At 41.0% G+C, this 144179-nt stretch overlaps 3 protein-coding genes and 1 long non-coding RNA gene across 8 annotated transcripts; 3 read left to right on the top strand and 1 right to left on the bottom strand.

The window, feature by feature from the left end:
• Positions 1–6767: 6767 nt before the first annotated feature.
• Positions 6768–9378, top strand: klf17 (Kruppel like factor 17). Its single transcript, XM_085141924.1, has 3 exons — positions 6768–7030; positions 7182–8307; positions 8421–9378. Exons 1-3 carry the CDS (start codon positions 6965–6967, stop codon positions 8594–8596), a joined length of 1368 nt encoding a protein of 455 aa, XP_084998050.1. The 5' UTR covers positions 6768–6964; the 3' UTR covers positions 8597–9378.
• A 16393-nt stretch (positions 9379–25771) lies between these two features.
• Positions 25772–102882, top strand: slc6a9 (solute carrier family 6 member 9). Of its 4 annotated transcripts, none has more exons than XM_085139719.1 (14): positions 25772–25787; positions 39918–40219; positions 80041–80197; positions 85752–85883; positions 86039–86315; positions 88410–88542; positions 88653–88787; positions 88911–89014; positions 90233–90470; positions 94050–94184; positions 94273–94372; positions 95396–95496; positions 96030–96200; positions 97605–102882. In XM_085139719.1, exons 2-14 carry the CDS (start codon positions 40190–40192, stop codon positions 97869–97871), a joined length of 1980 nt encoding a protein of 659 aa, XP_084995845.1. In that variant the 5' UTR covers positions 25772–25787; positions 39918–40189; the 3' UTR covers positions 97872–102882. The 4 variants fall into 4 exon arrangements, with proteins under 4 accessions (XP_084995845.1, XP_084995844.1, XP_084995843.1 ...); XM_085139718.1 differs by lacking the exon at positions 25772–25787 and adding an exon at positions 26357–26702; XM_085139717.1 differs by lacking the exons at positions 25772–25787; positions 39918–40219 and adding an exon at positions 56607–56868.
• Positions 102883–117384: 14502 nt separating this feature from the next.
• Positions 117385–122278, bottom strand: LOC146498337 (uncharacterized). Its single transcript, XR_014870517.1, has 2 exons — positions 121809–122278; positions 117385–121688 (listed from the first exon to the last, which is right to left on the bottom strand). It is a non-coding gene; the product is annotated as an uncharacterized LOC146498337 (long non-coding RNA).
• Positions 122279–122395: 117 nt separating this feature from the next.
• Positions 122396–138860, top strand: lrrc24 (leucine rich repeat containing 24). Of its 2 annotated transcripts, XM_085139716.1 has the most exons (5): positions 122396–122798; positions 132435–132629; positions 134195–134473; positions 135512–135680; positions 136769–138860. In XM_085139716.1, exons 2-5 carry the CDS (start codon positions 132468–132470, stop codon positions 138013–138015), a joined length of 1857 nt encoding a protein of 618 aa, XP_084995842.1. In that variant the 5' UTR covers positions 122396–122798; positions 132435–132467; the 3' UTR covers positions 138016–138860. The 2 variants fall into 2 exon arrangements, with proteins under 2 accessions (XP_084995842.1, XP_084995841.1); XM_085139715.1 differs by lacking the exon at positions 122396–122798 and having other exon boundaries at positions 123311–132629.
• Positions 138861–144179: the final 5319 nt, after the last annotated feature.

Here is a 144179-nt window from a genome sequence, read left to right as displayed (position 1 = left end):
GAGAAAAGGGCATCACAAAAAGATACTAGGGAGGTTAGCACAACACATCAAATCACTCTGGAATATTAATAAATATGAATAGCTCAGTGTACTAACAACACTCATCGTGCTCAAATAATCGTGGAAATGACATCAAAATCAACCAGTCATAAATCATAAAATTAGGAAGCGTAATAAAGCCAAAGTAAAAGTCTTCAAGAAACACAAAAAGCTCTAATCAGGAGGTCAGACTGAAAAATCTCAACTAAAGACTCAAAACAAAACTCACAGACCATGACACTCACCCTGAATGGTTGAGCACTCTGAACTGGCCTATATCAGTTTCATCACATCATTAGCAACAAGTGTGAACAGTTTTAAGATGCTCAGTTTACCCTCACGCTGTGACAGCTGGGATGGGCTCCATCTTGCCTGACACACAGAATTAGATGAGTAATTAAGAGTATGGATGGATGGGTTCATGGAGTTTAATTTTCATTTTGATCATCAAATAAAAAAGTTGAAAGGTGTGGGAGACGATGAAACGGTGTGATTCGACTGCAAGGTTGCCTCTAGTTTTTAACACTGCATAACAAAAAGATACTTTCTCCCCAACCGGTTGCTGCAGATGGCCCCGCCCCTCCCTGAGCCTGGTTCTGCGGGAGGTTTCTTCCTGTTTAAAGGGAGTTTTTCCTTCCCACTGTTGCCAAAGTGCTTGCTTATAGGTGGTCATATGATTGTTGGGTTTCTCTCTGTATGTATTATTGTAGGGTCTACCTTATACTATAAAGCGCTTTAAGGCGACGGTTGTTGTGATTTGGCGCTGTATAACTAAAACTGAATTGAAAGTGAATTGAACACCAATCCAAACGCAGTGATATAAACTGGGTTTTTTGGCAAGAGAACAAAAGTTTTTTTGGTTTAAGATCCACAAAAGTCAATAAGTAAACAAGTTATCATTTATTATTATTATGTTTATGAATTAAGTATCCTTATAGGACTTGTAGGAATATTCTAATCTTAGCATAAAAGGAAATAAACCTAAAAAAAAAAGACATGAACATTTAGAGACCAGAATGTTTTAAAATGTAGTTCACAGGAGCTATGGTAATATAAAAATATTGGTTAAATGATAATAAAACTAATAATAAAACCATAATTTTCTTGGATTAGTAAAGGAGCACACTACAAAGCCAGCTAAGACATTTAGGATACAAAGGGAAAGTAAGTCTCACAGTTTAAAAAAGTTGAACTTCGTAACTACTGGGTGAAATGTATATATAAATGATGAGTTTCAGTAACGTTCTCTGTGGTGTCTGATCTGGGTTTTGATATGTTAGCTGTATCAAAGCCAGCAGACAACTTGGAGGACAGCTTGAGAGCCTGGCTGCCTTCCTGTCTCACATACCAGGAAGATGCTTGCGGTAGATACAAGTATCAGGAGTTAAAAATACAGAGGAAAGCTTATTCTAAAAAAGAAACTATTTTAGTTTTACTGCCACTGACTTTTCCTGAATCATTCCCTATTTACACATTTGCTGAATTACTTCACAGTGTTGGCTTTTGGTACAGTTAAATTGTTTTGGGAGTGACTGTGAGGGTTTTTTAAAAAAAATATATATAATTTTGGCTCAGAACACCACCGCAATAGATTTAAAAGGAAATAATCATATAATATATTCATAGAAACAATAATTTATCAAATACCACAAACTCAAACAAATTTTTTTAACACATGTCACACAGTCTACTGATTCTGATTGGCATGACTTTACACAAAAGTAATCTCAACAGGTGGAATGGGTGAATTGCCCTCGAGGCACTGAGTGAATTGGTAGCTGACACTCAGCTGCTGTTACAGGCTGAGAGACATCAGCCTGAAACTAAGACGAAAAGAAGTGAGACCGGTTCTTCCCATCCCACATGAATAAAAATGCGAGGATTATAGGTGACGTTAAATAAAACCTGCCAGCCTTTAAGTCAGCAATTTAGTTACTCAATCAAAACCTATCCTCTTTAATCAGACTCACTGTGAAATCTCTCCATACAATTAGTTTCTTTCATAAATCGTTTGAACATTTTCGCATTTTTCAGAAAGTAGATAAAACTTTCTCTCTCAGAATTTTAACTTTTTTCCTTTTATTGTGTCCAAGATTTTCAAACACCACAAAAGTTCCACAGAAATCAGAAGCTTTCAGTTACTACTGAGCTGGATCCATTTTCTCCACAATATCAGGGGACTGATAATTAAACCATGATTAATGAAAAAAAACGTCAACTGTGATATCACGGATCAGCGGATCATCATTACTACTCAAGTTCCTCATTACATCTGATCCTAAATACACACAAAAGATATGTAATCAGCCAATAATCTACTCAAGAACAGTCAAATGTGGAGCACCCTTATCTCATTAGGCTGTCACCTTGATGTGAATGACTTCATTAGTCCTGAATGCTACTAAACCATTTAGCTAAAATGAGTGTGAGTAAACCTTTTAGCACTGCTGGTAGCTAAATACTCTAATACAGCAGGGATGTAATCTTTTGTTTAACATAAGGAGTGCCTTAAATAGCAAGTGGGGTGATGCTGGGCCGAACATGCGATTCAGGCATTTCCAGATTTGTAACAAAATGTAAAAACTCTTTCAGTTTGGGTTTGTGTCATCTTAGAGTTGCTGTGTTTCTGGATTTGAAAGGATTCGGTTATACACTACTTTAAAAAGTCCCATTCTAGCCAGGTCAGAGGTAAAGAGTCTTCTGCCCTTGTAATCAGACTGTTTAAGCCAACAGGCGTCAGTGTCTGGCATCAGGAAGAGCAGAATTAAAGATTAGAGGGTCTCGGGGCAATGTTGTTGCCATACCTCTTTCCCATGATTCTCCTTGTTGGTTTGCGTTTGTTCTTATTTCCTCTCCTCCCCGACTCCTTTAGATATCTTTCTAGAATGTAACTAGCCAGTCTCTGTGCTATCGTTATGCTTTCTTTTTTCTTTCTAACCACTTTGTTGCTTATTCATGCCATGCATGGCAGCGTATTTATCCAAGATAACAGCTGGGTTTCCCCTCAGTTTGTGGGTGATGGAGGATAATTGCTGTTAGTGTGTGTGTTTGTCTCTCTCTCTCGCTCTCTCTCTCTCTCTCTCTTTCTCCCTCTTGTGTGTTTGTGTTTGTGTGTGTGTCCCCACAGACTACATAAGTAAATTGTTCCTGGCTGCTCTGAACACAGCTACTGTTTGGACAGGAACAGAAAAACAATGTGTGTTTATGGTCATGTGTGCGCCTCTAAATGAGAAAATGACAGTGATTGTGAAACATATTTTGTCTCAAGCTTGACTGCACTCATTAGCATAGAAGAAATGTTTTCAGAGGATCAGGTTTTGATATGATCTTGAAAATCTATGTCTAACATAGGCTGTCGATCAAAGATGAACTTCAGTATTCTTTTGGCACATGTCATTCTCCGAATTCTTGGATTTTATTTCACACAAAATTAACAATAATAGTTCTTTTTTTAAAACACATCTACATTGGTCTTTTACTTACTGTTGAAACTTTATCCTTTGCAACTATTAACTTGTTGTTGTTCTTGTTCTTGTTGTTAAATCTTCTACTTGTGGCATTAAACAGCTGTTCAGAGTTATTGCAACCATGGATGCATCAGTTTATTCAAGCCAACTGTATCGACTGACATTTTAACTAACTGTGACAATTTAGCTCAAACACAATTCATTTAGTTATTGCAGATCGTTAACAATGGAGCCAATCACTTCATTAACCATGGAGCTACTTTCAGTGAGTTACTTCCACTGTCAATTTAGTGAAACTACTCCTAGCGAGAACTGTGGTTTCTTTACTGGACTATCTACATTTTTGCTTGTTAGCAGTTAGCATAATTTGTTATCAACTTGATCTACATTTTACCCAAACTGAGAGCCAACAGTTGCTATGTTTGTCTGTTTTAATGCTGTTCCTTGCTTGCTAACTAATTTTAAAAGATCAAGCTTATAGTCAGGACTGGAACAAGTGAGTCTGAACTAGCTGCAATAGGTTTAGGCTGCTGGGTGGCTTTATGATGCACTGAGCACTTAACCCATTATCATTCCCATGCTTTTTTACACCACTACTGCATTAATCATTACTAATTATCCAACTCTGGCTGTCTTCCATAATGTGTCATCCCCCAACCCCCCCGTCATGGTTCTGCTTTCATTTCATCCTGATAAAAGGGAGTTTTTCCTTCCCACTTTGACCATGTGCTTTCTCACAGCGATTTATATGATGCTGAGGTTTTCCCTCTAATTTTCTATTTTGAGCTCTATCTTACAATATTAAGCACCTTGAGGCGACTGTTGATGTGAATTGGCACTAAATGAACAAAACTAAATTAAAATAGTCTGTTATGTGTATTTAAAGGACGCACACCCACAGCACCGCACCACAACAAAATAAAACACTTTTCTAAATGACAACAAACAAAATGAGATATCCATCTTTTAGCAATGTTTTTAAATCAAGTAACATGACAAACCAGACACAAACCAAGAAGGAAAAAAGGACAGCTTTGGACTTAATTAGAAACGCAAACAGCTGACAGTGAAACAGCTTTTTGTGTTTTCCGAGTTAACATGTTTGTGCATCCAGGTTAAGATCTGTCTGTCTGCTCAACTGTAAACTTAAGTAATTGTGTTTAGAAAGCACTCAAACTGAAAGACTTCCTCCCTTTTAAAAACCGTGACAAAAGAGAAACCTGAGCCCAGGGCAGTTCTTTATCTCTATCTGTCTTTCTAGTCTCTGTTACTTGTATTTTTCATGACGTGACTGTAATAAGGTCTTTGACGACCCAAGGTAAATCGCTGATTTTTGCACATCGTGTGGGTTTGTTTTTTATTGTTTTTTCTAAGCAAAATTCAGCAGAATTCAGTGTGTTAGTATTATGGGCAAATTCAGTTATATTAATCAGCTATAAACCTCTAAACATCTATCATAATCCCACAAAACACAAAGTAAAGCAGACATACTTTTGTTTTCCAGCATAGGAACATAGTAAGTGGTTTAAAATGCAACAGGCCCAGAGCACCTCAACACGTCTGTATGCTTTCAAGCATCTGAAGGTGACTGAGAGTGAAAGCAAGGGAAGCAAGTGTGAAGTTTTTCCTCAGGAAACAGAGTCCATTTCCACTTGGCTCACAGACAGAACCGGAATTTGTTTTGCGTAAGCTCAGCAGGTCAAAAATAAAAGAGTATAAAAGCAGAGTGCTGCAGGACGCCGCCTGTGCAGGAGCGGGAAGAGGTGGAACAAAAGTTACGCTGCTTTGTGTGGCTTAGCTGCAATTTACGAATTTACAGAAACTAAACCCAATATCTGCGATACGGGCAAGTGAAATGTTGTGCTGCGATATCAGTTATCTGTAAGAATATTAGACTACTGTTATCTTAACATCAAATCATGTAATGTAAACTATGCATACAGTCTGTATTTATAAGTGTCTCCACACATACTGACATACTGTAACGGACGCATGCAGCCACTGAACATACTGCTGCACCTTCTTCTTTCTGTGCGTTTCTTCTTTAAATACTGAGTAAATTTCATTGGCTTTGTATCAGTTCTCTGCTCAGTGACAACAAAACTGAATACAAAAATGTAAAAACATTTTTTTAAACATTTTTCAGTAGACAAGAACTCCTTTTCTATATATCTGCAGAGCAAACTAAAGGTTTGAAAAGTGAATTCATCCTCCCACTCCAGAGGGAAAGGGATATAATGTGTGTATATCGTTTGTAATCTGTATCTCAACATTATTTTAGAAAGTACGCAATTAGTTTGCCATGGAATGTTACTCTAATGGGGGTGATAACAGGCATGCAAAAAGACAGAGACAAATGGTGGTTGGAGGGGGGGTCATTATTCATGGATCTGTTTTCAGTTTTTTGTTTTTTGCTTTTCCCACCACGAAACCCAGTCAACCTGTGCATTATCATAAGAATGACTGCAGGGTGCCGCACCGTGCCCTTTTGCGGGGGAAGACCGTTTCGAAACATGTAGCCCTTTGTTTACCATCAGATTGTTCGGACTGGCCTCGGCAATGAGCAGCTTCACACGCAGAGATCAAAGTAGGACAAATAAGTATGTCAGAGATGGGAAAGAAACTGGTAAGATGCCAGATTTGCTGAGTTTAAAGGCACTCAATGTTTTGTTCTCGATTTCAACAATATCAGTTATAAAACACACAAACACATCACTTTAATCACTTCATTGTACTGAAGGGCACCTCAGCAAAGCATATATGCCAAATATATCTTGGAATATTTGATACACAGAGTTAAAATTCCATTGCTAAGCTGCCCTCTGTAGCTTCCTCACGGGAAATGTTCGGCTCCCCTTGGAGATACACTAGATTTACTGCTGTAGAGGTGAACTCGTGCTTTTCCACGCGTTTATGTTATCTTCAGGTATGAAAGTCATCGCAGAAAGCTGAAGAATAAATAAATAAATAACCTACAAGCACAGTGAGAAAGGTTAGTTTTATTGTTATTAAGCCTCGTCATTATTTACCAGCATATTTGTGGTGAGTGAAAACAAACCAACATATTCATCACATTAAATCAAAATTTCTAAAATCCTGTCAATTCAATCAAAATAATTATTTTATTTAAGTTTTCATTCATCTTATTTGTTTTCCTCTTTCTGTTTTACATTTATAGCAGCGGTTACCTGATACGAACCCGTGCTTGGTTTAACCTGTTTGCACTATTTGCTGTCTCTGAATGTGCAGGTGATGGGGGAGGTGTGTACGCGTGTGCGCGCAAGAGGAGGGGTTAACCCACACTTCCGTATGCTCGGCCGTAGACCCCTATAAAAAGTCCATCAGTCAGGCTGTTACTCATATCCTGAATCCTGGTTTCACTCGGAGAGCACACGGACGCGGAGGACAGCATCTGCAGGATTTCGGCGTTTTGAACTGTTTTTTAAAAAACGGTCAACATGGCTGTGGCTGAAGCAGTGATGCCTGCCTTAATCTCGTTTCCGAGTCTCAAGGGACTGGATAATGTAAGTAGAGAACATTTAAGTATGGAACATTGTCGTAACTCTAGTGTGTTATCATAATATGTTTGTAGATCTATTTCTCACTGTTGACCGACGATGCAGCTTGGCTTTCTTCTAACTTTTTTTATTTTGCGCTCCTTTACATATTTAAAAGGTGGATGGGGGTGTGCAGAACAGCGCAACAAGTGACGCAAATAACCCGCCGTGGGAAGTGGAGTTCAACATGCTGCGTTCTCCTGCTTTACCCTCCAAAGATGACGACGAACTGGGAAAGTTTTTGGATCTCGATTTTATTTTGTCCAACACCATCGGCCGCGGTGCTCTAAGCGACAGCGACGGCAATGGGAACATCCCACCAACGCAGCAGCAGCAGAACTGCATGTATTCTCTCCCGGATTCGCCGGAAAGCTGCAGCGGTGGTTCTGTGACAGAGTGCAGCGATCATCCTCCCTCTCACCTGGGCTGCCACGGGACTGCAAACGTCGCAAAGTCGAGCCCAGCTCACAGTCTTATGGTGGAGCTTCTCAGGCCTGAGATGGGTTACCCGGCTGATGCTTCACCGGACTGCGCAGGCAAGGAGAGAGATGACCGGGAATTCACCGAACTGCGAGCTTTGAATTCAGCTTCAATTCCATCGGCTCCCCTTCACCGCCCAGCTGCCACCGCACCGATCCCGCTTGGATATAAAATCAAAACCGAGTCTGGAGGTCCATCTTGCATGATGGCCGCCAGCGGTGAGAACTTTATGGAACACGTTCACGGGAAAAACCTAATGCAACCAGTAACCTTTACGCATCACCAGGCTGCATTTCATGGTGGGTTGCAGGCTCACGGCGCGCATCCCATGCAGCACGCTGCATCCCACGGACATATGGCACACTACCACTTAAACGCGCAGATGAGCTCTCACCATCCCAGTAATCAAAGCCATCCCCAGAGTCAATATATGAACGCGCCATATCACTCGATTTACGCACACCAGGGTGTGCAATCGTTTCAGGGACACTACAACGCGCAGAGGGAGCAGGTCCACGTTCACCAGCAGCAACAGCAGCAGCATCCACTGTCGATGCAGGGGATGGTGCTCACTCCTCCCTCTTCTCCTTCTTCGGTTCTGCTCGAGTTTTACTCGCAGGATGAGACCGGGTGCATGAAGCAGAAACGAGCCCGCAGGTCGTGGGCTAGAAAACGCGCTGCCACGCACAACTGCGAGTTCCCCGGCTGTGGAAAGACCTACACAAAGAGCTCCCATCTCAAAGCGCACATGAGAACACACACAGGTGAGAATCTAAAATCTAATATCCTTTTTGTTTTCTTCTGCTTTTTTTTGTTTGTTTGTTTTGTGAGCATGTCATATAAAATATGTTAATAAGATTCTGTTTACATCTTTCAGGTGAGAAGCCCTACCACTGTAACTGGGAAGGATGCGGCTGGAAGTTCGCCAGATCAGACGAATTGACCCGCCACTTCAGAAAGCACACCGGACACAGACCCTTCCAGTGCCACCTCTGCGAACGTGCCTTCTCCCGCTCAGACCACTTGGCTCTCCACATGAAGAGGCACATGTAGGCCACAGTTCTTCTGGACTCTTGCATCCATAAGAATCCACCCCTCAGAAGAGGACCGACTTGGTTTCTCCCTGCTGGACTGTCCAAAATCAGTGTAGCATGAACTGTTTCCCCCAGACAGACAGTTGCAGTTCCACTCCACTCTTTTTTTTTTTTTACCACTTGTATAATATACTGCTAAATTAAGTGCCTCTGGTGGTTACTGTACATACAGAATCTGTGCATACATGTATAACACTGCTTAAATTCTAGTTCAGTAGTATTTAAGACACTCCTCGCACTGTCTCTAAAATAAGTTATTGACGTGAGTGCCTTACCAGAATCACAGAGGCCTATCTGCTCATCCTGAGCAGTTTTTGTATTTTTGTAATGTTTACATCTTGTATCTTTGATACTATAATCAATCAGGGTGGTAATTACTTTTTACTTTTTTTGTATTCTGTTTTCTTATCGTAGATTGTAAACATTTGCTAAGCATTGTAGACTGCTGTGGATCTTTATAGTCTGGTTCAGCAAAGATTCAGGTACTAAAGATTTTTTATAGGATCCCAAGAAACTTGTGCAGTGTGAAATGCATTATTTTTTTAATGAGAGTTTTTGGCAAAGTTGTCCCTGTGTTTTTTGTTTGTTTTTTTTGTTCTGTTTTTATGTTTGCTGTGAGAAAGAATCCACTGCAACCAATGGTCGATTTGGTGAACTTGAGAAGTTTTTTCATTCTCCTAACACGCAGTTGTTTTAAATTGCGCTCAAGGGCTCCAAAATAAAAGTTTGTTTACAAATGCACCAAGTTTGTTATTGTGTATTTCTCACTCGTATGTAATCTCTCCAGAAGCAGGTTTTCTGGTCATGGTGTTTTATCCTTCCTTCTGGCTCGTGTGTTCCCACAATCCCAAGAACGGGCAAAAGATTAGTGGGTGCATGTGTTACTCTAGTCCATGGTTGGAAATGTAGGGGACAATGTTTGTGCCTAACATCCCATCAAACATCATTAACAAAAAAATAAGACTCAAAGTGAAATCTTACTGAAATTGCTGGATGTAGAAGCATCAGTGAGCTCTTGTTGCTTTACTTTACCTACACAAATTGTACTCATTTAACTCTGCTTCACTTCCTGTCTCCTGGCTTCAAACCCCACAGTTTAAAACCATGGTTTACCCTTAATGGCCAGGTGTTCCTCTAATAACAGAACACATCCATATTATTGAACAACGATGTTGCTACCAAAGAAAATTACGTTGTTTTTTTCTCCATATTTTTCAAGTTGAAAAAACTGAAATGCTTTCATTTATTTTATATGCTTAGATATCCTGAAATCACAAAATTTCTAACTACAATAAAGCCACTTTTCATAGAGGATTAATGACTCAAACAGCTTTGGATCACTACTTATGAAAGACTGCCATCTAATGTCATGTCATATAATAACATTATCTTTAACAGGGCTTTCAAAGTCTTAAACTATCCTCTTGCATGTATGTAGAGTTCAACTGTCTAATATTTATTTAGAGATGGTGAAATCTGGAATCAGGAATATGTTCCACACTGCTTTGTGATACAATGACTTCTCTTTCCTTTGTGATCACTGTTATACTTAAGAATCAGAATATTTTAATCCCAGAGGAAAATTATGTTTAGAAACGACTTTAGAGTCAGTTGAAAAGATATGAAGAGAACCCAGAGTAAATCATGAGACAGAAATTGAGCCAGGACAGTCACAGCACTGTGCGTGTGCCAAGAGGAAACTTGATATACAACAGTATGCTCAACGTGTTCAATGTACAACAAACATTCAACCGGACCACTAATTAGCGTGGGAGCAATAAATGGACCAAACGGTCAAAGAGGACTGCTTTGTTGTTCCACCTCAGTTTCATCGATCAATTAACCGTGTGAAAACACTGGGGTCCTGCTTCTGTCTGCCCTGGAACACGAAGAAAAACCTGTTTTGCACTGTGCAGGTATCCATATGCTAATTTCCCACAAGCACCCGTGCTTTACAGCTCACAGGTCCTCCTACACAGGAAGGCGGGCCTGCACATGTATGAACTGGGGATCTATTGTGAAGCGATTTCCTGGTAATAAAACCAACCGTATACAATAAAAATGCATCCCAGGCGCCGGCGCACTGTCACCACACCCGGACATTTCACGAGCTTTTTATGTCTGCTTAAGCAACACTGCCCTCTATTGTTAATGTATATGATAATCCCCACCTGTTTGTGGGCGAAATGCGACGAACTGCCATTTACTACAAATATTTAAATGTTGGTTGTGAATGGGAAATGGTACTTTTGTTGCAATTAAGACATTTCCTCACACTCTTTAAAATAAGTCACTGACTTGAAATAAATGTTTTACCTGGATAATAAGCTAAGGAATTTTTGTAATATTTATTTCTCATATCTTATCATGCATTATATAAATTTGTATTCTTTGCCTGCAGATTACTTAGTGGATTATGTCTGGTTTGGCAAATGTTTTGTTGTTCAAGACCAAGAAATAATGTTGCTAACAATTATTTTCAGGATCCCAGTAAGGAGGCACGGTGTGAAAAGGATTTCTTGTTTCTGACAAATTGTCTTTTTACTCATTTAAAACATAATTCAGAATAAAGAAATCTGTATAAATATTCTATGTGCTACACTTCTCTTCTGAAAGTTTTTAAAACTGAGCTCAATATATCTGCAGGACAATGAAAAACAAAACGTATAAATGATTGGTATTTGTTGAGCACTTTTAAGCCAACAAACTGAAAGATTAAAGTGAATTCTGCCCTCACTCCAGAGGAAAAAAGTAATGAAATCTCTGCACTAACGATTTGTATTTCCAAATTGTTTAAGAATATACACAACTAGTAACTTGACTATCTCGCAGGTGATACTAAACAGACAAAAAGACAGAGCCAAAGGGGGGCTGGGGGAAACATTATGTAACCTGCTTTTCTTCTTTTGGAGCCCCCTCCTCCTTTTGTTATAGATGAAAAATGATGTAGGCAAAGACTAAAACTGGAGCACCTCTGTTTATTTTAAAATGAATACATGATAGTTCAATAAATTTCATCCGAAATTGGTGCACTGTACATGTTTGCAAAACAAGGGTAAATAGTAAATAGTAGTAGGGAAAGCAAGAGCGCAGGTAAGACTGGAAGGAGGAGAAAGGTTTAGATCCTCTGCTCGAGCTAATCTCTTTTCTTCTTTCTTGCTGCTTTGCGTCTGCCACCTTTTCTCATTTCTTCTCAGCTGTTATTTTGATCTTCTATGTTCTCATCACATCTTTCTCTCACTCTCAAAGTTTTCTTCACTTTCGTTTTTCATCCTTTTCCTTTCTGCTTTCTATTGTCCTTTCTTTCTTTGTTCATTTCCTCCTCTTCTGCCTCTCTGATTTTCCAGTTTTTCCTCATGAGAACTTGTTTCTAGGGTTTGTTCCTGATGTTTGGCATTGGGTGCAAGCTCCTGAGTAGAAAGACTACAAATTATTTTGCTAAACTCAGTCTAAAAAAGATGTTAAGACCAAAAATGACATTATGATGGAGTGACACAATCAGCTAACCCGAAACAAGGTTTCCCATTCAGCCTCCTTTTCATTTAATTTCTCACAGAGAAAGGTTTTCTTAATTTTAAGCTCATCCATAGGCTCCCCTCAGACGTCTGGTAGGTGCAGCTCCAGTGTTGTTTCCTGCTGTTCATCTCTGTGTCTTTTTTAGTTAATGGTCTACGCAGGCTGGGGTTTGAGCTCTCCTTTTTTAAGGCATCTTTGAAAAGCCTCATCCTTGTGCTTGAGTGCAATGAAAAACATCCATTTGTTCATATGAGTAAATTAGCCAAAGCATAAGTAATTTTTTAAAGACCCCTGTAGTGCATCCTTTTGTCAGATTAGTTTTATCAGATTAACCATTTGTTCTAATGAACAGCTTCACACCAAGGTATTTGTGCTTACACTGCCAGAAATATTATTCACCAGATTTCTGGGTACCCAGTTAGGTTTTTTGCACATTTGTAGTTTCAGAAGATTTCAAAAATCTTTAAGCATATGACACACAAATTTAAAAAAATTCCCGAAATCAATTTATTGCATTGGAAGGCACCCGTGCGCAATTGTTTTCCCCACAGAAGCGTATATTATGGAATATATGGTTTACACAGAGCTTTTGCCAGGTTTTATGTTGCTCCCAGAAGCTTTATCATGGAAAACATTTCTCTTGAAAAGAAACCAGAGTTGTGAAGATGACATCAATATGTTTACAGGTTTATTTTTTAATGAGTGATGATGACAGTCATTGCAGAAGGCAAAAGATGTAACAAGTTAGTTTGGTGTGCATGATCTTGTTCGTGTGGTGGTGGTTGTGCAAATGTTCATACTGGTTAATTCGAAACACCATACATTTTTAAAAATTTATTTTACATTTAATACACCAAAAGCAGTGCTTGTGTGGCACTAACCCCAGCATGATTGAACATGTTTGCACCATTTGTGAATAAGCTGTGTCGTCTACATTCACCAGTAGCAGCTTCCACTATAGTGCACAGAACAGCGCTCACTTCTCCGTCTTCTCCCTCTCCAACTGCCCTGGAGTTTTACTCACAGAATGATGCTGGGTGCATGAAGCACAAGAAAGGCTAAGAAAAGTCTTAGCCTATAAACACAACTATGAGTTTTCCAGCTGTGCAAAAATCGACAGCAAGAACTCCCATCTTAAGGTACACATGATGATACACACAGATGGGAAGTCAAAATGTGTTTTAAAGCTCAACTCTGTACCTTTTTGGATTTTACTTAGTGTATTTTAATATGTTAAAAAAAAAAGAAGCTGGATTGGAAATAGTAGAAAGGAAATACTCCAAAAGAACCAGGCACAGCCATCTCTTGTGACTGACTGAGGGTGAGGGGAGGGAGGACAGGTCAAAAGACACACAATGAACGGTGGTTCCTGGTGTCTCTAGCTTCATATTTCTCAAAACAGAGTCACCAGTTACCAAAGTTTTGTGGGTGTGTCGTCGAGTTGGGAAAAATAACTAAAAACTGAATGGTTTGGCGATGTACTGCTCTACTGAATGCTATGCTTCCTCCACACAGTCACACAGCCGGCATGATTTCCTGGCTGGTTGGGACAATCTGCTGGAGGGGGCGTTAATTTTGGTAAAGCCACTGTACCTACTACAGGGCCCTATCAAGCTACAGGATTTTCAAGGCTGAGACTGGTCTCTAAAGTTACAGGCAGGCTACAAGAATGAATATTACTGGTGGAGGAGTAGCTAAACATTTGACACACTGAGCAGAAAAGTGTGGAAGGGAAGGGTGAAGACATATGAGACGCCGTTTGTAAAGTGAAACATGCTGAAATTAACGGCAACATTTTTCCACATTTAGCTCAAAAAGAGTCCTTTTTTACAACATTTAGTAAAATATTTGTAACTTTGAAAACACGTCCAGCGATTTAGCTGAAAACATCGGAAGATCCGTTTTGTCGGCCATCCAAAGGTTCAGCAGTAGTGCACTCTCAGCAGCTGCAGTCTCCACTTCACAATCGCTGCAGCACATGTCCAGCAAAATCGTGCTCGTAGACATGCTCGTAGGCAAGAAGTGAAGCAGCTCATGGCGGGGAGAAGTGAAGGGGAGAGCAGATACAATCTGACCACTACTGGCACACTTTTGCACCTTTTTACAAATATTTTACTAAATGTTGTAAAAAATTACTCGAAAAAACATGTTTTTGTAAGGTTTTGAGCTAAATGTGGAAAAATGTTGCCGTTAATTTCAGCATGTTTCACTTTACAAACGGCGCCCCATAAAGACGCCATGCTGCTAGTCAATTAGCTAAGAGCTAAGCTAATAGCTAGGCTAAGCTAACAAATCCCTGAAGACACATTAAGTGAATACTATGAATATAACTTTCTGGTGATTCAGCAGAAATTTTGTTTTGGATAAAACGTGATAATTACACTATGAAATAAGTCACTATCTAAAAATTTATAATTAAAACAACCTACATGGATTAAGCTACAAACTATAGTGAGAGCCAACACCAAGTGTAGCAAGAAACACTCAGCAGAAAGTATAATTAAAGCAAATGTTGCACAAAAAATCATTTTAGCCATTATGGATCAGAGAAAGTGTCTAGGTATAAATAAACCAGTCAAACAAGAGTCACAAGTTTATACATTGCAATTGCTGCCAATTTCAACTGTCATAAGACTTGACTGCAACATGCATTTAAACTGTTTTTACCATTTACCACGAAAGTAACAGTCGTTAAAGGTTTTAAAAGGAACAAAAAGTACTAGTTTTTAGCTCTGTTAGTACATTTCATGTTGTTGGAAACATCTTAGAATTAGGTTCTCCTTCTGTTTCAGGCCCCATGTAGTAAAACCTGTTTTGCACTGTACAGGTATGCATATGTAAATTCTCCCCACAAGCACCCGTGCTTTAAGGAAAGTGTTGAAGGGTGATTCTCACATGTCAGCATTGTAAACATTTGCCAGTTTAGGAGTGCCTGAAATGAGTTCTTCACATGTGATCTGTTTCCCAGCGAGCCATATCACTGCTGCAAGTCCAGCTTTGTTAGCTTTGTGTAACTGCCCCATCTAACCTAATGAGATATATAATGAAATAGGAATGTAGAGTTGTTAACTAATGTTAAGGTTTATTCACACAGAATTATTTATCACTAAATACAACATGAGGATATTTGGAAAGTCTGTCAATCCGAACTTCATATGCATGATTGCTTTCCTGATCCCTGGTACAAGCCCCTTTGCCACTTTGTTTCTCTACCTTTAGTTCTGAGCCAAACTTATGACGATCATTAGATTCATTTTGCCTATTGTGGGTTCGTGACTTCTTTTTGGTTTTAAAACATGTTAAAGCTCCTTAGCTTCCTGTTGTACTTTTAAATTGCTTGTTTCTCTCTGTCTTTAGTTCCTTCTTTAGTTCTCTTTAAATCCATAACTGTAACATTAATTACAGAGTGTTACACATTATTCTACCTGACAAATAACCCTTGCCACCAGGGCATTACACTGATGCAATGATGCTGAGGGCGTCAGCATGCAGACACACTAAGTGAAACGACTTTGCAAAAATACTGGGAAGAATGGCTTCATTTCAACATAGCAGACTCAGTGTCAGATTTGATAACTCCCGTTTTTGGGGGAACGAGGAATCTTCATGGAACAATAGGGGTAAGATTTTCCCTGTCAACTGGGGAACTGTTTTTGAAGTCAAACACAGAAACAGAAAAATCAAAACATAAAAGAATGTCACTGGAGGGAATATCATAGACTAGGAGCTTCAGGATGAGAGATTCAGACTGACAAAACTGATTGCTACACTCCTGTTTTACTCATCTTTCTAGCATTTTCTGCAGACACATTATCAGTACAGTCATTTAATCACAATCCCTCTCATCTATAACTGCTTTTGGATTACTGACTGTTCGGCTGCACTGTCTAGCCACACTGTTGAAGGTGTTAACCTCTTACAAACCTGAATGGGAAACGTCATTCCCTTCACCTGGCATGTTAGAATAAATTTTACAAGATCCCAGCTCTCCTGCTAGCTCTTCATAAACCGTGATTTCCTTCTCTTACAAACAGTAGTAATAGTAGTAGTAGTTTGTAAGAGGTTAACACCTTCTAGCAGTGTGGCTAGACAGTGCAGCCAAACAGTCAGTAATCCCACCACCTTTGTTAGAGGACCTGACATCATATTTAGGAGGTAACAATGTTTCGGTCCTTAACACACAGTACTCACCCATCAGAACAAAACCATTTCAGACTTCATGATTGAGTTATTTCATGTCATTGAGATTTGGTTTATTTTGTTTGAGCATATATCTATGTATATGTATATATTGGTTTGTTTGTTTTATATGTCCAAAATAAAAGATTATCTTCATCATCATCATCATCAAAAAGGTGAGTGAAGAAGAAAAACGCAGCAGACTTGGCCTATTGCAGTGTAACTAAGGGATGATTCAGGGTCACTTGAAGCTTTATCAAAGAGGAAGGTTTTAGGCTTAATCCTAAAAGTAGAGTGGGTTTCTGTCTCTTGAATCGAAACTGGGAGCTGGTTCCACAGAAGAGGAGCCTGAAAGCTGAAGGCTCTGCCTCCCATTCTACTTTTAACTACTCTAGGAACAACAAGTAAACCAGCACTCTGATAGAGAGCTTTGTATGAGAGGAGAAGGATTTTAAATTTGATTTTGGATTTAACAGCTAGCAATGAACAAAAGCCAATATGGGAGAAATATGCTGTCTCATTCTAATCCCTGACAGTACTGTCACATTTTGGAACAACTGAAGTTTTTTCACGAAGTTTCTAGAAGAACATGAAAATAATAAATTTAAATAGTCCAGCCTCGAAGTAATATATGCATGAACCATCTTTCAATGGAATGTTGTGTACTTGAAATAAATAGCACATGTGATAAAACCCACTGGTATCCCAAAATTAAAGCTCTTCTGTACAGAGGAATAGGCTAAAATTCCTGTTAAATTAATGTTTAGCTGAACCTATTACTGCAGTCACTCTGAAAACAAAGGCTCATACACTGCAGCCTCTCACAGTTGTGTATTATTGGATCTTTTTCCTCAGATCATAAATGACCAAGTCTAAATGACTTTGTCATGTGTTGAGTTGAACTTCTCTTAAGATTCATCCACCTGGACATTACCATAATAATGGGTGCATAATAAAGTAGCTACATTTTATGCGCTATGAGGTTGTTTTCTGGATTTCCAGCAGCTCACAAATACCTAAAATATATCACCAGAAATCCATGTTACTAATATCGTTTGTGTTTTTAAAAAGTAAAAATGAATTTGACCCAAACTGTAGTTCAGTTTCAAGGCTTATCTCTTATCTCTGCACAGCCATGTAATGTGTGTGTGTATGCAGGGAGAATACTGAAAGTAACCCCAGTACAAACGTCTGGGCATCGTGCTTGTGTTGTTTTAGGCTACTGCCAGTTGGGGGCAGTGTATATCAACCATACTGTTAGCTACTTCACTTCAAGTTTTTACTTGAAGTGTTTACTTTACTTTTGTTGTTGCTTTTCCCATGTTACCAAGAAGACTTGTTATACAGAGAAAAGGCATGCTGGGATTCAACTAATGCTTGTGTGCAATTATCCAAAAAGCCACAACTTGCAGCTCATCACATGTAGGGGAGACCGGGGATAGTTGTAACATTTTTGACATTTCTGTCTGTAAATTAGAGCTCTTTTAAGGTAGTGGATTCAAAATGTAATGCAAAGTATTTACATGTCTCTGCTATTAAATAGTGCAGCTATTTTCTCTGCAGCACAATTACCCATTGCATGGTATGGTCTCAAACACAAAGAGTGAAATGTTACAATCAACCCCATAGTCTGGGTTAGTTGTAACATATCCTGGGGTGAAATGTAACACAATGAAATAAGGGTACTAATAAAACATTAACATGTAGGGGAGACCGGGGATAGTTGTAACGTGGGTCAGTTGTAACACTTCCAATTTCTCCAGTCAGGGCTAAGTTTCAAATGATGTGACTCATCCTGTGCATGCCCAATTCATTTCTGCTATCACATGTGAAAAATCAGCACATTTTGTCAAACACAGACAATTTAACATGAAAAAAAGTAATTCGTATGCCAAAAAGTAAGTTTTTCTACTTTATTTCAATTTCTAATAGCATTATCTGCTTTGCAGTTAAACTCATCAAACTTAAATTATGTTATTTGTATGTCTATGGGGATATATTCTGTGTAGGTCTTTAGTGCTAATGTTTTAGCCGTTGGCTGTAATGTTAGCTAGTTCATGGCTATAGGAGTCTGGGTCACTTGTAACAGCAACAGTCTGGGTCAGTTGTAACAATAATGCAGATGTTACAACTTACCACACTATTACTTTAACTTATATTAAACAAGTTGGGGCAACGACATCAGCAGAGAGAGGTTCACTGGTCGCTTTTGTATATGCGGTTAATGCCACTGGCAACACAATTCCTCCACTGTTTGTGTTCCCACACATACATTATGCAGACCACTGTGTCAGAGATGGACCAGTAGGAAGTATTGGTAGTGGAAATAAATCAGGATGGGTGCAAGAAACAGATTTCCTCATCTTTCTGAAGCACTTTGCAAACCACACCCAGGAAAGCCATGATAAAAAGTAATGGAATTGCAATGCTGGTGAACAACTACATTTTTCAGCTTCATTGTTATGTTCAAAATTGGTGCAAGAGTTGTAGGTTATAATGCCCACTGAGCCAATGAGGCCAAACTCAAGGAAGACCAACCAAAATTAATGAAATATTCAGTTGCAGAAAATTCCATAATTTGTCTTTTTTGGGGGGTTGGCAGATGTTCAAAAGCTAGATTTCTGCATTCTGTCACACACACACACATAGCTACATAAATGGCTCTAAGTGCATTCATGTGTTGAATAAACAAAGATTACATGTTAATGTTATGTTAGTACCCTTATTTCATTGTGTTACATTTCACCCCAGGATATGTTACAACTAACCCAGACTATGGGGTTAATTGTAACATTTCACTCTTTGTGTTTGAGACCATACCATGCAATGGGTAATTGTGCTGCAGAGAAAATAGCTGCACTATTTAATAGCAGAGACATGTAAATACTTTGCATTACATTTTGAATCCACTACCTTAAAAGAGCTCCAATTTACAGACAGAAATGTCAAAAATGTTACAACTATCCCCGGTCTCCCCTAATCTTTGTTTATTCAACACATGAATGCACTTAGAGCCATTTATGTAGCTATGTGTGTGTGTGTGACAGAATGCAGAAATCTAGCTTTTGAACATCTGCCAACCCCCCAAAAAAGACAAATTATGGAATTTTCTGCAACTGAATATTTCATTAATTTTGGTTGGTCTTCCTTGAGTTTGGCCTCATTGGCTCAGTGGGCATTATAACCTACAACTCTTGCACCAATTTTGAACATAACAATGAAGCTGAAAAAATATAGTTGTTCCCCAGCATTGCAATTCCATTACTTTTTATCATGGCTTACCTTGGTGTGGTTTGCAAAGCGTTTCAGAAAGATGAGGAAATCTGTTTCTTGCACCCATCCTGATTTATTTCCACTACCAATACTTCCTACTGGTCCATCTCTGACACAGTGGTCTGCATAATGTATGTGTGGGAACACAAACAGTGGAGGAATTGTGTTGCTAATGGCATTAACCACATATACAAATGCGACCAGTGAACCTCTCTCTGCTGATGTTGTTGCAAACTTGTTTAATATAAGTTAAAGTAATAGTGTGGTAAGTTGTAACATCTGCATTATTGTTACAACTAATCCAGACTGTTGCTGTTACAACTGACCCAGACTCCTATAGCCATGAACTAGCTAACATTACAGCCAACGGCTAAAACATTAGCACTAAAGACCTACACAGAGTATATCCCCATAGACATACAAATAACATAATTTAAGTTTGATGAGTTTAACTGCAAAGCAGATAATGCTATTAGAAATTGAAATAAAGTAGAAAAACTTGACAAAATGTGCTGATTTTTCACATGTGATAGCAGAACTGAATTGGGCATGCACAGGATGAGTCACATCATTTGAAACAACTATCCCCGGTCTCCCCTACACTAATCTGGTGAGAGCGAAGAGTCAACAGATAACTGCTAATCATTAGATTTGTATCGCAGGCTGACTTGTATCGAAGGCTGAACGAGACATAAGACGCAGAGAACTGTAGTCTTATACCCTTCGTCCAACTCCAGTGCTCCAGTGCTCGTGTTGCATTGTGAAGCTCTTTGTAAATCCTGAGGTTCCTCACTAGTTGTCCTTCTTGTTTGCAGATCACAAGTAGCCGACCACTACAAGGTACAGTACTCTATTTAAAAATCAGATTAGCTGCTTGTTTAAACCTCTTATAACTCATTATGCATAATAGTTATGTTCATGCATTTTAGATCCTACAGTCCTTTATTGATTTTGTTTCCACTTTCTTGTGATTAAATAAAATAATGAATCCAGTGATTGACTCCCCAAAACAAACATGTTTTGGGGAGTCAATCACTGGATTGGTTAAAGTACCTAAAGACTTACTGTGACGCTTTGCTTTAATGTATTTATGCATGTATAAACATGAATACTTAAATAATTTTTATCTGTAGTGTGTCCAAAAGTACTAATATTTTGACCACACATTTTCTTGTATGTTTGTCGCTCTGCATTAAGTCAGCATGCAGATTATTTGTTTAAAGAATTTACAAGAAAGGTGCCTAAGACAGCTCAGACTGTGTTGAAGAATTAAGGTGGTTATCATACATAAGATCCTTTCTTTTTATACTGTCTATTTATCTAAAAAAAAAAAAAATTAAGTGCTTATCCAAATCAGAGTCTCCAGAGGTCCACTGGAGAGGTTGGTGAATCGTGGGAATTATTACAGCACCCTGCTACCAGTAAGGAGTACTCAGCTCAAGTGCATCATCTTCTGGAAAAATCTGGCTATTGCTAACAATGCACTAAGCAAGCTAAAGCAGTACCTGGAAATCAAACTTCGAAGGGGGATGAAACTAACCGAAAAGGCTGTTAAACCGCTTATTGGCTTGACTGAATGTATTGGATAAGGAGATGGAGCTAAGGCATATGCTAGTGGAGTTTAGTGTAAGGCTGAAGAAACATCACACAATAACGGAAAGACAAAAAATTCTGCTGCCACACTAGGTTGAGATATGAGAAATGGGTTATAAAACATCCCTCTGTCTTAGGATGTAAACATAAGAGGAATTTATGACATAGAGGCTAATTTGCACATATAAGAATTAGAAATGGCACAATACCACTTTTTTTTTTTTTTTATGTCCGATACTGATATCATGAAATTGGATATCTGCCAATATGAATCCGATATAGTCTATTTTATAATCAATAAAAATGTTTTTTTAAAATATCTCGCTGCATTTTGTATACTCAAGCTTAAAGAGACAAAACACTAAAGCTATACTATTACACTTGTATGCAAAAATACACTGCACCCAAAATATTTTGCAGCAATGCTGATCTTTTTATTTAAACTTTTAGCAGGACTTTAAATCTTAGTATTTAAAAAGTAATTAAAAATACAATTTTATACTGATTTCAAAAACTCTTTGGTTCTGAAAAAAGAAGTGCAATATCAGCACAAAATGTTTATATTCAACAAGTTCAAAAAAACAAGTTGTAGAATGGACCCTTTTATACTTAAAGCTTAACATAAATAGACATCCACAGTGGAAAGCAGTGCAAATAAATGAGAAAACAGCTTCATGACACTCATCTTTTATCAAGATGGATGTCAGTGTAAGCTGTTTCTATCACATTTAACCTGAGACTGAATTTTGTGTAATTTCTATACAAAACTTAACACAAGTATGAAAAAAAAGTGTTTTTCATATTTTTTTTTCCTGAACCACAAAACTGTTTAGCCTGCAACACATTTTTTTTCAAAGTATAACTTGAGTCTATCCATTGTATGGTCAGACTTAGCAACAACAACACACAGACCTCCGAGCTCCATATATCGGTTGTTAAGCTTAACATCAGAATGCTTTAAAAACATTCAGAGATGAACTTAAACACTTGCTTTACTTCTCTGGGATAGCTTGCATGGAGATGTAACGCTGGTTTGGCAGCACGTAGCGAGGCTCCAGGTGCTTTCAGTGTGAAAGCAATATCCCCAATATCCGATCCAGTAATTTAGGTCAGGATCAGACAGATACTCTATATCAGATCAGTCCATCCCTAATAAGAATGCAGGTGAATCTCCAAACTTTGCCATGCCCATTAGTGAGACCAAAGTTTGAGCTACACTAAGGTTAGAAGCTACTGTACCGTTGGATCATAAGCTTTGGTAGTGACCAAAATAGTGACTTTGCAATGTACCCCATACAGAAACAGTGTGAGAAGCTCAGACACCCAGAAGGAGCTCAAAGTAGATGTGAGCATCTGTTGCAGATCCCAGATGAAAGACTTCCATCATTGTTTTTTGGGGGCACGTCTAACTCGATAGAGATTGACTGGTAAACTCACAGAACACCCACAGAAAGTGCTGAAAATATTCATCGTGAGAGGGATTGGTGGGTAACCTTCTTCGGCCTGCTGTCGGCCATGATCCAACATTGTATAAGTGGAAGAAAGTTAATGAACTGATGAATGAATTTAATTATAAACAGAGTCCCATAACCTACAGCAAAAAAAGGACCATTTATTTAATGATACACTTCTTGCGAGGGTGCTCTTATAACTGTATAAATCTAATAAAGAAAGATATGCTCAAAAGGAGCAATGTATGGTGTCGCAAGTCCTCATGTTTTGAAATAAACGATCATGTATTTAGTGTCAATCTCACTAATTATAGGTTAGCTTTTCAAACATGAGTCAACAATATTATGTATTGAGCCACTCTGTAACACAACTCCTTGCTAGTTCACTTTAGTGGAATATTTGCATACTGTGTGAGTGTTGTCAAGGAGGTTAAACTATGTATACACCTCTGGCTTTGTTTATCTAACCCAAGGGATTCTGGGCCTTGTCAACTGTCACTAGGTCAGAAGTCACAACCCATCTACAAATGCTAGGCAGGAAATGGTTGACAATGGTAATGAATTCAATTTTTTTTTGACTACTTACTCTTATGTCACCTTTAGTTACACTTTGCCTGAAATTATGGAAGCAGTGAAAAAGTTGTAAGTCACTTATTTTTGTATTTTCTGTAAACATCCTTTTTGACAGGGTTTCCTTTCAGACATGCCATTCCTTAAACACTTAGATGCTATCTTTTGGGGTCAAAGGTCATGAGAAGACTCATCCTTCTGCACCATTCAGTCGAAATATCTTTCAGTTATAACTAGTTGAAAAACAGCTTAGTTTTACTTACTTTTCAAAGTGACTCACAAAAAAAATGTCTAAATCTATTTTGTTTTGTTCAACTGCACTGTAGAAACCAATGAATATTTAGTGGCTGTACTGAGGTGTTAAAACCGCACTAGGCAGTATGTTTACAGTGGCAAATTCACAAAATCACATAACTAGATAATTGATAAATAAAATCAACATTAAATGAACCCATTAGTGCAGTTCATGAAATATCCAGATAAATATTGTCACTCGTTGACACTTTCTAAACACTTCATACATATATATATTATATATATATATATATATATAAAATGGCACTCTGCACGATTCCAGTTTCTTTTTTAAAAGTAATAGACAATAGAAATGCTTTAAATGTCCTGACAAAACTTTTTTTCATTCTTAACATATGTAACCGGTTTTATTTTAAGCTATGTAACAACCATTTCTACGGAAGGCGTGTTTCTTTACAGCACAAAAATAACTTCAAAAGCACATTAGACCAAAGAAATTTGAGGAACTGCGATAGACAAGAAATGGAACAGAAAATTTTCCTCTTGTAACATCTTGTAGAGTTTTAAGTAAGTTCCTGTTGCAGAATTATAGCCTCTTATTGTAAAGTACGCTGCCCCAAAAAAAGAAGCACAAAGCAAGAAGTCTCTCTTTCCTCCTCTTTCGGTTTGAGTGATTTCACACGTGTTTGCATCGACAGGTTACTAGATTTATTTCTAAGAACCTTTTTAGTCGATAGACAAAACATATTTTCTAATGCATGTTTAAAGTACGTCTTGAGTAATGAGTCCAAAATTGTTTGTACTTAAATACAAAGTGTCCAGTATTATTCAAATGGGCTTTAGAGGTTGGTGATATTAAGTGAGTGACAAAATCCTATCCTTGTCCACATTACATACAGATCTACATAGTATAGATTTAAAAATATTTACATCTCTAGGCTAAAGACATGAAGGCTAATTGAATTCAGGAGTTAGCAAGCCTCAAGTCTAATTCACAAGAGACACCTGCTGATTGAACCATATCTTCCAAAAATAAATTTTACAAGGCTTTTGATCATAGAGCTGAAAAGTCTCAAAGATAGAAATGCATAGAATATGTAATATAGACTCAAAACACACAACTGAATGTTTAGCAGAACAGACCAAATCTGCAAATGTATCAGATCACAATTTACAAATGGAGAAAATCAATAACTTCACATACAGTAATGTGCGAAAGTCTTGCACTAACTGCCATTTAAAAAAATATTTTGCAAGGACAATGAGAAATAAGTACAGCAATTTTTCAAAACTTGTTACAAGATACATGGAAATACAGTGTATACAGTAGAAACAGTTTGTATAATTCTAGCACGGCTGAAAGACTAGATTTTGTATGACCACCTTTATTCTTTAACAAAGCCTGAAGTCTCTTTGGGTAGTTTTCTTATAATTTCTTTAAGTGGTCTTCAGGAATAGTTTTTCAGGCTCCTGTGAATAATTCACAGGTCAGTGTTAGGTGGCTTCCTCTGAAACGGGTTAGGTACAAAGCAGTCAACATTGAAAGAAAAATTCTTGAAAGACCTTCGAAAACCTGAAGAACTACTGTTCAAAAGTACTTGGAAAAAAATACATAAGAAAATGTGTTTCCTTGGAAGCAAATTATAAAGAAATGAGTGGTAGTCCAGTACTTTACTTTTTCTTGATGTTGTAAGACTGAAAATAATATTTTTAGTAATATTATCAGTACATCGTTGATTTGCAATAGATGTTCATATTTTATATATTCTTATGGGTATATATGTGTATTGTTTATTTCCATAGGTTTAAGGTTTATGTCCATTGTGCTCATTCAGCAATTTGATTTTCTGGAAGAAATATAAAGATAAATGAAATTGTCAACTTCAAACTTGGCTTTAAATTTACCCAAGAGTCAGCTGAGGTAACTGAGTTGCTTAGAGGTTGTCAAAGCCCACAGAGATTATTCCACAATCCTATTTTGTTATATATTAAAAGAAAAACTTCCAAATCCCCATAAATGCCATATTATTAATTTCTAGATTATATAGTTTTGATCGAAATTGCCTCTAAGAAAAATGTAAGCATCTATTTGTGGATCCATTTTCTTTCATACCTTTATTGGGATTATAGATAGACATTATTATACGGCGTGAACACCTTCACCAAATGGGTTTACCACCCCAATTGTAGGAAAACCCTCACCTCCCTCCTCTCACTCCAGCCTCTGACCAGCACATGCCGGCGTGCCTGCTTTCTCCTCGGCGTTAAACCTAACGAGCCTCCAATCTGATCTCTCCAGAAGCAAGGTAGAAGGTAAAGCCCATATCTGCATGCCATTCAAAAAAAACCCTCCGGAGTATTATCATTCATTCTTCAGCTGCGTCTTATCATCCGCCACACACCCATCATGTTTTCTGTGGACGCCCAGAGGCTTCATTCTATCAGCAGTGGCTTACTGCACTACACAGCCTATAGGCTACCGCACCTGTCTGGGGCATCGCATGGACTCATTACCTCTGCCTTTATTGGGCTCAATTCGCTTCTTCATCAGAACACATTAACCCATACCGGACATACAAAATGTCAGAAAACACGCACATGCGGTGAGTTACAATCACACTGATCTGCGAGAGGAACCGCTGCAGTGTAACAAAAGAGAAAGCGTTCAGCACACCGCTGAACACGTGTAGCTTCACTAATTATGCATTATGTCGAGGGGGAGGGGGTGACAGGCACCTACATCATGTCACAGCAGTTTAAATGCTCCCGTAGTAATCTACAATGTTTCCATGGCACCCAAGTTTGGCTTCTAGTCACCATATAAGGGCTTTTATTCATATATAGAAAAGGCACGTGCTGTTCGGGATCGATACTTAAACGCGTAATTGGTGGGTGTCTGAAGCTGGCCATGCACTACAGTGAGCAGATACAGGGTAGAACCGCCAAACTGACGCAGTAACCCGCATCAATAAGAGCCTCTGACAGGTCGTTTCAGTCAGTGTGCCCCACATGGTCGCCGATTTTGGAGTAAAGCGAAAGAAAGAAAAAAAGGAGGAGCTGCCGTTGGCCAGGCGGTGACAGACGCCGGGGGGTGGACGAGAAAACCAAGGTGATGCAACTTCCAATAAGCCAAAACTGGCGGAAAAACTTGTACACAGTGCAGAGTGCGACCAGGTGGCAGGATCACCTCTACACGGCCAGATCTCCTAACGACCGGCAAAAGAAAAAGTAGGTTGTGTTTCAGTTTTTCACCTCAGTGGTCTTTTAACGTGGAGTCATTAAGGAGCAACTTTGTCTTTTACCTCCTTGCGCGTCGAGCGGCTGATGTTAAAGGGAGACAAAGCGTACAGCCGGCGGTCTCGGTTTGATGTAAGGGTGATGATTGCTCTGCTAAGTGATGTTAAGGAGCTGTTATTTTAACGGCAGCAGGAAACACGTGGCACTGCTTGTAAACCCTCCTTGTTACTACTAGAAGGGGGAAAGGGAGCATTTTTGGGGGGGATGCTTGGAGGTGATGTGGTGGTGGTGTTTGGGGCGGGGTAAAGAAATTGAAGGGGGAGGAGGGGGGGGGGATTTCCGCGGTAGAATGTTCTTACTTCTTCTCTGATACTTTGTCTCAAGGGTGAAAGGCTTGTATCACTAACAGAGACACTGTTGAATGAAATCAAACAAGCCCACGTTTGAACTACAGAAACTTGGTTGTAGCGATCTAACATGCTAGATAGGTTTAAAGTTGGCCTCAATCAACAATTGTCCAACTCGATCAAACACATTTTTTTTTTTGTTCTCATGCAATGACATTGCGGTGACATGGTTGTGGCCTTTGTCAAAGTGGGTGGGAATCAAGCGCAGCGGTCAGACTCATTTCTTGGCACCGTCTTGATCATTCCTGACAGCTCTGTTGCTGCTATTCTTCCTTCCTTACTTTGATGTTGTCTACCATTACATATCTGAAAATTGCTTGTACTCATAGTGAACTTCTGTGAAAACTTCACTGTTAGTTACATGATTTGTTATGTACCTAGAAGTGAATAACAAATTATGTACCATATTATGTAAGATGCCAATGTTACATTTATTTAATTCAAGTAATGGTTATTGAACTTCTAGTGTTATTACTGATGATAAATACTGTAATGGCCTGAAAATCACAAAATGATGCATTTCTTGTAATATTACAGCAAGTCTATTATTATTATTATTATTATTATTAGTGGTAGCAGTAGTAGTATTTACAGAAAATTTCTATACAAAAAATTAAAAGTATCAAATCCCTGATGATGTTAATTGAGACAACTTTCAGTTTTACATAAACAAAGATAAACATCAAATAAAGAGTTGCTGTTTCATTGATGATAAAATGAATCATTATGTCATCAATGGTGATTCTCTAGTTTTTCAATGCAGTCTAAGCTTCCCACTGATCAGTAAAGAATTAATGTGTTCTGTATGCTTCAAGTGCATCGTCACAACTTATTCAAATTGTTTGTTGGGCTGAATGATAAATGTGTAGTATGTCAACAGAGACTGTGCATGCATTAACAGCAGTCCAGCCCACTATAAATAGACATGCCACCCTTTTCCATTGAATCTTTACTCCCACAAAAGAGTACTTTTCTTTAACATTTTCTATTTGTTTTCCCGAGGCACTGCTCTCTAGGCCACATGGGTTCCTTTACCATGATCACAAGTCCAGCCCTCCTTTGAGTGTTTTAAAAGCTAGTGAAAAGTAAATTACCAATAAGAGTGTTATTCCAACAATATAATGTGGTAATTTAATGCTAGAAAATCAAAATTAAGCTTTTCCAACTTTGTTATGTCTCCAACACATCCTCATAGCTAAATAACAGAACGTTTATAGGTAGTGACCCCTGAACTGTCAAATCTAACCATTTACATGAGAAACATCAGGTGTGTTACGTCAGAGAGTTGCTCTTGCTCACATGGTTTCATAATGCACTTCCTGACACACAGTCTCATTCTGTTAAAGAGTTCAGGTTTTCTACAAAACACGCATGCATCTGAACAATCCAGGTTATACAAAGTGGAGAAGGGATCTAGACAGGGCTGACAAACCTGTTTTGATAGCTTAATTAAGGACATTTAAACTTTAAAATTAATAGCTTTGTGTACTTAAGCTATTATTCAGTGGCTTTCTGTTTCTTGTTGAACATTGAAGGGGAAGTGGTAGTGTAGGAGGAAGCTCTGACATTTGCCAAGTGGTAAACTTGCTACCAGTAGTTAACACGAGCCTTCATTTTTCCTACTTTATTAAATAGTTCATAAAGTTTTGCTTATAGGTGATAAAATTTGTTCCCCATTACCGGTTCTGTAAAGTTAAACCCTACCTGTAAGTTGTCACATTGGTTCCTTATGTTTTCATATATAAATATGAAATCCTACCCGTCTGGAATTGGAATGCCAACATCCAAAGAACAGTTTCAAAGTTAAATGCATTAGGCCTAGGTTGCTGGGGGCTTTCCATGATGAGTGTTTTTTTTCTTCACTCGCCTCTTACCACTCTCCATGTGTTTATACACCACTCGGCATTTAATCATTAGTTATTATGAATTTCTCTTCCACAGTATGTGTTTTCTTCTGTCTCCTGCCCCTCATCTCCAGCTGGTCATTGCAGAGGGCCGCCCCTCCCTGAGCCTGGTTCTGCCAGATGTTTCTTCCTGTTGAAAGGGAGTTTTTCCTTCCCGCTGTCACCAATTGCTTGCTCATAGTGGGTCGTCTGATTGTTTAGGTTTTCTCTACTTGAGGCAACTGTTGTTGTGATTTGGCACAATATGAATGAAATAGACAACATGAATTAAATGAACTGTCAGCTGGATGTGGAAGTAGTTAAGTCTTAACACGTATGCCATAAAAAAGGTTGTAATAATATGTCAATGCTCTGTTTAAAAACATGTTCTTGCTCACTTAATCTTTAAGTAAATGGTTACTCTGGGGTTAAAAGTGTTGCAGAAGAACTGCATTGTGGTAGGTTATAAAAACTGAGCAGGGCTGGCTCCAAAAAGTGGTTAGTTGCCGTGGTGATGTTGGTGCCTTTTTGGATGTTATCTGACAAACTGTGTGACAGCTTGAGAAGTCTGTGGTCCATTCATCTATGTTTACTCAATCATCCTCTGTTTCACCTTGTTACTTAACCATCAAGTTATAGAAAAACTGTATCCTTTGGCACTGATTATCAGTCCAGATGTCAGTCATGTGTCACAGAAGGGTTTCATGTGCTTTAAGGTATCTTGCAACACATTTGTCTATAGCTTTGAATACCTGTAACTGTGGAATTTTCCCATGGCTTGCATCAGACAGTTTTCCCAGAATGCTCTCAGATATTTCAGTGTTATTTTTGTGAAGCGTTGGGTCGGACATGTCCAGATGTCTGGAATGCCCAGACAACTAGAGCAGAAGATGAGCTTTACGCACTGAAAGACATCAAGACAAAAACAAAAGAAAACTGAGCAAAGGTATGCAGAGAAGTAACACAGCATCAGCGGGTTAGCTGTGGTGTCACAGATCTCTGTAATTAATAGCTGTAATTGCAGCTGCTTTGAAGTAGGATCAAAATGAGTAATTGATGGTACCGTTAAGTAATGCATAAAAGCTTTCTGTTAAACTCCACCCTAAAGTGGAGGAGATGACACTGGACTGGTTTAAAAGGGTGGATGGATTCTAGCCACAATATATGTTACCACCACTAGGGGGCACCGAAGTTCCTCTTTCCTCTTGCTTTGTGGTATTTGTTCTCAAAGATCCAGTCATGAAAAACATCAGGTGTTTTTTGTACACAGCCCAAGTGGATCTGGTGCAAAAATAATCTGCAAGGAAATCAAAGGCAGCTCAAAGTGGGGGGAAATTACAAATTATGGCAACCCTGCTTATGTCCTGCATGTTTTGCTGGACTGACATATTTTCACAAAATCCACAGCAAAAACCTGCATATTTTATTCAACTTCCAGAAGAATTTGACTGAGTTTTCATTTAAAAAAAAAATAGACTCCTTCTGAAATGACAGCAACTGTAAATTTACACTGTTTTGGATTTTTTCCACTCTTCTTTGCAGAATTTGTCCATGTTCGACAGGTTTTGAGCACAAATGGCTTGTTTATGCCAAAAAATCTCATTTGAACTTGTGTCCAGATTATAACTGGGCCTGTTATGTCTTGGTTCACTGACATCTGACCTAAACTCTGTTAAGCTCGGTGATATCTGAGTCACGATGGCTTTAGTTTTTTATCTCTTACTCATGAGCAGAGGGAGGCACAACTAGCATGAGGGATCTTAGTCTGTGGAGCCCTGCCCTGGCTGGAATTTAAACGCTGACTTATTGTTCCAAAAAGGGTAATGCCACTACGCTATTCAGCTACTATTGGAAGTCCAAGGTGGACACAGTGGTAATAGGAGTGTTCAGAGCTGTAACCTCCAAAGCTTCATTCGAGACACAACATCAAAGGTCTCTGTGTTAAGAAGAACTAAGATACTGCACAGAACCCCCAAACTCTTATTCAAAAATGCTGATGTAACAATACAAATTTTTGCAGCTGATAAGACATCAAATCAAGCAATAAAGTTTCATCAAAGGATATACAGGGTGGGCCATTTATATGGATACACCGTAATAAAATGGGAATGGTTGGCATTCAGAAGTCGGCCATCTTGGATACAACTTTTGTTTTTTTCAATAGGAAGAGGGCCATGTGACACATCAAACTTATTGGTAATGTCACAAGAAAAACAATGGTGTGCTTGGTTTCAACGTAACTTTATTCTTTCATGAGTTATTTACAAGTTTCTGACCACTCATAAAATGTGTTCAATGTGCTGCCCATTGTGTTGGATTGTCAATGCAACCCTCTTCTCCCACTCTTCACACACTGATAGCAACACGGCAGGAGAAATGCCAGCACAGGCATCCAGTATCCGTAGTTTGAGGTGCTGCACATCTCGTATCTTCACACCATAGACAATTGCCTTCAGATGACCCCAAAGATAAAAGTCTAAGGGGGTCAGATCAGGAGACCTTGGGGGCCATTCAACTGGCCCACGACGACCAATCCACTTTCCAGTAAACTGTTCATCTAGGAATGCTCGGACCTGACATCCATGATGTGGTGGTGCACCATCTTGCTGGAAAAATTCAGGGAACGTGCCAGCTTCAGTGCATAAAGAGGGAAACACATCATCATGTGGGCAATTTCAAATATCCAGTGACCCACTATCGTTGCAGCCCATATACCACACCAAACCATCACTTTTGTTGTTCCAACAGTCTTGGAGGGATCCATCCAATGTGGGTTAGTGTCAGACCAATAGTGGTGGTTTTGTTTGTTAACTTCACCATTCACATAAAAGTTTGCCTCATCACTGAACAAAATCTTCTGCGTGAAGTGAGGGTCCTGTTTCAATTTTTGTTTTGCCCATTCTGCAAATTCTGTGCGCCGATCTGGGTCATCCTCATTGAGATGCTGCAGTAGCTGGAGTTTGTAAGGGTGCCATTTGTGAGTAGCTAATATCCGCCCAAGGGATGTTCGACTAATGCCACTCTCCAGTGACATGCGGCGAGTGCTACGCTGTGGGCTCTTGCTGAATGAAGCTAGGACAACCACTGATGTTTCTTCATTAGTGACAGTTTTCTTGCGTCCACATTTTGGCAAATCCAACACTGAACCAGTTTCACGAAACTTAGCAAGCAGTTTTCTAACTGTAGCATGGGAGATGGGTGGTCTCGTAGGGTGTCTTGCATTGAAATCTGCTGCAATGACCCAGTTACTGCGTTCACCAGATATCAACACAATTTCGATCCGCTCCTCACGTGTTAACCTGTTCGACATGTCAATGGCTGTGAACAAAGAGAAACTTGTAAATAACTCATGAAAGAATAAAGTTACGTTGAAACCAAGCACACCATTGTTTTTCTTGTGACATTACCAATAAGTTTGATGTGTCACATGGCCCTCTTCCTATTGACAAAACAGAAGTTGTATCCAAGATGGCCGACTTCTAAATGGCCACCATGGTCACCACCCATCTTGAGGAGTTTGCCCCCTCACATATACTAATGTGCCACAAACAGGACTTTAATATCACCAACCATTCCCATTTTATTACGGTGTATCCATATAAATGGCCCACCCTGTATATTTCATCCACTCATGAGGGATCAACAAAGACTCTTACTGTTTTTGCACTAATGTTTGAGGGGTTTTCCAGGAATGGTGATGCTATTTTCAGAGAACCTGATGGTCAGTAGGTAGGGCTTTACAATTATGACCAAAATGATTATTTTTGATCAATATCGAGATCACGATTATTTTACAGGTTTTTTTTTTTATTACACTCTCATGTAAGTATAACACTGCTTTCGCACTCATGTTGCGCAACATTCCTGATAATGTAAAACCTTTCGCCTAAATAAATAAATAAATAAATAAATAAAAAAACCTTCTTATTCATCTAAATTCAGTGCAGCTTGTAGAAGAAATATAACAAATAGAGAGATGTTTCAAGGCTTATCACTAATTAATTCAACAGGGCTTTCACCTTTATACTGTGCTGTGTTCCTGTTCATTAATGCATGTTTCCAAGTAAGTTGTTTATTCACCTGGCCTCAGTGCATCTCCTACAATCAAAATGTAAAATATTTACCTTCATTCATTCAGGAGTTAGACTAAAGCACTTTTTGAAGCACTTTTTACGCTGGGAAGTAGTAGAGACTGAGTTTATTTATTATCATAAACTGCTTGAGATGTACAATCACAAGGGGTCCCACCATATAGTTACTGTATGACAAAACACAGTTGACAGAGTAAGTAAGGATGGCTACAGTTACTACAAGAATCTCTACACCAATAAACACACGGATGACGCAAGAAGAGATACAAACTGAAAATTACAACTCAGAGGCAGAAGTTCAAGTTGTACCAGCAGTATAATGCAGTTGTTTCTGTCCTTGACGCAGTTTCCATTTCAGCATTGCGTTCTTATCTTTTACTATGATGCCAGGTCTCTCTTGGAAATGAGATTTTTAATCTCAGTGAGCTTTTTTTTTACCCGGATAAATAAAGGACTAATAAAAAAAATAGTATAATAATAATAAAAGTAACAGCCATCCCTCCAATCCTTAAACGCTGTGGCCGCTCCACCATTTTCCACCTCCCAGCACACACAGCATTCCATAAACGTCTGGGAACTGAGGACACCGCTTACTGGAGCTTTGGGAGGGGAATGTTTTCCTATTCTTGTCTGATAAAAGATTCTAGGTGCTCAATGGTTCTGCATCTTTGTTATATTTAGTGTTTCACGATAATCCAAATATTTTTAGTTGTGAAAGGCCTAGACTTCTGGCAGGCCAGTTCAGCACCCAGACTCTCCGACTCTGAAGCCATGCTGTTTTAATGGGTGCTGTATGGGGTTTAGCATTGTTTTGCTGAAGTATCCAAAGCCTTCGCTTAAAAAAAAAAAAAGTAATTTGGATGAGAACGTGTTGCTCTAACACCTGCATATAACTTTCAGCATTAATAGTGGCTATCCAGATGTGCAGGCTGCCTATTCTACAGGCTCTAATGCAGCGGTCTTAACCTTTTTTGCACCGTGGACCGGTTTCTGTCCGACAACATTGTCATGGACCCTAACCCTCTGTTTCAAATTTTAAATCATCTGACCACAGAACAGTTTTCAGGTTTTGCCTCAGTCCGTTTTAGATGACCTTTGACCCAGCGAAGATAGCAGTGTCTCAGGATCATGTTCACATATGGCATCTTCTTTGCATGGTAGAGCTTTAACCTGTGTTTGTGGGTGGCACTGTGAACTATGTTCACAAACAATGAAGCCAAAGTGTTTCCTGAGCCCATGCAGTGATTTCAGTCATCATGTTTGTTTGTTTATTAAATGCAGTGCCACCTGAGGGTGCAGAGATCATGAACATTCAATACTGATTTTTGGCATTATCTCTTGCACACCAAGATTTCTCCAGATTACCCAAATCTTTTGATGCAGACATGTATGCTAATGGTGAGATATTTTAAAGTCCTCACAATCAAGGGAATTAGAGAAAGGGGCATGTGTATGTGTATTTGTGGTTCTTTAACTCGTGATCTCTGGGCCAAAGTCTCCATTCCATTACGATAAGAGAGGTCAGGCCCTCTTCAGGTATTTATATGCCTGTGTGTGTTTTTATTGTACCGGTGGCTTGTCACTGATTGTCGTCAGAAAAGGTTTTCTCTGCTATCTGCATTTCTATATTTAGCACTAATTTTACCTGTTGTCTTGGCAGGAGATTTGCTCCTATTGATGATATGTTTCTGTGTTTTTGCAGCAGTCTCCTTCCACTCAAACTAGTGTACAACAGCAGACGATATAATTTAAATGCCACAATACAGAAATAATAGATCACGTTTGTGTGCGTCACAAATCCCATATCTTCTCATTCCCAATGCCATTGCCTTATTGTGAGAATCCCTATTTTTTTTTTCCTGCAGTCCACAAGTAATGCATAGTTTGCTGGCTCTATTTACTGGATGCTGAACAAAGGCCCAAGCATAGTTACCGCTGTTTTGAGTACCCGCACAATGTCTTAGTTGTGAGGAGCAGACTGCCTGCTATGACAAAACGGAGCTTGTGAAGCTCCAATCATTCTGCTGCATATTGACTTTATTGAAAGTAAACATGGCCGATTTGCAAAAAATATGATGCATTCTAAACAATAATAATGGGTGCTGTTTTGTCTTAAATCCACTGCGTTGTGCGTCGTGTCTCACAGTGCTACAGTGTAGATGTGTACAAATCAAGTACAGGTTGGTGGTGCATCTGTCTGGTAAATAAAGAAAAGTAATTCATGAGCTCTTCTTGCGTGGATCCACCTTAGCTCTTTTATTTGCTGAAGCGATGGCTCAGCAAAAATGTAATTACAACAAACTATCTGTCATTTGTGAACCTCGTTCCTTCCAATTCTTTGACTCAGCAGGCCGTTTTATCCCCAGATCAATGGGGCCCCAACAAAAAAAGAAAAAAAAAACTGCCTATGCATAGTGTTTAATGTGTAACTATCCAGGGCCATCATGGCTTTTTCCCCCCACCTTGATAAATAGCATAATTCTAATGCAGCATTTAGGATAAGTGGATTAACTTTGAAATATGTTAACTACCTTTTCTTTTGCTTTGTGAGTTTGATGGAATTAACTTGAAAGCAAAGAGCAAACCTTGAGCCTTGACTTTTGAACCCTCTTTATTATTACTCACTTGTTATTTTGCCATGACCTCTGTCGTAAGTCGTCTGTCACTTTTATGAACTCATTTAAATTTAAAGATATGGAAAGTCAAGAGGTCATAAATCAAGGCAAGGAGAGGCCCGAAGTGTCGGGTTTTGTTTGAGAAGGATTTTGTCCCAACCCAACACTTTAAGGCAAACTTTATATTGCACATTTTCAGGCAGCCTCCTACTCTTTTACATTTGGGGATTCACAATGAAATGCAGATTCTTTTTCTTATATTGTTAATCATGTTAGCTATCTTAGTTTCATGTATTAGCATGCATTTGTTTTCAACATAAAAGTAGTGCATGTACTTGGGCACAAGTGTGAAAATCTTTGATTTTTCTCTAATCTTTGCAAAAAACGAAACGTTGGACTTCATCCTCTGACAGCACCAATGCTGAGGTATTTTATTCTGGACTGGAGAGACGGGCTGACACTGCTACTCACAGGGTCTTGTAGTTGCCGTCGCTGAAAAGTGTCCATCCTCAGCTTCTACCTCTATTAACTGCTCATTAATTTACTCATGTTTTCATTGATTAAAGAATCAATCAGAAGAAGTCTACTTTATTCATAGTTTCTTAATTATCCCCGTTACAATCTACTCACGCAAGAATATGAACACAAAAAAACCTCTATTAGAACTGATAAGTAGCCTCGTAAAAAATCGAATAAGACTTTTAATTTTCTAAGCACTCGCTCAGGAGTTTGACCCAAATGCAGAGCTGAGCAGGAGGATGCTTCTGAGGGTCTGTTTGGGGCCCAGCGTTGAAGACCGAGCAGTTCAAGAGGCTGGTCCGCAGGTTGGCAGCGGCATCAGAGGGACCTCTCCAGAGGTGGCCAGAAGTGGTGACTGAGGTGTTCTGGGGGCTATATCACCACTTCCAGCCAGGTGGCCAGTGATGGAGACGAAGACCCTCTAGAGGCTGACATTTACGAATGAGGGTGACCCTCTCATGGCAGGATACCAACAACAGAGGCAGGGACCATCTGAAGTCCAGTAGTGGTCAAAGAGACCTTCTGGAGGCCAAACAGATGATCAGCAGTGGAGTCAGAGACCTTCAGATGACTCGCAACAAAGGAGACTGTCAGGTGGATGAGCTGGAAGCCGCTCACAAAAGAGTCATCCTGGCTCAATCGTAGGCTGTTCAGACTCAGGGTCAAACAACACAAGTCCCTTGGGCTCAGATTCTGGAAACTGGGGCTGCACAGTGAACACAGTCTCCTCTGGCTGGGATTGTGCAGGGCACGCAGTCTGCACTGGCTCGGGATCTGGCAGGTGTATCCTGCTCAGGCTTCGGATACACCAGAGGCTCGGGACAAATGAAGGTCACCAGCTGAGGCACAGTCTCGGAGGCATCCTGCACAGACTCTGGATTATCCACGTAATCTGGAGTAGCACAAACTACCCAGTTAGTCTGGATCTGAACATCTTGTTTCTTTTGGGTGGTGAATGCAGAAAACCATTATCCATGGAGCCTGACTACCTAACAAAAGAACTCCTCTAATGTAAACAGGTTGTGTCTGCTGGGGCTGTGCCTGGTCAGACCATGCTGTCGCTGTCTGTAGGTCCTGAAGACTACGTGAAGTTGAGGACCCAAAATGCAGGCTGGTTTCTACAAAGGGAAACTGTTTATTTGATAGAGGCCAAAATGCAAAATATAAAATGATTTAAGAAATTAAGTATAAACAAAACTATAACTTGGAACAAAACTCAATTGCAAAACTAGGAAAACCTGAGAATGTAAACCTTGAGAAATCAACCAGGAACCATGTACTGGAAAACGACAAACAAACTAAGCTGTTGATCTGTATGGCCATGCATACCGATCAGTTTGAATGGTACTGAAACAGCTTTTACAGAGAATTTTGTGCCAGAAATGATCTCTTTTTATGTTTTATAAAGTTTACCCCTTTTTATTCTGCAGGCTTTTGAGTCTTTTGCTCTTTATGCATTTCTTCATACAACATCTCAGTACGGTATACTCGGATTGTGATAAATCGAACTCTTAGAGAGTGTTCTTTATTTGGACTTGATGTTGTGATGCATCCTGCAAACAACTCCTGATCCGTTTAATTTACGAAGAAATAACTAAACAGTAGCACTCACCTGCTCACGAAATGGCTTTTCAGTCAACTTTCCAATTACTTTTGGAGTGCTGTAATTCCTAAACCCTCCCTCTAATTTGGTCGTGAATAACCTCAAATTAAAAATGTCTCCACAATAAGCTCATATTCATCATTATAACTGATTTTTTTTAATATTCCTTAAATTTTGTAGATGTCCAAGTAATTATACATAGAAGGGTGGAAGAAATGAGAGGTAACCAGAGGCTGAGGAGCTCATTCTTACCGGGTTTATCATCAATGCTGTGTAAGCAGTCGGCTCTGAACCTACTTTGCATCATCCTTGGCTTTTTGTGGTGTAGACGGGGCACGCATTAGTGTTCAGTCTGCAGCCTTTTACTAAGGGAAATGTTTAAATTCTCTAAAGAGCCTACATCATCCAAACCAAAAACGTTTTGTTTTTTTATCTTCAAGATTCACCTCTTGAGCCCCTCTTGCCAAGCTCATTGGTTATGGATATTTCTGCTTTTTTTTTTTTCCTCACAAGCAACTTAGTGGTGAATGGGGCAGGGAATAACATAATTCTCATTCTCAGTTAATCCATTAATCCGCTCCTCTGTGGAAAGGAATATAAAGTTCAAAACCAGAAAACACTTCATTTAAAAAAAAAAAAAAGAAAAGTTGTCACATTTACAATAATCAGACAGTTTTAGGCGTTTTTTTTATTGATAAGATTACTTCATGTTAGTGACAAGGTGGTACTGTGGGACATTATGCAGTCTGTGCTTGGAAGCTACTTACCTCACAAGGGCCAACAGACACGTCAGGTTTCAGAGTAAGTTGGACGTAACCTCTTGCTGACACGCCTCCCTGGATTGCCCAATAGGCTTGGCTCAACTCTTACCTTATGTACATACATTACCCAGCCAGTGAGAAGGAGCCAGAGCACGGTGATTTGATCTAAGACTTCAGCCTTTGTGTCAGTGAGTTTCTCACGGCCGAGCTGCTAGCCTTTTTCCTGACGTACAAGGTTGTGTTTTGGTTGTGTGGTTTTTCTCTGTTCAGACATATTGTGGATGGTAAGGATCAGTTTTTAATCTAGTTTCTTCCCATCTTTTTATCAGTGTGCATCATGATGTGTATGATGGTTGACCCCAGGGGGAGGCATTTTTTCCAGTCCCTGTAGGCTCCCGTGTATGTGACGTGTACATGTGTGGGGGATTTTTTTTTTTTTTGCCCGTAACAGTAAATAGTGGCTATATTTGGCCACTTTTCACGAGCGCTTCTAGTATACTGAAGTTTTTTTTGGGGGGGGGGGGGGGGGGGTTTGAACATTTTTATTCCCAGAGCCAAATAAAGGGAGACATACTTCAGATTTGAGGGATGTCTAGTTTATATCTGTTTGTGTTTTGGACTGTTGGAGAAATATAAGCTGCTGGGAAGACTGGCTTTTCCAGGTCTGGTAGACCAAATCAGTAATTAATTCATGAGCAGAAACAGCTGCAGATGAATCTGTAGCTGTAGTATTTACAGGTGTATATCTATTATAAACTACTGTTGATGTTGTTTGCTCTGAACATGCGTGCAGGGATGCAGTGAAAGGTAAGTGCCCAGATGCACATTTCAGAAACTTTTCAATCCAAAGTATTTTCGGCCACTTTTCTTCCAGATCCAGGCTGAGTGTTCTTTTCCCAGTCTGGCTTCCACACAGCAGTAGTCAGTGGGCAGTCTAAACGTTTCCCTAACAGTTAATCTCTTTACACAAAAGGGCACTTTGTTATGGCAGCTGCTTTGCTAAAAAAAAAATGCAAATCTGTCACTACATGTTTTCTGAATTGTTTGCCTGCATCCTCACTAACTGACGCTTTACCAGTTACATTCCCACCTTTTCTTCAACTCTCACCATAAACAGTTGATGTGCGGTTTTAAAAATTTTGACCTCAGAGCAGGTCATGTACTAAGACTGACAAGCTGTTTTGAACATGGCCAAAGGGGACAAGAAACTAAAAAAAAGTGTTGCTTTGCCTTCCCCCCTATTCCCCACTTACCCTACCCCTTTCTCCCCCCCCCAACTCCTGTTCTCCCTCCACCCCTCTCTGCCTGTCACGTGTTCTTTTCACAGCATAGAAAAGTTTCTGGATTAGGGCAGAATTAGCACAAAGCAGCGACGCCACTTCAGCTACACTTGCAAGCAGCACAGAAGAAGGGGGGACAGAGACGGAGAGAGCGACGCGACGGGGGTGAAGACGCTCCAGCGAACCTCGACCACCTCAGAAAACTCCAAACTTTGCTGGGCGAGAGGCAGACGAGTCCATCCCAGACACAGGGAGAGAGAGAGAGAGAGCGCGCGCGAGAGAGAGAGGCAGGGGATCTTTGCCGACGAGGTCCTGAAGGATGGAAGAGAAGCAGTTTGCTGGGATCCTGGTAAGTTTCACTTTTGTTCAGCAAACACGTGTGCGCACACTCGTGTTTTTTAAAAGCAGTAACATGCGGATGCAAACACATCTCAGCTGTAGGCCGCTGGTGGGATGCAGCTGCTGGACCACCAGTTGAGTCACCCTCTGGCTCCCCTTTGGAGGCCAGGTGGTTTGGCTTCATTTCACTAGGGGACCATTCACAGGACTCTAACCTGTTATGTGTTCAAAAGTAGGCTGTTGTGCTCATACTTTCCTACTTTTTCTCCCGTTTTTATGTTGAAATTCTGAACCTGGGATGAGGATTCACAGATTTTTCACTGAGTAAAAAAAAAACAAAAACGGCCGCAGTTTCCCCACCAGGGTGATTATCCTGTTTATGTGCAGGAGACGGAGCTGTCACCCCCTGCTGTTCACAATGGCACTGCTTAACTACACATTAGCAACTAAACACGGTCCCAAAAGCCCCCAAAGTTCATTTGCAGGCATAGAAGCTCTCCTCTCAGCACACTCTCACCAGCTATCTGATCTCTGCAAGAGCTGAAAACAGTAAAAGTGGATTCACTTTTTTTTTGTTTTGTTTTTTTTGGAGAGGAGGTGGCTGCTGATAAAACATGAGGCCAAGAGGTAAATGTGTCAGTGTCAGGCCTACACTGTTGGGGAAGCTTTAAATAGAGGTTTGGCGTCATTGGCAGTCCGGTCACCTCTCCTTCCGTCTCTCTCTCTCTCTGGCTTTCTCCCTTTAGTCCGTCTTGAGACGGCGATAACTGAGCTCCAACTCTCATCTGACATTCTTGCCTGTTTGAAGCCTCGCTTTCCTCCCCGCTGACATTTTTTCTCTCTCTCTGTCTCTCTCACTGCCGCATCCTTTTAAGATGTATATCCCCGCTAAAATGCAAACACACCGTCTGAAGTTAAGAGGGCGCCGTTATCAGCGTCTCTCCCGCACAAACATTTGAAGGTGCTTGGAGGAGGGAGATATAATTTTGTATTTTTTTTTTGGCTTTCAAAAATTGTGTTTGTTTGTGTTGGAGAGTTTACAGCTCAGTGACAGATAGCCAGTCAGTTGTTTGATTGCTTTGGCACTGCCGGGTATTTGGGGGGGGGGGGGGGGGGGGGGAGAAAACCAAAAGTTCTGTGTGTTTGGCTGTAGCTCAACAGGAGATTTTTAAATGATTGTGTCAAGAGGTAGATGTGAATACTCTTGGCTACATGTGCCTGCATTTAACTGAGATGTAAGTGGCACTCTGTGGCCACTAGGAAGTTCCAGACCTCACGCACACAGCGGGCAAGCATAGAGGAAACAACTGAAGTATCAATCAAGTGTTTCTGTAGTTACTCCTCGCAGCCAGCAGCGGTTTGAAGGCTAATAATAATAAAGTAAAGTGAATGGATCAATTCAGGATATTGTACTGTTTCAGTGCAGGCTTTAGCTATTCATCTCACCTGAGAGAAGTTAAAATTCTATCATTTGTAATCTTTAAACTGAATTTTGTCGACTCAAAGCGTTTGAAGCCATTCTGCTGTACTGCTCAGTGAGCGCTTTACTTAAACTGCTTCTTTATGACGATTTAACACATTGAAAAGCGTAATGGAGGCACAGAGCTGCAGGTAGATCGTACGCCACCTGCAGCAGTGATGGCAGACAGCAGCTAACACACACATAGTTTCTCATGGCTGGGATTGTTGTCTTCAGCATTTGTGGACAGTGGTGCCAATTGTGTCTTAGAGATGGCAACAACAGATAAAAGAGTGTGTGTGAGTGTGTGAGTGTATCTTGCTCTCCCATCGCCAACTGTCACTTGTGTTTTTTCCCTCCCTCCCGCTCCTTGAGCTCTTTTTTTTCTGTCTCTCCGTGTTAGACCATGCTCTCATCCAGAAGTTGATTTTGAATTTATGTAGTTATTTATCATGTGACTCAGTCTATTCATCTTTGCCTCTATTCAGAGGGTGGAAATGGTCTTTCCTCCCTCATTGTTTGATTCCACTCAGCAATACCCGTTTTTGAATTGTCTGGTTAAATTTATTTATGCAGGTCCAGGTGGTTGGTGGATGGACCAGTCACCGTAAATCTCAGGACACACAAGGCGCTCGCTTCCTGCTACTGCTTGGCTCGGCTGGTAGCCTTCTGCCGGGACTCTTTCTGTTTCAAACTTTACTCCCTTGCTCTTTCACAGCAGTCAAAAGGGAGCCCCGTCTCCTCAATCTTCCTGCGTTGTCTTTGACTGCCCTGGAAGTTACCACTTCCACTGAGCGGATGAGCAGATGGTGCCCTGGCACAAGGTTTTACCGCATGGATAGCTGTCTCTTTGTCTTTACTCCTTAAAGCGTCTGCTGTGAAGATGTATGTATGTGGATGTGAGAGTAGGGAGGGGAAGGAGGAGGAGTTGGACTGAGGTGTTGCTTATATTTTCTGCTGGGCGCTGTATTGATATGTCTGGCCGTGCTGGGCCAGAGCCGGCCCTCCATCACCATCAAGGCCAAAGGAGGAGGAAAAGGTCAGCGAGGACTGGCTACTGATCAGAGTTTAATGTTGGCAAGCCTTTAAGAGTTTGCTTGTTACTTTTCGTCCATAATTGCTGAGAAATGTGGACTTGGGAGGGCTTATCAGCGGTTCTAAGTTCAGTTTCTCAAACCCTGACATTCTTACATGATACAATTTGTGTTTCCCCCAAAACTGAAACTTTCTGGCACTCTGTAATAAGATGATGTTAAGTCCTTAATGTCAAATTGTTTGTTGCAGCAGATTCTTGAAGCTACAATGTGCTCTCAATGCAATTGACAAAGGATTAAAAAAAAAAATGCTATTTTTCATCCATGTTTAGTTTAAGTTACAAAGTAACCAAAAACTACAGAACATAAAGGAGTGATTTGCAGGTTACAACAATGCCCTCCACGTTTGTGCATTTAAGGATGCACATGCACAGGTGCAAACAAAGGGTTTTACCTTCTGACAAAACTTAAAAAACAGAAAAATAAGGCAATGAAAAACTGCATGAAATTAGATGCAATGCTACCCCGAATCATTTCTTTGTATATGTAACTAATGTGTTTGAATGCTGCCAATTTGCAACATTTTATAGACTGTAATTCCTATTAGTGTGGGATGTGGACAGTAGCACAGAAGGTCCTTGGAACAAGTTATTTCCTGATCCACTGCATTCTTTACACGGATTTATACTGCCAGTAATGTAAAAAGTTGGCCTATACAGTTATATACGCATACATACATTTGGCATGTACAGTTACTCATTTAATCAGTCACGCAACAAAAGTTATGTCACTTTATTATACAGGAATGTGTTTTTCTCTGTGCCCCCTGTGTGTGTGTGTGTGTGTGTGTGTGTGTGTGTGTGTGTGTGTGAGTCTGTTTCTCACTATGTTTGTGCGCGCACCATTTCCCAGGGGTTGTGAGGCTAATGTGTGCTATAGGCTGTGAAGTGGAAACTAAATGGAAAGAAATAGTAGGACCCACAGCCACAACCTCCCTGAGGTCAGGATACACACAAACACACACGCATGCCTCCACGCACACACGAGGCACTGACACAGTTTAGAATACCACATAAACATAATTTAGATATGTGAGCAAGCGCTCAGACATGAAACTTGTTACCACCACCTGGATAAATACAGTTGCACACCCACAAACAATCTGGGTATTTGTACATACTGACACACGCAGAACAAAACTCACACATCCAGTCTTTATGGCTCACCTCTGTGTGTGGAGGCTGTGACTTTTGGTCTGAAAGTAATAAATGCAAGCCCAGAGGATATATTTGGGACTTAGCAGGGATGTGCTGAGCCTTTTAAAGAAGTGTTTCTTTTTTTTCCTGCCACATCACTTTGTTAATAGCCCTGCTTCATGTGCCTGAGCCTGTGAATGTTGCTAAATGTTGTTTTTTCTTGTAGTTTCCGCCCCATGGAGCTGCCTTTTGTGAGTACAATGTTGACCATGTGCGCCACATACTCCTCATACACTTATTACAGGTGAAACAGCCTCTCGCCTTCTTTTTCTCCACTTATGTAAGAAACATATTGAGTTGCCAGTCAGCCGGTTTAGTTAACAGCAGTGCTCAGCAACCGTGTTGACTGCCTTTGGGGCGAAGGGCCAACAAACAGATGTGAACTAAGAGAGACTGATCTCTGAAGGCAGGTCGGGGTGGAGGAGAAGTCAGACATAATTTCTGTTTTTGATTTCACCCCACCCTCCAACTGATCGGCTGAATGAGGAGGGGGAGGAAAAAAAAGAAATACAAGCATCCGCACGGGTCACAGGCGGCGCCCAGATTCAGCTGCTGTGGCGAACGTACAATTGAGCAACAAGGGCCGCAAATGCCAAACACGTCCACTGCTGGGCACTCTTGAAAAGGTAACCAACCACCAACCAACCTCCTATGTATGTTCACACACACATAGCAGAGAGGGGGAAAAGGGGACTCCATTGTGTTTCAGAGCTTTTTAGATTTCATTTGGAAAAAACCACTCAGGCTGAAAATTTCGTATTCTGATTTTCTTCCTCTCCACTTCTTCCACTTTTTCTTCCTGCTCCTTCAATAGATCCCGCTCCCTCCCACTGCACAAAAGGGACGAGCAAGTTAAAAAGCAGGGACTTAACACTTTTTTCCATTTTTATCCTCTGTAGTCAGTGAAATTATGGACAGGTTTGTGACATTGTGTCTGCACAGCAGAGCCCCTAAATCTCCATCCTTTTCTTTGAGCGTTATTGTCATTTTCTGCAGTTTTCATCAAAACCTTTTTTCCAAGGCCTTTTCACAACCATATTTAGGTAATTTGTTGCGCTTGAACCCAACCTGATCTCTGAGGGAGGAGGGGGGTCTTTTCTGGATGGCCCTCTAATGCGTGGTTCCACCCCTCTGCACTTTTCTTCATTTCTTTGTTTCCCCCTCTCTTTACCCCTTTTCATGGGATGGAATCTATAGTATCATTGGGTGCATTTCATCACTGCCATCTGTGTTAGCCATGATGTCAACAGTGGGATGGATGGTGGATGGATGGTTTGTATTGTCAATAGGGCTGCCACGATTAGTCGACTAGTCACAATTACGTCAACTATCAAAATCGTCGACGACTGATTTAATAGTCGACGTGTCGTAGATCACAAAAGACGCAGGAATAAGTAGGATTTAAGAGTGTAATAACGGACTGAAACAGAAGATGGCAGCACTGCATGTACAAGGATGCCAGCTGCCGTTAAACCCCGAAGAAGAAGAAGCTGTCCCAGAATTCATAGCGCAGCCCAGCTCAGTTTCCAACAATGGCGGCAGCTAGTTAGTTTTAATATTACTCTTATTATTCTTTCTGGGTCACAAAATAAACGTTTAACATATTTTCAGGCGAGAATGTAGCTGTGTAAACCTCAAATATCTGCTCAGTTTATCAAGACACCACATATTTTCAAAAGCGCTCTGACGTTTTCGGAGACATCTGTTACCCACTAGCTCGATAGCTAGCTGGGGGCAAGGCTTACTAGAGCCCCACGGCAAATCGTTTTCAAACCCACCGCAGTCTTTCGCTACTCAGGCTAAACATATATAAGTCACTTAGATAACTTAAAAATATTATATTTGGCTTTTTTTAGTATTTTATTGGTTCCTGAGAAAATTGGTTTGGCTGAGATCAAATTTATAGTTTTTGCACAGCTGAATAAATGTCAAGCAGACAAATGATTATCAGAAGTGTGAGATGCTGGAGAATATACTCCGGTGTCCTGTTATATTTTAGATAGCAAGGAGTTTATTAAACTTCACCGAAACAATCTGCAAACTTCATTAAAATTGAATAAACTCTCATCTTTTCTTTATTTTTAGTTAGCACATACCTTGAACACTTAAATCTGTAAGCTAATGATCATTATATAAGAGCAGATGCTGCTGGTGCAATAAGCTGTAAGTTTTACGTCCAATGGATGATGATCTGATTAGTCGACTAATCGCAAAAATAATCGGTGACTAGTCGACTATCAAAATAATCGTTTGTGGCAGCCCTAATTGTCAACATATAGAAAGTACCGTATAAAGATTTAAAATATCACATATTTTAACATTACAGTACAAAGATATAAAATGTCCCATTTGACCTCTGACCTCTACCTGAAGGTCAACAGAATGATTTGAAGGTCAAAGTGATAATAATGCCATGTAGAGCTTTTTAAAACTATGTTTGTTTCTTCTTTTGTTTCTATTGACAACATATATTCATACAGCGAATGATATATGGGGACGCTAAATATCCCATCACGTCAGCCCTCTGACCTCTTCAAGGTCAAATAAGGTCAAACCTTCATAAAATGTCTTTTACCTTAAAAACTATGTTTGAAATTCTAATGCCTTTTGTTTGGATTGGCAACATTAACAAAATGATAATGTATAGGAGGTATTCTGAATATCCTGTTATAGTTTGAATCCAAATATCATGTCACATCTGACCCCAAAATCTGTTACATCAATAAAGAAAGTATTGTTAAGAGAAAGAGTCTAGTCTAGTCAGTCTGATATCCTGTAGTATAATAATAAATAAATAATAAATAAAAGCTCAATTTACTCATATGCAGTTATTTACAAATCAATACCTATTATTCATTATCTGTTCATACATAATGTTTGTCTAATTATCATCTGTCGTGCTGCTGTTATCCATTTTTTTGTTTGTTTGTTTTTTACTGCACAAAATACAATACCGTTCCCTTAAAAGTAAATACTGAAGCACTCCGAGAAGATTGCGCTCTCGGAGTGCTTCTTGCTTAGTATCTGTATCAGGTTGTCCTAATGGCTCCCTGAAAAGTCTTAAATGGATACAAAATGCTGCACAGGGAGTACTAATGAGGACTAGAGAGAGGGAGAGAGACAGGTCCTTTTTCTCCCATACTTGCCTCTCTTATTGGCTCCCCGTTAAATCAAGAATTGACTTTAAAATCCTTCTCCTTGCATACAAAGTCCTGAATGAACAGCTCCCAGTTTAGCTTTAGGAGTCAGACACCATCTTTGCTTTTAAGATTAGGCTCAATCGGTCCTTTTTGGTAAGGCTTTTTAGTTGAAGCTTGATCACTTGACCCTAAATCATCTCAAAGTTATGCTGCAATAGGCTCTGTGGGAACATTCTCTTCTCCTGCACTCCCCTCTTTTTCCTCCAAATATGTTCATCTTCCACTACTACATGTTATTAAACAGCAGATGAATCCTGTCTGAACCTGCTTGTGCTGGAGGTTTCTTCCTGTTAAAAGGGGGTTCTTCGTTCCCGTTGTTGTTAAGCGCTTGCTCATAGGGGACTGTCAAATCAATAGGGTTCTCTCTCTAATATTTTGCAATATTAAATAGAGCAATGAAACAGAACAAAAAGCAAATGAACAATACATTACAACAAGGCCAAAGCTTATTTTAAAGCATAATGAATAACAGGAGGGCTATTGTTGTCCCTCAAACCACAGGTGCTCATAGAAGGGTAGTCGAGGTAGCTTTAATCTCTAATGCTCTAATCTTCAAGTCATTTCTGAAAGATTTGTGTTGCTTATAGACTCAGAGTAGAATATGTAGTTGGTGTACAGTGTGCATACTAGAGGTGGGAATCGCCATACATCCCACGATACAATATTATCACAATACTTAACGCACGATACGATATTATTGCAATTTTTTAAAATATTTTGCAATATTCAGATTCTGTACATAAAGGTAAACTTTATCAATATTCATTTTATCTAATTTCAAAGTCTCGCACAAAGTCTTTCTCTCATTTCAGTTTTATTGTTGACAAACTGAACGGTTTGTATTACAGTCTAGTCCAACTTAACTGAATGCAACCATCTGATAGCTATTCTGAACTATGAAATTTATGAAAACTATGCAGCCCATTCAGCAACTGAAGAATTTGAAAGTAAATTAAAACAAAATATTTACATTAAATAAAAAAGTTTTAAACTTAATTAAAATAAAACATGTCTTAAATTAAAATAAGTAAACTGTCATGTTTATTGCTGCCAAAAAAAAGTTAAACACATTTGGACAGTGAAGGAATGTCAGGATTCTTGCTCAGAAAGAGGATCAACATGCTCTGAAGTCAGAGCATGTTCCATTCACAAAAACTTTTTTTGTAACAAAATATCGATTTCTGCTGTCCCTGTATCGATACATTATTAGCAAATAATATTTTTCCCCCACCCCTAGTGCATACGCTTTTGCCATAAAGAAACATGTTTGCCTTTTTGTTCGAGTGGCTGTCTTCGAAGACGTTTTTTTTAGCGAGCGAAGATGTCACGTCTCTTCCTGGCTGTTTGCCGCTCTTCCTCTCTCGCCACATTTTAAGCGCGACAGTGACTTTTGCCACGTGAGGCCAACTTCACTCACATGTTCCGCACTTTCATCCCCAGCAATGGTCCCATATGTTTGTCAAAATGTGTATGTTGTGTGCTTTTTCCGGCCCGATTTGTTCCCGTGCCTTCTCTCCAATGAGCCCCGCGCTCCCCCGGGGTCCGAGCTAAAGCCTCACGCTATTTATACAGACCGAACAGCTGGGGCCCTCCCAGCCAAAGCAGAGAGATGAGGGGTCAGGGGGATGGGTGGAGAATTTATCATGGAAACTTCAGGTTAAACCAACCGTTGGAAATGTCTCTCTGTTCCCTCTTTCTTTTTCTTTTTCGTTTTTTCTTTTTTTTTTAAACTCTCTCTTCCTTTCCTTCATTTGTGTTTCTCTCCTGGGTTCTCAGGTGCTGTCTAGGCCAGTTTGTGTTCAGGTCAGCTGGACGGCTGGACAAACATCACTCACTAATACCCTATTCCATTTCCCATCTCCCTTCTATGTTTTCTTTATCTCCCTGTTTGACTTTTGTTTTTTTCTTTTTCTCCACAGCTGATGTTTTTGCCCCCCCCCCCCCCCCCCCCCCCCCCCCCCCCCCCCTTCCAATTAAAGAGCTAGCTGTTTTGGACTGAATAAAAAAGGTTGATTTTCCCTCCGACTGCGCTTCAACACATTTTGTCCTTTGTGGCGCCAGACAAAGCCAAAGTGCTGTTGCAAAACTGATCTTTTTGTGTTTTCCTTCTTTTTTCCCTGCTCTGTGGCTCCTGCAGCGCTTGTCCTATTGTGAACCTCAACCCTGTGAAGTTCTCTCCTCACTGCTCTTCCGTGCACTTATGTCATCCCGTCTTCTCTCACAACCGCTCGGGCCTAAACGCTGTGTCAGATACTTGTCACGTGATCCGCTCAGGAGGCAAGAGAAAGTCTGGGCTTATCGATGCTTCAGCTGGAGGTCTCTATCACAGTCAGACGTCCCATCACAGGCGTGCTGAGCTAATGAGAGGTGAAGAGATATTAACCTAATTGCTGTAAGGGACAGATATATAGATTGTGGAGGATGTAATAAGTCTTGACATGATGTTGGCTCCCTGTGAGATTAGCGGTTCAGTGCGAGTGCATGTTGATCTGTGAATGCTAAAGGGCAAGGAGACATGCTGTCAGGCAGTGAAAAAGGTATTTATTTAGTTAGCTAAAGCCCAAATCGCCAGAAGCACATAGTTACACTGAGGGTTTTTTTTTTGTTTGTTTATTAACCTCCTAAGACCCAAACTCTTCCACGGCATGCATTTTTAATTTCTCTTTGATATTTGGGCATATTAGGGCCCAAATGTAAAAACAAAGAATTACCAGTTGTTGTTTTTTTTTTTGTTTTTTTTTTACCTTATTTTTGCTTTTAAGAAAAATAAGAACCACATATGAGGATATTCTTTTAAAATTTTGATAGAACAGTAGCAGTATAATGCCCTCGAAACTGGATATCAGGCCCATGTAGAGCAAAATTTAGTATTTTGGTCTAAATAACCCAAAATGTGACGTCCACAAATGTGGACGCCAAGTCCTAGGAGGTTAATGGATATAATGGAAAGATTACCTATATATTAGGATTGCAAACAGTACTTAGCTCCAGGGTACACTGGATGTGGGTTTGCGACCAAAAGTCTCCAGTGTGGTTTTGTTTCCTCGTTCACGTGGCTTCAAAGGACACAGCGAAGGCTTCGGAAGTGGATCTTTTAGTCTGCACAGAGCCCTTTTTTTTTTCCTTAAAAATTCACTTGATGGTCTGTGCTGTTTCTTTGTGTAACTTCCTGCTCTTCTCATCTCCTGTGTGCTGCTTGAAGCAGTGCAAGTCATAAATAGACCTATACTTAGACTACATGGACTAGAGACACCCTTCCAAAGTGTGCTCTGGTCTGTCTGGTAGACTCCCAAGCACTGGCTTTAGTAGGCACAGTAGCTGACCAATACAGTGCAAATAGTGAAGCTACACTTTGTGGCTGCAGATTAAAACTTACTCGAATGCACGTTTTAATATAAAAATGGCACAGTGTCAGGCTGGGCTAGTATGCTCCAGCTGACAGATGATGACTGTTTAAAGTCAAAGTGATGTTTATTGTCATCGCAAGTAAGTGCAAGTGGCATTATGCTCTCTATATATTATATATTCATTACAGAGAGGATGGAGGGATGCTGGGATTAACAAACAGGGTCCTGAGTGTATCTACAGTACTGCGCTAGGTATGAGTTCCATGTGCAGATATAAATTACACGAGCTTTATAGCTACAATGTCCAATATGGTTAGAATAATGCTTTATTTATTGAATGTTTGCCTTCATCAGGGTGCACTGTTGTGTGTGTTTGTTCTCAAACTCACTAGTTCAGTATTAAGATTGCACCACTGTATGAGTTCAGCCACTGATCACCAACTGTGTTTTGCTTGACCTTGCATTTGGAGTTTGCTCTTTTTCTCTTGTTCTTTTCATCCCTTTTGTTGTGTACCACAGTTTTGGTTGAGTCAACTCAGTTCAAAGTAGATACGTTGCACAAGTTGTGCGTTTGTTTGAGTTGACGATGTAGTTGAAACAGGAAATCTTTAGAAAAAAAACAACAACTTGATATCAGAAATTATGGAGAGAAGATTGTATATTTTTAAAATACCAGAAGACATTTCTTGATTGCATTATAAATATAAATATTGTATGAAAGACAGACACTTATCCATCCAGTTAGCGCTGGATGGAGGTCAAGGAAAAAGCAGCCGCCTGCATAGATATAGTGATAGTGCCATTACACCTATCGGCATCACCTTTAGAGGAAACTCGTGTCAACTCACCTGAGTGAAAGAACATTTTGTGTGACTGTGCAGTTTAGTAACTTTTAGCTGAATGTTAATTGTGTTGACTGGCCTTTAGGATTACAAAGCTTTTTTTTTTTTTCAACCAACAAAAGAAAGGCATGAGTTATCTGTCATGATTATGCAGTGATATTTGAGTTTATTTGTCAGTGCAGATAAGGGGGCTTTCAAAAAGGAGAGACGAGCATGACGGCCGAGATGAAATGGAAAGCAAAATCAAATGGAAAGCGATTATTTCTGTCTTCACACTAGTGTTTTCATGTCCAAGTGGTGCATTTTTCTCACTTTCCTCCATCACGTGCCCTCCACTGTCAAAGCAACTTTCTCCTTTATACCTGGGAGATTATCAGAGCTCTGTCATTACAAAAGTCAATGTTTATCATACACAACATTACCACAGTAACCATAACTGTTAGACTACACTAAATGGCCTTTGTCAAATTTGATCTTCTGAAATTAAAAAAAAAAAAAGATTTTCCATAAGAAATAATGTTACATAAAAATTAGGTGAACTTTTCAAGCTATGAATTGGTGTTGTTGATTAATATTAGGATTAAACATATGGCCAGACTTACTGAACAGGACAAAATAGCATGTGGGTGCAATCCCCAAATAACGCCCATCAGTGTTTAGAGTTTCACAGCTACAAGAGAAGGAAAGGTTTGATAGGAGCATCAAGCCTGATTGTGATTAAGTGGAACTGCCTATTTGAACATAATCCCGAGTATAGGGTGTGTAATACCAGAGGCATTGTACTAGCTAAGTAGGTTTTTCCTGATATGTGATTAATTTAACAAATGGCCAATGTAAACCAAAGTTCTCCTGCTGTTCCAACTTATAACCTTTCATCTCCCAACCCAGTTGGATGCTACAGCTGCAGGACATAAAATGTATCCTATTACTAATCTTCTATTAAGTCTAACTGGAAATTGGATCCATTTAATAGCTAACTGATATTTCTTTCAAAACATTAACATATGTCTTGCTATATGGATATTTTGAGCAAACCCTAATAGTGGGAAATAGTATGAGCAAATCACAGTGTAGATGAAGGGTAGCAGATTCTGCCAATGGGCAGACCTTAAGATAATAGCATTAATACTTTTTACCATATGATTATAACATGTGGACAGATAAAAACAGCTGAATGCTTGAGGGCGTGGTCATAAACCCAAATCCATGTGCAACAGTTTGTACATGTACAACACTTTACATCTTCTATAGCATCCTTTTATAGTATATTCTACAGTACTGTCTTATGTCATTGCCAGCTGCCAACTATTAAGAACAATGTGTAAACAACCAATGATGATAAGCCACACACCACACACGCATGCCATCTCAAGCCCACATTCTTCTTTCTTTTAACCTAAAATGAATCAAATAATGCATTAAATTAATGATTCATTTATAAAATGTTCCCCCACTTCTCTTTGTGTGGCCCAAAGTCAACCTGCTTTCTTATTAGAGTTGGATTTGCTTAAAATAACACAGCAAGCACATTTTAGTACCTGCTTTACAAAGTCTGCTTAGTAAGCCTCCTAAAGAAACGTAAGACCCCGAGTACATTAATCTTCAAATTACTGCATATTGTTTAATTGAGATTCGGTGTGAAGCCGTGTTTGGCCGAGCTGGAGCTTTAAAGTAATTCCTCTATTTCCATTGTTTGCTTTAAGCATTTAATGGCAGAGTCTAGGATCAGTGTCTGTGTTAAAGCATTAGACTTACCTGTAATAGAAGCTGGCATGTGTTTGGAAGCTAAATAGACAGCCTTGAGGAAAAAGATCCATTCTGACCTTATCAGTGTTCTGCTGCCTGCCCTCTTCATTATTTGACTTTCGGCTTTCGGCCGTTGATGTTTCCTTGCTTATATTTGGAAGCTACTAGAATCCATGCCAGTGGTTTCCAGTCAGACTTCTCTTAAGTTTGAATGAATTAATCTACTAGGTCTCAGGCAGGGCAGCTATTTTCATTTAGTTTTTTTGGCAGCTGCTTCTATCTGGAGTTAAAGTATGATGTCTCTGCTTCTCCTCCCTCTGCTGGCATTACAGGGTTCATTCTCTATGATCTGCACTGAGATATCTGTCTGTGCAAAGAAAGATATCCTCTCTTTGGACTTGTTGCAATCGAAGCAAGCAAACAGAGAAATTAAATGTGCAGTTTAACAAGTTGGCATTATTTTCAGATGCAGCATCTGTGCTTCTCCAATTAGAGTTAAATGACCTAACATAATGGGGCAATTAGTTAATGAAACAAGGACCCCCCCTCCACAAACTGCAGCTGCAGCCACAACAAACAAATGTTTTGAGATCTGTTTGACCCACCAGATTCATACTGGGTTTTCACTGATTACCCTGACACTTACTGCCTGCATGATTTATGTGTAGTTAAGTGTCAGTATGCGTGTGGGTTGGTGGGTGCACTTGTGAAGCTTTTCATTTTCTTTGACTTAATCTGAGGCCAACAGACTCTCTGGAGGCAAAGCTAGTAAGAAGTGGCTGGATCCCTGTGGAGGAACTAATGATTGGCCGTAGCTTTGGCCTCAAATGCGTGCTTGGATACCCAGTATGCTCATATGCACATGCACACATCCATATTGTTACAATAGGTTGTTATATCCCTTAAATGGCCCCATAAAATATATTAACATTCACTCCAGTAATCTCATATTTCACAATTTCAAAAAATTTGCTTTCACAAAAATGGTCTCTGACATACATTGACACAAAGCACTGGCTCCAACACCAAAATACGCACACACACGCACCCACACACACACACACACACACTGAAACTTTTGCCTTGGAAAAACCAGCCACCATTGCCTGCTCCACTAGCATTTGCCGTCATAAAAAAACCTCTTTACATAAAAGCAGTGAGGCATTATCTATGCAAATGTGACTCTTACAACTAGAAGTGCATTCTACATGTTGCACAAAGCCAAACTGATACCACACTGTAGAGCAGTCCCACTGTAGGTGCCTCAGATGCAGAACTGCGATTATATATCAGATTTTTCCCCAGTGGTCGCACCACCCCAGCAGCAAAGGAGTGGGTCGCACTGACAGGCTGTATTGTGCTTTAATTATATGTTTCCCAGCTCGTCTGGATAGCTGCTCCAAAGAAAGCCGGAGCCTTTGTATTCATTAACATGAGAAATAATTGGCTTTTTTTGCATTTCGAGAATGTGGAGATTGCACTGAGCAGGCTTCCTGAGCTGGTGCTGTCTTCGCCCTGTGAATAATCACAGATAGTGATGTTATCTAATATGTCTCTTACAACTTTAGGACTGACCTGTACAAAGACTTAATGCGTTTTATAAATTTCTATCTAGTGTTGGGGTAGCTACTGTGAATCTATGCACACTCATTAGCCATCGAAGTGGTTACAAAAGTAGCAAGTTGCTCTACAAGGTGCTAAAAAGTGCCGTACATAGCAAACTAGGAGCAACCTCTGGGCTGAAACATGAAAATAACAACCACGGCTAGATGCTAGCAAGCTAGCTAATTTCAAACATTTCAGAGCATTTTAATAGAATTTATGAGAGTGTAGCAAAGATTTATTGTGTAGTAGAATTGATTTAAGAAGTCTGAGTGAAGTCCTAGAATTTTCTTTGCCTTTTACTGTCACATATTACCAGGTATCGGTCTCTGTGCGCTACATCGTTACAGTTTACCGATGTAAGTTGCAAAACAAGTATGCTAGCACAAGCTGAGAACATAGCATTCCACCATATTCTCTAAATAAAGTCAGTTATAAAATAACAATGAAAAATGTGAAAACTACAGAGTCAATTTCTACTGCTACTATTGCTAATACTTCCTCTCAGCACACTGAGTAGGGCGGGTTTATGCTAATGACTCTTTTATCGCCTTCGTTCTTTTTATTCCAAGGGAGATTCAAATGCTGTGAACTGATAGATGAATGAACAGCATCCTGTCTGCAGTGCTTGTCATGTGTTAAACATAACTTGAGGGCTTCCACTCAAGTGGTGTTGGCCTACTATTGTCCACGGCTATCAAACACCCATTAGGCTGGGGGCCAGTTGCCTGTCAGCTGTTGACATAACTTCACATTTTGATGTTAAACCACATCCGGACGTTGAACTGATACTGAGTGACACCGTCTCATTCTCCCGCATGAGTGATGTGTTCTTCGACCTCTCAATCACGCCCCCATTTTGGATGCACTTTTACCCCCACCCCCCCTCCCCATTTCTGCTTCCTCTTTTTGTTGTGGGTAGCCATTAGCCATATGGTGCAACAATGCGCACATCAAAACAGAGGCTTAGGAGGGAAGCGCTTAAAATTGAAAGGGTGTTACTCTGTGAACATGTTGCGGAAGAAGAGGAGGAGGAGGGCTTTGGCTTGGCCAGCCTCTCGGTGTGACCTGGTGGGTTTGGGGGGGCTGGAGGCTGGGTGGGCATTGGCAGTGTCAGGGTGTAGAGACGGACGAGGATTTGGAAGAGTCAAGTACTGCTGAAAGGGAAGTTGTTGGTGGTCTGCAGAGTTGCAGCAGCTGCCTCTGAAAACAAACGGAAGAAATAAGGGAGACAGAGAGAAAGGGTTGGCAGGGTGTGGGTGGTGGGGGGTGGGGGTCCGGTGGAAGCCGTGTGGGCTCTTCACTTGTGGGCTCCTCACTTTTTTTTTCTTTCCTTTTTTTGTTTCCTTGCTTTAATCTGTTCGGAGAAAGAGAGAGGGAGCGCTTGGCCAAAGCCAATGGGACCTCCACGGGGTCCCCCCCCCCCCTTTCCAACTTTACTCCGGCCAGCTAAACTAGAAGTTCGACACCCCCCTGTCCTTTCCACCATCACCACCACCATGGGTCCTCCTCTCTCCCACTTACTTGCTCTGTATTCAGCCTAGGTGCTGGAGTGACAACGAGCCATTCATTGTGGAGGTAGAGGGAAAAGACTGTGGATCTCTCCTGTGTGTTTTTTTTTTTTTTTTTTTTTTCTGGGGAGGTGATGGTGGGAGATGAACAGGGGGGGGGGGGGGCAGTGGATGGCGGAGGAGAAGGTGGGAGGGGGCATATTCCTGAAATGGTGAAGTACGACAGAAAAAGGAGGAGGCGGGGAGTGAGAGAAAGTAAAAGAGTTAGAGGAGAAAGAAAGGGAGGGGTGAATTAAAGTAAGAGCGCAAAACGAGGGAGGAAGGGAGAGCGGGGTGGATGGAGGGGAGGCAGAGCTGGAATCACAGTGGGAAGGTGGGGGGGAGGGAGAAGGGAGAGAGAGTGGGCTACCATGCCGAATGAGCAAGAGAGGCGGAGAGGAAGCGGAGCTCCATCAGATGAAATGAGGTGAAAGTAATTCAGGCATTAATCAAGCCAGGGCAAAAGGGAGGGTATACTGTGTTTTCTCCCCCCTTTTCGCTGCGGAACTGAAAGCCAAGGTGTGAATGAAGGAGCCCACAGTGGCCAGCAGAGAAGCACCACTGGGTCACAGCATCAAATCATGTCCGAGTCGAACACCATTGCTGCTTCCACTGCGGACCAGGTCAGTTCAAGTTATCGTTGTTTTTTCTGTTTTTTTTTGTTTGTTTTTTTAATTTCTTCTTTTTTTTTCTTCTTTTTTTAAAAATTTTGCAACAGAAGCGGGCACACAGATGTTTCTTCTCTATCAGGTGCACCTGACGCTTAAGCGGAAGGAGACCGCTAGGAATACAAAAGCTGAATCCCCCACCCCCCACCCCACCCCCCAAAAAAGAAATCACAGGTTCAGGTCCGATGTATATTATCTTTAGATCCTAATTCGGAAGTAGTTAGAGGGAGTTTCTAAGAGCAACCGAGTGAGTGTGTGTTTCTTGGACTATCAAAGCAACGATTGTTTTGCCCGGAGCTGCCTGGACAACGGTACAGGGTCCTGAAAGAATTGAATTCATCAAGACGAGCTATTGTCTGCGCCGCCTTATTTTTCGGTGATCATTCAGGGGGTCTGTGACGACTCAATACCCCCCGCACCACGTGAGGAGGGGGACGCAGCTCTTTAAAAACCCGACCACGTGTGGCGGCCCTGAAAAGTTTTATAAGTAATTGCAGTGGGAAGTCCGGGCTAGCGCTGTGAGAGATGGGGTTGGTAAGGAAGTGGGCTGGTCCGCCGTGTGTGTGAAAGAGAGTGACAGAGTGGAAAAGCAGTAGCGTCCAGAAAGGGACGATATTTATACCCCCCAGCCCCCAGCAGCCCCCCTTTCCTCCTTCGAAAGCGCCTTTAATTGCACACTTTGGCACATACATCCTTCGCTCCGCTTCCTTTTATTAACTCTCGGCTGACTTTGAAACGCTTTGAAACAATTAAATCCTCGGATCCGCTTAAGATAAGATATACAGTTATTTCTTACAGCAGGTAGAGACAAAAAGACGGGAAAAAAAAGATGTGTGTTTTGTTTTGGGGGTTTTTCTTGTTTTGTGTGCATGTGTGTGAGCGTTTGACCTTGCTGCTGGCTTGTGTTGTTCGCCAAGTCCTTGTCTCCTGTTTCCGATTGCTGCTGTCAAGGCTGACTCAGCCTGCTGTAGCTGTGCAGGCAAATACACACGCTGAAAAAACACATACAGACTCACACCTGCGGGCATATGCACACAAATGTTTCAAGTTATATGTGTTCTCATTCAAACAGGTACTTAAATTACTCGCTTACACACCCACGAAAAAGGAAAAATCCTGGAGTGTAAGGTTTTGGATCAGAATTCTGAAGAAATCTGGACCTTGACAGTGTGTATGTGTATGCAGGTGGAGGCTACTTGGGTGGATGTGTGTGTTTGCTTGTTCTTACTGTGAACAATTCCCCGAAGTGGCATTCACAACTGACAGCAGTCCACATGCTAATCCGCTGATTCTGGACAGTTTAGGTTTGGTAGCACAATCGCCACATTTCTCCCAAAGCTTTGACTGACAGGACTTACTGGATCTTTCAGGACTTCCAAAGTAGGGTTGCCTGTGCATATAAATGCAGATTTCACTCCATTGCCCGTCGAAGTTAAATGCTGGCATCATTACCCGTGGAGTGCGAACCGAACTCTTAGAGTTCTAATTTGTGCATGTTTGCAGATTTGCCTGCTCACATTTGAAGAGAATGAATTATAATTATTCATTCAGTTTTGATGGCAGACTCACTGTCACATTTTTTTTTTGAATAGTGTTATTAGAAATGTAGAGTTTGCAGATGCTGCTTTTTGTCTGCAACAAAAATGATGTGAACATTGCGGTTAAATCTTTTTTTAATTCAGCTGAGGTTTGAGTGTTGACTGAAAAAAAAAAATGAAACAAAAAAAACAACAACCATGACCTCATAGAAGCCCAAAAAAATGAATAAAATAAAAGTATGGTATCTGTTCATCGGAGCAAATGTGTTTGGGTTTTTTTCATTCTTTTTTTAATCGTAATTAACCTAGCCTATGACTGAAAGAAACCTGTTTGAATGTGATGTTCAGCATTTTATCTTGTATAAGGTAACGTCTGAAATGGACGATTAAATTTAAACGTACACCGAAGACGAACAAAAGCCTGTTAATGGTAGTTTATTAACAGTGTTCAGGAGATCATTTTTTTTGCAAAGGCAGCCTCCACCACCAAAGTTGTGGTGCTTTCTTGAGCTGTCTGCATGTGCAAAACGGCAGCGATAGCTCAGTGCTCGCACAGTGACTATGTCATTGTGGATATAGCCACCAAAATGTTCATTAAAACCCATTCAGAGATGGTGCTACACATGTTACGAGCTATTTCGCACACTGACTTGGTGACCATTCCCTCACCTGAACCCTGTATTTGGGAAGGCAGGTGTTGGAGTGCTAACATTCCCGCATTTTACCATAAATGGTGGGGTATTTGTAGTTCCTGTGAAGAATATGCATGTACGTAACTTTTTAAATCATTATTATAGCCTGAGGCTTATTAAAATATAACCTCCACAAATCAAGCGCATCATTTCTGCAATATGCACAACCTGAGGTTGTGGTACCAGCTTGTAAATGCTTGTCATGCTATAAGTGTTAATTATATAGTGCTCAAAAAATTTGAAGGAAGGTTTGAACCATGAGCAGGTTTTGCTTTCATTTTGGGTGTGATTTTGAATTCAGCCCTCAAAGGGTTGATGATTTGTTTTCAACAGTTTCCTTTTGTATGTCAGTGAAGATTTTCAATTTGAAATTTGTATTCATGAAGTTCTGATGCGTGATTAAATCATTTTTTTAATTTCTTGAGCTGTGTGTGTGTGTGTGAGTGTGTGAGAGAGACACAGAGAGAGAGAGAGAGAAGTTGGCTTTTTAATATAAATTATGTGTCAGTTTTCTACTAGTCATTGCTTTTTTCCCCTAGAGGTGAAGGATATAATCAGGAAGTTTGAGAGAAATCTCTGTAACGGTACTGTCTGAGCTGCTTACTGTGGAAAGATTCAAGTGCTGGCTGAGCTGATAAAGTTCATGAGACAGACAGACAGACAGAAACACACACACACACACACAACCCCTTTCAGCTATCTTAGTGAGGACCTTCATTGACATAATGGTTTCCCTAGCCCCTTACCCTAACCCTAACCATTAAAAATGAATGCCTGACCCTTACCCTAAACCTAACCATAACCTAATTGTAACCCTGACGCTAAAATCACATTTTAAGCCTCAAAAAGGCCTTCAAATTTGTGAGGACCTGTGTGTGTGTGTGTGTGTGTGTGTGTGTGTGTGTGTGTGTGTGTGTGTGTGTGTGTGTGTGTGTGTGTGTGTGTGTGTGAGACATGATCAGAATATGAAACAAATAGCATCTGCTAAATTTGGCAAAGGCATCTGTGGATTGTGTTACAGACATATTTACTGAAGTTTGCATGTTAACTTAGTACTCGTAGGTAACTATGTAATCCAACCGTCCTCTCACCTCTGTCCAATCTGAGAGGAGAAGAGTAAGTAGTGCATCCCAGAGGTGATATTCATCTTTGCTATAGTTTGTTATTCTGACCTGTTGTCAGTCATGTTGAAGGGCAGTGACTCGATGAATGAATCATGTGATGTGACATCCACCCACTCTAACACTAATTATGTGGTAAAGACAGAACAGGGCATTTCTGACACAGGAGAGAAACGAGTGATGCACCGTGGGCATGACACCAGTGGGATCATACATAACAGTAAATGGTTTAACAAACTGCAATCCCCTACTCAGTGGCCTTTAAGAGCATCGGTATGAGAAGAACTGAGCTGCTCTTACATGTGTAGAAACAGTAAAGTGGAAGAATAGGCTGGTAAAGTACTTTAGTTAACTTAAAGGTTATAGCTTTTGTTTTAGAAAGGAAAAAAAATACTCCTTTTAATTTAAAGTTACATTTTTAAAAAATGGGTTACATGAGCTTTATTTGAATATTTGATTTCAAACCTAACATTCATCCAAAGGCACCATTGATTTTATTTTGCTTTCCTTTTTTCTTTTTTCTTTTTTTTTTTCTTGTCCAGGTGACTGGACTCGTGACTGAAAAAAAGAGTTCTGTTCTGGCACAGCCCTAGCCATTTTCCTTATCGTTATCGCGGTCTTCAAATACTTCTCCATTTTCTAAAATCACCCATCCAATATCCTGTCTCAAAAGTAGCGTGGCTGCCCAGCTTCGATCAAAACTGCGCTCCTTCATTTCCGCTGTCATTACACGGGTCACGTCCTTCCTCATAGCGGTAGATCGTACTTGCCGTGTTGGGACAATAGTCTGAGGTCTTGTGTGATTTCAAGGCACGCTTGACTAATAATTGCAATAATAAGAAGTTCAGATGGATCTGGTAATTGCTAAGTGAGTGCTTGTGATTAGTCTTGACACACATCCTAGTGAAAGAAGAGATCAGATAGATCAGAAACTATTTCCATATCCCGAAAATGGCTCTGAGTGCTCCGCCATAGCTTTGATTTCATATTGTTTTGAGAAAGTGATTCAGCCTGTCGTTACTTTAGCAATCAATTTATATATAATATACATACATACATACTAATCAAGTAAATTTCATCTGATAAATTCTGTCAAATTTACCATTTTACATTAGACTTATATAGCAAAGTTGCATGTAATCACATTACTCAAAGGCAACATTTTAGGTATGGGTTGTTGATTTTTTTGAGGCTTTTGAGTCTTAACTTTTTTGTTTCAGGTTTTCATAACTCAGAGTGCATTTATAGCTTCAACAGCTGACCCAGATTGTTGCTTTACAGATTTTCACACAGTGCTTTGACAAGAAGCGCTGTTGTGCAGAAAAGTACAAGTTCTTCCACTGTGGAGGCATTCATCCAGCGCTGCTGCACTCCAACACCGACCTTTTCTGTTTATGTCTGCCTTCACGGGCGCACGTCGACATATTTAGCCTGTCTGCCCTGCAGGCGGTCACGGTTTTAGTGCCAGTTGATGTTCTAAAACAACCCTTTTAGCTTAAACATCACAAACGGATTTCTTTTTTTTTTCTTTTTTTTTGGCCACAGTATTGGAAAAATAAACATTATCAGGAATTAAGAACCATATTGGAATGGAATCAACTGTGAAACATCTTTGGATGTCACATATAATGTTATGGTTGCTGCTAATACAGTTCAGTACATTACATCTAGCGTAGGAAGCCAGCAGGGGCCCACACACGAACACACACGCACACAGAAAGAGAAACTCTGCCCATCTGGGGGCAGGTGTTGCAGTTTATGGAGCGTAAGTGCAAAGTAGCCGTGTTCAATCACCGCACCAAGGCTTAGTGAGTAAGGGAACAGACACATGTGGAAGCGAGAAAAGAGAGAGGCTGAAACAAATTTTAAAAAATGTATGTGTGTGAGTGAGTGTGTGTGTGCCCCTTGTCCATCTCCCTGTGGTGGCTCTAACCTTCGGTCTCCCTCTGACTTCACTAAGTTGGGCTTCCGGGCTCACAGCTGCTTTGCAGAGGCACAGCCTCATACTGCATCACACACAGCAAACTGATGATACATGCATGGTTCAACAGAAGAATAGAAGAATTAATGATGGAAAGTAAGCGATTGGCTTGCTTAAAAGGAGAGCTGTGTAACTGATGGGAGGGATAGAGAACTGTGGGGAATTGTTATTGCTCAGCTGTTTTAACGTGCAAGTCCAGTTTTCATGCTGAGATATATAAATTCACACAATAGATTCATTTTTGTTTGTTTGTTTGTTTGCTTAAAAATGAAATGCTTTTTTTTCTTTAATTTACTACACGTTTGTGCTTTGACTTCAATTTGACTCACAAATGTAAAATTAAGTGTAATAGCTTCTCCTTAGTGTTTAATGACACAGAGTTTCAAAGTTTGTGACCAGATTTTGGGGGGATCATAACTTTCCTTAGCAGGAAAGCAGTATTTGATATTGGATAGCTAAAGTCAAATCCTTCTTTTTCTTTGGTAATCTTGGGATGGGATGATCCATGCTTTTTATCACAGCCATACTGGATTACTGCAGTTCTTTATTCAGTGGAGTGGGTAAAGCGCTACTATATCAATTACAGTTAGTCCACAATGCTGCTGCTACTATGGCTCCTGAGTGGTACAAAGAAAAATATGTTCATATTACACCAACTCTGGCATAGTTCCAGTGGATACTTCTGCAGTTAAGGACCCAGTTTTCATAGCATTTATAAGTTAACTAAAGGATAAGTACGTGTCAGAGATGTTACATATTGTTGCACCCTGTTGAATGCTTAGGTCAGCTGGTCAGCAGCTGTTAATAGTTCCAAGCATCAGACTGGCCTCTACTGCCGGTCAGTCCTTTGCAGTCACAGCTCTGTAATTCTTCCCCTCCACATCAAGTTGTCTGATGTTACTTCCAATGTGAACCTAGGTTAACACTCACTGATTACTCACAGCATTTTTTCCATTTCCCATAGGGCTGCCACAGGAAAAGCCTCCCTATATTTGATTTAGCACAGATTTTTACACCGGATTCCTTTCCTGACGCCACTAGGGACATCTGTCTCTGGGGCTACACTAGCTTGTTCGCCCCTGATTCTACAGCTAAATACTTTGTCCCTCCATGCAAACTCCTGTAGTACAAATTATATGCCAATTTTGGACTTTTTTTTTGAAAATTTGTTGAAAAAAGAGAAAATAATATTTCTTTCTTAAGTACCTTACTTAATATGCACAAGGCTCAAACACTACAAGATGTATTTGCAATGATTTGTGTGTCATAAAACCCAAAGTTTTGCTCACAGAAGCCAAACCGCTGAAATAAGAAACTCTGGGAAGACTTTTTTTAGAATGTGTTTCACATGCCAGAGATACCTAAAAGGACAGGGTTTGGGCTTGAGGCAAAAGGAAAGGTGGAAGCAGGTTTTGACCTAGGGTTAAAGGGGCCGGACCATGAGGTAGCTTAAACACAGATAATTTTGTTGTAGTTATTATCTTATTATCTAATTCTATCTCTAAAAGTGGTCAGGTTTTTTTTCCCTCCTGTTTTGCCATGTTATAGACTTACTGTCAGTTCAAGTGATCTTTTATTATCATCCTTAAAGTTGTTATAAATGGTATTGATGGATAGATGAAAGGGGCTCAAATGTGAAAATGCACCGTTGACCATTTTTAATAAAGGGTAGGGAGCAAAATATGTGTATAAGTGGGTCATGCTCAAGTTAGCCCTGCTAGAGTTACCATCTTCTTCCAAAAACACCCCATTCAGGAATGTTGGGGTCATGGCAAGGGTGAAAAAGCCTGAAGCTTTTAATGTCACTGGTCAGCACCTTTCAACCTGGGGGTTTTAGCCATTGGGATTGACGTAAATCTTTTTTTTGTCCTATGGTAGCAGTGATATTTATCATTGGCCTTTGATTTTAGGCCAAAAAAAAAATAGAGACTGAATCTAAAATATGTTTGTGGGGTTTTTTTGTGCCTTTTGTGTTTGAATTCATCGATTTTGATTAATTAACATTATATTGGTCCACATGGTCACATTTTCAGGAAGCCATAGAAGCCCTTGACCTTGGACTGTACAACACTGGTGACCACTGATTTATTCAGGTTCATGGAAGTTTTTAATACAAACTGGAATTAACTGGATCATTGTGGGGAAAATCTGCCTTTTTCGGTTAAGGTCAGTCTCAGGCTAATCAGGTACTACTGTTAATTTTGTCATTCTGGGAAATTAGGATGGAAGCTCCTTTTCATCTCGACTGCTGTGATAATTAGTTAACAGTGACGGATGCTTTTACAGTCTGTCAGGCTGAGAATCAGACTTATGCAGCGCTTTTACTGCTTCACATGCAGCTGACTAACAAATGCTCTCTAAAATACCACACAGACAACATGGTAGAGTTAGAAGTTTGTATTTATTTAGCATTTGCTGCCAGCGTCTCTGTCCGGGAAAATCTTTGTTATGTTAAGAAATTGGACGTCCAGTTTAATGTGTCCATATATCAAGTACATTTGCCACATACGTGATCCAACATCCTAGGACTTTTTACAGTTTAGCTTGGTCTTTTTTTTTTTATTTTGAAAGGCATTTGTTTTAATGTCTCACTGTGAGATGTGCCTGCCTACGTATTCCTCATAAGCTTTTATCTCTTTCCCACACTCCTGATTGGCTGGTTATTACAACTATGTTGGGCAGAATCACCCATCCTTAAGTTGCACTATTCCATAGCCGTTAGTCAAACAGCTCTATAATTCATTTGCGATAAGATTACAGTTATCTGTAAATTCATCCAGATGCCTCCTTACTTACTAGTCATTTCTAAAGTAATTAAGAATCATAGCCTTTCCACCAAAGTGACCAACAAAAAACACTCCAACATTAGTTATCCTCTTCTGTGTTGCATCAATTTGGGTTGTCCAGACAGTCATTCTTCTTTCTTCAAAATAACTTACAAAACAGCAAGTCGGTGGCTGCAGGAGTTGCAGCACATATTTAATTCCCATTCAGACCACATGTGCTTCCATTCCCAGCTGGTGCAACTCTTCCCTCCATAGACTAAAACAATAAAACAATCTCTTCTGGATAATAGCCGAAGAACAATGTTTCAATTTTCTCTGTAGGTATAATTACGCCCTTAGTAAAGTTAAATGTCAGTGTGACAACTTTATATTCCAAATCACACTGTAGTGGCGCTTTTTTCTTTGTTAATGGTTTTGCTGTAATGTTGCTATAGGCATTTTTGCAAATGTATCTATCTAAATGCATCTAAATATATAAATTCTCAGTATATTCACATACATTTTTTTGGCAACTTTTTACAAAACTGAGTGAAAAAGTTCATTATTATATTGACAGTAGTATAAAGTATAAAGCATCAGATTAAGCGATGCTTCAGATTACTGAGCAGGGGCGTAATTTCCAGGGGGGTCATTTCAGTTATTACCAGCAAAGTAGTTTCATGTTTAATCAGCTGGGAATTTACCCAGATTTATTTATTCATTTAGACAGATCTTGACACCCCCCCCCCCCCCCCCCCCCCCCCCCCCCCCCCCCCCCGGAATGTTCAGCACAAAGTTACGCCGATGAGGGAACACATAAATCGGAGGTGGAGGTTATGATATTTCATAACTTCGTACTCATACTTAAAGAGAAGTGAAAAAGAATAATGAATGACTTGTTACAGTTTTTTTGGGAGGGGGGATTTGTCTGGGTATTTGACTCAGAGTTGATCAGGAACAACTAATAAAGGAAGTACATAGACTTAAAGAAAGTCCCAATCAGGAGTAATAATCAGGAGACAATACTGTCAGACCTGCTGAATCAACAAATCACATAAACAGAAACCATCTGACAAAGTGGAAGTAGTCTAAAGATTCACAAAAGGCAACACATCACGCCAGGATCTAAAGAGACAAATAAGAAACAAAGTCATCAGCATCTATTAGTCTGGAAAGGGTTAAAAAGCCGTTTCTAAACCAAACCATTACCCATAAATGGGGAAAACCTGGAACAGTGGCGATTCTTATGAGTGGCCTACACAATTACTGTGAAAGTGACTCCTGACTCATCCAGGAGGTCATAAAGAACCCAGAACAACTCAAGAACTCAAGTTATTGGCAGTGTTTATAATTCAATAATAAGAAAGAGATTGGGGGGAAAAATGGCTGACATGATAAAAAAAAAACCCCACAAACCCTAATGCTGACCAAAAAGAACACAAAGGCTCATCTCACGTTTGCCAAACCTGTATTTTATATTTACACAGGTTATACTTGTCTAACATTAAAATTTGTTCAACGATCTGAAACATGCAAGTGTGAGAAAAGGTGCAAAAGAAGAAGAAAAGAAATCAGAACTATATTATGTATTTACTGCAAAAGCCCACATTGTTCAGCAGTGGAAGGTGCATTGCTGTAACCTACATGCTTCACATTTACATTACGTTGCACTGCAACTTCCAGAAAGAAGAGCAAGTTTCAAGCAAAACTCTGAAATGGGCTGAGGAGAAAAGGCTGATGAGGCTTATTCATCAGCTTTGTCATGGATTTGTAGGAAGCAAAAACCAGGGGAGAAAAGAGCTGATGATGGGGCTCGTTGAGGCAGCATGTTCACCGTGTTAGCAAAGAAACACAGGAGAGTTTGGGGCTGATAATGCTTGTTGAGGCTGCATAAGTGTGTGCGTGTGTGATTTTGTCCATGCACACTCTTGTTGAAGCAGCACACTTGCTGTGCTGTTCGAGGATTGAGGGCGACTCTATTGAGATGATGCTTGTTAATTCTGCCTCAAGTGAAGAGGGCCAAAGCAATGATTGAAAACAAGAGCAAACAAGAGAGACGAAACAAGATTGGCCCCGGCATTTTGATGAGCGTTTGCTTTTGAAAAGGAGGAAGAAAAGCAGATAAATGTCAGCGATGCATCCATCAGTGATGGCACAAAATGATAAGTCCCCAAAAATCAACTGAATATGTCAGAAATAAATTTTGATTTGCTTCACAGGAAATTCAAGTGGCATAAAATGTTGACTAGGAATAACTAACCCCCTTTTTTCCATTAGCTTTTAAACTTTTAAAATCTCTTTGCTTTATTTGAATTTTGGGTTAATCTAGAAGAACAACACATGGATCTTCTATTGTGGCTGTTTAAAAACGGTCTTTAAATGTAGTCTACAGTATATCAAACAGTACAACCCTAACCAAATGTATGGCAGGTATCACCAATGTCACAAATAACTCTACTTCAGGTGACTCAACAGGGTTATGAAGCCCCAAACCATCATCTGTGAATTTTCAACTGACCAAATGTTGTTTAGTGAACTCTGTAAAGAAATAAGCCCATCATAAACTCTCAAAATCCAAAGGTATTCAAATTTAAATCAAAGAAATATAAGATGAGTGTAGCCATGTGTGAATTTTCACTGTTTGGGAATCATTTCAGCTCCACAATCAGCAACGCAAGCCAAAAACAATCTGAAATACTGCCCTGCAGCCCAAGTTGTAGTAAACACTCGGACTTGAGCACACTGTTTACTGACACTACTGGCATCACTGGATGCCATGTCTGTGCTCTTGCATAAGGATGTGTGTCCCTACATGTGTGTGGGTGCGTGTGGGGGTGTATGGGGGCGAGATGGATGCAGGTGAACAGCTTGCAAGGGCCAACAGTTCCGCAGGCCAGTCTCGCGCATCACTTGACAGCCATGCCCGATGAAGTCCTATGCACAAATGAACTTGTTAAGCAAATGAGTGAACAAGCAAGGGAGGGGTGTGGGTATGGGTGAAGGGTAGCGGCAGAAGTGGGTAGGTGCACATGGCTACAGCAGCCCCTGCTAGACTTGCCTTTCTGTCTGCGCCTATCACCCCTCTTTTCCTTTTCCCTTTCTGTCATTCTATCCTCTCAGAGAGCTCTCGCTATGCGACTCTATTTCAGTCTGCCTCTTCCCATCTCTCTCCTTCACTCAGCTCATGTAATACTATTGTTTTATTAGAGAACAGCCTATTTCTGATTTGGATTGGGAGATTATCCTCACAATGTCTTGACAAGGTACTGTCATCCCATATTCACAAATAATGGACCGTAAAACAGACTGTCGCAACAGATCAGGGCTTTGCGTGAGATGGTAATGGTCACGCAAAATTTTCATGGTGTTTACGTGCATCGGCATGTGGCTGAGATACACAAACAGGGCTGAAAATGTGGAGACAGTTGGAGAGTTGGTGTTTATTTCCGTCCTCCTTCCTGAAATAAAACTCTCTGATCACCTGTACTGACTACATACATATGTAATATTAATGTGCGGCACATAAATGAAAATATAAAGATCCACTTGCATTCACTTTTAGAAACTCGTGCAGTCAGTCATAATAACAGTGCACTAACCTTTGTGCTGACCACACCCATCTTCCTTGCCCCTTCTTAGACCCAGCCCCCACCATACTTATAAAGATTTCAACACATCTAGCCCCCCCTCACCTTCCTTTTCCCCCTAGGGAAGGCATTTGGGGATTCCAGCATGGTAAGTTTAGTGCTATAAGTATCACAGAGGTAGAGAAGTTGGCCATTCACAAGAACGTTGAGAGCATTTGAGGGGCTCATGCTGCTTTTCCAAGTTCCCCCACCATGAAAACGTATCTCAAGGTAAGGAGGTGAATGACATAGTCCGGATGTTTAAACGTGGAGGTCCTTTTCAGATTTCAATGAGCTACGCATGTGAGTTGTTTAATACAAGAGTGGCCCACTGGAAGCTAATGTAAAGGCTGACATTTTAGTTCCACTCATGAGAAAAAGTAACTTGCTAATCAATTTGAGCTTTAGGGTAAACAGTTGAAATAATGTAAGGGTAAAATAGGTTCCCAAAAAGATCATTTTTAGTAATATCCAGGTTTTATTTTGATAGACTAAACACTGCTTTTTGTTAGAGTTTGTGCTTTTGAGTACAGCCACTGAGTACATTTGTACTTGCTGGTCTTGTTTTTTTAAACAGCCACATGGTTCTACTTTGTGGTTCTATTCACTCAGTTCACTAGATATCATCTTACCAATCAACTGACCAATCACCAAGTGGCTGACTTGGTTGTTGTTGTTTTAGCAAGCAGACCATTTCACAAACGCCTTCCAGAGTATCCTGAGGATTTACGGTGTCTTTTCTTTGACACACTGAGCAACTGCACACACCGTCTTATACTTTGTAATATGTTTGAAGCGGAATTGATCTCCAAATATCATTACCTCACGTCAAAGAGAAACAGTTTTGGGGTTTTTTGTTTGTTTTTTGGGGGGTGGGGGTGTAAATGACTCGAGAAAGGTAAACTAAAAAAGAGACCTCTCTGAACAGATTTATGTGAGAATGTAAATGTCTGCTACAGCTAAAAAATACATTTCTAAAACAGGTCAGTGTCATGTTGGACTGTGTGAGAGTGGAATACTGTGGACAATCTGCCAACCCGATTCTTCAGAAATTGGATAGAAACTGGGTAGAGACAGCAAATGGAAGATCATGGCACATACTTATGGGCAGCATTACCACATATTTATGGTGTTGTACTTGGTTGTACATATGTCAGAATTGCAAAGAATTACAAAAAAAATACCACAGACATTCTTCCTTTCTCACATTATTTGTTGGAAACTTGGAAACAGCTGTGAAACTGAAAAGAAGCATGCTGATGCTTTAAATTTATCCAGGTATGTTCAGCAGAATTGTCAAGACACTTTCTAATGGGTTTTCAGGGCTGTAGAAATGCCTACCAAATGATACCTCAAATCAATCTATTGCTAACCAGCTTAATCACTGAGATCTCATGTTTAATGTATTTTGGGAAGAGTAACATGCATTTAGAGCTTCCTACTGATCAGCCAAGCACTTGCTTTGTAGATCATGAAAGAAGGTTTCCTTTTTATTTTTCTATATAGCAACTTCTGGACAGGCTCTAGTAGGTTAGGCTTTAACTATGCCATTGCTCTTTGACTAGCTGTTGTGATATTTTGATACACTCCTCTTAATCTATACTGTGCTTAATTTCATTCACTTGTGAACGTGTCACTCCTAAATATGTGCACCTGGAAGCATAGCTGAATGTTAATACATCAGCACTTTTTAAAAGTGAAATAGAGATGCCTGACCTTATGAAAGACACTCAGCAACGTAACCTGTAGGTGACCTTAGCTTCTGGGCAGCCATCTATCCACCGTTCATCTGACAGTGCTTGGTTTTCTCTCATCCTCCTCTCTCCTCCTCCCAACACCCCATCCATTGGTTTCAATTAATCAGCCATGGAGCGGATTTTATTCAGTCCCTGCCCAGTGGGATTCTTTGGTATGTGGCCCCAATGGTAGCAGGTTGAGAAGCCACGGTCTGCAGTGTCTTTAGGCCTATTACTCTCACCTCACAGCCCCCTCATAAAGAGAGCTTTGAGCAGACTGTTTTTGCGGGGGGATCCGGTAGGCTTTTTGTACCATAATAACCAATTGGATTGAGTCACTGCAGACAGACATGTTTACTAAGCTTCTGCATAGGTGGAGTGAGAGAGATTACATGTGCCACAATCAAACACCAGGGCCCTGATTACTGGCTGGAGGACAGTCTGGGAAAATGATAATGTTTCTTCCCTGATCACCTAGAACTGGTGTTGACATTTTATTTCACTAGTAGTATCAGGACTGTATGTAAAATGGTGAGCAACATGTTGGGTTGCAAAGTGGATTGCATTGGGGCAGGAACTATATACATACTGAAGTATCTTAAGCAGCATGTTATTTAGACTAAAATAGGATGCACAGATGGAATCGGCTGAGGCCCCAGGTGGTGTTGGCCAGCATTTACATATAAACTGTTGATCTGCTGGGATTGAGCATGATCTTCTTGAACTAACATAGTTATGCAAAAAATTTGTACAATGATTTAAATGTAAAAGAAGATTGAATGAAAAGCACAATGAACAGAATATAAGAAATCCTTCTTGAAGAGTTATTCTTTTAACATTTAATAGCCTTTGATTTCTCATAGAATTTATATGGTCATGAATATACTGAATACTTTCTCTAGTTTTCCTCTTTGAATGACATTTGACCTTTGCTTTATTTGCAGTTATTCTGGTGCTAGAGAAGTACCGACATCAAAAAAGCATTCTGGTGCTAGAGGTCCTTTTTAACTGAAAGCTCTACATAGTGCCTAAAATACAAGACTAGTGATTTAGAGATCTGTTGTTACATGTGGAGATGCTTGTGAGATTGCACACAAAATACACCTGACTACCGATTTGACCAATAGTGTGTGAGACAGTTATGTGGTCTAATTTTCACTTTTATCTCCAGAAACAAGAAAATGTGTTTTCATTGCATTTTGAAGTATAATAAAAGATGAAGTTTCTCTCCCTGAGTGAGTAAAAATCATCGACTAAGCAAACCCTCTTCAGGTAAAGCAAACAGCTAAAGCATTTGTAGATGTTCCAGAAGGATCGTTTCTTCGACCTCTTTTATTTACTCTGTAGACAAACAATATTATCTCTGCCACCCAAAACTGTAATGTACATTTTTATGTAGATTACACTATTTTATATGCCACAGGCTCCGTCCTTGACCAGCACATGTACAGTCTGCTTATGATACAGTATATTTCAGAAATCTTTTCATCAGACAAAAGCTGTTTTAAACTCTGATGAAACTGAGTGCATGATATTCACCAGGTCACATGAAAGTATCCAACCTACAGTCTGTATTCAAACCCTCCACGGTTATAAAATTGAAAATGATTACACTTGATTAAGGCGATTTTGTTTATATGAATGTTCATCCACCTTGAAGCCTCTTTATTCTTTGTATCTGTCTGTTATGATTTATCACAGGCCATTAGTTTCTTACTCACCATTTCATCATATAATGATGCAACATGGCTGTACTGCAGACTGGCTGCTTACCTCCTTGATTGAATTTAAACACAGAACTCACAATGACAGGTCAAAGGACACTTTAACATTAGCTGTGCCTCTTATTTACACTAAACCTGCAAAAACTACATACAATTTATGTTTATAATAACAGCTATTTTATTTCTCTTTGCACTGCTGGTCAAATCCAGATTGGTGAGTCAGTGACTGTAACGCTAACGATAAATTTAATCTATACAGTTTTAACTGGATTAGGACTAAACCTTGACATTTTTTTTTTAATCAACCCACATATGCACACTGATTTAGACAGACCTATCCCCAGTCTCCATTTCCTTTATCTGTCACATTTATTTTTCTCCCTTATCCAGTTCCACTTCAAGTTCATAAACCCAAATGAGGTATTAAGAACTAACAGACCCAATTTGAATTAAAATAGCTGAAGTTTCACAAAACAACAAGGTCTGTTTTAATAATAACACCTGGATATCACAAAGTAGCATGTACGTACATAATACAGCAGCATGAGTGTGCACATGCTAATTATATATTGGATCCTGTGTGGGTTTTCTCTCACATACATGACAGTATATAATGAAATGGTGACCAAAAATGGTCACAAACAAATAAAGTAAGTAAAATAATCACAGTTCCTATCTGGTACGTCTGATTAAGGCAACGTCCACATGTAAAAAGGCCATCTTTCACTGGCTGCTGTAATAAAGCTCCATCTTTACCACTGCTTCAGATCTGTTTGAGATTTGAATGGACAAAAGCAGTCAGACTGATGTTGTGGCAATTTGTTTCAATGAGTGCATCTTTAAAAAGGCTAATAATGGCACCTAGGATAGGTCTTCATTTCAAATATGCTTTTCATGCGTAACCACAACGAATGTGTGCTTTCTGTAGGGCTCTAACACTGTAACATAACGTTCCCCTCCCATGTAGTGTTTTCAAGCGCTGGAGGATGATTTGCAGAGCACAACTACAACCACGAATAGTAACATCTGGATTTATATGAGGAAAACAGAGATTCCGGCCACAACATCTACAATCACACATAAGTAACCGGAGCGTCTATGAGCGTTTAAAAGACATTTTATGTTACAAATGAATCTCGATTTGTGGCTGTTTTTTTTTATTCAGGTCACACCCAAAACTACAAGTGTTATTAGGCAACAGGACAAACATTGTAAACTCATCCCCACGTGCAAAAAGGCAGACTAATCAGTGCCTGTGTGAAATTAACAGCTGTTGTTACTCGCCTACATTACGGCATCTGTAAAGAGCTTTGCATTTACTGTGGAAACCTTTGGTACAGTCGCCCCACAGTGCTGTTACATGTCATACACATATGAATTATTAGCAGGATGATTCCAGTTTATGGCATACAAAAATTATTATCAAATCCTATTTAGTTGAATTGTTTTTCTTACTAAACCACTTCTATCCCTGAATATACATATCACACAACTGATGGTGTCTCTAAAATGAACATTGATGTAACTATTTGCTTAAAGAAGCCATTTAAACTTTCACTGGATGGAACTTGCAGATGTGCATGGAGAACCAGCTTCCCATGTGAGGCCGCTGAACTGTCAGTAAAATGCCATCGCTCTACAGGAGACGTCTCAAAAATACATTTCTTTCAGATAGGAAATGACACGCACAGTGAGCAGTTGCACGATATTAACAAATCACATTCTGTTAGGAGAGATTATCAAGTCTTTGCAGAGCCCAGCACTGTGCTCTCTGTGACTATTGAAGTGTGTGAGAGAGATGGAAGTAGTACAGGGAATTTTCAAAATAAGAGAAGCGCCAGTACACTGTGCTCTAAGAACATAGTGTCCTAACCACATTTGTGGTTGTAGAAGCAAAAGTAAATTTTGTGTGCGTGCGCGCGTGCATGTGCGTTTCCATAAGGTGAAAGGAATTTTGTTGTTCTTGCCACACTCCAGTGGACAGTATCTCTTACAAACATAGCTGCAGCTGTCAGGAGATGTCGGTTTGAAGGTTTGTGCTGCTGTCTGTCAAATTGACCCGGTGTGTGCATTTTAAATGCATGTGTGTGTGATATTGTGTATAGTCCACAAAGCTGAAGTGCTCTCTATGGGCTGTGAGAGGAGGGAGGATGAGCAACAGCAACTTCAAGAGGAAACACATGAGGGGAGAGGTGCAACGGTGGGATAAAACTGAATTACTTTTGCAGCGAGAACACAAACCAATAAGTTCTATTACATTTATTTAATATTTATGACAGGTTTCCAAAACGAGCAGGCGGTGATACTTGACACTGATGTTGAATGTGATACATCCTAACATGCTTTTCATTTATTTACACGTCTGTTTTTTTGTTCTGTTTTTCTGATAAAGCGTTACCTGCAGCAGACATTTGACATGCTGTGAAAAACATCTTAGTGAGTTTTTGGAGGGTTATACATCCGTCCCACTGGAGAGCATTTGTTCTCTTCACAGAACACCTGCAAGCCTTTGTAGAGTTACACATGTTTGTGTAAATCGCACTGATTCCGCCTTATGTCACTTTCCATTCTAAGCCTGCACAATGCAGATCAGCAGTTCTCGTTTCATTTACATTTCAGGCACTGAGCTGACAGTCTTTTCAAGTTAAGCCTTTGGGAGAGAAGAGTTAGATGGTCTTATTTTGTCAGCTGCAGTTTGACAAAATGTTGGAGTCCCACTTGTGAGATTACTTTTGCAGAATAGGTAACTAATGGCCCTTAGTGCTATTGCGAGTATCGATGTATCGTTACTGCTGAGAGCCCATATGCAGCAGGCTCTGAATGTAATTAAACGCTGGCTAATCAGAAATGAATCAGACACAAGCTGAATCAATATTTGATTTCAGCACGTGAAAGCAAAAGTACAAACCTGCCTCAGCTCCATCTGTTCTGTTTATTTGGTGCTGGTGCAGAGCATTCAGCTAATCACACTTCCTGTCCCCTTGTTTAGTAAACCATTTAGTAAAATGATAGTGATGCAACTTGTGTTGTGCAGCCACAAATGATGTCATTTGATATTTTACTGAATGTGTCTAACAGGTTCAGTGCGTCAATGGTTCAAAGTCATTTTTAAATATATTTTTGTATTTTAGTTTCTGTTTAGTTGCCATCTTTTTTGGTTGTTTTTATATTTAAGGGTAGATTACTTTTTTTTAAAATGTAAATCATGTTTTTGTATGTCTATGTCTCATTAAAAAACTCCATTAAGATATTTTGAACTCAATGAGGCTGAATAATAATTTGTTATTCTTGTAGTCTCTGTTTTTTAACAACATAGGCTGTAAAAATTAAGCTATTATGGGAATGTCTTAGACACCTCTGGTTTAAACATAACATGAGGTTGTACAGAAATCTATGGGACTCTGCAGTTCCCTCACTAGTTTAATGTCTTAATAAATACAACACAATGCTGATGTTGTAAATTTTGGTTCCACATTAGACTCAAATAGGAGGCTAAATCAGCTATGCTTTTCTTTGTAGCTGACAAGTAACTAGCCTATGAGCGTTCACTGTCCCTTGGTTTCTTAGTCAGATCTACTTCCTGTCTTCTTTGTTTGAAATAATGATAGTAATGGGCCTCAGTCACACAGGCTTAAAGCCCAGCTGGTGACCAACTGACCACTAGTTACAATAGAAAATGTGTATTCCCCAACCAGTTGTGAATGCTTGCTGTTGGTTGCTGTGAAATCGATTGCGAAAGCCATGTTCAGGGAGGCCTATATCAGGTCAGTGAGCGCCTGACAAACAAGCAGTCACTAAGAAAAAAGCATATTCCCAGACCGGTTGACAAGTGGTTGCTGGAGATTACTTGAAGTCTCTAGTGTGAAATTAGTTACACAGAAGGTGTTGCACCAAAAACGTCCCTGTGACTGGTTTGACTACTAACTGTGGTTTGTATGGGAAATGATAACTCGTCTGCAGATGCTCGCAAGCTTCCAAGTGAAACTTCCAAATGTGCATTGGAAAACAGAAATGGAAATTATTTACTTTCAAAGTAAAAGTTGCCAACTATCTTCTCTTTGAAGGCAATTTCTGGTTTGCATCACGCTTTTTGAAGTTTAGCAAGGGCTCGGAGGGAAAATGGCAAATGTTTGCAGACAAGTCGGCGTCTTCAACATACAGCACGGGCGATGACAGTAATCTGCTTTCGACCAAAGTAAAGTCACAAATTACTGCACTGGAGTACAGAAGCAGCAGCTGAGTCATGAGTCTCAGTGAAGTCACCGTCACTCGAAAGAGACCCTGGAAAGAGAGAGAATTTTTAAGCTAAACAGAAGGAGAGCCACGGGGAGAGGGCACGCCTGGGTCTTATATAAAGCCCAGATGGTTCTAGGAAAGCGCATGATGGGGACATGGAAGGGTGGAGGGAAATAGAGAGCCGAATCTGTGCATCTGACTGAGTGACCGAAGGGACCTGGGAGCCAACACCACAGGCTACAACACCTGGATGGAAAGATACAGATATTGGGGTCAGTCAAGGAAGCAAGGGGTGTCATGAAAAACACAAAGTGTTGCTTTTGCGCAGTGCAAACAGATGTGTGTGTATATAAAGTAGTTAAACCTTTTATTTTTTACTACAGATGAGCCTAAAGTCAGCTTCAGTAAGCCCAACAATGATCTCCAAACACTATACATTTGCCTTATACGTTTTCTGATAAAGCACTTTTAAAGTGACGTACCTCAGTCTGCTCGTCCACATCTTCAAACAAATGTTGTGTTTTCCACATAGTGTTAGTCCAAGAATTGCTGCTGCTGGGCATCCATTTCTGGACAAATCCAGCAAGCCACAGGACCCAACAAAGCAGATGAAGGAGGCTTTACTGCGTCTAAATGAGCAAATGAGTCTGGAAAATGTATGCTATCAAAACCCAACCTCTAAACATCTACATGTTAAGTGCTCTCAAATGGTTAATTTAGCTTTTGAGAGTTTAAGATGGTGACATCTGACATTTAATGTTACTTTTGGGGTTTTTTTTATATTCAAAATGATAAAGGTATGCTATATAAAAGTTCAAGTTGCCCAGTTAAAACTATAAATGCTCCCACAACTTTTATATGAATTGGTGGACTTGGATGGATGGATGGATGGGGACTGGTGCATGAAAAATAGTTTCTCATGATGCAAAAGAAAGATGGTGCCTCATAATTATCCTGCTGTCTGATCGATGAGGACTATTCCCTGTGATTAAATAGTTGCCTGCTTTTTCTTCAGAGGGATTTTAGGTGTGACCTTTAATCTTGTCTTGATGATACTGTTGTGTTACTAAGCAACCAGTCGGGTCTAGTTGCATGTTTCAGATAGCTGCAAATACTCTGAAATTTAATCCCCAGCATGTTGTCTTTATGCACCCAGTCTCTCCTGTTTACAGCAAGTTAGCCAAGCTAAGCTACTGCTGGCTGTCCGTTTGCATATGGCATACGTTAGAGCAGTATCGGGTTTCTCATCTGACTGTGACCAAATATGTTTCCCAGAAAAGGTCTGACTTAATTGGATACCAATTCATTCCGATGTATTTTATTGCTACAAGAATAATCAGGTTTTTCACAGTAAATAATGATTTATGCATTTTAAATGTATGAACTTTGCACTGACACAGTGTCTGTTTTTCAAAAGATTTGTGTCCACTGCTTGTTTTCAACTTCAAATTCACTGTGAGAGAGGTGTGTGTGTGTGTGTGCGTGTGTGCCTGTCTTAAAACATCAGGTTGAACTTTTGAAGAGCTGACACCTAAGACTTAGGGGTCAGCACTATTCCTAGTGTTTTGTCTCTTGCTCGTGTTTGTCTGGTCTCAGACACACAGCGTGTGTCAACCTGTGTTCGTGTGCATGTGCCTGTGTGTATCTTCTAAAGGCCCACACCTGGCTTCTAATAGGGAAAGACGTACAAGAGGCACAGCAAGAACACACAGCTGTCTCGCATATTTCTTTTCCTTCCAAAGTCAACTCCAGACGGAGATGTCATAATGTGCGACACGCTGCGCTGGCAGGCCCACCGCTGATGGTTTCCACTTGCACACCGCTGTGGCTGTGGTTTTCACTGCGAACAGCTCCTCGTCCACGACACTTGTGTTTGCTGATCTTCCTGTGTGTCCCACCTGCAGCCTTTAGCCTAGCACAACGAAAGGTCAAGGATGCTAGGGGAAAAAAATGATCTTTGTTTTGCTCTTCTAACATGCAAGCACAGCTAGACTCGAAGACAAACTACAGGGCTTTGGGGAAAATAGCACAGCTGTTTGTTTGTTTTGTGCGGTTGTTGCTGTTTTGTTTCGGACTTAAAAAAATTCTATTTGTAATTTTCTGTTTATGAACAAGACGTCTCCCCATATTCTGGAAGCATGAAGTGTGAGGCTCGTGGTTCTTTGTCTGTGCACAGTTTTCTCTCCAGAACATCGTGTCCTGAAGTGTTTTTGTAATGTTAAAACCAAACATGCAAATCTAAGAAATAATAATATATATTTTTAAACTTTTATGGCATTGCAGAAGAATTACCAGTTTGCTACAGCACTGAGGGGGTGTGTTTTTTTGACCAGTATTCCTCATTTTCGTCAGATTCAAAGCCAATCGCATTGAAAATACCAGGGTATTTATGCGACGAGTCTCAGAGAGCAGCCTCTGCCGCACATAGATAACACAGGGAGCCCAGATGAATGAATGGTGTCATTCATACAGCAGACTGCAAGAGCTTATAAGACATATATTTATATTGGCCAGAACCAGACTGCTGTATAAAAGCATCTTAAAACAAGGAAAATTCATAAAAAACTGGCAAAGTAAATCCTAATGTAATAGTCCATCCAACCATCTTGCTTTTAACACAAAGGTAAAAAACTGAAATAATAATAATTATTCCAAATCTTTGAATGCTTTGTCAGGCCAATATCAAAAAGAAATTTTCCACTTATTTCACATTATGAATCTCATACAAATCTCTCAAAAAATTGTTTTCATATATATACAGTACCAAATCCCTCTGCAATAATACAGAGCGCAACGATCTCACTGTGAGCAAGCCCTTGGCAGCAGTGGGAAGGAAAAACTCCCTTTTAACAGGAAGAAACCTCCAGCAGAGCCATACATAAATACAGAAATTTTACCTCTTGAAAACTTAAAACTATTAAAACAATTTTGCTGTGTTGTTGTACTGACCAAGCCTTTGTCTAAACCAGAATGAAGGCAAATCTATGTAAAACCCCAAGACTTCGTAGATCGTAGCGAGGCAGGTGAAGGAATGTATCTCTGGCAGTGCTCAAATTTCACTAAAATAAAGTACATCCTAAATTAGCAGCATTTATTACACTGAAAGAGCACAAGTACCTTGCTGTGCACCCACAGACAGACACACAGCCAGACACAGCTGAGGTTATAGAGGAGGTCAGGGGAGAACGACCATCTGATGCCAGCAGATGGAGGGATGCAGGGAGGGAGGTGAGGAAGAGGAGAAGCTGCAAATCAGGACGACATGACCGAAAGCTTATCGGCTGTTCTTAAGGCGCTGATTTCACTTCTCATCCTGTTTGCTCCAGCGCACCCACCTTATGTTTATGTTAAACTTTGCAGTAGACGAGATAGTAGCTTACAGAATATATTCCATGAGCGGGAGTGCAAGCAGTGAATAATTAAACTCCACATGCACTCCAGGATGATTGCTAACGATCCTTTCAATCCATTTGAATCCGATGGCCAAATGAGGTTAAAAAAAGTAGAAAAAAGAGGCTCTCAGGATTCTTCTGTCATAGCATCCTTTTCCCGTTCATGCTTCTACATGAGATGGGTTTTTTTTCCTCTTTTGATTTTTCATTTGCCTGGTGCACTTGCCGGACCTGCTGCAGCAGCACTATCTCAGGAACACACTCGCTTCCGTGTCACCTGAAGTCACCTCTATCTCTCCGTGTGTCTTTGTTGTAGAACGGAGCAGTTCCAGGAGAGCCAGTGAAGAAGGATGAAAACTCCCGGAGAGGGAACTGGGGAAACCAGATTGAGTTTGTCCTCACCAGTGTGGGCTATGCTGTGGGCCTGGGCAATGTCTGGAGGTTTCCATACCTCTGCTACAGAAATGGAGGAGGTAAGCATTACAATGAAGACCTGAGCCCATTATCTTTGCATTGACAAACTAAACTACAGTGTACCCATGTTCATAATATGATACAGACACTGATTTTTATGAAACATCAGAAGCCGCATTTATTATAATTGTTCTATTAATGAGGTCCAGATATGTAAATGAGTGGCAATCAGTGTGGTATCGATATCCTGCTCAGTTTGTTGCTCCAGCCTCATATTAATATTCAGTCTCTAGCCTGTATGGAGCCATCAGAAAGAGAGTAATGACATTACTTTGTATATTTGCTGCTCTTCAGCAGACTTCCACATAGCCTGCCAATCAGAAAAAAGTGGGTTTGAAGTCTAGAGAAAATATTTTCTTTCCCAGGCTAAACTGAGGGGCTGCATTCATTCATTTATTTATTTATTTATTTATTTTTGTACATTTAAATGATGACAAATTACTGCACTGGAGTCCTAGAATGAAACTGTGAAGCTGAAAAGAAGCTTACTATGTATATATCATATCTAACTTAAGAATGAATTCTAATTAAAACAAATGAAAATAGACTTGTGAACCTTTAGACTTGCTTCCCTCCCATACCTTTCTACCAGGTGTAATACTTCCCTATCAGTTATGTACTATTGTTCTGTTTATCGACTTTTCTAAACTTATGATGAGCTGTTGATATCTTTAGAGGGAGTGTATTTCTCCTATATTAGCTCCCTGTTATTACAGGCTCAAAGTTAAAATCCTCCTCCTCACATAAAAGTACTGGAATAATGATATCATATTTAAATACCTCCATAGTACCATGTTATCCTAACAAAGCAGTTTGCTCTCCAACTGCTGAGTTACTTGTGGATATTCAAAAGTAGAATGAGATTTCTTTCTGTTAAAAGGGGGTTCTTGTGCATAATATAGGCATGCAGGAAGTTCGGGTTTTCTCAGGGTTCTTTTTCTCTGTTTTTTTTTTTTTGTTTTTTTTTTGTATTGAGATTGTACTTTGCCCTTATATTCTCTACGCTGTATATATGATCAGATACTTGTCAACTTAGAAATAATTCAGTCGCTCAGAGGCAATACCACTGTGATTTACACAACATTCAGATGATGTTAGACAGTGGTTTATTCTTGGTGGATACAATAGATATGTTTCCTATCATGGCAACTAGTGGGTGTTTTCAAACTTGTATTTTGGGTTGTAACCCCAGTGTAGTAAGATACTAAGAATTAATCAGCCCAAATAGCAAAGAGAAATTAAAAACGCATGCCATGAAAGAGTTCGGGTCTTAGGAGGTTAAACCTACTTTCTTCTAATTGGCTGCCCCTCTAACAGGAGTCCAAAGCCTGTTCTGACTCACGGAAACTACTTTTACATCGTTGTTCGAAGCGTTGTTTAAGTGTTGTTTAAAATGATAATCCAACGCTGTAATCGGATATACAGTTCCAAGAAAAAGTCTTTGAGTTCCAATTTGTTTTGCATATTAGCCACTCTTACATGTTTCAGATGATCAAACGCTTTTAAATATTAGACAAAGAGTAAATCCGGGTAAATACAAAATGTAGTTTTGGATTGATGATTTTATTTATTAAGGGAAAAAAACTTTCCAAACCTGTCTGGTACTGTGTGAAAATGTAATTACCCCCCAAACCTAAGAACTAGTGTTTGTGCGTTGGTGATGACTTTCACATCGCCGTGGAGAAATTTTGTTCCAGGGTTTTTGAGCATGATTGACCTGTTTAAGGTCATGACAAAGCATCTGTATCGGATTTAAGTCCGGACTTTCACTAGGCCACTCCATTTCATTTTGGGTTTTTTAGCCATTCAGAGGTGGTTCGGTTTACTGTCCTGCTGCATAACCCAAGTGTGCAGGAGCTTCAGGGAACAAACTGATGGCCGGATATTCCTCTTCGGGATTTTCAGTAGAGAGAAAAATTCATTGTTCCATCAGTTATGGCAAGTTATCCAAGTCCTGAAGCAGCAAAGTAGCTTCAGACCATCACACTACCACTGAGTGGTACAATAATCAGGTCAGCTCAGACTTTTGAGTTGACTCACTAAACACTCAGTTTCAGTTTTGTTTTTTGTTTTTTCTACTTTTGGCTCCGAGTGATTTCATATAGAGGGGATATAATAATATTGTCTATTATTGTCAGCATACAGCTCTAACTGTAAGCACAAAAGGCCCATCCAGCTGCTGTACAAACCTTCTGTTTATGAGGGGCATCCAATCAGAAGACAGTTGGCTTTGACAGAGTTAAAACAGCTTGTTCCAGACATTGGACGAAATAAGGCCACCAAGGCCCAGCAGTAGGGATTCATACTAAGCTACTCTAGCAAAATCCATGAATATAAATATTAAGCAGAAAACAAATATGACTGTTGGTATGATGTTCTTTATATGAAATGCTGGGTTAGTTTTCAACTTTTGTCCACAGAATATTTTCTCACAAGTCTTGGGGAACAGTAAAAAAAAATTTTTTTTTAGCTAATCTGTGGGTAGTTTTCTCTTGGGACATCTCCCATGGATGCCATTTTTGCTGAGACTTTTTTACTTTTGAACCATGAACACTAGCCTTACCTGAGGCAAGTGAGGCCTGCAGTTTTATAGATGTTGGTCTGGGTTCTTTTGTGACCTCCTGGAGAGTCATATGTGTACTTTCACCGTAATTGTGGTAGGGCTGCCACTACTGGGAAGGTCCACCACAAAGTTTTCTCCATTTGTGGATATTGGCTCTCACTGTGGCTCACTGAAGTACCACATCTTTAGAAATGTCTTTGTAACCCTTTCCAGACTGAAAGATGTCAATGACTCTATTTCTCAGTTTTCGGATGATGTGTTGCTTTTTGATATCTTTTACCTTGCTTCATTTTGCCAGACAGGTTCTGTTTAAGTGATTTTTTTGATTCAGCAGGTCTGGCAGTTATCAGGCTTTGGTTTGGCTCGTGAAATTGAACTTCACTGTGATTAATCACATTTGTTTGGAAAGTTAATTCATGATTAACAAGGAGGGAAGGTAATTACTTTTTTACATAGGGCCAGATAGTTTTTTCCCTCTCAATAAATGAAATCAAAATTTAAAAGCTGCATTTTATTTTATATATCATATATGCACAAAAAAGGAGAAATCTGGAAGGGGGAAAATACTTTTCCACAGCACTGAATATGTGCCAGTAAAAAGGAAAAGAATAATAGGTCTTTAACAGTTAAACTGGGGTTAAAATCTCCAAAAAAAGGAAATTTAGCAGATATGATTACTTATTTGTGCTAGCATTATTACCAAGATCTTTTATTCTGTGTATTTGTTTGAGATATAAAGTCAGATCATTGTGCAAGCCGGATGTTTCAAACATATTTCATAGACCTATACTCGGCGCAGCTGTCTTTTTTCCACAATAGCTCACACATTACGTGCTCAACATCAATGCAAAACATCCTTTTAGGCATAAAGGTTTGCAGTTATTGTTTGTTGGGCTGTGATTGCTGTCAAAATATGTCTGAGCACATAGAACAGATCCAGGTGCTGCTGCTGTTATGCTGCTTTCATAATAAAGCTACCGTATTCAGTGCGTAAGGACATCGTGACAGCAAAATAAGCTCTTTTGTCAGTATTTTGCTCCCTACTCTGATGCATCCTAAAAGCTGTGGATTAAACATTAAACAGCCTAAATTATGTTTTAAATACCTTGCATCTTCCTTTGAAAACATGCGCAAGAATTGTACCAACGTGTAGTGAAAAGCAGCAGCGTTGGTCCAGTTCTCCTCACTCAGTGCTTGATTTCCTTGGCATGACCCCAGCTGCAGATAATAAGCCTGCAGTGCAAATATTTGGATTTGTGTCATGCATGCAGGAGCCTTGAGTTCCTGCGCAAGGACTTTGTATATGCGGGCCATGCGTTAGCTCAACACACAGCTGCAGATACTGCAGCAGTGACCGTTCACTTTATCAGCAGTGAAAAGGTTTGGACGGTATCAGCTGGTTGCACCAACATAGTTTACATGTGGAGTATCTTATGAAAGCATACTAGCGCGTGCACACACGCACAGATTGTCCCTATAGTTGACCGTCTGGTTTTTGGCCCAGTCTGAACCACCAGAGAGTTGCTGCACTGCTGAACAGACTCTTCTGGACATTTAGTGACCTCCCTGCTCACTCTAGGGAGGTTATATAACAGATGAAATTCATTTGCTTTTTAAAAAAAAACAAAAATTAATTGCAGGTTCAGTTATAAGTCTGTATGGCATGGGTCCAATTCATGTAAGACTTGATTTGGTTAAGTTTTAAATTGCACGTCATTGCTTCCACGTAAGTATTTTAAACCGTATAATAGCACAGCCTGTTTTTAATGACAACATGTGGTCCATTGTACCTCTCTGGCTTGTAGCTGGAGAGCCTACCTATGTAGAATACTTATAGACTATGTCTGCCAGCTTATATAATGTGCCTGATTTCTTTTGTCTGCTGGTGTCTGTGGACTTGGCATCTCTGCAGTAATTATGCTCATCTGGCTCCATGGTAGTTATTATCTTTGTCAGGTAACAGAATAGGACGCAGCTGACTTTTGTTTGCCTTGTAGGTTTGGATATTTTTGTCACGACTAACACAAAAAGTGTTCTCACAACAACACAGTATTTTGTACAGACCATGCATCTAGCTGTTTAAGAGTTTGCTGACAACAAAACACTGAATAGGGCACCATTTATATCAGAGGGGACGAGTTATGCTTGTCTTCATTTTCTCTCATGTATCTTAATAACGTTGGATGCTCATATTAAATAAGGCCAAGTTTACAATAATCAGGTCAGCTCAGACTTTTGAGTAGACTCACTAAACACTCAGTTTCAGTTTTGTTTTTTGTTTTTTCTACTTTTGGCTCCGAGTGATTTCATATAGAGGGGATATAAATGGTAAATGGTAAATGGCCTGTATTTATATAGCGCTTTACTAGTCCCTAAGGACCCCAAAGCGCTTTACATATCCAGTCATCCACCCATTCACACACACATTCACACACTGGTGATGGCAAGCTACATTGTAGCCACAGCCACCCTGGGGCGCACTGACAGAGGCAAGGCTGCCGGACACTGGCGCCACCGGGCCCTCTGACCACCACCAGTAGGCAACGGGTGAAGTGTCTTGCCCAAGGACACAACGACCGAGACTGTCCAAGCCGGGGCTCGAACCGGCAACCTTCCGATTACAAGGCGAACTCCCAACTCTTGAGCCACAATCGCCCACAATATAATAATATTGTCTATCATTGTCAGCATACAGCTCTAACTGTAAGCACACAATGCCCATCCAGCTGCTGTAATCAGAAGATAGTTGACTTTGACAGAGTTAAAACAGCTTGTTCCAGACATTGGACGAAATAAGGCCACCAATGCTCAGCAGTAGATGATTCGCATTTAAACTGGGATTCATACTAAGCTACTCTAGCAAAATCCATGAATATAAATATAAAGCTGAAAACAAATATGACATGTCCCTTTAAATCAATGTGCTCGTGTATCCTTCCCAGTCTTTCTGGACCAGAGAAATTGACTTCCTTGTTAATTTTCTCCTCCAGGTGCCTTCATGCTGCCATACTTCATCATGCTTGTGTTCTGTGGCATTCCACTCTTCTTCCTCGAGCTCTCCTTTGGTCAGTTTGCCAGCTTGGGCTGTTTGGGGGTTTGGAAGATCAGCCCCATGTTTAAAGGTAAGTATATGCGTGTGTATGTCTTTGTGTGAATATTGATTTTATTGTTCATATGAAAATTTGATTAGGCAGCAGTAGTTACATCCACTTCACATTTTAGTTTCTAATGTTCTCTACCTGGTTCTCTTTTTCTCTCCATCCTGTCCTACCTTCAGGCGTGGGCTACGGCATGATGGTGGTGTCCACCTACATTGGGATATACTACAATGTGGTCATTTGCATTGCCTTCTACTACTTTTTCTTGTCCATGACAAACCTGCTTCCATGGACTTACTGCAACAACCCGTGGAACACGCCAGACTGCAGCGGTGTCGTTAGCAGTAGACACCAGTTCAACGCTAGCCTGGCAAATGCTACCAGTAGCTTGGTAGCTGGGGTGTCTGAGGTAGTGAACCGGACCAAGAGGACCAGCCCAAGCGAGGAGTACTGGAAGTAAGAACAGGAAGTATATGATGCACTTAGGCTGACACTAAAAATACAGTTAAACCAAAGGTTTTTCTCTGCGAAGTAGTACTATATATAAAATAAATCAGGAATGCTTGCTCATGCAATGATTGAGTTTTGTAATGCACTTTGTTTTGCCGAGTTATAACAGTAACCTCTTAGAATTTGGTTGTGTAGGCCTATCATTCTTAACAGAGGTTGAAATTGACTCGGACCTATCAGATAAGCTTGACTCAAAGTGGCCTCATGTTTGCAGAAAGTATTCAAATATTTGGACTAGATCTGACTGGACTAGCAGAAGTTTCTGTACAGCGTTGGGTCTGCATCATCTCAGCTGACATGCAGGGTGTTTACCATACTCCTGCGCACTCTGTTGTGCAGCACAGTCACAAAAATCTGCATAAAGTAGGAGATCTTTAAGCGGATATCCAGGTACATCTACTGTTTAAGTGCAGGCTTTGCTATGTTATGTAAAAGTGAGAGTGGTGTATACGCATCAATTATCAGGGATGTGACAATGCTAGAAATTTGGTGGTTTGCATTGTAGAGTGTGCATAAACCATGAGGTTAGTAGCTGGCTTCTGGAAATTGCATTTTATCTCAACTTTAGCATTTTGACTCTTACTATGTTAAAGGCCGTACCGTACTATATATAATATATATTATACTGGCAGATGCTGCTTGTGTAAGAACAACTATCAGTCACAGTAGCCATCGGTACCCAAAAAGATGAATTAAAAAAATAAACTCAAACAGCATGCAGTTATGATGGGGGAAGGCTGGAAATGTGCTTTTAATCCTATGGTGACTGACTTGACACTCCAGGAACTACAGATTTTGGCACTTCCACGTTGGCTTCAGTTTTCGCACTCACAGTTTGTTGCACAGGGAGCAAAATTTCAATTCAATTTTATTTATTTATATAGCGCCAAATCACAACAAAAGTCGCCTCAAGGCGCTTCATAGATGCAGAGAAAAACCCAACAATCATATGACCCCCTATGAGCAAGCACTTTGGCGACAGTGGGAAGGAAAAACTCCCTTTTAACAGGAAGAAACCTCCAGCAGAACCAGGCTCAGGGAGGGGCGGCCATCTGCTGCGACCGGTTGGGGTGAGAGAAGGAAGACAGGATAAAGACATGCTGTGGAAGAGAGACAGAGGTTAATAACAGATATGATTCAATGCAGAGAGGTCTGTTAATACATAGTGAGTGAGAAAGGTGACTGGAAAGGAAAAACTCAATGCATCATGGGAATCCCCCGGCAGCCTACGTCTATTGCAGCATAACTAAGGGAGGATTCAGGGTCACCTGGTCCAGCCCTAACTATATGCTTTAGCAAAAAGGAAAGTTTTAAGCCTAATCTTAAAAGTAGAGATAGTGTCTGTACTTTTAAGATTTGATTTCTCTTACAAAAGTGTAAGAGAAATATCACAATTTTAATTACTAAAGCTGAGATAGACCTGTCCTGCACCTGCCGCTGCCATTCCACATATTGTTATTGTACAGGATCTGTAGTGCTTGCAGAAATCTCCAAAAACGTTGGTACTTTCAGTAGCATTTCACTGTCAACTTCTTTAGAATTTTATCATCATTTCTGTGCCAGTGTAGCAGTTCCTGTGGCCTTCGCATCACTTAACATCCATAATTAGTAGCATTAATATAGGCCATCAAAGTGGAAGTCAGAGTGTTGTCATTATCTGCTGCCTCTTATTCAAATGTGTTGCAGAAGGAGCAGCCCTGTAACTGCACTCCCTGATGCTTTTCTTGGCATTTTAATGACAGAGGGTACATATGATTATGTAATGTGGGACTGCTCAGCTTGTCGGTACAGACTACCTGTTCATTACTAATTACAATACCACATATAATACCATTTCAGATTGATGGATGTGTTTGATCACAAGATACAAGGTTTTTGTGGCTCTGCTTAAAGTTTTCTGTGCTGAAGACTGTTGATAGAGAGCAAAGCTGGGCTTTTTTTCCTCTTTCAGAGTTTTCTTCTCTTGCACAACTTTAGTCAGACGTGTAAATGTAAAGTATTTAAAGCACCTGAAACCTTCTCTGTCTGTCTGTCTATCAGACACTATGTGTTGAACATCTCTGATGATATTGGGAACTTTGGAGAGGTCCGTCTCCCTATCCTGGGATGCCTGGCTGTATCCTGGACTGTTGTCTTCCTCTGTCTCATCAGGGGCGTTAAATCCTCTGGAAAGGTGAGCCTAGAGCACACACACATGCACACTCACACCCTGGCTTGATGGCATTTTAAGGCGCTTGTGTATAGGATGATTTTATCAGCTTGTGTGATCATCTGTGTGTTCAGGTGGTGTACTTCACAGCCACATTCCCTTATGTTGTTCTGACTATCCTCTTCATCCGTGGCATCACCCTGGATGGAGCCATCAACGGCATCAAGTACTACCTGACTCCACAGTGGCAGAAAGTCCTTGATGCAAAGGTATGCACTTCCATTAGCATGTAGATAAATGAGATGCGCTGGATGTAGAAATGTTTCTGAACTGGGTTTTTTTTTTCCCCATCTTTGTACTGCCTCTGACGGTTTGTGGGTTTGTTTGTGTAGGTGTGGGGAGATGCCGCCTCACAGATCTTCTACTCCTTGGGTTGTGCCTGGGGTGGTCTCATTACCATGGCTTCATATAACAAGTTCCACAACAACTGTTTCAGGTTGGTAAAGACGATGAGTAAACTCATTATAAGCTATGTTTTAAATAAAAAAGAATACACATTCAGGGCCAGGCGATGATGAGTTGCTAAGCAAGAAATTCGGAGGAAAAGACTTTGCTTTGTCTAATGGGAGTAAAATCCAACTGCCAGCACCTTAAAAGCACACCTATAAAAACATTACCACGATATAGGTTTGGTTTTGTTATTGTGGTGAGTGCTGTGCTGAGTATAACTCGCTCTTGGAAAAAAGCCTGACTTTATTTGAGTTTATGCATCAGATGAGCTAATGAGTCAGAGCAAGAGCTAAGGAGCAACTATGAGCTGTGGGGTAAAATAGTCATTCGCAAAAAGAGAAGGTGAGGTAAGTGGGCACAGAGATAAACGCTCTTTTGAACTTGTGTTAGGAGGCTGGTTGCCATGTGCTTGAACACCAGGGGAGCGTGCAAGAAGCCAAAGAGAAGGTGAAGATGGAGGGAAAAGGACAGAGAAGGAGATAAGGAGGGAAAAAGATGTAATTTACTCTCCTGAGCTTGTCCACACATGCTGATGGAGCGAGGGTGTCGGGGGACGGGGCTAAGGAGAGAAGCTAAAGATATAATGTGTTCCTCTGCCAGAAGCTTGAAGTTGTGCTATCAGTGCACACAGCTGCACGGCAACTTAATCAGCTTGTGTTCTGCAGCTCCATCCCTGGTGGAGATGCTTTTTGCACTCCTGTAACACCACCAGTTGGTGCGCATGCAGAAGTGCAGATAGAGTGGGACCGAACAGAATCCGTATGTGTGGGCATCAAAGTGATCAAAGACATCCTCTGCGGTAACCCTAAACAGGAAATGTGAGAAAGGAAAGCAGTGTGGAAACACAGTATTCCCTTGTTTAGATCTGAACACGGTCAAAGTCCGAGTCTGTGTCGGAGGAAGAGAAGATGAAAAGGTGTTTCCCGGGCAACAGTCAGATGTCAAAAAAAGAGCAGAAAAGCAGCACTAGTGTATTAGTGTAAACAGAGTAAATGAGCTTAGGAACACTATCGTGACTCATACATCGTGCCTATTAAGACTAATGAAGCCATCTTCTATATTAATTCACGGTTTTATTAAACATTGATATTTCAGCAGACAGATCAAGATCAGCTGATTCCATTTGTTTTCTTTTAACCATTTAAAATGTGTTCGGTATGTATTCATATAATTGGCTTGGTTCTTTGTTCCTTTCAACATACAGAGACAGCATCATCATCAGTATAACCAACTGTGCCACCAGCGTTTATGCTGGCTTTGTCATTTTCTCCATCCTGGGCTTCATGGCACACCACCTCAACGTCCCCGTGTCAGAGGTGGCTGACCACGGCCCGGGGCTGGCCTTTGTGGCCTACCCAGAAGCCCTCACTCTGCTTCCAATCTCGCCGCTGTGGTCGCTGCTTTTCTTCTTCATGCTCATCCTTCTGGGACTGGGAACTCAGGTGAGAGCAAGAAACTGCAGCATCACGCACCGCTCAAAAATTTCATTATGAACTGTGTGAAATCATATAATTAATTTCTTAATTAAGCTTAGTAATCAGTATAAGTAATTAATATGCATTGACCTTGTGGATATAATTAATTAAACATTACACTAAATGTGTATGGAGACAGACGTATAGATAGGTGACTGTATATGTGCAGTCATTAGTATAGACCAAATTCCAGTTTACCTTCAAACAACAAAACAACGTGCAAATGCTGTCTCTAATCCATATTTGTTGCATGCTGAGTGAACCTCCATGCTGATACTCTAAATAGACCAAATAAACTCACTGGAATGAGAACTGACTGGAATTGTTTGCGTGTGGAAATCAGGATTAGATCTGATCTGGATCTGCTGATGTGTAATGCTAAAAAGCTTACAAGTCATTTACAGTTAACAGTAAGTCTGCCTGTGTGCCACGTTTTTCATTGCTGACTCAGGGAGACTATAGGTGCTGTTTGTAGGTATAACTTAGATGCTATATTTTTGAAGTGATTGTAGACCCGTAGCTACAAAATTATATTCCTGCTAAAATGGGATGGTGAACATCATGTCCCACTAAATAATAGTGTTTGAATTTAATAGACGTAACCTCTCATAACCCTGATTCCAAGTTTGGACTTGCTAAACTGCTAAATATTTAAAATAAAGGAGTGGCACGCTCTGTGGTCTTCTGCTGCTAACCATTTGTATCTTACTTAATTATATATTTAGATGAAACTGGGAAATTTGCATCTGGAAAGATGTATTTGATGCCAGCAAAACAAAACTATCGAGTGGAAAGAAACTGAAATGGAGTGTTTCAGAAGTAAAGATGGGCGTTCACCCTCCTTAACATTTCTCAATGTAAAGTTAATCAGTGACCATGGCATCAGTGCTATTAATGCTAAAGGATATATTCAAGTTTGGAGCAACATATGCTGCTATCCAGGGGACATCTGTGGCAGGGATGGGCTTGTTTATTTCATCAAGATAACATGCACAGCACATATTACAGTGCAGCTCTGAACTGTTAAGCTGCTAAAATCTTATATTAAGCAATACACTCAACAGCCACTTTGTTAGGTGCACCAACTGCTTGTTAACGCAATTGTTTAATCAGCCAATCACATGGCAGCATTTAGGCACGAGCACATGGTCGAGACATCTTACTGACATTCAAACCAAGCATTCGAATAGAAAAGAAAGGCCATTCAAATTACTTTAAATGTGGCATAGCTGTTAGCCAGATAGGCTGGTTTGAGTATTTCAGAAACTGGAGATCTGCTAGGATTTTCCAGCACAAGCATCTCTGCAAAGGATGGTCCATAAAAAAGAAAATATCCAGTAAGCAGCAGCTTTCTGGGCAAAAATCCCTTGTTTGATGTCAGAGGAGATTCGGCAGATTCAAGCTGATGGACAGGCAACAGTAACTAAAATAACTACTCATAACAATCATGGTATGCAGAAGAGTGTCTCTAAATGGCCAACACATTGAAGCAGATGAGCTCCAGCAGATTGGCCAACACAGAACTGGAAAAATAGTCTGAGTCTCATTCAGTCGGTAGTGTCACAATTTGGTATAAACAAGATGAAGGCACGGATCCATCCTGCCAGTGTTTCAGGCTGCTGGTGGTGCAGTAATGGTACGGGGGATATCTTCTACACACACTTTGGACATTTGGTACCAACTGAGCATTGTTTAAATGCAACAGCCTACAGTAGTATCGTTGCTAACAATGTCCATCCCTTTATAGCCACAGTGGTCCATCAATGTGGCTATAGTCAGCTTACAGTTAGTTTCTTAAACATGAAATTAAGTCCACTTCACCTCCACTGAGTATTGACCCTGTGCACGAGAAAATGCTAACTTCCTGGTTTGAGACCGGATGTGGGGTTGTGCATTTCCGGTAGCTTTACTTTGCGGTCGATCGCTACTGCGAAGATATACTCCAAAATCATGTCCAAAACTCAAAAACGGAAAGATCACGTTAAGTTACAAAGAGGAGAAGGTGGGAACACTCACCACTGTTGTGTCATAAAAAAATCTAATGATCAACTTTGACGTTTAAAGAGTTTAGATCGATCAGTTGTTTACATCACTCAACACAAGCAGAACTGCATCACCCCATGCAGAAGACACATCGTCCACATTCAGAAGCACATATCTGTATAGTGACTGGTCTTATGATTTAAACAGGCAAATGTTCAGCATTCAAACTACAGGTGAACAATAGTCAAACCAGATGTTTCCCGTTATGTTGATATCAGCTAGTCAAGTACACACCTACACAGCATGTTAACAAACCGTGAAAAAAAAAAAAAGCCACACAAAAAATGAATGATTGCTGGTAAGGGTTTCTATACATTAGTATTTACGAAGGGTATGTTGTGACTTACCTTCAAAATTACAGCGGTCCCTCGCTATAACGCGGTTCACCTTTCACCTCGCTGTTTCGCAGCTTTTTTAGTGCAAGTTTGCATGCTTATTTTTTACATAACATTGTGTCCTGCGTCCTGATCGCTGCAGACGATCTCCTCCGTGACGTCTCTCCTGTACAGTACAGAATCGCTGCATTGATCGCTAGCAGTGTAACTCTGAAGTGCAGTACTGTATGTCCACGATGTCCACAATGTCCACGAAACGTTTTGCACCGTCAAAAAATAAAATTGGCTACTTGATTTCACCTATCACTGGTTATTTTTAGAACATAACACCCGCGATAAACGAGGGACAGCTGAGAAACATAACATTTGAATCACTTTTCTCTTTTGCCCTGAGGCGCTGGGAAAAATATTGACAAGTCGATGAACATCATTTACAGATATATTGGGTAAATGCCCAAGACATGTATAGAAATGTAAATCGCCGCTTGATTCATTCATTTCCTTAACTTGTTTTGGACCGTAAACAGGGCGTGAATAGGACACCGGAAACAAAGCTCCCCACAGGAGTTTCCGCACGGGAAGTAGCATATGCTAACGTGCACATAGTCAATTTCCTTGTTGAATCTGTGCCATGAAAAATTTAGTTGGTTGTGAAGGGAAAAGGGGGTCAAACCTGATACTTACCAGATTAAAGGTCTGCCTAATAATGTGGCCACTGAGTGTAGAACGGGAAAACATTTGGTTGTAGAAATTGCTTGTGTGTACTTGACTTTTTCAGAATCAGGGTTGTAGTACTATTCTAACCTTTTAGCCAGTATGAATTTTTTCTCATATATTTATTAGACTTTCTGCGTATTTTTGGTAAAATATAGACATTATGCTTCAGAGGTGGATTTTTACTTCCATATAGTGAATATTTACAGATCAAATTCACAGTACAGTGGATATATATGTGGCTGGTCTTAAGGAATGCTGTAATAAACCAATTGTATTTCATTAAAAATACATTTAAATAGACAGGACAATGAAATTGAGGAATTTATATTCTCACAATTACTCAACAATGGATAATCCCTTTGGTCAAGATTCCTTTTGGTCTGTCGTCATGTAAGCAGAAGTTTGATCAAGAATTCATCTCCTGTCAATTTTTTTTCCCCTGTTCATGTAGTTCTGTCTGCTGGAGACCTTAGTGACGGCCATCGTCGATGAAATTGGTACAGACTGGATCATCAAGAACAAGACCGTAGTCACGCTGTCAGTGGCCGTAGTTGGTTTTCTACTGGGAGTGCCGCTAACGACACAGGTACAAACATGTGGAGAGCACATCCTTAAACACAATCACTCTCTCACTGGACTGACGTTTTTAACTCATTCTTTGTGTGTGTGTGCAGGCAGGAATCTATTGGCTTTTACTGATGGACAACTATGCTGCCAGTTTCTCTTTGGTCATCATCTCATGCATCATGTGCATCTGCATCATGTATATTTACGGTAAGGAGGGAATAAGAGTGAACATGGTGCACTTTCTAAGTGTGGTAGTTCAATTTTACAAATATGTAATCACACAAGCACAAACTGAAACACACCGAAATAAGTGTTCAAGCTGATCTCAGATATGTGACCAACACTCAGTGGATGATGGAAAAAGGTCTAATTTACTTATGGATCCAAGTTATAGACGAGTAGCAGGAACAGTGGAGTGTCATTCAGAATATGAACAGGAGAGATAGTGATACCACAGTGGACCATACCCACAGTGAAACCTGGTAGTAGGTGTTGTGCATTTTGTCTACTCAGGAATTGGACACCTGCACTGATTAATAATAATAATAATGGATTGCATTTATATAGCACTTTACAATTCCACTATTCATTCACTCTCACATTCACACACTTGTGGAGGCAGGCTACAGTTGTAGCCACAGCTGCCCTGGGGCAGACTGACAGAAGCGAGGCTGCCATATCGCGCCATCGGCCCCTCTGGCCAACACCAGTAGGCAGCAGGTGAAGTGTCTTGCCCAAGGACACAACGACCAAGACAGACAGAGCAGGGGATCGAACCGGCGACCTTCCGGTTACAAGATGAGTTTCCCAAACCCCTTAACCATGGTCACCCTGATTCAACTCAACACTGGCCACGGGTCACTCCATCCAAGTATAACTCCATCCTTTATAGATGGCTTTGTTCTCCATCTTTGTGTAGAAGGGGTCATGGTTCATTATGAGCCCAAATACACCAAAGGGCTTTGAAAGAACTCCTTAAACAACTAATTCAACAGTTACCTGACCTCTATCCCAATGACTCACCATTTATAGACAGTATCAATGACAGACGTGGTCACTGTGATGTCACCCAGTGGTTTTGGACTCCATAGTTTGAAGCGCTGAGTTAACAGACCTAATAAAAACTAGAATACCACTTACCACAGCGAGTCATAATATTAGTCACATAATCCAGTACAAGTAATCAAAGCTGATGATGATGACGAATGCTGGGTTTTTGTTCCTTTGCAGGCCACAGGAACTACTTCAAAGATGTAGAGATGATGCTGGGCTTCCCTCCTCCTCTCTTCTTCAAAGTCTGCTGGAGATTCATCTCGCCTGTGATTATCTCTGTAAGTGAACACACACAAGCACACTGATCTAAGCATAGACATCGTGACGAAATAGCTTGTCAATATTTTGCATAGTCTGCAGGATGTTGAGTGGAAGGTTCTCAACTTCCCTGTGCTGCTGACGCATTGTTAGGGACCCGACCTACATTTGAGCTGCCATCAGTGCTAATCTTTTTGGCTTTGTTTCCGGTTAAAACCTCCAAAAGCAAAGCTTTCTGACTGAGAAATGGACACATGCAGCTGATATCAATGGTATTTCCCAAGCAGGCGTATTAGTCCACTAAGCTGCTGGGCTAACCAAGAAATTCATTGTTGTGGATTACTGGTCATTTTTCTCTCTCTTTCATTTCTTTTGCACAGAGTGCTGCCCTAATCATCTGCAACTTTTAAATAACGCTGTCAACGGTGATTTCACCTGCACTGGCTTAATTTTCATGCTTTTACCCACCCATGTGACATATGTCTTTATTACTGTGTTATACATGCATTTTGCACACATTCAGGCTCTTTCTATTGTCTCTTTGTCCCTGCAGTTCATCCTGATCTTCACAGTGATCCAGTACAAACCCATTACTTACAATGACTACGTGTATCCCGGCTGGTCCTTGGCTATTGGCTTTGCCATGGCTCTGTCCTCGGTGGTCTGCATACCCATCTACGCCCTCTACAAGATCTCAAAGTCACCAGGAGCTACCTTTAGAGAGGTACAGCTTCCCCCGAAAGTCTCCTCTCCGTTCAGCTGACATAAACAGCTCTATAGTTCAATACAAAAAGCTAAATTTCCCTCTGAAGCATTTAAACAAATTTTCAAAAAGGTCAACGTGTTAAAACATTTTTGCATGCAAGAGGTGCACTACAAATAAAAGCACTTAAAATTTTAACATCATCTGAGCAACTGAAAAGCTCTCAACTGCATATCAGCTGAAGTATGTTTGCCGAATAATGGAGAGAGCTCTTTCCATAATTCAATTGCCCGTTTGGATTATGTAAGCTCTAAAAGCAGACGAACTATTAGTTTACACCATAAACGATGTTTAAATATCAATCCAAGCATCTCTGCTTTTGGTAAATTAGTTTGAGGAGGAAAAAATGTGTTGCTGGTGTCAGTTAGTGCTGAGGTCACTTGAACTGCCGGTTGAAATTTTATGATCCTTATTGCCGACAGCTACACTAGGAGGGAAAAGCTGGTTGTCATAGAGACTGGGAAAACAGAGGAAGGCACCATATGTGTTGGGTCTTCGTTTGGGGTAGAGGGCCTAAATGCAGACATTGCAGCAAACAGGCAGGCAACAATGAACAAAACTGAAAACACAAGAAGATATGACGAGATATAAACAGAAAGATATGACCTCACAGTGAATACATGGCTAGCTTCCTTCTCGTTCTTTCTCCTTCTCTCTCTGCATGTCTGAGTCTGGTTCACTTCCTGTTAAAAGGAAGTTCTTCCTCCCCACTATCGTCAAGCATTTTCTCACAGGGGAATTTTTGGTCTACTGATGTTCTCGCTCTAATACTGCACCACTCTTACCTTACAATATGAAATGCTGGGAAATTATTATTATTGTGAACTTGTGCTATGTAAATAACACTGAATTAAGAAACACAAGGGAAGTGACATATTTTTTTTAAAAAGGAACAAGAATAACAAAAAACCCACACACAGGTTATGTGTGTGGGTTTAACAGTAGGCTATAACAGTGCACTTTTTTATGCAATCTCTAGGAGGACATTGTAACCACACTGATGCCACATCTTTGGTTTTATAAAGACCACAAGTGCTGCAGAACTGTTAATAACAAATGGGAGAAAGTATAGAAAGTATAATGTGTGTCAGCACAAAGCTGCCCCACTGTTGGAATGCTGCAATTTCTGACAATTAGACAGGCCATAAATCTTGTTTAAGAGATGCGAATGTGCAATGGCAGCTGCTAAATTATCAGATGAACTAAAAAGCATGGAGGGAAAATGAAAGTTAAGTGGAGTTTAGTCACAGTGGTTATGTGTGGGAGCTGCTGAAGAAAGGATAGCGTCACTTAATGAAAACCTAATTTGACTTCATAAGTCTTGATGTTTCTGCTCTAAAAGGCGCGTCTGTCTTTCTCTCTCAGAGGTTGAAGGCAGCGTGCCGACCGCATCCAAAGTGGGGTCCTGCCCTCCAGGAGCACCGGACAGGCCGCTACGCCCCTATGGCCTCCGAAGACACTGTGGAGGCCCGTCCCTTAAAGGAGAGGGATGAGCTGAAGGAAGAACAAAAGGAAAAGGAGAAAGAGAAGGAGGAGGGAAAGGAGAAGGAGAGGAAGGATGAGATTAGCCTCACCATCCAGGGAAGCAACGGCTCCACCAACATACACAACAACCCCAACCCCAGCGCATAGACGGCACTCCGCTCTATCGGCATCAGGGGGCAAAAGCCTCACACCTTTCCCTTTTCCTCCCTTCTCCTTCATCCTCAACCCCACTTTCCCACAGTCCTCTGTGGGGGAGATCCCATTCACTGGAGACCTTTACATATTGTAAGGGCTTATTATATCTATCCTAACCTCTTCTATCTATCTGTGTGTTGTCTCTACATAAGTGCAGAAAAACAAAATGAAAGGAAGAAAAAAAAGAAAAATTGGCTCATCACCCAAAAGATTTGTGCGTATGGCATCATGTGCGTGAGTGAGTTTTTAATTTGTTCTACATAATTTAATAATATTTGGGGGGGGGTTTTCCTTTCATTTTTTTTTTTTGTGAAACTTGTATACGTCATCTTCATATGCCATTAGAGGTACAGTAGATTGTGATGCTGCATGGTTATGTTTTTGTGCATGCAGCAGCATAGAGACACACACTGTTCTCCTTTATACCGTTAGCTGGTTCTGTTTGGGATGGGCGACTTTGTAGCGGCAGCTGGAGACTTGTTGTGGTGCTGTAACATGGAGGAGAAGGGTAAAATGTGCCTGTACGGGCCATTTACAGTCTGACAAAGATGGTAAAAGGCTCTGTTGTTTAGCCAGACAAAAAAAAGAGGCGAATACTCTCATTCACACTCATACAATCTGTATATTTTACAGCACACAGTGACCTCAACCGTAGTTGATCTCAGTTTAAGACTAAGCCTGTTGGTTTTTTTTTATGCTGCTTCTTCTTATAAAGGAAAAAAAAATCGAAAGAGCACAAATATTTAACAAACACCCAAGATGACAACTGACACTTAGGGCTTATTTTCTCTGGAAATTTCCTCCACTGGTAACTTTTTTTCCTCCTACTAAAGCTGCTTAAACCTTAAGCAGAGAAACATCAGTGAGCTGTACTGTAACTCTGCATTCGCATACATGTGCACACATAAACACACATGCAATCATTGTTTTTAACAGAAGAGGTCCCAGTGCCCAATTCTCTGGATCGAAGCGAAGGTGAACTTTGTGGTTCCTCGCTAGTGGAAACCTTGCTTCAACTGAGTTGGCCTGTTCTAGATTTTAGGGACTTTCCTTGCTGTCCAAAAACGCATACGCATACACATACACGCAAACCAGGTCAATGCAACTCCGTATATACAAGTATATAAATATATATATATAGAAGTGCCATCTATTATTAAGTCTTCCAGAAATTCTGTTTGAGTGAAACTCATCATGAGATGTGATCTGTGAAGGAGAATCCAGGCTAGGAAGTATTAAAAAGTGTTCCGTAGTCTGTGTGTCCTATGGGTCGTAGCAATCTGCCCCATTCAGGCATGTTACCAAAAACATTTCCTAAGTTACCTGAGTCCTACACATGTTTTTGGTAACACATGTTTCTCAGAGACTGAAACGTCAGTCACTTACAGTCAGTGTAAACCTTTAATGTATTTACAGACATTTGTTTTTAAAAGCTCTGAGCCAAGCTGTGCTGTAACTGGCAGAGACGGAAAGCAGAGAAGACGCTGCTTCTTTCCAGAAGAAAAACCTTTTCATTGATGTAGTTTTACATGTAGCTGCATAGTGCTGTCTCGCTAGACGTCTCTTTATTACCTCTCATTCTTGTAAACTTAGTAAATAGTAACGACCGCATATGTTTATTTTGTACATAAAAAGTGACACTACGGAATCACCTTTAACCGTGTTTACCATTCCTCATCTGTTACTTGACTTATTGTGGTTATGTCGGAGGGTGACACGCAGTAGGGAGTGGACTCTTTAGCATGCAGGGTCTGGCTTCCCCGGAGACCGGAAGGCCTCTGGTAAACTGCTGTAGAAGTGTGGTGTCAGAGATTTATATGGTGGTGTGAAGGAAGAACAAGGCAAGGGTTTTCCATTCACTCCTCCTTAGATGTTGTGAGATGCTTTTAGCTTGAAAGGCAAAGTTGTCTCTCCAGGTCCAGGTTCTTACAGTTTGTCAGATTATCCAGACTGGTTAAATGAGGGCTGTGAAGTGCAGGCAGTGAACATGTTAGTATAATAAACCAAACTGTCTATTATATTCCCCATATTTATTTGTAAAAACCATATTCATTTTTTTGCTCAGAGTTAGAGTAAAATATCGATGTCAGTCTCATAGCTATAGTTGGCTTACATTAGCATAACAACTGGACTACAGCTAGCCCAGCGCTGTGTCTTGGCTGGTGTCTCAGTCATTAACAGGCAACTTATTTCATTTTCGGTTTTAAAAAAGAAAGTAATATTAAGAAGAAATATAGCAAATTCATTTTTAATTAGTGGCCATTTGAAGAGCAGGATGTGAATTTTTCTTCACAGTCACAGTTGCCTAAGCTAACGCTGTAAGATTAGCTAACACAAGCTGTAATGTATACAGTCTTTAACTTTCAGTAAGAACTTAGAGTAAGCACACTCCCAAAAATGGTAAATGATTCAGTACATACCTATATCAGATGTATTTAAGCACAATGTCACCGTGAACTGGCACATATTCTTGTGACTCTAGGAAAAGCGCAGGGGTAGCATTGATAGCTACATACTGCTTTATTGGAGGGCCTTCTTTTGACCGTGCCAGAGCACTTTCACAGCTTACTTCTACTCTTAATGGAACTGAGCCGTCATTAATTGCATCTGTGACCAATAAAATGTCAAGAAACTAGTTCAGGTCCCCACAGTTGTTTCTTCAGAAGCAGAAAGTGTTTTTTAGTATATCAGCGCAGTTGCTCCGGCAATCCACAAGATGGAGCACAAGATTGGGGGGTGGAAAAGTTGGCTGAATATCCTGAAAGAAACATTAAGAGAGCCCAATAAGCACAGTGAGCATTGTAAGATGAGCACAATTCTACTGATCGTATTTAAGGAGCTTTTGCACAGGAAAGGAAAGCTGATAGGAAGCTGTTCTTGTAGATGAACTTTAGTTGGTTAGCCGACTGTTTGGACCCTCTGGTTCTGATTTACTCCTAAACTATCAGGCTACATGTGGTGGATTTTTTTGTTTTGTTTTGTTGTTTTTTTTGGCAGGGGGGCGATTAGTGTTTATTTCTAATTAAATTACTCCAAAACCAGGTGCTCTGTGAAACAATACATTATCACCACCTGCTAACCTAGCTTAACCTACCACGTTGGATAGGTTAGGAAGTCTGCTTTATAGGTAAGGTCGTGTTTGCTGAAAAAGAGGATGAAGAACTTGATTATTCTCAGTGTATGTCGGGACAGCTTGTAGCTCAGACCACGTCCTGTCTGTGATTGCCTGCCTCGTTGTGTTCATGTTGTAATAAGTGAAGATTAGCCAGCCTGCTGCAATGCTATCTCTATATATTTCAACCCTGGCCACCTCTGCTGGCCCCCGCATCTCCTCCTCACATTGTACAGTAATGTAAAGAAAAACGTATATAATCAGACTGTGCGTGTTTTACTTTGCTTTTATTTCTGGGGTGGGTGTTCTTTTTTTTTTTCTTTCTTTTTGGGGGGTTGGGTCTTGAGGGGCAGATATCGACTGAGGTTTTTTGTTGTTGTGTTTGTTGTTGTTGTTGTTTTCAGTTTTTATTTGGGGTTTTTTTGTTGTTTTTTCCCCCTGATTTGTAGTGTAATGTAGAAAATGTCGAGTGTACTGTGTATTGTGTGTAGTGGATTAGCTCTAACTGCTGAGCCTGCATGTAGAGCAGGCGTAGTGTCAGTATTGATGTCCATGTACCTCTAATCTAGTCCTACTCTGCTAATCATATACAGTCTATCTTTTGTACTAAAAGAAGGACAAGTACATATTATTTCCTCTGATTTTAACCGTCGTTTATCCACGTTCAGTGACGCAACTTTTTGTTGGTTTTTGACACTGTATCCACAGAGAAATTCCGACGAAGCCAGCTGGTATTAACAAAAGCATTGCCAAACAAAAAGCTTTGTATTGAAACTTGAACTACAAAAGAGTGGTTAGTTTTTACTGTGTGCTCTGGTGTAGACAGTGGCAGCCACTACATGACAATGCTTTTTTTTTTTGTTTTTTGTATGTGTGTGTTTAACAGTATTACATTGACTTTCATCTGTGCAGTGCCAACAGTCATACATCACTGTTTACTTTTAATATCCTGTGGCCCTCAGCGTGAACAGTTTGCCTTTTTTTTCCTGTGTAGTCCTTAAAAACAAAAAAAATTAATGAAATCAAAACACCAAAATTACTCAGCAACCACGATGGAATCGGCATCAGGAATACACAGTTTTTATTCTTGCGTGTAATGTTGTTTTGTGTGGAAATGTAGGCAAATTACATGGCATATGTTTCAGAAATGGGTCCATCTATTGTTTGGTTTTGATTAACTATGATTTCTTGATAACTGCATGAATAGAAAGATAAAACTTGACTACTTACCATTGCTTTCCACTGCTGGCGGCTGTGCAGAACGTCACTGGTGTTGATGAAGAACATTAGCTAGGCAAAGGTTTGCAGGACAACTGCTCCACTGTAGTGAAAAAACAAAACATTTTTTGCATTTTGCATTGCTTTCTCTGTGAATTACAAAACATTACCTCTTGTATTTCTTACTACTGGTCATAAAAGCATAATGTCATGTCACAGCACTTTAAAGAGATCATGAGTGTTTATATAAGCAACACAATGTATAAATATATAATTACAATAATAACTCAAACTTCCATTTTTTAAAAAATTAAACAAAACAAGAAAAGTAAATCATGTCTGTTCAGTGTTCTGGCTGAAGGACATTGCTTTGTTGTTGCTATGCCAATGTGAATTGTTTCATGGGTGGAGTGGAGGGGGAAAAAGCACAAGTAAAAAAGAAAAAATGAAAAGAAAAGAGAGCACAGTTCTTCTGGTACCTTCTATCATATCTGTCTGTGTATCTAACCATGTCTGTTCTTCGTGTTCTTCAACCTTTAGGGCCAAAATTCATTGAAATGTCTTAGTCCTGTCAGCTGTGTATCGTAAACTGTTGAATTACAAAATGATAAATAAAATCTATTTTAAAGATCACTGCTCTGTGTTGTCTTTTAAACTTTTGTTAATTTTAATGCATGTGCATTAAAATAATGCACGTACTTTATATGCACGTACCCACACACACACACACACACACACACAAATCACAGTACAGAGGCTACAAGATTGAAATATTCATATCTTTGCGAGTTGGGATGGGAATTGCTAAGAATTTAGCGATTCAGATTCTATTATTGATATCGCTTAAAGATTCAAGACCTTATCAATTCCCTTATCGATTCACATTGGCTCCACTTTGAGAGTCACCAGCATATCAAAGGCATTCATACAAATGAATTACATGCTGCGTGGTCAAATGTTTGAGCATGTTGGAGGTATTTTCCCTCTTTGTTGTAATCAGCGTTGGGGTTATTACTCAAAACAGTTACTACACATGTTATAGCCCGCAGACCAGGACCACCCGACATAGGAACAGTTTCTTTCCCCTCGCCATCTCCCTTCTAAACAGTTGAACTGTCACACTGCTCCCACTGCCAGACTGCAACTTCACCTTATGTACATTCTGTAGTATTCATTTCACCTCATTCATTTCTGTATTTTATGTATATAAGTTTAGATTAGTTATTTATAGTTGGTTTACACAGCTGTGTGTATGTATGTGTAATGTGTATATATAGACACGTGTGTGTGTGTGTGTGTGTGTGTGTGTGTGTGTGAGAGAGATTTACATTGCTGTGCTTGAGAGCTTCCATCTACCGGAACCAAATTCCTTGTATGTGTCTGCACATATACTTGGCCAATAAACACGATTCTGATTCTGATTCTGATACAGAACGCTCTTCTTAAAAGTAACGCGGTACGTTATTTAATTACACTCAGGAGAAAGACATTCATTGTACTACTTATTTCGTTACTTTCATGTTACTCTGTAAAATTATCTTAAACACACTGTCTCATAATTACCAATTAACCGTGTGATCTTTCCCTTAGTATTTAGGTATGAACACAAAGCCGACAACACAAACTTTAAAGCGATCGTCACAGTGATTCCACTGCAGAAACAATGAACAGGTAGAAGCAGGCTGCAGCCTTACTGCTCATCCACTTCACTGCAAATGAAGGCTCACTTTATAACTGTGCTGGGCTTGGGTTTACCAATCACTCAGCTTTAACATCACTCTGGCTTCTTGGCCAGATGGATGTTCTTGGCTAGCTTAGCGTCAGCATGCTGTCTGTACAGATGCTTGTGAAGAGCCGAAGTTATGTTAACAATTTAATCTAGATTTTTCTGGCCTGGAGCAGTCTCCACTTAATCCATCGCAGTCTCATCCTTTTGTGCAATATGGACTAAAGTTAAAGTTGATAGCATGCAGTGTCAAATGCACCTTTACTCAGTTTGATACAATATTACCTGTATTAGGACTAATGTTAGTTTTACATCTTTCTGTACAGCTGACAATTAGTTTGGACACACTGTTTCTGCTCATCCTGTTGCATCATATTTTGAAGATGTACAGATGGCCGACCAACTTTTCTTTAAGTCTCTGAACACAACAGCGAAACTTAAATCTTCCTTCCATTACCCTTGAACTTCTCGCAGTATATGGCTAGCCTTCCCTGAGCCTGGTTCTGCTAGAGGTTTCTTCCTGTTAAAATGTCTTTTCCCCCCCACTGTCACCAAGTGATTGCTCATAGAGGTCATTTGATTGCTGAATTATTGTAGGGTCTTACCTTACAATATAAAGCGCTTTGAGGCAACTGTTGTGATCAGAATCAGAATCAGAATACTTTATTAATCCCGAAGGAAATTAGATTTAGTGCTATATATGTAAAATTGAATTGAATAGAGCCTTCGTGTTTAAAATGACAGTGTACAGCTACTAAATCAACACTTTCAATCAACTTGAGATATCATGTTTGCTTTATTTTTCATGAAATAGTAAAAGGTCACAGACCTAAACTGGTCATGAAACTACTTGTCCCTAAATTTTAACTTTCAGCCTCTTAACATGTAAAAGAATTGCTGCAATTCAAAAACCCATTTAATTTAAGCTGAAAGTCTGCACTAACTGTTTGATTTAAAATCCACTTTGGAGGTGTACTGAGGCAAAACTGCAAAACGATGTTACAATTTTAAGTACGCCCTCATGCAAGAACAGAGGACTTGTTTCAAGATTGCTCTGTAATTATTTTGGGTGGGATCAAACCAATCTGCTCCTCACTCTATGGATCAAAGGGTCAAGGTTTACAATACAATGCCTAGAATTAAACATGGTGACTTAAGAAAGTCTTGGGAAATAAAGGGACTTTAAAGGGAAAGGGTATTAAACTGTAATTTCCACAGTTAAGCAAAATTTTCAGTCTTGCTAACCTCTTAACATTTAATTCTTTAACACAGCTAAGCTTAGATCCATTTTCTTCTTCACCCTTTTTAAATAGTGCATGTACAGTGATTCAACATATATGCACCCATGCCAATGAAGCTGCACAGGTGATCACTTACTCCACTGTATGTCCTGGATGCTGGATGTAATGATCACACTACCCATGTGGAGTCAGAAGAGGGCAGTATGGCTGTAAATATAAAAGAAAATCATCAACATGTAGGCAAAGCTTCACCCTTCTTAGTCAGCACTGATGTGAAGAGTACAAGCGAAAGATGAGCAACAAAAAGACACATTTTTATTCATGTGGGGGGGAAAGATTGTAGCTTTCACTTCTCTTTTATTTGGATATGAATATTTCCAAAATGAAGCCATGCGTGGTGGTGTAATGTTCATCGACACCTAAGATACAAAAGAGATGCCGTCTTTAGAGCCTTCCGTTTTATTTATCTTCACTGGTACAACAGCTCCAAAAACCATCTTGATATATAACCTGTATCACTAAGTTCTCATTCATCCATTTGTTTCACTGGCATAAAAATATCTCATCACTGATCTAAGGAAACTCGCAGTACAGTGCGTAACTGATTAATGGTCCAGGGATTGTAAGGTTTCAGAATTAGCCTGAGGATATAAAGATTTCTTCAGTATTAAATTAATTACATTATAGTCATCAGTAAAAACCTTTCAAAAAAAACCCCTCAGTTAATAGCTCAGTTGTAATATTTCTAGATTCTGTTTCAGCATTTTTGCTAAAGTTTGTGCCTTTTCATCCAAATGAAGGCTTGTAGTGTGAATTCTTCCAAAATGTTTTTTATATTTATGCTGATATTCATTGCATTATATCAGATACAGCCGCCGCTTCTGTCCTCTCAAGTTAAGTGATGATTGATAGATAACAGCCTTAACCTTTCCAAGACCTTTATAACACATCAAGATATCATAAATATCAAATCTTTTTTTGTACCCATCAGACAAGATTCTGAGATAAGTAGCCCAGTAGTCACCATAGGTGCAGTATGTAACCTCTACAGCACATTCTCTTCATTTGTGAGGCATCTTGTCGCAGACCAAAAGCATTAACCCGACTGTGCTAAGAGACCAAAATCCAAAGGAATCATCGACTGAGACTGATGACTGCCGGACCCCGCAGCAATTTGGGCTAAAGTGGCTGAAATGTCACATAGGATAGATGAATGGACACATCAGATTCATCATCCTTAAAATGTTCAGTGAGGTCCTTCATCAAGTGTAATCAGAAAAGGGCAGTGAGAGTGTGACTGTAAGACCCAACAGACTCTTTTACAGGCACAGCAACTGCAGCCAAGCTATTTTATCACTGGGTCATAACATCCATCATGGGTACCACCAGACTACAGGATTAAGCTACATAATGAACACAGCTAGATGTCAGTGGCTGGTTAGCCGCTAACACACACACACAAGGCTTGTTATTCTCTTTGCTGGTGAACTATCAGGTCTGCTTATAAGTTTCAGAATCCCATCAGTTACAGCAGTTTTGTTCGGAAACTACATGATGCAATGAAGTGCCTCATAGCTGCTGAATTCTAAGTACCTTTCTGGACAGTAACAGACAGAGGACAACTGTGGAGGCGTAACTGCTGATTGTTATCCACGAATACCTACCATATTCTACTGAGAACAGCAGTGGAGTGTTGCAGCCTTTGTGTTGAGGGGTGGCTGAAGGACATTTCCCAGACTGAGGTTTTCATTTTTGATAGAAAGTAATTTTGCTGCTTGTGGGTCTATTGTTACTTGTTGTTTGAAAGGTGACTTTAGTTCTGGGAATCCATCTTAGGAGAAAAGAAAAACAGCCTTCATCCAGGGTCACAGGCAAGCAAGCTATTGGTCCTTCACCTTTGTCAGGAGTAATATATGACATACTCACTGCTGTGACACCTTTATAATACTACGGGCCACATGAGTAAGTTCAACCTTAAGTGTTAACCTACACTATATTTTGTATAATGGATCCATTCTTTAAATCATTTGTCAAATAAAAGCATGCAACTTTTTTCTCCTTTTTTAAAAGAGAAATCTTTTATGAGCCTTTTTTATTTCAAAAACCTTGGCTAACCTTGGCTAATTAGCATATTTATATATTCTGTTGATTAGCAGCAGTTCCTGACCTCAGAATAAGTTCCACAAATAGGACATATGGGAGGAACATAGAAAACTTAGTTATACTAGTTTAGCTGATGTTTTACAGCTTGATGTAGGAACTTAAAAAGCACTGAATGCTGAAGTATTGAATGCTAGATTGAAGTTAGCATGAAGCTCACACCACATTTTGGCCCAATTTTGTAACTTTTTGTTGGTTACAAAAGTTCAGGGGTCTAGAATCGAGCGTTCCAGAGTGGGACACGACTCTTTATGTACAAAAAAGTGGCTTTGACAAAAAGCCAGGTGGAAATGAATATGGAAATGCCATTTATCCCTGCTGGGCTTAAGCCTAGCTATCGTGAAACATGTACGTCTCTGGACTGGGAGAGAAACCTAGAGAACATGCAAACTCCACACAGCTAGATTGTGGATTTGAACCCAGTGGTCTGTTGTTGTGAGGTAAGAGTGCCAACTGCTGCATCACTGTGTTACCTAGTATGGGAATGCACGATGTTTGCTCATTTATTCACTTAATAATTTATTGAAAAAGACAAATTTGCTGTAGTTCTGTGATGTTGTCTATGACAACATGTTACCAGAGATCAGAATATGCTGAGAAGATCCTGCTGTGGAGAAAGTGGTGGACAAGAAGACATTACTGATGTAAGGGATTCTATATATTATCCTGTAGTAAAAGTGAATAAGTCTTACAGACAACTGCAACAAAAACATGTTGTTACTGCAATGAAAATGTGATGCGAAAGTATCAAATAACCATTCAAGTTCAGAGATTTAACAGATGGAAAAGTTTTTAATTATTTACACCTTTACCTGTTACACCTATTACTAATGTTGACAGGCCCATTTATTATATTTTGGACCAAAAAGAAGTCCAGCTGCCTTCATATCAAGCCCTTAAGAATATTATGACCTAAATTACTGTGGACCGACACAGAAATCAGTGACTATGACATCAGTGATTTGTGGCTCAAGGATAAACACTGTAGATGGTGATTCTAATACATAATTATATTTATGAATACAAGAATGTTACTTTCATTGAGCTGTTCATGAAACAAGTCCCTGTTAAATAGCTGATCTGTCATTTGATTTTAAGTCATAATTTGTTACATGGCAATATCTTTCCTAAATTAATTAGGTGCGATTCACCTCCTCCGTGAATCGCAACCTTATCGTGGTGGAGGGGTTTGTGTGTCCCAGGGATCCCAGGGGCTATGTTGTCTGGGGGCTTTTGCCCCCTGGTAGGGTTTCCCATGGCAAATTGGTCCTGGGTGAGGGACCAGACAAAGAGCGATTCAGAAGACCCCTATGAAAAAAACACAGAGGGAACAGTTTACCCTGCCCAGGATAGGGTTACCGGGGCCCCGCCCTGGAGCCAGGCCCGGGGAGGGTGCCCGAGGGCGAGCGTCTGGTGGCCGGGCCTTAGTCCATGGGGCCCGACCGGGCACAGCCCGAAGAGGAGACATGGGCCCATCCTCCCGCAGGCCCACCACCCGCAGGAGGCGCCATAGGGGTCGGGTGCATTGTGTGCCGGGTGGCGGCCAGGAGCGGAGGCCCTGGCGGACTGACCCCCGGCTGCCAAGACTGGCAATAGGGACATGGAATGTCACCTCTCTGGTGGGGAAGGAGCCTGAGTTAGTGCGTGAGGTTGAGAGGTACCGGCTAGATATAGTCGGGCTCACCTCTACGCACGGCTTGGGCTCTGGAACCAGTCTCCTGGAGAGGGGCTGGACTCTGTCTCAGTCTGGAGTTGCCCCTGGTGAGAGGCGGCGGGCTGGGGTGGGTATTCTAATATCCCCTCGGCTTGCTGCCGGTACGTTGGGGTTTTTCCCGGTGGACGAGAGGGTTTGTTCCCTGCGCCTTAGGGTCGGGGAACGGGTCCTGACTGTCATCTGCGCTTATGCGCCGAGTGGCAGTTCGGAGTACCCAGCCTTCTTAGAGTCCCTGGGGGGGGTGCTGGAAGGTGCTCCACCTGGAGACTCTGTTGTCCTGCTGGGAGACTTCAATGCTCACGTGGGTAACGACAGCGAGACCTGGAGGGGCGTGATTGGGAGGAACGGCCTCCCTGATCTGAACCCGAGCGGTGCTTTGTTATTGGACTTCTGTGCTAATCACAGTTTGGCCATAACGAACACCTTGTTCGAACATAAGAGTGTCCATAAGTGCACGTGGCACCAGGACGCTCTAGGCCGTAGGTCGATGATCGATTTTGTAATCGTATCACCAGACCTGCGACCATATGTTCTGGACACTCGGGTAAAGAGAGGGGCTGAGCTGTCAACTGATCACCACCTGGTGGTGAGTTGGATCAGGTGGCGGGGGAGGACGCTGGACAGACCTGGTGCACCTAAACGCGTAGTGAGGGTGTGCTGGGAACGACTAGCAGAGGCCCCAGTCCGCGAGATCTTCAACGCACACCTCCGGCAGAGCTTCAACAGCATTCCGAGGGAGGCGGGGGACATTGAGTCCGAATGGACCATGTTCAGCGCCTCCATTGCCGAAGCTGCTGCATTGAGCTGCGGCCGCAAGGTGGTTGGTGCCTGCCGTGGTGGTAATCCCCGAACCAAATGGTGGACACCAGAGGTGAAGGGAGCCACCAGGCTGAAGAAGGAGTCCTATCGGGCTTGGTTAGCCTGTGGGACTCCGGAGGCAGCCGACAGGTATCGACAGGCCAAGCGGAATGCGGCTCGGGCAGTGGCTGAAGCAAAAACTCGGGTGTGGGAGGAGTTCGGAGAGGCCATGGAAAAAGACTTTCGGACTGCCTCGAAGAGGTTCTGGCAAACCGTCAGGCGTCTCAGGAGGGGAAAGCGGTGCTCTACCTGCACTGTGTATAGTGCTGGCGGAGCGCTGCTGACGTCGACTGAGAAAATTGTCAGGCGGTGGAAGGAATACTTCGAGGACCTCCTTAATCCCACTGACGCGTCTTCCAAGGAGGAAGCAGAGTCTGGGGATGAGGGGAATGACCCGCCAATTTCTGGGGGCGAGGTCACTGAGGCAGTTAAACAACTCCTCGGTGGCAGAGCCCCTGGTGTTGATGAGGTCCGCCCCGAGTTCCTGAAGGCTCTGGACATTGTAGGGCTGTCCTGGCTGACACGCCTCTGCAATGTTGCGTGGAGATCAGGGGCAGTACCCGTGGATTGGCAGACCGGGGTGGTGGTCCCCATCTTTAAGAAGGGGGACCGGAGGGTGTGTTCCAACTACAGGGGGATCACACTCCTCAGCCTCCCCGGGAAAGTCTATGCCAGGGTGCTGGAAAGGAGAGTTCGTCCGCTAGTCGAACCTCTGATGCAGGAGGAACAATGCGGTTTTCGTCCTGGTCGCGGAACACTGGACCAGCTCTTCATCTTCTCGAGGATACTTGAGGGTGCATGGGAGTTTGCCCAACCAGTCTACATGTGTTTTGTGGACTTGGAGAAGGCATTCGACCGTGTCCCTCGGGGTGTCCTGTGGGAGGTGTTGCGGGAGTATGGGGTGTCTGGCCCATTGCTACGGGCCATTCGATCCCTATACAACCATTGCAAGAGCTTGGTTCGCATTGCCGGCAATAAGTCGGACTCGTTCCCGGTGGGTGATGGGCTCCGCCAGGGCTGCCCTTTGTCACCGGTTCTGTTCATAATTTTTATGGACAGGATTTCTAGGCGCAGCCAAGTGGCGGAGGGCTTTCGCTTTGGTGGCCTCAGGATCTCATCTCTGATTTTTGCGGATGATGTGGTTCTGTTGGCTTCATCGGGTGAGGGCCTCCAGCTCGCACTGGAGCGGTTCGCAGCCGAGTGTGAAGCAGCGGGAATGAGGATCAGCACCTCCAAATCTGAGGCCATGGTTCTCAGCCGGAAAAGGGTGGAGTGCCCACTCCGGGTCGGGGATGAGGTCCTGCCCCAAGTGGAGGAGTTCAAGTATCTCGGGGTCTTGTTCGCGAGTGATGGGAGAAGGGAGCCGGAGGTCGACAGACGGATTGGGGCTGCAGCTGCAGTAATGCAGACGCTGCACCGGTCCGTCGTGGTGAAGAGGGAGCTGAGTGTAAAAGCGAAGCTCTCAATTTACCGGTCGATCTACGTCCCTACCCTCACCTATGGCCACGAGCTGTGGGTAGTGACCGAAAGGACGAGATCGCGGATACAAGCGGCGGAAATGAGCTTCCTCCGAAGGGTGGCTGGCATCTCCCTTAGAAATAGGGTGAGAAGTTCGGCCATCCGGGAGGGGCTCAGAGTAGAGCCGCTGCTTCCCCACATCGAAAGGAGCCAGCTGAGGTGGTTTGGGCATCTGGTAAGGATGCCCCCTGGGCGCCTCCTGGGTGAGGTGTTCCAGGCATGTCCCACCGGGAGGAGGCCCCGGGGCAGACCCAGGACACGCTGGAGAGATTATATCTCTCGGCTGGCCTGGGAACGCCTTGGTGTTCCCCCGGATGAGCTGGAGGAGGTGGCTGGGGAGAGGGAGGTCTGGGCCTCTTTGCTTAGGCTGCTGCCCCCACGACCCGGCCCCGGATAAAGCGGATGAAGATGGATGGATGGAAATTAATTACATTATAATTAAAGCCTTGAACTTTTTGAACTCTCACAAGCTAAAATGAAAATAAACCTACCCTCAGATAAATCTAGTTTTAGAATAAATAAAATATTAGAAAAAAAATAACATGTACTGGCTACCATGACATCAACCTTGTGAAATCCATATTTGAATCCCCAATATTGACTTTCTGGCTTCCTCCATCTTGGTGTTTTGAAACCACATGTGAGAAGTAAGGGGGTAGATCTGGAAAACCGAGGACACTCCGCACTCTTACGGCAGGGACTTGTTGTATACAATCAGAAATCTTCTTAACAACCAGAGGAGTCGCCCCCTGATGGTTGTTAAAAGAATACAAGTTTAAGACACTCCGGCTTTGGCTCTGAATATTTCGATCTCAGAAACTTTGTTGTTCTCTTGTTATTTTTTACAAATGTCCACACGTCCATTTTCATAATCTTGGTAGTTGTGGCTAGTAAACATGTCAACCTGATGACTGCACTTGATCATTACGTTTGCCTCTTTTTAATTAGCTGATTTGTATTTATAATTGGTAAAAACTACTGATTTAATTGACGTAGCACTTACTCTGTCTGATTCATTCAGTAATGTAGTGTAGCCTTCTTCAATCTGTCTGTGTTGCTGACAGATTTGAACACTGTGTGAGCATTATGTTGGCTGAGCTGAATGTTCAGCCGCAAACCTGTCAGTCTCCCAGTAATTGCTTTGCCACTCTGTATTTCTTTTCGGATTACCAAAAGATAGTAGAACGTGTCAGCTGTTAAATTGAAGGAAAACAGTCTCTGTAGTAAGCTAACAACACAGACCTTATTGAATTAACATAGTGTTGTCTTTGCCAAGGTTTTCACAATATGTCCATCTCAGGAAAAGTTAATTCCTGTTTCCTGAAGGGTGACTCAGCATATCTCTTATGAATTAAAGAACAGCAAGTGTTTTTGTCGGTGCTGATGCAAATATTTATAGAGCATGTGGGGAAATGTGTTTTCTTGGCACTGCATTAGTGTTTAAATCCCACATGTGCCAAGTCTGTTATAATACCAAACCTCTGATGCCAGAATAGAGCGAAAATGATTCTTCCTAGGGTTTTCTTTCTTGCAGATATGACCTATTATTTTATACAAAAAGAACATTTAAACCACTTAACATCTTGATATCTTCTGAATATTGTTGTTTGTGGGTAAACGTATTCATGTTGTACAAAACCCCTGCACTGCAATGGTCTGGTGGATGTTACCACCTAACTTTTTGGGGGTAAACACCCACTAGTAAAGTAATTAACTTATTTGCCAGGCCGAAGTTTGAGAAAGCCTTGACAGTGCTTAAGTTAACTGCATTAAGGTTTAGGTTGATGGGGGTGGGTTGCATAGGCCACATGTGGAAACTGAGAACATGCTTAGACTTCCCAGGTCAGTCATTCTCTTTCCCTTTGCCGAGGTGTTGGGCTGTCATGCCCACATTGACTGATTCGGATCAGTGGGTCCTGCGAATTATTCTGGACTGCAGAAGGTTGGAGAAACGGACCGTTCATCACCTTAATGGAAGAGTATTGATTGTGGTGCAGAAGCACGACCCGTCTGCAATAGTAATGAACTTCCTGAAATCACAAATGAAAAGGCATCAGGGGATATCGAGGAAGATGGGAGACACTGCTCCCATGATTGTTAGCACCTTGTTATCTGTTTGGATGTGTGCGTGCCAGGCAGCACCATTTTGTCTAATAATGTGCTCACATAGATAAACCTATTAAGGGATCAGTTCTCTATAACATGAAAAATCTAAATCTACCAGACTGGAAGCGAACCCTATCTTGTAGTGCTGACAAGATAATCACCTTCTTAAACTCAATAGGTTTCCTTTAGCCTTCAGTTGGAGTCAGTCTTCTGTTAGTGCAATAATCATTTGTTGATTTTTTTCTGTTTTTGGCCATTGGCCCGTGAGCAAATATTTCGGTCATTAGGTGCTCACTTCTAGCTCGCCTTGAATTGAATAAAGCTCCTTAGAGCTCCAGACTCATGGTTTCTAATTCACAAATGGAAAATGGAAAATTTGGAACCTAATCCAGAGTCAGTGGTAGACATGTGCTCTGTAATAAGTTTATTAATATAACCAAATGGTGAGAAAGCTGAGGTTGAGTACCCCAAAACCTCATGCATTGCCTCATGTTGCAATGTGCTCATTGCAACATTGACCTTTACCAAAATCTTAGCCAAGTGTGTTTTAGCTTCTTAAACTTAACCATGCACTGATGCACTTTAGATGGCCTAGCTTTCAAGGCAAGAAGACACTCCTTAGTGGACACCGAAAAGGAGAAGTTCTTCTTATTGCACTACTAGCCCGCCCTTGGAGTCTAACAAAAACTTGGAGGTCAGGGGGTCCATAACATATAAGTATATATGTATAACGTATAAGTCTTATATACAGCCTCTGATGATGACATTTGTTTAAAGTCTTACAATCTAAAACTGCCTTCTAGTTTTTTGTTCAGCACAGATTTTTTCTAGGATCAACTTTGAGGATCAGTATCATAGTTTCAGGAATGAAACTGCACCGATTCAATGCCTGTGTCATAGAGTAATGAATGTTTCTGCTAATTTACTGGAAAAAAGCTATAAAAATTGCACACTGGACAAACGCTCAAGGCTCATATCGCCATATGGGTTAGGGGGTTGGTCAAAACAAGTTATAGTATATGAAATGTGTCCTTTGACAATGTTGAAAACTCGATTTCGTTGCCCTATAACTATTTTTTTATTTTATTTAAATAGGTTTAAGTCTTTAATCTGCATGCTTGTACAATCCACCACTGTTTACTTGATGTGTAGCCCATGCTCTCTGATGTATCTGCTTGAAGCACTCCTTTTCTCCACCGGTCAGTGTAATCCCCTTATTCTGTAATGTCACGTGTCAAAATCACTGACAGCTGTCAAGGTGTGAGGGCCAAGGCAAGGGATGACGGACTGCACACTCGTCCACAATGTGCATGTATGTTTGTGTTGTGGCGTTCCGACTGCAGAGCCTAATATCATAAGACTCTCTTGGCCTCCATTCGGTCGCATTCGACAATCCCCTAAGTGATTAGTGGAACAAATATCTGCCTGTCGTATTACAGCTGTTGTTTTGCCGGCCATTTGTAAAGCGCTTGTGTCTTGCATGTTTTTCATTGGGAGATCATCTCATTACACAGCAGAGTGTGTGTGTGTGTGTGTGTGTGTGTGTGTGTGTGTGTGTGTGTGTGTGTGTGCGCGCGCGCACGCGCAGGTCTGCCTCAAATCGCTGTTATCCCGGCATCTGTTCTGTGCATGTTATTGATTCTAACCTTTGTAGACCACACCACAAACAAAAAGGCGATTTCCTCACCTGGATATTTTCTTCCCCGCATTTATATGGAAATTGCGCTCATTTATAATGCTCCGTAAAATATGTAAATGGAAATTATACTGCCCCACTGGTAATTTGGTTTCGTCTGTATCGCTCCATCTCCATCTGCCTGTCGGACTGTGAGTCGATTCGTCAGACTTTATCTTCGCCAGCCATTTTGAAAATTGCACAAACCTGTCAATTTTAGTAAGAAAAAGATGAATGATTCGGTCACAATTATCTTTCTTGCAGTGACAAAGAGCTTGTGTCTTTTTCTGTGCCAGTTTGCATGTCTTAATTTAAGCCTCCTCCGCATGCTGTGAGGGAAAAGGAAAAACAATTTTTCATTTTTCTACTTGAATTTTCTCGACTACAGAGGAAGCGAAAAGCTACAAAGGCCCGTCATTGCAAGATCAGAGGTGGGAAAACCTCTGTAGCAGGGTTGTATCCTACGTGCTCCTTTGATATAGAGGTGTTTTCATTTACAAGGCAAGTTGAGAAAAGAGAACATTCCTAATTACAGTCAATCCCTGTGGGAGTAGCTGCAAAGGGATGAAGGGTTTTTATTCAAGCACACACACACACACAGACATGCCCACATACCTGGAGACAGTCCAGAGAACCTCAGTCTTCTAAGGCTGGACTGAGAGCAGCACTAATGGAAGTGTGACTAGTTCAAGTGCACTTAGACAGTTGAGCAACGTAGTGAGTGGGTGTAGTGGAGTGATTTCCCTGCAGATCTGGGGATTCATGCTGGCAACTATGACATAAGCCAGATTGTCTCACATTAAGCTGTTTAATAAGGCGCTTTTGGTTTTTATGGCTGGAAAACACAACTTGTTGGGGAAGTTTATGGAGCAATTAATGTGCAAATAAAATGTGTATGGGACTTTGCATGCATACAAATAGCCAGCGGGTTGTAATTTAGCATTTGTTGCTTCTCCTGTGAGCCAAAAAAAAGAGAGATGAGTTAAGAGCAGCAAGGAAGATGGTGAAAGGATCTCTGTGCTCGTACAGACATTTGAGTGTGATGTTAATTATCCAGATGTGGGTCGAAATAGGCTCATCCTGGCCCAGAGGGGGAAAGAGGAGATCATTAAAATCCAAGCCCAAACACACAGTACGGCGCGCTCAGCATCACAAAGACACGCAATTAGGCACCAGCTAATATACCTGCTTAGGCATGGGAACCTTTTCACATATGGCTATGCATCACTGCATATTTAAGTATGTGCGTATGCGTGTGTGCTCGAACACGCACGCACAAGCTGTCAATCAAGCAACGCTAAATATGGGTCAGCACGGATTTAACTACTGTGTGATTAGCGTGCGATCAAGTCAACATCAAAGACACACAGGAGCATGCATGTGTGTCTTTGATTCACAACCAGGTTTGGAAACTACAGCTTACACCAGGTGGACTTGAGCAGTGGCAGTGGGTTTTATGGTAACATTTCAGTACAGCATAAGTACTTAAAAAAAAAAAAATACACGCCCTAACACCTAAAGGCATGCCACCTGTTGTAACTAAGAGTATGAAACTGGCTAGCAAGTAAAGAGAGCGATGTAAACTGTTAGCTAACTGCTATATAACTGCTAACTTAAAATTATATAAAAAGATTTTGGAAAAAAATGTACAAAGACTAACTAAGAGAATTACAATAACAACGGCGTGTCGAAGATAGTTTACCTAAAAGTAATAAAAAAAAATAGCTAAAACAGTTAGCATGACTAAAACTGCTAGCTTAAATTAGTAGGTAATATGTTGAGCTAAAACAGCTAAAAGCAGGTTTATCTAGCTTTTAACCATTAAACAGTTGGAATAACTAGAATTACTAGTGATGTACGATACCACTGATTTCCTTTCCGATCTGATACCAAGTAAAATTCAGGGTGGTATCAACGATACGGATCCGATACTTTGTGCAAAAACTTAATGTTTTATTGTATTTCAAATTATAGCTTCATTAGGATTACAGGACATCAGACTACTTGTTCCTATTGTTTAATAATGCAGAATTATCATATAGTTATCATTATCATATAGTCTTCTTTGGCTCTCGGAGGAGGCGGACGCACTTTTTCTCCTCTCCCTTATCTTCCCTGCTTATGTCCTTGTCTACTCTTGTGTTTTTTTTTTGTATTTTCCCTGGAACATTCTCTCACAGTCTGTTCTCTAAAACCTAAAAGAGGAATTATGGATTGGATCAACTGGTCCCTAAATGCAATCGACACCCCTTTCTCAATGAGAAGTTTGGGCTTGGGTGAGCCTGAGTGCTGAAGATATCTACCTATTCGGAACCATGGTAACAGGGTTCTGGCGGATCGGAGCTGGCTTGGCCCTGACTTATCGAAGAATTAAGAAAGCGGAACCGGCTGTTCAAACCCCCACAAGGCTGCCCGCTGGGATTGGAACGATGGGAGAGGCGTGAGTTTCTCAAAATGGGCTCATTGAGTCAGCACGGATAAGATCTTGGAGAGGCTACGGCTGCTGTGAATACTCAGAATAAGATCTCTGACTGCAGACTGGATACATCTCGGAAGGGCTAGCCCGGAATAACATCTCTGGGCGCAAAATTGGATGACATCTCGGGGAGGCACACTGCCGTGAGTTCTCAGAAATCGGCTCCTTGAGCACAAGAAATGACAACATCACAGAAAGCAAGTATGGCGAAGCTCGCGGCTCTCCAATGGGACCAGTGTTGGACTGTAGAACTGCTTTGAAATTCATATGAGCTGTTTGCACTAAAGTAAAAAATTAACATCACTTCATCCGGATACCCTCTCGGCGCCAGCTACAAGGCCGGAGCTGAACAAAACACCCTGATAACGACTGTGTTGAGTCTGTTCCTTCCCATTCCATGCAAGGCCACCTGGGTTGGCTGGAAGACTGTTTACTTAGCCTGGCAGGGCGAAGGACACTGTCTCAGCTGAACTATCGACACGCACACGCACACACATACATATACTGATACTGATAAGCACTCACCGATGCATCACCCTCCCTACCCCGGATCCAACGCCACCTCCAACGCTTACCTCCCTTCTGATGTGGACATCGGGTCAGTTGGAGGCGCAGTCGAAAGATTGCAGCGGTCCCAGATCAGATGTACACACTGGAACTCTTTCCCATGTTGCTTGTCTGTGTTTATTGTGCTATGGTGTGTTGATATCTGTGCATTCCTGTATTATCCTTTTGTGTTACACATTTCGATGTTTTTTTCCTCGCTACCAAGCCTGACCTGTCTCGCCAATGTGATGTTTGTGTATTGTATGTACGGTCGACAAGGTCTGTCATCTCGGTTGTGGGCAAAAGACCTGCAACTGACAAATAAAGGCTATCTCATCTCATCTCATCATATAGAAATAAAAAAAAACTGAAGTTGTGAGCTATTTGAACACGCTGCCTGCCTGCAGCACTAAAGGACTCCAAGAGACGTCTGTCTCACCCTAGCAGCACCTGTCCCTCTCCTCTCCTCCTCTTCAGTTCGCCTCAGCATAAGCTCGTCATATTCTGTGATATGATTTACTCTGAGGTGTTTGACAAGGTTAGTTGTGTTGCCACAACACCTCACTGTCTTGCCACATGTATCGCAAACCACGTCTTGGCTGTTTGTGGAGGAAATATACGTCTACACACAACTCCGTTTACGCTCAGCTGTTGTTGTGAGTGCACATGCCAAGGGGCTGCGACACGTTCATACAGCTGTAAGAGAAAGTAGTTCCTTCCAAATGGTATAGTTTCTTTCCACTGTGTTCCTGTTAAAGTTAAATCACAAATTTACCCCAAATTACTAAAATATCGATATTTTAATATGAGAATCGATTCTAGAACATAAATAACTGGTATCAATATCAATCAATATCGATCCGCACATCACTAAGAATTACCACCTCACTGCTGAATGCCCCCACCAGCCAGACAGAACACCAAGCTGAGGCCGCTGGTGTAGACGGTGCTTGAAATGTGACTGTTGCTTCAAAGATGCTGCAAATTCTAACTAGTGGATGACTCACACATGTCAGTCTGGCAGGTTCAAGCTATAGGGAGGGCACCTAATTTTAGTGACGAAGCTGATTCAATGGCTTCCCCCAGGTGAAATATAGTTACAACCTCCCTGTTTCTGAGTTATGGCTTTGAATAATGACATAATGATATTACAGTGAAGAGACGATTGACCTATTGGAAGAAAAAAATGTGATCACATCGTTAATTTCATCCTGTTTGACATTTTGCATAATTAGCATATGGAGCTATTTATTAACAAAAACACTGAGTCAACCATTTAACTGTATTTTATATATCCTATCTGTTCAAGTTCAAGTTTAATGGATGAAAGAGAAAATTAGCTAGAAGAGGTGGATATCGTTAAGTTGAAAGTTATGGATAAAAGTGAACCCAATTTACAATTTGACTGATACTAGTGAATTTCATTAACCTCCAGACATGTCTGTTTGTGTGCCCCCTGACACATGCAAACTATGTTTTTTTCATTCTTTGTAATTATTTCAATTAAATTTCTCACAAGAGCCACAGTATACGTACATTAAAGTGTCAGAGGATAAAGAGTCTAAATGACCATATTTTGTCAATCTAAGAAGTATAATGCACATCAACATTAACATTTGTTCTGTATTCAGTAATTGTGTAGGCTGTTTAAACCTATTTAAAATGTGATAAATCGAGTGCTTTTGATATCAAGCTGTAACGTCTTTGGATAAAAAATGAAGCGAAGTTCTTCTAATGCTCATTTGAGGCTGGCTCCAGAAGCAAGTCAGTCCCCATAGACTTTCTTTGTAAGATGGCCAACTAAATGGCATTATAAAGCATGTTTACAGCCTAGTTAAACTAATTGTTTTGGATAGTTTATGTCTAACGACTGTACAGAGGGTGATTTGTTTTCAATAACTCATGCATCATCGATACTGGTAAGACATAAAATCTAAGAGTGTGGCTGCTTTAATCGACAGGACGCTGTAGCTGATTGCTGTCTGTTAGGCCTCACCCCTGCGAATATGGCTCATCAGACTGGACATGTTGACTGTGTTTGTACTGTTGGGTATTTTTTAATGGCGTTATAAGGAAAATAATCAGGCTTGCTCAGAATGGAACAGAGCTGGTGAGTATAGGATTCGACTGTTAGCACTCATTAGCAGATATTTGTCAGATCGCTAACAAAGCATGTCATCTGGTAAATATGCATGTCAACCTTTCATCTAGATATGGTCACATCTGATTCCTAAAAAACAATATTGTCATGGTTCTTTTCCAAATGCTAACTTTACAGTCCAAACCAAGTGGGAACTCCACGGTGGCTATTTCTATCATTTATAAACAGTCTATGGTTGATACAGGAGCTGGGAGCTCATTGAGTAGGACACAATATGTCCAATATACGGTACTGTGCAAAGGTTTTGAACCACCCCTCAATTCATTATAGTTTCCTTCCAAGAAGCCAGACTTTCATGTTATTTTTAAAAAGTGGTCTTAACCCTTTCATGCATGAATTATGACAACCTCAATCAGGATTTTTTTTCTTAAGTATTTTTATTCTTTAGGCATGAAAAGATGAATAAAGAAAAAAATCCTGATTGAGGTTGTCATAATTCATGCGTGAGAGGGTTAAATAACAATAATTACAGTGAAACACTTTATACACCTATAGTAACATTAAACGACCAGTGGGTGGCAGGGTATGGAGCGACACATCAGTGTCCAATGTAGTGGTTTATGTGCAAGTATGCCATCAACACTGACACAAATACAAGAAAACACCCTTTGAATAGCTGTTCACAGTAGTGACCACTATGAGTGAAAGGGTTAAGGAAATAGTTGTGTAGGCTTTCTGAATGTCTTTCAGTTTTTTTTCTTTGGACATTGGTTGCATTTTCACCAATTTTTTAGCCTGGTCCATGTTTTCAAAGAATCTTTTTTAGGTCACCTAACACTGACCTATGATTGTTTAAGAATAAATATGGAACCTAACTCAAAGGATGGACCAGTGTTGTTTCCATGGCGATCCAGGGTGGCTGTAAATAAGCCTTTCTTAAGGAAAGGCAATGGGAAGAAAACTTTAAGGTATCCCAAATTCCATGAGAACTGTCCACTGATCAGACCGTATTTAAATCACCTGTCTAATATTGTGTAGGTCCCCACCATTCCAGGATATGAACAGAGAACCTCCGACACCAGGGCGTTGGCAGCTGACCTTCTGAGTCCTGTGGGTTTTTGAGTGGAACCTCCATGGATCTGGTTTCTTCTTGCACGTCGCATACAAACTTGATCAGACTGGGATCTGGGAATGTTGGAGGCCTTGGGCTGTTACTGGTGTTCTAATACAATAACTGTTTGTGAAAATTGCCATTAATAGCAGCATAGCGGGGACGTTTTCCTGCTGGGAACGAGTGCTGCTGTTGAGTGGATGTCACCTGCCAGAGGAGCAGAACAAATTGATTTATATTATTTACCTGTCAGTAGCTTTAAAGTTGTTTGCATTGTGACACAGAACAAGACAGCAGACTGCAAAATGCTGCAAAATAGAATGTAACCTGTGCTCAAAACCATCCTCTGCCACACAGCCGGTAATGAACTGTGGCTGCAGTATGACTGAGTAGTGTGGTTTTTCAGGATATTGAGAGGCTGGCGGTTCAGCTTGGATTCTCTTGCCCTTGGCCAGATCGAAATAGGACTTTTTCAACTCAGAATCTCATTCCTGTCGTCGTCACAGCCGGAAATATATGATGAGCGTCTCTTTCTCAGCAGTAGACCATGGATGATCACATTTTACACGCCCGTAACCTTTCACAATAAAAGACGAGGCCGCTGTCCGTGGTGCTGAAACCACTCTGCTTCCCTCCCTGCTAATGTGTTGTTTCACAGTAACGTGGCGCTTTTTCTTTAGCGTCCTTTCTTCTGCTGTGGAACTGTCACTTAAAAATAACTAACAAAAGGTTGACGGCGGCAAGAGGATCACCTAGTGTGTTATGAAAGTGAATAAATGAGAGTAAAAGGAGTGAGGGATCTCCATCTCTATTGCTCTCTCACTCATGCACACAGAGCGAGAAGGAGAGAGAGAGAGAGAGAGAGAAGGGGGAGGGAGTCCGTTCAAGCAGATATAATTAGAAGAGTGGGTCACTATTGGAAGAAAGCAACCGATAAAGTCAGGGGGAAAAGGGCGAATACGAATCAAAGCCGCATAATAATATGAGAGGAGAGAGACAAGAGTCTTCAGTCTTAATGGAGCATCATCAGCACTGAAGTCCAGCCCTGGCAGACGCGAGCAGTTTCCTCCGGCTCGCAGCGTCCAATTACAGCGGAGCAGCTCAGCCTGTGTGGACTCCTCAGCGCTGCCCAACCAGGAGCAGGGCAGAGGGAGGGAAACAATGTTCCGACGCTTTCGCCTGCTGTGATTTCAAGTGGAATTCCTCTTTTTGTTTTTAAAATTATTGTTATTATTGTTAAAAATTCTTATTATAGTTTTTCTTTCAAGTCGCCCGACCACTGCTGCCGAGACCAAGTCCGTGCACGCAAAGAAAAGGGTAGGTTATAAATGCGCTTTCCTTTCTCTTTTTTTTTCTTTTGGCGGCGGCGGGGGGGCACAGCGCGCCTGGGATAGTTAGACTGAGGTATCTCACACTGTCGGTTGTTAGCGACCCCGTTTGACGTTTGATTTAAATCCAGATTGGTTGATTTTGTTTGTTTGTTTGTTTTTTCATTTTCTGTGTTGAAGTAACAGAAAACTGTGCAGCCCACTCACACAGATACCAGAAAGGGAGTAAAACAGAAGAGGTGGCTTGTTTTGGGAAATGTTATTATTATCATCTCATAGTTGAAGCTGGCGAGAACAGCATTTTTAATATTTTTATTCCTTTTTGGGGATTTTAGTTGTTGTTGTTGTTGTTTTTCCCCGTGTCTGTGAGTACGTGTTACTTGAACTTATAGGTGACATATAACCGTTCCTAGAATATGTTAATTGAAGTTTTTAAGTGGAAAAAATAAGACCCTTTCGTTTCTGTATAATGTTAATACTACAGTATCTAACCTGGTCTTTGTATTTTGTGTGTGTGTGTGTGTGTGGGGGGGGGGGGGGGGTAGTAACACGCCCTGCAGACTTCAAATTCAGCAGCCTAGTGTAAAGTCCTCACATGGAAAGTCTGTCTAACTGTGTGTATGCTAAATCACTTGTTATTGCTGTGTATGCTTGTGTAGTTCAAATCGATCTGGTTCAGCTGCTCACTTCTCCTTACATGATGCCAGATTTTTGTTTGTTTGTCTTTTTTGTTACAATGATTGTACATGAGACGGACAAAAAATGTAAATACCTCCCGGTATACAACACATATAACACACATATCGAGTACAAATACCGCAAGTCCAATTCCGTATTGACACACGCATCACTCAAAACTCACCTTTGTATACATGACTGCTATAACAGGGTTGTTGTATTGCACAGCATTATACTTTGCAGGTGTACCTAACAAATGGGCCAGTGAGTGCACATAAATAAATAATGACCTATACAGCTCAACAGCAGCACAAAAGGCAGCCGCCATGAAACAGAATCAACACATGTCAAAGAGAAAAGAAAAAAACTTGAGGAATGATGAGCGTCACATATTCTGTATCTCACTGCACTGGGTTTGCCGGATAAACTGGGTCATCACTGTTTGACCAGCTGTCAAAGGTTCTTGCTGTTTGTCTTGACACAGAACTCCAGGCGTGATTAATTAGCAATCAGGTCACAGCAGTGATTTGGAACTTTGTGTCCTCATGTGTCAGCGCTACGATGCTTAAACAGTTCTCTTAGACTGTAGAATACCTTTCAGACAACTTACACTAATGTCACTGCAGACAGAGCTGCAGCATATCCAGATTATCTGACGAGCTGCTGCTGCTATTGGAGATATTTTAAAGTGAGGGACCAAGAGTGATATATGATTAGCATGCAGTAGTGTAACCCTACAGAAGACCACCCTGCTTTCTTATTGGGAATTTTAGACATCTGTCTTCCCTAATGTCAAGAGTTGTAATGTGCTTGCCTCTGCTTAATTGCTATTCTGCACATGAAGCGGTGGGGAGCCAAACAGCAACCCCCCCCCCCCCCCTCACCCTAGATAGGACCTCGTTTGTTTAACTCCGGGGGAGGGGGATCTGTCTTCCGTGGACATATCCGTACGGACAAGTTGACTTCTTACGGCTGCAGAGATGTTTAATTTTTCATTGGCTACTGTCTGCCAGACAATGATGACTGAAATGTCTCATGGCTGTAATTGTATAGTACCTCAATTCTGGCCTGACTTGATACGGGCAGATGGCAAAGATCAGCTGAAATAAGAAATTCATGAGAAAAAAAAAAAGAAGCAGATTCTGTTAAAGTTTCATTAATTCCTGCCTGTATGCCAGACTGTACAGATAACCACAGTATAGGCTAGGTGTCAGAGTGCAATTTGACACACGCCTGACATCCATTACTTGGAGTCAGCAGATGCTGTCACTTCCATGGCAACAAAGAAACATAATTTATGAGGATTCAGTGGCTCCTACCGGAGACAACCACTGCACACCCAAGTATTACAGAAGTGCAATATAGACGGATGATAAGCAATCATTATCGGAGCATTTCATTTCATTTCTGGACACATACGCTTTCACACACAGTTTCACTGCTGCTTGAGTAATACCTGCACTTTCAACTCGACTGCTATAAACAATATTTACAATTCAGATTCGTCCATCCAGAACAACGGGGGAGGGGGGTGGGGGGGCAGAAATGCAGCCGCTTAAAAGAAAACAGTCGCATAGAAATGAAAATCCATTCAAGTTAATGCTTCTGTCAAATCCAGGGAAATATAAAAATGGAAGGGATTGTTCTGCTTTGCCATACAGGATGATCTGTCTTCCCAGCATCCGCCTTCAAACTTGTCTGATCTCATCCATCCTTAAACCTTCAAACGTGAGTGGTGTTTGTCAGTGTGACATGTCGTACTGGGCACAGCAGAAAAACAAGAGGTTTGAAGCCTGACTGATGAAAACGGACCAAAATGTATATAAATATTAAAATCAATCAATCAGTCAAACTGCTTATTTTAATGTGGGGCAAATTAGGCAGCCTGTCAGATGCGGCTACTGTGAGAGAAACGGCTGGGACTGATCGCATCCACCAAGCTTGACAATTAGAATGGACAGTGTGCGACAGAGAGAGGCTGGAGGAAAATGTCTGTGAAAATGGAAAAAAGTTGTGAGAGAGCACATGCGTATGTGTGACGTTGTGTTCGAAAAAGGTGACACAGCCTGCTGCCAGCGTGTTTACTAAATGAGTAATTGAGGCATGCATACACAAACACACAATTGGCTCATTTATGTTTGTTGTTCTCTCAAAATTTGCACTTAACTATAATTTCTTCAGGCAGGAAGACTGACACCATGCTCGCAGCTGTAAAGATGAAGTTAGAGCCAACGTTAGTTTGGCTTATCATAAAGGCTGGATACAAGAAACAGCTCGCTCTAAGTACCCACTCAGTTTTGGCCGCTCAGCACATTTAGGCATGCAGACATGATCAAGACATTCTGCTGAAGTTCAAGCCGAGCATCAGAGTGGGGAAGAAGGGTGATTTAAGTGACCATTATAGTGGTGTTGTGAAAGCCACGGGGGCTGGCCTGAGTATTGTAGAAACTGCTGAGATTTTCCTGCACAACCATCTCTAGGGTTTACACAGAACGGTCGAACAAAGAGAAAATATCCAGCGAGTGGCAATTCGCTGGACTAAAATGTCTTGTTGATACCAGAGGTCAGAGGAGAATGGCCAGACTGCTTGGAGCGGACAGGAAGGCAACAGCAACTCAAATAACCACCTGTAACAACTAAGGTGGCAGAAGAGCATCTCTGAAGCCACAACTTGAAGCAGATGGGCTAGAGCTGTAGAGGATCACTCCAGGTGCCACTCCTGTGAGCTGACAACAGGAAACTGAGGCTACTATTCGCATGGGGCCGCTGAAAGTAAATAACGGAAGATTGGAAAAATGTTGCTAGATCTGATGAGTCTGTTTCTCATCCAGATGGTAGGGTCAGAACTGGGCATAAACAAAGTGAAAGCATGGATCGATCCTCCCTTATGTTAATGATTCAGGCTGCTGCTGCTGCTGTAATACTGTCGAGCATATTTTCTTGGCACACTTTGAACATTATTTAAACACCGTAACCTACCCGAGTATTGACCACAGTGTACTCATCTCCTGATGGCTGCTTCCAGCAGGATAACACATCGTGTCATAAAGCTCAGATCATCTTATACCGAATGGTTTCCTGAACATGACAATGAGGTCAGATGGTCTCTACAATCCCCAGATGTGGTGGATCAGGGGATTTGCATAATGGATATGCAGCTGACAAATCTGCAGCAACTGTGTGACTATGCTATCACATCAATGTGGACCAAAATCTCTGGGGAATGTTGAATCTGTGCCATAAATGATAAAGGCGGCTGTGATGCAGTTGCTGCACTTGTCTAATCATTGTACCTTAAACCAAAGCAGGTGCCAACTCCTAACCTAAAAGCTAGTCAACTCAAAGTGAAAACAAAGCTCAGCTGTTAGTGAAAAAAGAACACGAAACATGGCGTTCAGGTTAACAGTGTGGTGATTTTTGTCACTGACAGCCCACCTGGTTTTTTAAAAACAAGTATTAAGGCCGTCCAGATAACATTCGTCTTCTTACACACACATATACTAATGTTGATTATTACAAAGTGCTGTAACTTTGGAGCTTGTTAGAAAATTTGCAAGAGATTTAAACATGGTGTTTACTGTTTGTGCAGCGTCTACAAGCAAGTGTCTCCACATGAATCTGAAGAAACTGAAGACAATGGGCCAAAGTTTTGCTAACTGAAACTGTCTGCATTGTATTTGTGGTCTGAGACTGACTTAACCAATCATGTTTGAGCAGGTAATCCATCACCAATCCATCACCAATCCATCAAATAGCAAGCATAGACCTGGATATACTGATATCGTGGCTAAAGCAGAAGATCTGGAAATTCGGCCCCTCCTCCCAGAGGCTAGTTAGTGAGGTTCCCAGACTGATGTATGTGTGTTTGCCTCTTATTATAATCATGTAGTCTGTTAGTAAGTGGGCAGCAGTTTCATGCTCTGTATTCTTTTATAAAAGGTCCTTGGTTAGTGAAAATGAAATGCTTTTGCTTTGCATTAAATCCATCTGCATATCCATCCAGTATACAGTATATAGTGGACTGTGTACGGCACCTTCATGCTGGTGCAAATACAATGGCTGATTTATTACTTTATCTGGTTTCCTTTGAATTGTTAGCTGTGTGTACTTTGTCAGTTGGGGTCGCACTCCACACCTGTTGTCTGAGTACAATTTAATTGTCAAAAATAGCAAAACAGAAGCAAAAGCACATCCTAGAAAAAAGGTTTAAAATGCATTTTAAAAAACTATGAATATAAACTTGTTACATTTTTGGCCACATTAGTTTGTTCTATTCATAAATAATAAGATGTGATATAGCAGCAGCCTTATTTTTATGTCAGACATTTTCTGACACACTGCTTTTGCAGTGTTGCTTGTATTTCATCATACTAACCAGATTTGGGGGAGAAAAAAACGAAAAAGAAGGCATGGAGCAACAGAAAACAAGTCGCAAGGCTAAAACGGGTCGAAAACCTTCTCCTGAGCTGTGAGCAATCATGACGTGATGTTTCAGCCACCCTTCCCGGACCACGAGGGCATAAAAATAAATCTTATGTTGAAAATGGAATATTGATTATGCAGCGCCGCAGTCGCCGCTGTGCTTTTAGTTCTCAATTATCAGTCGCAAATCAAACTGACTTGCAAGGATTCCAGCACACAGACTTGTTGAGCCCGTGGGAGACACCATACGCTGATATTTCTAAATTGCTCCGCTCGTGGTTGCAGTTTCAGCCGGAGCAGCAGCCTGTATAAAGCGTCGCATGAACCTCAAAACAAAATCAGAGTTTGTGGGTTTATTCGAGGCTCCGTGCAGTTTATGTCAATATCTTCAGAGTCTATCTGCTTGCCAGCTTACATTAGCAACAACAGCCTCCACATCACAGACAGATGTGTCACAGCAGTTTATCATGTGAACTCTTAAATAGCAAAGATTTATCGAGTTTGTCTTAGTACACGGAGAGGGAGTGAAGGTTTTAGAGTAAATGCTCCTCTGGGAGCGGTGGCGGAGTGCTGCTGCTGCTCAGAGGGTGATTTGGCTCGAGGCAACCTGACAGTTAGCTAGACACACACAGACAGGCACACACACACACACACACACACAGACACACAAGTAACCCAGCAATAAGCAACATGCAGTCATTTACTCTGTTTCTCCTCAACACAGACATTCACAAATGCCAGCTCCCCTCCCCACTGCTTTCACGGTGAAAATCAATGGTTGCAGAGCCCAACTGGACAGAGTAATAGTGGAAAAATAAAGAAATCAATGCAGACTTATTAACTGAGCAGAGCTTCGTTTACCGCTGACACAAAAATATGTGAGTGTTTGACTTGTCTGTGTCTGTGAATGATGATAGCTGCTGCTGGTTGTAGACAAGATGTGCGAGCGCATAAGCATATGAGCATCTTCCTCTATGTGTGTGTGTGTCTGCCAGTCAAGAGTGTGTGTCCCTGAACGTTGGTGGCTGGTGCTTGTATATGAGTGTTGTATTGTAGGCGTGCTTTGCATGTTCATGAGCGCTCCTGTGTGTGTTTGTGCATTTTGGTGCGCACCAACAAGACTATCTCTCAAAGTCAGTGTGTTACTCTTGGGTTAGTGCCACAGTGCACTGCCGGAGCCTTGGCCCTTGGTTTATTTGTGGACAAAAGGATGCTCGGAGACAAATGATTTAGCACCTGTCAGTCAGAGCTGAAGGACGGGCGATGAGAAAAGAGAGAGGTCAGAGACTATGGAAAGGGAAAATGATGGCGGCTTTTCAAGGAAACTGCGAAGGGAACAAGGAGAGAAAGAGGGAGGGAAAAGTTGAAGCTGGAAAAAGAGAAAGAGATTCAGAACCAAAAAAAAGAGAGCGAGAAAGAGAATTTACGATTTAGCTCTGGGTCATCACATAGCTCAAGTGCCTGTGAGCAATTTTCCCCTGGAAATGACAGCTTCTATTTCTGCAGAGTTGTTTGCCTAACAGCAGCTCACAGGGACTGTGGCTGGCCTTCAGGCCCTGCAAGCAGAACCTTCCCTGATTGCGAGAGTTACCATAACAACGGATGAGGCCGACCTGCACCGATGGCAACGCGGGAATGTAAACTTTGATTCCCGCCTCCAGCGCTCTGGCTAGTCTGCTGCACCTCTGACATATCAACACCTACCCTTCTTGGCAAAAACAAGAGCAGGCTGTCGGCGCTGTGAGTGTTTGGTCAGCCGGAATGTAACTGTTCACCAGTGGATGATGATTTTGTTTGCAGAAACAGATCACTGTGTCAAGAGCAAAAGAGACATTTGTAATTCAGAAATGCCCAAATAAACAAGTCCAGTGCAAAATAATGTTTGCAGAGATGTGCGTGGGCGGACGTTAGGAGCTGCTGGTGAATGCTGAGCAGGGCTTTGTGTGATGCCAGGTTTATTAGATTTCCTTTGGCATTTGTTGACTGACATCTGCCCTGGCAGGTCTCCGCGGCCGCAGTCTCCCTGGCTCTTGGCTCGCTCTACAAACCAACAAGCCTTAATCATCTTATGTACACTTTCCCACGTGGTCAATAAAGATATATTGCTGACCTCGTTTTTTTTTTTTAATGCCGAACAAAGCGCCTCCCTCCACAAAAACGTGGACAGCACAGACAGAGGCTTAGCTAACAAGCATCTGATTGTGCAGATTACCGCATGTTCCGCGAGGGATTACCGAGACAGAAATGAACAAATTGACCTCTTACCACCAAAATCCCACATCAGCAAAACAAAAGATAAGAGTCAAGTCTCTGCTGAATCTAGAAAAAGTAGAGTATACATTGTACTGCAAAACAAGTGTCAGCAGCATTATTTAAAGAAGCCTGCCCCCGCCCGTTGTGTTATTTTTGTCACTGAGTCCTTTCAGTTTGCAGAACCTGATGACTCCATGGGTACCCTTTGTGTGTGGGCCATCCAGACTCTGTATGCGTGCGGTTTTTAAAAACCTGAGCAGCCCTGGAAGCAAGGACAGAAATGCACGAGCTGTATTCTGGCAGTGAGTCGTTTGCATTGATGTTGGGCTCATGTTCTAACAACAAATATCAGACTGTGCACCCTGTTCTGAGTGTATTCTTAGCCGAGGGCAGGCGTCTTCCTCTCCGGTTCCCCTTCTGACACTTTTCAAGTTAAGTCAAAGCTATTTAGAAGTCATCTCGCTGTGAGAAGTAACAAAGGCTCAATGACAGACCAAGGCCTATTTCAGAATTCAATTTTTGTGCTTTCTCTTCCCAACAATAGAAATACCTAATTTCTCTGCATGCTTGTTTGGCGAGCTCCAGAGAGGAAATGGCATGCTTTTGTTAATAAGTGTTTTTTTGGTGAGAGGAGACGATTGAAAAGCTTATGTAGGTCACATTGTATTAATCAAGCTGGCTACCCTTGCAAATGCGCTCTAAATGAAACACACAATGTTAAAAAAAAATATCGGGTTTTATTTCGTATTTGCTTAATACTGCAGCGTGACCGCACTGAGAATTACTTCTCAGCCACTGAAACAGCGATCCCAGTACTTTTACGCTTAGGCATTTCGTCTGGATTATAATGCTGCATACGGAGTGGACAGGCTTGATATCGGTCCGACAGAAGAGTTCAAACACCCGGCAAATGAAATATTTATCAGTCACAGTTTATTTCAGGCGCAGAACCCTTTCATCATTTAGCTTTAATGAGAGCTGTGTGCATTCTGATGATTAATAAACTAAACGATCTTCAGATCGTTCCGAGGAAGATGCAAATACTATCAGTTATCTGTCCGGGAGACTCTTTAAGTAAACTTGGATTTTTCACAAGTCAGACAAGCTGAGGGTACGGGGGGTACCCTCAGCTTGGGGTACGAGCGAATGTTTTCTAACAATATGTCTGTGAAGGTTCTCAGTCATCCAGGTCATCGTAGTCAAAGGAGCTTGCAAAGAAAAGTGTCTGGACTTCTTTAAGTTGCTTGAAGACGTTTCACCTTTCATCCGAGAAGCTTCTTCAGTTCTAAGGTCAAATGGTGGGGAGTCCCAGATTTAAACCTAGTGGGAGTATCCCCCCGCAGAGGGACAACAATTTGAGATTTTAGATTGGATCAATGAGACATCGTGTTCTCTGCTGGAAGAAGCTGCTCCAGGACGAGGCAGGTGGCACAGTAAAGCACGGTAAATCAACCTGCTGTCACGGTGACAGAATGACAGGCTCAGTGTGACATTTCAGTGCATATTATATCTCCAGCCCTCCGGTATCCTCGTGTGACCTGCTGCAGATTAACTATTTTGAACACTGCAGGGCTGCATAGCGTTGGCCAGCATTGAGTTTTGATGTGTACAACCAAGCAGAACAATAAATCCCTTCTGGACCGTATAGATGCAAAAAAAAAGAAAAGAAAGAAAATAGAAAAGAAAACGGGTGGAAAAAAAGAAGTGCATGGATGAGTTGCTCTGCGATGGGTTTATATCAAAGCAAGACGTTGCTGTAAGGTGCAGCGAGCAGCCGATGCTGATGGTTTTGATCAGATGATTAGAGCTGGTTACCACTGGAGAGTTGCTTTGAGGAGGTAAATGTGCTTTCTGAGATTACAGAGTTCAAAACAGAGACCGTGACTCTTTGCTACACAATTGTGTGTGTGCGTGATTGTAAGACAAAGAAAGAGACCGAAAATGAGGGAGAGTGTGTTTGTGCATGCATTAAGCAGACAAGAGAGAGGTCCTTGAGGCAACCTGAACATCTTTTATCACATCTTTAATTAATTGAAGCCCATAATAGAAGCTGCTGCAGTCCCGCAGAATAGACACAGTTGAATGGATAATAGCTGGGGATGAAGAGATACGCTTGTTTTTGCTTGCTTTCTTGTCAATCCTCCCTTGCCATTTCACGGTTATATGCTTTAACAGCACATCTGGAGCTGCTGTCAGTCTCCGCTTTGAGAATAAAGTGCATTAACCAAGAAGAGAGAAATGTTTTCCCCTTTTTCCCATCTTCTCTTTTCAGGTTCTGCCTCTGAAGACCTACTGTAAAGCCGTCATGGGCCTCTTGTGGTTCTCCAGACTAATCCTGATCATCCTAGTCCTCATCCCTCAGCCGTCCCTGGGCTGTCCCTCTGGCTGTCGCTGCTACAGCCTCACAGTGGAGTGCGGATCTCTCGGGGTCAAAGAAATCCCACAGGGCATCCCGTCTGTCACCGAGGTCAGTTGGACTGTATGTTAGGGCACTAGTTGCCCGTGCCCCCGCCCCATCCAAACACACACATGCACACCAGAGGTTTTCAGTTGACTTCCTCTCTGATCCATTCTTATTACCCTGAAATGATTGTGGTTAATCAATTCACTGTGACCCTCTTTGATGTAAGCCTGAGGGAAGGGCTGCGCTGTTGGCTGTGTAATTATTCATTCTTGCTCAGAGCGCGACTCTCGCACACGCTCTGATCATCTGTTGCGAAGATGTTTAACATTATGCCGTGGTTTTTTTTCCTCTTGGGTTCAAACCCCCCCCCCCCCCCCCCCCCCCCCCCCAACATCACTGCAGCTCATGAATATTAATGTAAAGCATGCCCTGCATAAATTGTTCCATTAACCTCAATCAGCAGGTCTATCTCGTCCATCACACTTTACCTCGTGGCCCCCGTGTTTTCCTCCAAGGAAGCGTCACAGATGAATGCATATTACCAATCAAGCTGCAAAATTGTGCATGCCAGATCCAACGCAGAAAGCACTGACTAAGACACATGAAACGCAACCAACTACCATTACTACCACAGTGCTCATTCAGGCAGAGTATAACCCATGTCCTTCTCAATTTACAGATGGCCACATCACATGCAGGTAATCATATATTGACAACAAGAAGGTTGCACTCGCAGAATGTGCGTGGGTGTGACTGTGCCGGCTCAAAATGGGGCTCTGCAGAACAGGCAGATTGTTGGCTGCAGCTAAAAGATGTAAATAAAAGATGGACCTAGCCAATGTGACATCACTCATTGTGGAGGCGCAATATGAAGCCTGATTTTGAATGTCTATGTCTTCACCCGCTGTTTTGAAATTGAACGCGAAGGGCAATGGGGCAGATCTGGTTCAGAAACAGAGGCTTGAAACTTTTCAGTAACATAGTAAAGCATACCCTCAGGCGTCTCTGGGCTGTCCCTCCGGCTGTCGCTGTTCCAGCCTCACAGTGGAGTGCAGATCTCTCAGGGTCAAAGTTCCGGTTTGTTAAGTCAACACATTTTACTCAATTAAAACCATGTTGTATTCATTATGACTTGAAATTAGTGATGGATCCTATTGGGAGAGTAGGATCGCAGACAAGTGAGCTGATATGAGAACCACTCAGCCAAACCTATCTGAAGCTTACATACTTTGGATGTTATTTGGATTCTCAGCAACACATATGCCAGATTTGAGAAAGATCAGATGAACAATGATTACCGATGATAGGTCTAGAGCATACAGACATCATTAGAATTAGTGAGATTATCATAAATGTGAACTAGTTCATTCTGCAGTATATGGAACACCACACATGACTACATTTAACATGCACACCCCAGTGAGACAGTGTTTCAAGGTGGGTCTGTTTCTGGTTTAATCCATTGTGTGGTTAATTTCTACCCGCTGAGTGCAGCACAGCTATAAGCCACACTCATTTTCTTGTACAAAACAAACCTCAGATGAAACCTCACATCCTATCTTCTGTTTCCCTAATGTAATCAATGTGTGATCACTCTGCTAATTTAATTTTCCCTGTCGTCCATAAAGACCATTTTCCTCCAGGACAACGCGATAGTGCAGATCCGTCTTCAGGACCTGACTCGCCTTGGCAGCCTCCATTATCTATACCTGCAGAACAACAGCATCTCAGCCCTGGAGCCCGGGGCTTTTCTCGGGCAGGGGCAGCTGCTGGAGCTGGCCCTTAATGGTAACCTCATCCACCTGGTTACCTCTGATATGTTTCGGGGTCTGGAGCACCTAAGGATCCTGTATCTCGCTGGCAACCAGATCACTCGAGTCCAGGACCACACCTTCAGAGGACTACAGGTTAGGTTGTGTCAGCCCGAATGTATTAGTTGGAAATAATTAAAGCAAACTTTGAAATAGGTGTTCTAGGAAACAAATATAGAATGTTTTTACAGAATGATGTCTTCAAATCTAAAGCTACGTTCACACTGCAGGCGAAAGCGCATCAAATCTGACTTTTTTGACCCTATGCGACCCATATCCGATCATGGTATGACAGTGTGAACGGCACAAATCTGATATTTTCAAATCCGACCTGGGTCACTTTCGTATGTGGTACTGAATCCGATACAAATCTGATGTTTTAGAAAGCAACTGCTGTTTGAATGGTCATGTTGCATTAAATCTGTATTTTGCGTCACTGACACAAGACAGACGCCAAGAAGCGCCCAAGAAGACATCGCGAACGCTTGCTGGCCATCCAGTGAAACTGTTGGGAAGACAACGTTGGAAAAACGTGAACATTTTATTTGTACTGTATAATCTGCAGATTCTGACAGACATTTCCAACTATCCTTTGAAGCAACGCTCCTCTCTAAAACAGCAATAAGGATAATTATTAGGCCATATGTAAATAACAAAATAACTTTATAACTTAAAGCAAAATTGGGAAACGTAAAGTCCGAAGTCTTTATATTAAGGGCCATCAGTCAAACAATACTGTTTGCTCTGGGTCTAAACAGAGCGCGTTGTGTGTGACGTCTTCTTTCGGGCATGCGGGCCGCTTTGAGGGTTCATACTAGAACGCGTTTGCTTTTTATTTTATTATTATTTTATTTACAAACATTTTATTTGTAGTGTGAACAAGCAGACAAAAAAAATGGATTTGATCAAAAAATCAGAATTGAGCATTAAGACCTGCAGTGTGAACGTAGCCTAAGTCTTATTCGTGACTGATGTCTCCTTAATCCCTAGCATTTGGTAATACAGTACAGACTGACTCAGGTGGAGCTGAGACAGCCTCCTGTCACTATACTGGATAATTCTATCCCTTATGAACTTGCACATTTTATACTTACCTCTGCTTCCCCTGCTTTGTGTCATTTTTGCTGTCTGCAGCGTCTGCAGGAACTCCACTTGCAAGAAAACAGCATTGAGCTGCTAGCTGAGCAAGCCTTGTCTGGATTGTCATCTCTGGCCTTGCTGGACCTCAGCAGGAATCACCTCCGCACCCTGGGAGCCTCATCACTCAAACCGCTTGTCAGTCTGCAGGTGCTCCGTGTTACAGGTAGGTAGAATTCCTAGATTATATTAAGTGTTACGATAATATGATAGAATCATCCAACACTGATTTTAATTCAAGGTGCCTTGAATAACTCTTCTCTTTCCACACTTCTGAATAACTCACACCCCTGCAATAATGTACTTCCAACCACTGAAATTCACACTCTACCAATGAAATTATAACAGCGGGTCACAGCAGGCAGACTTCCGAGAATTAAAACTAGAGGAAAAAGCCAACTAAATTAACGAAACAGCTAATTAATGGGACCTCATGTGGAGGAGCCTGTTTACTCAGATAAAATCTGGTAATCCCTCCTCCCACACTTTTCTAAAGTTGGACTGACCCTTACTGTAACTTCCAAGAAAGCAACAATCCCAACTTCACACTCGTTACATTTAATGACAGAGGCATTAATGGATTCAAAGAGTGAGAACTTCTCTCCAAGTTTGACATTTTTGTCACTGTCTATATGTCCCAAAGAGTGTAAAAAATGTACACAGTCTGTTTTTGTTACTGTTTAAACAGCTCTATGATGTCTCTGTGACTATAAACATGAACAATGATTTAATCTTGATTACTAAGGCCCATGGTCTTGTGGTGGGCTCAAAAGAACTCCACAGCACCATAATATGTTTTTCGTCCTGTCTCACTCCCGTTATCCTCAAGCCTGGTCCTGCTGGAAGTTTCTTATGTCCTGAGTTTGAAATCTTGGTAAATCTAAATTGCCCATAGGTGTAAATGTGAGTGCAAATGGTTATCTGTCTCTCTGTGGTAGCCCTGCGACAGGCTGGCAACCCGTCCAGGGTGTACCCCGCCTCTCACTCTACAGCAGCTGGGATAGGTTCCAGCCCCCCTTGACCCTGATTGAATAAGCGGAAGAGAATTGATGGATAGATTAATTGAATTTAATTAGAAAGTTGATATTACATGAACAAAAAAATATATTTAACAAATCCACTTCAGTAGATCATGCAGGTGGCCAGGGTTACTTTCCACCATGCTATCAGATTTATGCTAGGTTCATTTTGACCTTGAAAACTGCGTTCCGTTTATGTCTGTTTCCTTAACTGCTTTCTTTCATTCCCTTATAGAGAACCCATGGCGCTGTGATTGCGCTCTTGGCTGGCTGAGAACCTGGATAAGCGAAGACGGACAGCGTCTCTTGAGTTCTGCAGAGCAGCGTCGGTTAATGTGCTCCGAACCTCCTCGCCTCTCCCACCTCAGCCTGGTGGAGGTACCTCCAAACAGTCTGGTCTGCATCCCTCCAGTAGTGCAGCTCGAGCCAAGCCACCTGACCGTTCGCCTAGGAGAGAGTCTTCGAGTCTCCTGCCAGGCCTCGGGATACCCTCAGCCTCAAGTGACTTGGAAAAAAGCTTCCCATGGTAAACCACAGTTGTCACCTCGAGGCCTGGTTCAAGAGCTGGGACCCAATGGGGAGCTGTTTAGGCCTGGGACAGGTGGAGCGGTGACAGCCTTACCAAGCAGTGGAGGGATCAAGGTGGGAGGTGTTGGAGCAATCCACGGGCCTGTACGTGGAACTGAGGAAGGTGGCGAGAGGGACAGCTTTGATCCAGACATGGGCAGCGGCATGCTGTTTCTCAGCAATGTCACCGTAGCACATGCTGGGCGCTACGAATGCGAGGCCTGGAACCCTGGTGGTGTGGCTAGGGTTACTTTCCACCTAGCAGTCAACATGTCTTCTTCCTCCTATTCATCTCAGTTTTGGCCTCGTTTGAACACTCACTCCTATGTTTCATCTTCGTCCAACTCCTTTTACCAGCCAGAGGTTGTGGATGTTAGCCAGGAGCCTCTGTATGAGCAAGACAGTATGGACTTTAATGCCCTGGGCCCTGCTACACAGACTGCTATTGCTGTTGGCATCTCCTTGCTGGCACTCACTGCTGTTCTCCTCTTGATTATGATCTACACTCGTCACCAGCAGTATCAGAAAGATGACACTGGCTCCTATTGCACGAGCAAGGAAGAGAGCATCCTCTATGTGAACGACTACTCTGACGGACCCACCACCTTTGCGCAGCTGGAGGAGTACCGCGATGACCATGGCCACGAGATGTACGTACTCAACCGAGCCAAGCCGGTCCTGGGTTCCACTTCGTCTGCATGTCCCATGATGAGCGGGTTTGTCCAACAGAGGGGCATGAAGGAGGCTCTCCTCGATCACGAAATGGTTCAGACTCTGACACGATCGGGGGGATTGGGACTACGCAGAAACCCAGCGGATGGGGGAGAGGGGCCCCTAACAACAGACCCAGAAGAGCTCTTCCTCAGTCAGAGTCTCCTGTTCGGATCACAGGTTGCCTATGAGATCCATTGTTAAGGAGTCATTATTATGCTCTGGCATGAAAAAATATGTTGATGGACTTTTAATTAAAGACAATAATGGAAATCACCTTGGTGCAGTGATTTGAAGCATCAGATTATTATCTGGCCTTTTAAAGAGGGGAGATTGTCAGTCAGTAATTTCTGGGGGAACCTGGTTCACAAGTGGCCTCTGAGAGAGCTTCTTGATTGATTGTATGACACTCGTGATGGTTTAAGAAGACTGACGATTGAAGGGGAAATAACACATGAACCACAGCTTTCTGTCTCAAAATCAACCCTTTAAGGATAACTCTAGGTGGCTAACCTCGTCAGAAATGTTTAGTTACACTAAAAAGAGGCTGAAACGATGCAGCACACAGTGTCTACTTTATTCTACTTTAGTTCGTTACGCTTTACTTTTCGTGTTTCGTCTATGTTTTGTGTAATATATTACAAAGTTAATTCTCAGAGTGAAGTACAGTTGTTTTGTGAATCCTGCTACACATCCCATTAGAATTAGGCCTAAAGCAATCCTCTTACTGAAACTACATTAACATTACCCATATGTGCGAGTGGGTGTGGGTAGGTGGATTTGTTTATAGAGGTTCATTCTGAATGCAGAAATCTAGCCTTTTTTATGTTTGTATCATAGCATTGTTTTTCTTGATGTTAACATGTTGTGTTGTTTTATACCTGCTGACTGCAACACTAGAACAAGATATTAGCATTTCTAATGTGTGAAGTCGACTCTCTGAAAGAACTCAAGCTTCATTAACGTCAGTCTGTAATTACCATTATGATGTTAATAATGTACATTTTGTCTTTGGTTTCTACATAATAAAATGTATTTTAAAAGAGAAAGTTTTTCCCTTTCCCCTCTTTTTCTGACTCTATAGTCCATATTTGAAGTGTGTACTTTTTCCCTGTGGTCTTCCCTTCATTCTATGAGATGTGAAAAGGGCTTTATAGAGAGACTGTAGATCTGAGTCACAGTGTAGAAGCCAGTCTGTGAGAGGTCAATGGTTCATAAACCATTTATTCTTTCCCTTTGCTGCTAAACACTGCAGATATCAAGTGTCTTTTCACAGCTACTTGTGGACTAAGATAGATGGTTGCAACTGAAAATGTGTTGAAAACCCAAATAATCTCTGCTGCTTTACAACAAGACCCAGAGCTGTATTGATTCTTGTTCAAAAACATGTCAATATTCTTTTTAAACTGGCCTCTCTGTAGGTAATTTAAAGCTGTTTATTACTGAGTATTAAATGTCATGGTTATGCTATGCAGCTTAATAAGGATTACAGCCAAAGGACATGTTGTGCTTCTGTCTGCCACTAACACTGAAAGTATCAGCACAATGCCACGGAGCCAAACAAACAAAAGTATTGTATAGTCTGAGAATGCTCTCTTAAATAGTCTGGTATATGCACAAGTGAACCATCCTGTGCATGTAGTACATTTTTGTTGCAGTATGTGTTTGCTGAAGGTGGTTTCTATATAGCTATATGATAAAACAAGCAAGATTGCTTCAAAATTGTTTGGTTTCATGAACTTTCTAGACAAGAGCCATTTTTGAAACAAAAAACAAGCAAGCAGCTCTGTTTGGGGTTGAAAATAGAGAAGGTGGCACAGGCTTCAGGTATCAACATACTAACTAACTTTTAGTGCATAAAACACGGACATGCAGTGCCATATTTATGATTATTTGCATCATTATGCATTTTGGAACCTAGAGCTTGGCAGACTAAGGAGTAGCCATTTTTGTATATATGTCTACTGTAGCCGCCACTATTGAGGTTCATCAAAATTAAGCAATAAGTCACCAGAGAGGTTTGGGTCTTACTGTCTGGCTGAAGAGCTTCAGTTTAAAATCATGATTCTTTTATTTGCTTTCCTCTAAGTCTGATATAGATACTCTCCTGAAGAAATAACTTTTATATAAGCGATCAGTAAAGCTTAACATTACTGAATGAAGCCCACTTACAGTAAACTGTGCAACACATTATCACTGCAGTGTGCATGTATACAAGTACACTTAGTCCAAATGCTGCTGAGTTACACTGTTGGACTTACAGACACTGGAACACAGATTAGAAAACTGATTAGTTACATTTGTAGCCTATCACCAAAAATGCCTGTTTAATAGCCAGAATAAAAAAACCTTTATTAGGCTGACAGCAACCTTTAATGTTTAAAAGTATCAGTTTAATGTTGCAGAGCTCTAACGTGGAACTGTCATGTTAGAAATAAACAGCAGTACTAAGAGCATTAAAACATAAATGTGGCACAAATGACGGACCCCACCACATTATCACACTTGTCAACACACACTTTATTTCCTCTTGTGGTTTCCACAATACTCGCACCTGCAGCTGTTCAGTACGCCACCAACAACAACAACTACAACAGGACCCAGTACAGACTTTTATACCGAGCTTCCCCCGCAGCCGAACCACGCAACGAACCACGCCTCGCCACATACCCCCACCCAACTGGGCCATGTCCAGCTAAGACTTGTAATTTTCCATAAGTCCTCTAGTGACTGCACCTACTCTGGAAAGAGGTAAGCACACATATACAAACACATGCCAGTGGGAGACACAAAACACAGAAGGAGAAGGACCTCAATGAATGTATCGGCCGTTGCAAATGAATATCAAGAGTGTTTTGGAAAAAAGGGAGATCAAATAACCAAATGGGCAACTAACCCACATTAGCATAAAGACTGAAACTAGAAAAAAAGCTAGCCTGCCTATTCATTACTACAAATAACTCTGGATTTTTTTTTATACCCAGATTTCCGTTTGATGGTATGATCACTAATGGAAAACTCAGTTTCAGGTGACACTATACATACAGATTTGCCAACAGCAGCATTACCGCCAGGGAGCTAAGCTAACACAAAGGATAAAAGTACAGCATTCCCCAGACACTGAAAAAAGACACAATCATCTGGCTGAAATTCACAACAACACCTTCTTATCACAGATGATGTATTATGCTGCCTATCTCACACAATGAAATGTGAAATACTCTTATTCCAGTTGCCCCCACCAAGTAAATGGATTTTCTTTGTGTCTACTATAACACAATTCGCGGGCTGTGTCATTACATGTCCGACAAAGCTCGGCTCACAATGGTTGTCATGGGCACAATGGATTCGATACATATAAGTCATCAGGCTAATGTTACTGTGTCTGATTGAGTCCTACTTTCTCTGTGTGGATCACAGCAGGTAGACAAAAACACAGAAGCAAGCACAAGACTGTCCAATAAAACTGCAGTACATCCAAAAATGGCAACGCTTGCTCGTCTCCATTAAGGCATAAAAGCTGAATGCATTGAAACCACATTGTGCACCTTTGCTAATCACTCCAAATGATTCCCTCGACCAGTTTACCTGCAAACCCATGCTGGTTATTAGAGACCTCCCTAATTGATTTAACAGACAGAAATTTATGCAAAAATAACACTAATGATGGCAGTAATATGGAAATCAAGTCTTTTAATGTACTGCCACTGCTAAATGCACCTCAAATGAGTAGTCAGTACATGATTTTGCTATTCCAAAATACACGGGCACTTTGCAATACAACATTGGTCACTGTGTGAGTGGATTATTCCCCATTTTTCATGCAGGAGGCAGTTTATGGTTTCTGAAAGGCATATTGTAGGGATGAATATGTTTAAGATCGAAGAAGAGATTAGAGTTTTTGGTTTATTAAAACCCTTCAAGGACTGCCAAGGGCAGCTGTCAACATTAAAAATTGAATTCTTTTCATTAAAAAGATAGAACGGGAGAGTTTAGCACACGTTACTAGTATAATATATATTCACAATAGGTACGCACACAAGCCTTTATTGCTGAGATGTTTTGCCAGTCTGATGTAGCTGTCTCTTTTTTATGCCTAAGTGATCCCATCAATCAACACGTGAGTGAGGATGCAGCAGAGAGGAGTGAACGCTCATGGTTCTCATACTGATGCTGTTCTTTTCTTTTTTGTTATTTATTTATTTTGCTATTTTATTTTTCCCCATCTACACCTTTTCTTAAGCATCTGTTTTCATCTCTCTTCAAACTCACTTCCACACAAGGGAATTAATTTTTCTGTGAGGTCAAATATGAGATATGTGAGACTGAATTATTGACGCATTTCTGCCTCGCCTGTCCTTTTCCCAGAAGAAGGGTTTGCACAAATTCCATCTAATGCTTCATGGCACTAACTTTGTGCAACTTTGATGGTGTTTAAACTGTTTTGCAACGTGAGATCAGATGTGAGATTTATTCATATTTAACAGCTGTAGTAAATAGAATATACACCACCAGAGCTGGGATTGTAAGCTTGTGCGTACCTGCAGAAAAAACAAAGAGTAAGAAACAGTAATTAACCCCCTGTGTGTTGTTTCAAGTCAAGTGGAATGTTTTTCAGCAGCGGTGTTTAGTTTGGATGCTCGGTTGAAAATGTGGAATTTTTTCCGTAATCATTTTTATTCGAGGCATGATTGAACACAGAGTGATATTTCACCCAGGTTTACATGATTCAAAGCTAGAACATCTATTCAGGTCATTGCTATGTTTTTTAGCACAAACTGTGGAAAACAGAAGAGAGATATAAAAATCAGCCATGGGTCTGCTTTCTGTCCCTCGCACTAACCTCCATACCTTTGGGGACACAACCTTCAGTGTGGTGGCCCCCGCTTTCTGGTACTTTCTCCCATATGATCTTCCCAATGCCCCGTCACTGGACGGTGCATCGCGCTGGGCTTCTCAGAACTCACCTCTTCAACAAAACCCTCAACCCCAAGCAATTAGTGTTTTTACTCTTGTGTAAAGTGTCCTTGGGTTTCTTGAAAAGCGCTATACAAATCTAACTTGTTGTTGTTGTTGTTGTTATTATTATTATTATTATTATTATTATTATTATTATTATTGTTATTATTAAAATTCTCACCTCACTTTGTTTCTCCCAAGCCAACAGGCACAGCAGAGTCCTGTGGAAAGAAAAATGTCAGGTAATCACACTGATAAAAAAAAAAAAAGATTATAGATCTCAAATATGACTGATTATGACTATATTGATAAAAATCATTATTTTTTAATGTTAAGACACGAGTAAAGTCACCAGCTGCCATAATAAAGCAGTGACTTTATTAGGTGCTCATAACAAATACTGACTTTTAAGCTTCCCACATAGCAAAATTGGTATGGCCCTGACCTGGCCCACACAATGTGCGTACACATGGCCCACATACCCCATATGGGGTGGCTGTAGCTCAGGCAGTAGAGAAGGTCATCTATTGATCGGAAGGTTGGTGGTTCGATTCCTGGCTTCCCCTAGTCTACATGTTTGCAGACTAGGGGACCAAATTGCTCTCCAATGCATCCATCGGAGTGTGAATGTTACTTAGAAAGCACTTAGATCAATGTGCTTGTGTGAATGGGTGAATGCACAAGTTGTGTAAAGTGCTTTGAGTGCTCAGAAGAGTAAAAAAGCACTATATAAGAACCAGTCCATTTACCATACTGCAAAGAATGATGATTTTCACAAATGTGACCCATTTGTGGGCCAGCACAAGGCCAGTTGCAGACACACTGGTGGTCCTGTGCTGGCCCATGTGTGGATTATCTCTGGCAAACCTGGTCTGGGCAATCAAAGGGCCGTCATTCTTTGTGGTATGTGGGCCATGTGTAAGTTGTGTGCAGACACACTGCTGGTCCTGTGCTGGCCCAGAACAGTTTCAGCTCTGGCCCCAGATGTCAGCCTAATGCAGGGGTCGGCTCTTTAGTCCTTATACTGCGGCTCCGTGTGGTTTGGGAAATAAATTTGTATTTAGCTGAAGTGTATTTTATTTATGTTAGTTCTTTTTAACTTGTAGTTCTAAATTGGAAGATTATTGTGATATTGAAATATAAAAATAAAATTATATTCTATTATTTTTTTATCGCTCAAAATAAGAGTCACACTCACGGAAGCCGATATACCCGCCGAAACGCCGTGCATTTATCGAGACTTTCAACTCCAGGTAGGCCAATTATGGATCTTCGGATCCACATTATGTCAGCAGCTATTCTCCACCGTGAACTATGTTAAAGACAAACACCGCTCACGCCTGACAGATGACAGCTTACAGTCCTGCGTAAACTGACTTCGTACAGCCCCGATTAGCAGACGCTGTGCG

The sequence above is a fragment of the Neolamprologus multifasciatus genome, chromosome 18 (genome assembly GCF_963576455.1).
Source record: "Neolamprologus multifasciatus chromosome 18, fNeoMul1.2, whole genome shotgun sequence".
In the NCBI taxonomy this organism is placed as follows: domain Eukaryota; kingdom Metazoa; phylum Chordata; class Actinopteri; order Cichliformes; family Cichlidae; genus Neolamprologus; species Neolamprologus multifasciatus.
This window is presented reverse-complemented; position numbering and strand designations above follow the sequence as displayed.

Bases quoted from the DNA above. Each gene is read 5' to 3' on its own strand.
- lrrc24 (XM_085139716.1), top strand. From the start codon at position 132,468: ATGGGCCTCTTGTGGTTCTCCAGACTAATCCTGATCATCCTAGTCCTC. The intron at 134,474-135,511 runs GTTAGGTTGTGT...TGCTGTCTGCAG, and splicing joins ACACCTTCAGAGGACTACAG to CGTCTGCAGGAACTCCACTT. The intron at 135,681-136,768 runs GTAGGTAGAATT...ATTCCCTTATAG, and splicing joins GCAGGTGCTCCGTGTTACAG to AGAACCCATGGCGCTGTGAT.
- slc6a9 (XM_085139717.1), top strand. From the start codon at position 56,827: ATGTCCGAGTCGAACACCATTGCTGCTTCCACTGCGGACCAG. The intron at 89,015-90,232 runs GTTGGTAAAGAC...TTCAACATACAG, and splicing joins TTCCACAACAACTGTTTCAG to AGACAGCATCATCATCAGTA. The intron at 94,185-94,272 runs GTACAAACATGT...GTGTGTGTGCAG, and splicing joins GAGTGCCGCTAACGACACAG to GCAGGAATCTATTGGCTTTT.
- klf17 (XM_085141924.1), top strand. From the start codon at position 6,965: ATGGCTGTGGCTGAAGCAGTGATGCCTGCCTTAATCTCGTTTCCGAGT. The intron at 7,031-7,181 runs GTAAGTAGAGAA...CATATTTAAAAG, and splicing joins GTCTCAAGGGACTGGATAAT to GTGGATGGGGGTGTGCAGAA. The intron at 8,308-8,420 runs GTGAGAATCTAA...TACATCTTTCAG, and splicing joins GCACATGAGAACACACACAG to GTGAGAAGCCCTACCACTGT.